The sequence below is a fragment of the Epinephelus lanceolatus genome, chromosome 21 (assembly GCF_041903045.1).
Source record: "Epinephelus lanceolatus isolate andai-2023 chromosome 21, ASM4190304v1, whole genome shotgun sequence".
NCBI classification, from domain to species: Eukaryota; Metazoa; Chordata; class Actinopteri; order Perciformes; family Serranidae; genus Epinephelus; species Epinephelus lanceolatus.
In genome coordinates, this window is record NC_135754.1 from 37,927,262 (window position 1) to 38,039,408 (window position 112,147).

Consider the following 112,147-nt stretch of genomic DNA (forward strand, 5'->3'; position numbering starts at 1 on the left):
AGGAGGGGGTGTACAGTGTCTGAACCCTGTGTGCAACTCAGCCCTGTTACTCTGAACTGCACACTATCACTGATACATTACAGTTTTAGTCCTGTTTGTTTGTGGTAAGCATCTTAAAACTTAAAAACTCACACACTCAAGTCACACCCCTGACAAATGATCAGCTCGTAAAGTTTTTACTTTTCTTACAGATCCAGCAGATACAGAGCAACACTATTACTGAGTCATGTCTAAGTCCAAGTGTTGAGTGTGAGTCCAAAGTTTATGCCCCTTTTAGCTCTGGTTTAGTCTCCACCAACGACTGGGAAAAATATCTGACTCTTTCGCTGCTAGATGTTCTGCTTTCTTCACCTTCTAGCCCCGTTCACACATGCACTGCAAACCAGAAATTATCTAGACTTCACCTGGAGGAGCTGTATGTGAGAATGAAAACCTCCAGTTCAGTTGAATTGGACATCTAACGGACTTTACCCAGCCAGCTCCCCAGTACAAAGTCCAGAAAAAGTCAGGTTGAGCTCATGCCTGAATAGAGCAGGTAATTGTCCGGAGAATTCACTGCGAGTGAGTGGGTGTGTTAAAGACGTTTCTGTGATGTCAAGCTCGCAAAACTGGTGGAAAACAAACATCCGAGGGTGAAGAAGAAAGGTCATTTACACAAAGATGGCAATGAAAATGTCAAACTGGAGAGATGACGAGATTCAGGAACCTCCAACCTGCTCTCATTCCGAACTGACTCGTTACCGGGCAGCATCAAACGGCGTCAGTTTAAAACACCAGAGGTTACAACGTACGAAAAGGAGCTGCAAAGTTCCTATCAGGCAGGTTTGAGGGGAGGTGGATTCATCCAACAAACCCCGGACTTTCACCTGGGAGCCCACTGTTAACTTCCTGTGTGGATTATAAGCCAAACTGTTTTGTTTTTTTTCTAAACCTAACCATGTGCTTTCTTTGCATAAGGAGATAAATGTATAAACGAGGCATTTGACCACTGTTGTAACAGTGTTAATTTCATTGATGAAAACTGTGATGGAAATTTTTCGTCAGCAACCTTTTTTCCAATAATGAATATGAAAAGATGACGAGCTAAAAATAGACCTTGATTATAAAAACTAAGACTAAGTCTATTTCATTTTCATTGACGCGACGAGATGGACTAAAATGTTAGTGGTGGACTGTCAGACGTTGAAAGCTGAAAACGGCCGTGCTTGTGATTATCTTCAAATGCACCAGGATGTTTCAGTAGCCAGCCGAAAGAGAGAGAGAAGTCAGAGCGGAGCAGCGTCAGCCGTTGGTGTGAGTTTTGGATTTCTAGTTTGTTTGTTGGAGTTTTTTTAGAGAGAAAACAAAAAAGTTGGAGGGGTGGCTGTTAGCAGCTAGCTCCGCTTATTAGCTGCTGAACGGCAGTGGAGCCAGCGGCCGCTGTACTTCACAGCTTCACCCCGCAGGACTCCACTCAGTCCGGACTGGAGAAGGTTTCTGGGTTGATGGTGTTTGACAGGCAGGTAGGAGGCTCAGTTATCTGTGAGTGTAGCTGTGCTGTAAGTAAACATTTCGTCTCAAGACAAAAACTAAATCTGAAATATCTGTCAGAATTAACACTGCATTCTAAGTTTATTTTGAAAAAGACTGTTTGCATCTAACGAGCAGAAACTGTGAGGTTTCCTGTGAAAACAGAAGTGTATTTTGAAAGGACAGGCGTTAACTGGCACGCCATCCCGGAATGCCAACAGACAGAGGAGGCTTCCTAGCATGTAAAATATAGGCGTGAAAGGCCACTGACAAGCAGCAATATATGACGAGTTGGAATGAGAGGGTGTTGGAACTTCTGTCTTGAAGGGCCGAAGCTGAAATCGTCAGACAAATTAAAAGAACGGCCAGAAACATAGTCGTTTATGACCAAATTACAAACCCACCACGTGACGGTGGTGTAATCTGTATCATGTCCTGCCTCCTGCGTGCTCTACCCAAGTCTCCTCCGTGGGGTGTCTGGGCTCAGCCGTAGACGTAGGGTGAGAAGCTTGGACCTCAGGTGGGAGCTCGGAATAGAGCCGCTGCTCCTTCGTGTCGAAAGGGGTCAGTTGAGGTGGTTCAACATCTGATCAGGATCCTCCTGGGCGCCTCCTGTTAGAGGTGTTTTGGGCACGTCCCACTGGTAGGAGGCCCCGGGGCAGACCCAGAACACACTGGAGGGATTATGTGAACACCTCAGGGTCCCCCAGGAGGAGCTGGAAAGCGTTTTTGATGGGCGTCTGGAATACTTTGCTCAGCCTGCCGCCCCTACGACCCGGCTTTGATTAAGCGGTTGAAAAGAGCGGCGTATTTTGGGGGCTGCACAGTTTGCCGTAGTTCCTCAAAGGAGCACAAAGCAACACGCAGCACATGCAACACGTGTTCTTTTAACAATAGAAAATTACATTTCAGTGCATCACAACACACACTGATACACGTGTCACATTTTTCACTGTTGAAGCGGACGTGAATGACGGCCGTCCTCACTGCATTTGGAGAGCAAAGTGTGTCGGGTCAATTAGAGGTGACGCTCAACACGTCTATTTAAAGAAGCTTTGTGAAGACCTGAGTAATGTGTCGTCCCTCCTAATCCACCTCAGGCGTTATCAATCTTCTCAGTCACACACAGAGAAAGTGTTCCTTTGATGACTGTCCAGATTTCACACGAGACTTTTGTCTCTTCCCATCCCAATGTGTATTTTAGGAACAAGGTCTGCAAAATGAAATTATCACGTTTTTTTTATTTGTGCACACACTAGAGATGTGAGTTTGACGTGGATTTAAAAGAATGCGTGGACCATGTTGTGGGCTGAAACCCTGAAAATGTTCTGTGTTTCAGGATGAGTCACAGTGAGTTATTCATCATCTGAGCCAAAGGTTATAAATGCATAATTAGCTGCACGCTTTATTGTTACAGCAGGGAGGGACTGGTCACTCTTTGGGTGTTAACTTTTCTTTGTTGGTTTCCCTTCAGCATTCGCCAAGGAAGGAAGCAGTTTGGTGGTATCAGATGGTCAGTTATGCCCTTTTGACTTCTTAGGAAATAAAAAAACTATGGGCATTGATTCCCAGGCATCTGATTAGTGTAGCACTGCACTGCACCCTGGGAAGTTGCCAGTGGTCCATTGTCCTGATAGATGAGTTGGTTCCTGAACAACATGACCTCATTCCCTCTCTGGGGAGAGGTTCCTAGCAGAACGGTGGGGTGTTGAAAACACACCTTACTGCGCCTGATGTGTAATAATGAGTCGAGTCATCATAAATAACAGAACTGAACACATTGTTCAAAGGGTTGTGTTATTTTTCAGCTTCCTGTCGCTGCCCGGAGACGATGTGAAGACTAACAGATGAGGACTCCAGCAGGACGACACACAGATGGTTCTGCTCTCTGCTTTAAAGCACATCGATTGGACCAACGTGCTCAATTAAAGATCGCAGCCAGTGAGGAGTCCAGCAGGCCCACATGCAGTTTGAGCGAGGCCGTGCTGAGTGGAACGGGCGGTGAGTGCTGTGTGTTCAGTGCTGAACATTATCGCCTTTGGCCCCGGGGGCTGGGTCATTGACCTGCTGTGCCATCTCTCAGGGGTTAAACCTGTTCAGGAGCTCCGTGACGAGCGGCATGTGCTGCTGAGGGCACGTGTCGGCCCCATAAGCACCTGTTAGACGCGCACTAACACATTTACATGCTGACTTCATGTTCATGTCATCTCAGCACAGTCACCAGAAGGAAATATTGGCATTGTATGTTTCTGCCAACCATGACTATCTTACAGTTGCTTGTTTCATACGAATCATATCCACGTTTCTAAGATGATTTTGTCATCGGGCGGTGGAAGTGATGGAGGATGGTGAGTCAGCAAGGCGAGACGCCTGCCAAGCTGCAGACCGCTGTTCAACACCCACAAACAACAAAACCATTTTTGATTCAGTGAATCATTGCTGTTTTATGAGGGACTTTTAGGCACCAAACTTGGGTGTTTGAGGCGACCCGTCACACGGGATAGTGCCACCAGTACAGAGTACAATAAGCCAAAACATGATCTTTTCTTATCCATAACCAATTGGTATTTCTGCCTAAACCTAAACACACTGTAACCACAGCGTTGTTTAAATGGAAAGTTTAAATAATAACGTGCAAACGTAACGTATCCATGGTTTGCAGAAAAGTAAATTCCAGCATTTTTTCTGGTGATTGCAGGGTGTCTGCAAGTCCTTAGAAAGTCTTACACTCAGTGTCACAATAATAAGAAGAAAGTCATTAGATAGTCCTAAATTTGAATTTGTCAGGTCTTAACTGCTACAAACATTTTGTGAAAATGAGTGAAGCCTTCCGATGTAAACGTCAATCTTTTACAAATCTTTAAAAAACTATAAAACTGTCATTTCACTTCGTACCTGCACTGACCTGTTGGCAAAATGTAGATTGACTAAACTCACACTGATAACCAGATTTCTACATATCACTAACCTCTGCACAAGACCACATATATACTACTTGTCTGCAATGCATAAATAAGTAAAACATGTTTTGTCCAAAAATCTGTCCTACATTTGGTTCAGACGTGTCTTGAACGGGTCTAAAAGGCATTAACTTTAACTCTCTGACACCTGGAGACACCCTGCATTAGACTGGCCGTCTTCATGTTCAACCAGATTTTTCTGTCAGTTTAATGTGGTGTTTGATGCCGTAGTCTGGTGACTCTGACCTGGACTGATTATTTATGGACCGGTTTTTGGGTAATGTTTTTATGTGACATATTTAAAATAATGACAAAATCTCCAAACATTAAAACAGCTTGTTGTTCTTTATATTATTCCTATTAACACAAAGTGAACGCCCACTGCTCATAGTTTTCTGTCCCCTGAGAAATAAATTATATATTTTTTTAATTTAAAATAATTTTGAATAAAGAAGAAAAGAAAAGACAAAAAGGGGAAACAAACTTAAAGGGACAGTTCACCCCCAAATCAAAAATACATGTCTCTTACCTGCAGTGCCATTTGTCAGTCTAGATCATTTTGGTGTGAGTTGCTGAGTGTTGGAGATCTTGACTGTAGAGATATCTGTCTTCTCTCCAGTATCCTCTTGAGACTAGAACTTTTCTTTGATTTGCATTTTTATTTTCTTCTAGCTATTTGGGATCAGTAGGACCTGATAAGTATAAAAAAACTAAACATTGTCATTGATAATAGGATCCCTATATCCTCAAACAAGACGATAATAAAGTCCTAACGTCCTTCAACAAGATAATGATAAATTGCTTTAGTCTTAAAACGAGTTCTTCCTAATTAACAGTGTCTTTATGAAATCTGTCGGCATATCAAAACTAAAAACTTTATTAATCATAAACTAGTCCATACCCATTGAGTACAGCATACCATACCATGACTTAGTCATACCAAACATTAGAAAACAACACCAACATTGGTCCACAGGGGGAGCCACAGCCATCGGTCGCATTTTAGCCATTTTGAAGCATTTTTCTGTTGTTATAGCGCCACCCAGTTGCCAATTAGAGTTAAATTTCTCCAGTCACCTTGAGGCGTCCTGTTCTACATATCTACCAAGTTTAGTAAAAATCCATATGGCGGTTAGGCCTAGATAAGAAATGAGCTCTCTAGCGCCCCCATTTTGTTTGATGGGGTCAATAATGGAGGGGTCCCCTCAGATTATGTGTGGTCATATGCCTACAAAGTTGCGTGGTGATGGGTGAAACCCTTGAGATGTTATACACCTTTATGTGATGAGCCACGCCCTCCGCAATATTCATTGCCTTATAGAAGCTCAGTTTTAGTAAGTTTTCCAACTTTTGCCAAGAGGGAACTTTAGATATTGGTCCCTAGATTATGTTCACCCAGTTTCATGCAGATCGCTCAAACTTCCTAGGAAGAGATCCATTTGAAGTGTTTTTCAAAAAATTCAAAATGGCGGAAAATCTATATAAGCGGAAGTTATGGGTTCTTGAGGCAAATGTGTTCCTCATGAGGAGAGGCATCTCTGTGCAAAGTTTCATGTCTCTACCACATACGGGGCATGAGATATGCCCATTCAAAGTTTGACATTTCAATGGGTTGCTATAGCGCCCCCCTTTGGCCAATTGATGTAATATTGCTTCATTGGCATCCTCCCATGACCCTCTACCACTGTGCCAAATTTCACATGGATTGACCAAGTCAGTGAGGAGAAAAACATGGAACACACACACACACACACACACACACACACACACAGAGTTTTCGTCATTATATAATAAGATAAACAGGTTTCAACCATAACATGTGATCAGGTTTTGGACCTTGTCCACTTCTGTGTTGTGATCGGCCACAGACTGACTCGGCAGAGATGACTGCCATCTTGTTTTTACATTGTTTAGGGTGTATTGTGCTCTTACTGCCACTAGATGGCACAAAAAGTGTCCACAAACGAGGACAACGGGTCTAAGTTAATGAGAGTGAAGCGTAAGGTCCAGTAAACCCAAAATGTGACGTCCTTGTTTGAGGACAAAGGGTCTCAGGAGGATATAAGGGAACTAGATGGCACTCAGCCTGTGGTGCTCAAAATGCAAAAATAAATAAACTCAACATCAATGCCTGTTCCAGGAAATCATGACCTGGTTACTCAAGATAATCCACAGACCTTGTTGTGAGCAGTTTCATGTAGGAACTATTTTCTTTCTACCGAGTTACATCCATCAGAAGGAAGCATGCATCTACTGCTAGCTAACATTACAGCTCAGCCGAGGAGGACGCCATTAATGTTTACATCTCACGCTGTCACGAGTCCCTCGTCCACGAGTAGAAAATATGTATTCAGAACATAAGATCTGAACTTGTCAGTGAGGCAGAGATCCGGCCTCTGGTTTGATAACAACCCAGTTAATACAGAGAGTGTAAAGAGAATTTAACTGTGATGTCAGTGAGTTTGAGAGTCAGTGATTAACAAGGTTGCACCTGTGCCATGTTTGCAGCGGTATACACAAACAAAATAAAATTAATTTCTAATATATATGAGGAATGCTTAAATAAATAATAAATATGCAACACAACAAAAAATCACTTAAATATTAAATAGTATTAATGAATGAATTTGTCAGGAGCCATCTGAGTCAACAGAGCTCTGCACTGTGTGAGCTTCAGTGTGCCACACACTGATAAATGCAGCCGTCCCTCCTCGCCCGACCCGACGTGCTGTTTTCAATAAGTTGAGAGGGAAAAGAGTTGACTTCACTGAAGCAGCTCCGTTGTATCAAAAACATGATTCATGTTGTCCATACGCACGGTTAACAACACACAGCAGCGGCCAAGCGGAAAAAGCTGCCCTTGTTTTCCAGATCGAAAAAGGAAATCAACTTACGACCTTTAACAGCGGAGGGAAAGAAAATAAAGACAAGGAGGAGAGGAACAACACAAATAAACAAAGCAACAACTGTAGGAACAGTGACATGTTTGGTCATGTGACGTTACAGAATCATCTCAAAGAGCAGGTCTTTATCACCGATGATGGATGTCTTCATGTGTCATCCAAGATGATGGTCCATCATGTCTGTAACGGCACGAAGGTGTGAAATCGTCTGCAGATACTGACAGGATTTAAGTACTCGGAGCACTTTTAAAATCTGAACTGGAGCCTTGAGAGAAATAAGTTTTCTTGAGAGTCTGCAGCCTTGTTAGCCGCTCTGTGAGACTTCACGTAGGACAGATATAGCGTGAGGGGGAAGGAGGGGATGACTTGCAGCAAAGGGCCGTGGTTTGGAATCGAATCCGCGGCAGCTGCAGCAAGGACATAGCATTTTGTTCATGGGGCTCTTGCTCTGCCAGGTGAGCTTGTGGGCGCCTTGTACCTTTAATCTGAGCATGTTCTCAATGACAACGCTAACATGCTGATGAGGGCTGGGTGACATGGCCCCCACAGGATTCCACCAATTTGTGACATCATGATAGCTATGTCCATCATTTTTAGCCCATGCTCTCTGCTCAGTCTGTTTCAGAAACTCTGCGCCCCCGCTAAGCATCTTGGCTCACCCTGGAGCTAACATGCTGCAGAGATGCTGCTCCCCGTCATTTTGTTATTCTCATACAGGCAGGAGACTGTCAGGTGCTGTAACGTTATCTCATCAATGTAGTAAACTTTTTTAAGTAAAAAGATCAGACCATGTATTCTAATTGTGATTTGATTTTGTTTTTAGTGTAGTAAAGACACCGGTGAATGGTTTGCTATGCAGCAAAGTCCATGGGAGCAAGAGACTGAAAACTGTGCCCTCTTTTTTTAATTCATTCAAATGAGAAACGAATCATGAGGTTCCTAAAGATTGTTCTGTGTGGAGTGCTGTGTGCAGACGTTTATAACAGTGCATGCTCTCATCTGATTGGCCCTGTTTGATCAGAAGGACGTTCAGCATCCACAACACTTAACACGTGTTTCACAAACAGCCGGCAGCAGGGTTCATGTGTTGGAATCAGACTGTGAGGACATTTAGAGACTTTAACTCTCTGTATCTTTGACATGTTGTTACTATTAAGTGCCGTCAGCTGATGAACTTTTGAGTGTTTGTCATCAGGACATTTTTGGAGTGTTAGTGTTGGAATGGAGTTTTACATTCATGACTTTAAGATTCTGATCTGTCATTATTGTCTGTAACCTGTCTCTTCAGTCGTCCCTTCAGTCGGGAGTCTTGTTTCAAATCCAGCAGCAGAGCAGGTAACTTTTACAAAGTATCCTCACTTATGTAATTGTGTTAAATTCCTCAGAATAACAGCGGGCATGTGCTTGGACTCTGATTTGATTTAAACTGATTTATTGGAAGTGAGCAATGACTCAGTTTTTCCTTCATGTGTGAGAGATCTACAGTACTTCCTCTGCAGAAGGGTGGTCTTGTGTGTTGTGCAAATCCATTTGATTGGTGAGAAGGTTCCATGGCGTCCGCCCAGATATAGTTGGATTTATTCCTCTGTTTGAACATAATTATTATGATGTAAAGTCTGCTCAGCGGGAGCAAAGCAACATGTCGAAACTCTGCAGATCTCAGGTGATGCTCCTCCCGGTGTAGTCACATGTCTGGGCCGCTTCCAGGGAGACGTTCAGGGGCGACATCAGATCAAACAGGCGCCCTTGCAGCAGGTAAATAATCATCGTCCATTTGGAGGATACAGGCCAGTAGGATATGACCAGCAGGACTGGGACTGGACTCTGAGTTCAGCTGTGAGGGCCCCGACCTCTTCAGTCAGGGGGGAGGTGAACAGGGAAGAAGGTCAGTGCCGGGGGCCGAATCCATTTCTCTGCCCCTCTCTTCAGGGGCTGTTGTCGAGCCTCAGGGTAGGCAACTGTATCAACACGATCTGGGGCTCCGTGTGGTCTCGTTCACACAGACCCCTCTGAACAGTCACCAAAGCTGACTGTGCACATCGAGCAAACACGGGGACAAACAGCAGACGCTGAATAACTATCGCCCTCGGGGGGCAGCTTTTTGGGGTTGCGAATGAAGTTCAGAATTGGCTGGAAAGAATGCCTCAAATGCAGGACTGCACATGTGCAGGTTCGGAGTGTATTTTGGCAATCATGCAAATATAATCAAAGATAATAATATTTAGAGAGAGAGAGAGAGAGAGAGAGAGCAACAGAACACACAATACAGTTAGAATTCAAACTTTGAAGACATCAAATGTTAAAAGGGAAACCTGGACCCTAATTTCACATTTTCATGTCTGATTGACTCGTAGGAACAACAGTTTGGCTCCACTATTGACGCCACTCTGTGCATAAATTTACATCTAATAAAAGTGCTTGTTTTTGTCACTAACAGGCTCAGGTTGTTATCAGTGTCAGACAACATTGCAACTAGAGTTACCACCCCGCGGTTGTATGACTCCGCCCACCAGTCCAGTGTCTCTGACAGTCTCCATCCATGTCAGTGAAAACATGGATGCTTCACACACAGAAGATCTATACAATCAGCACAGTTTCAAGATTAGAGTCACCAATTCAGTATCTGACCAAATGTCTCCCGTTCTGTTCCTGAGATATGACGTTAAAACACGATGATGTCACAGTCAAGCTGATCTTTGACCTTTTTACCTTCATTATTTTATCCTGTTAGACATTTGTGTCAAGTTTGGTTAGAATTAGCGTATGAACTTTTGAGTTATAGCCAAAAACATGTTTTAGGCCCCAGTGACCTTTGACCTTTGGCTACCAAATTCTGATCAGTTCATTCTTCAGTCCAAGTGGACGTTTGTGCCAAATTTGAAGATATTTCCTCAAGGCACTGCTGTCTGCAGCACAGTGGCAACAAAAGGACGCTACACATAAATTTAAAGTTTTTCCATACCTTTCACTTCCTCCCGTCTCGTTAACAAGAGACTTTTTTTCACAGACTTTTTCAAATTGTCAAAATCCGCAAATAACAAAACCATTGCTGGCACTCCTCTTGTTCTCATCACAAGGCTGTCAAATACTAATTATTTTTCTTGCCCTTCGGCATGTGATGACAGCGCCAAAGGCTCCCTCTTGTGTGTGGCTTTCCACTCCAGTGTAAATCCATTACCATGTAATTTATTAATAAACATTACAGTGGTTTGACACCCACTAAACCAGCAGCTACCCAGAAATCAATTCTTCCTCGCTGCTCTAAAACAGTAGCCTACACAGCAAGTTGCGCTACGCAGCCACAGGCAACTACTGTGAATTTTGGTAAATAGTGGAGCGTTAGCTGTTAGAAATATTTTACTGCGGATAAAAGAAAATTCTATGGCATTTATTCTCTGTATTTCTTAATGTAAAGGTTTAACCTGAGCCATACCAAACAACAACGACAGTAATCATTTCATGTCTATCCACCTTATTTTCAAACACGGAAGTAAATAGTGATCAACTTCCGTTTTTTTGTGCGTGACTTCCGGTCAGCCGCTTTCCCTCATGCTTTCCCTTACCGGAGCTAACGGTGCAAGCTGTTATTTTTTTTCAATTTTCAGTTGTTTATGTTAGTCAATCAGTTAGTTAATTAGTTAGTTAGTCTGTGTATTTTGTATAGATAACTGTGCCCGCGTTTCCGTCATAACTGAAATTTATTCCCTCTAAACGCGAATAAATCGCACGTCAATCATAAACTATGAACCAAAAAAAGCACAATCTATCCCGAGTGAGACAAACTGCTTGATCCCCGTCTCCAGTGTACCAGCAGAGAACCTGCAGAACCGAATCAGTGAAAAAACACACCGGGCTACACAGCCTCTCTACCTGAGCAGCTGAAGCTGCGGCTCACACCCTCGACACACACACACACAGACGGTGCTTCTGCATGCCAGCCACACGTGTGCGCAACTGTGAGAAATAAATATGTGAGGTGTACGCTGCTTTTCTATCTTTTTTTCTACCTTTTCTTTCTTTCTTTCTTTCTTTCTTTCTGTCAGAGACATACACTCCTAACACAGGACGGGTTGTTTTAATTGACTGAGTTGATCATTAAGCCATAGTGATGCGCGGATCGGCTCTGATAGCACCTGAATCAGCATGTACGCATCAACCATCCAGCCGTTACAACATGATTGAGCTAGCAAAGCAGTTTTGTGTTGCTATGTGTGGTATTTATTCAGTTTTGGGAAATCACGATGTCTAGAAAGCATCAGTGGCTGCAGCTGACAGGGACAGCTAACGTTAACACTAGCAGCAAAGCTAACATCAGGATCATCATCTGTTAAAAGCCTCCCGTTGTCGGATACGACATGAAACTACTCCAGTTAGCTCAGTCATGTTGTAACTAAGACATCCGCTGGAGAAATTATTTTTTTCACGGCCCACTTTGTGAGTTTAGTGAGTTATTACAGACACGGCTAACGGCTAACAGCTAACGGTTAGCCCAGCTAATCTACGATAACCATGTTATTAATTACACAAAGAGAAAATACTAATGTTTGTTCAGTCATTGTGTTTATAGACTTTACAAACATCAGATTAGTCTAAATGGTGATATAGTGACGTGAAAAATGTGATATATACATATATATAGCTAAACTCAGCAAGGTAAACAACAAGGCGAAGAGTGCTGGACTGGAAGTGTCGCACAAAAAAACAGAAGCTGGCTGCGTTCTGTTTTGCCTCCATGTTTCCGTGAAAAATAAGGTATATAATAAGAACTAGCCAACTGTTGCGTCGTCTACGTCGCCTCACGTCGCCCTGTGTCAGTTGCATTTGAACACACTACACGGACTACATCCGACGGCCAAGTAGCACGTACGTTCTGCGCCTGCGTGAGAGAGAGCGGAGTGAGAGAGTGGTACATCCTGTCAGCCGAGGGGTTTCCTATCTGTGCAGCCGAGCACCGCAGCACCTTCACGGACTATTACATCCAGACGGTCCTGGTGTTTCCTCCTCAGGCTCCACTTCACTCAGCTGCCCGATAAACCCGCTGCTTCTTCCCACTTTAACCTGAATAACAAACCAGGGCTCGGTGCTCCGGTTGGATCCAAACGGAGAGCCGGGGCTAGCTCAGAGACTAGCGGAGGCTAACTGGCTGTGTTTCCCTCCGGTCACGCTGCGGCTAACGCTCCGCTAGCCGCTCCCAGCTAGCTCCGGTTTGTTATTCAGGTTAAAGTGTGAAGAAGCAGCGGGTCTGTGGGGCAGCTGAGTGAAGTGGAGCCTGAGGAGGAAGCACCGGTTAGCCCCGGTTTCACTACAGGCAGATTCACTTGCTACAGGAGTGAGGAAATAAAACCTGAACAGCCAATCAGAGTGATCTCTCTCACCGACAAGCTCTGCCGCCAATTCAACATGCTCAATCAGCCAAAAAGCCGCCGACGCCAAAGTGCCGACGGTGCTGGGCCCCCCACAAAAACTAGGCCGATAGACGCTCACCGACGGCCCGACTTTGGTCGACGGCCGACCGTCAGCTTGGTGTGTCAGGGCCTTAAAGGCTTAGTGGTATGCAACTGTAATTTTTTTACTTATGATTTTTTTAAATGCTATGGTATCAGTAGTTCAGGTATCATAATCTGTATTGGGAAAGGAAAAATGGTATGGGAACATCTTTACATAGAAACATAGGAAAATAGGATCCAGGTTGAAAAATATCGGAGGTCGCCCCTAAGAAGTGTGTAAGAAAGACAGGACGTAGCATTTTGGCTCCTGAAAGCCATTGACATTGGAAATGTGTCTTGATATCTGTTGAAGTGCTACAAATTCACCCCCCGGCACGGCTGACATGCTCTCTGAACGTGTTCCTTTGTTATTGACCCATTCAAGTATTTGATGTCAGGTTGACACAACATCAGCAGAAGGGGGTGTTTCCATTGTAAGCCTTACTGTTGTAGCTCCATACATTCAAAAGAAAGTCCGTCATTGTTCGCAGTATGGTGACAATAGAAACGGCATGTTGGCCTTTGCTGGTGTACACACAGTGAGACTGACATGACAGGCACTTTGTGTGTTGTGGCAACACACATGTCAACATACAGCATTGGTCACCTTAAACTGCAGATGTATTTTGGAAACCCTCATATATGATTCAGAGTGTGTAGTGTAATATGTCTTTACAGCACAGAGGAATGATTTGTGCAGGAGCTGATTTAAGTACCTGCATTTATTGTTGATTTATGATGGGACGGTGGCAAAATATCATCTGCTCCAGTGATTTTACTCTGAAAGGCCAAATCTACTCTTCACATGCTGCATAAAGAGGACCTTAAATGTCAGCTCAGTGTTCAGTAAAACTTTGTTCCTTCCTTTGTTACAAGGTTTTCAAATGGCATCAACATCACTGAGGTGCCAACAGGAAGCCAATCACGAAACAGCATTCTTTAGAGGTTGTGTTGTGTTTTGCTTATGGTGCTCTGTTGTTATGTGCAACACATGAATGACTCATGTTGTATGGCATCGCATCAGATCGTATTGTATCCTGTCGTGTTGTATTGTATCACACCAAGAGTGATCCGAAGTCTTTTGGATCAGTCAAGCTTAAAGTCCTTAGCGGTGGGAAAACAATAAATTCTTTTATGTATTGCGATTTTTCTTTCCACAATTTTTTATTCAATTTTTCTCTAGCCTTAATCGATATGACTTAAATGCAGAGGTGGACACAACTTGCCGCTTTTATTGTTGTAATCTATGAGTAACGTGATGTCATATCCATTTCAAGAAAAACAAATCCAAAGCGAAAAAACAGAAAATAGCCCATGGTCTGAGGACGCCGATCTTCATCTGCTCGAATAGCGACTCCAATTCAGCCAGCCGAGCGTAAACTCCTCACCAGATGAGCAAACTTTCTGTTGCTGCCGTTACACAGATGAGACCCAGCCCATTGTGAACCCCGGTGTTGTCCCTGCACTGAAGCAGCGGCACCTGTGCACGGAGCATCAGATACATGGCATTCCTGACATTTGAGCCCATGTTGGGTAGAAAGATGTAACGGCGTATTGCTGATATTTTCTGTACAGAGACACAACAAAGAAGAGGGCACAGAGAAATGTGCACAGAGCCTCCGTGTTCCCGTGTTCACATCACTTGATTCCAGCTATCAGTTGCATAACTACGAACCACGTTAGCAGTTTGTTAGCACCGCTGTAAGGGGCGTATATTCATTCATTCATGCGAGAAATCCGAGGTGAATATTTGCGTCACTTTATGCCTGTTACACACTACACAGCTTTTCTATCCGTTCTGACAGTCACTACAGTATGTCACATTAGGCGATTGTGAAGTCATAAAATCGTGCCGTGACTTGGCGGACAGACATGACACACTACACGGTGGTCCACACCAATCATCTCCGGCTGTCTTTCACGATGTGTGTGATGTCATCGGGTCACTCTTGTCCTAATTTTATTATTATTACTATTATTTCAGTCACTGTGTCTGTTCATGTGCCAGCCGCAATGTTACTGTAGTAAAGTGTAGAGTGCCACCAGATGGGCGGAGCTACATTTGAAGTACCGTACGCAAAACATGCAAGTCACCGAATCCTCCACAGGAAGTACCTGCAAATGTTTCAGAATAAAAGCCTTTTTAGAAAATGAAGGGATTCTCTCAACCAAAGTTATAACGGGCTTTTAATTTGTAACAGATACAGGAAGTGTTTGAAATTATGGCACGATGCATTAACTTTATGAAGGCAAATGGGAGCGGATAAAAAATAAAAATATAAAAATGCAGAGGGAATAATAAATAACAGCCCATTTCTAATGTAGTCTGTGTGGTGTGCTGAGTAAAAGCCAGTATTTTTTAATTTTCTTACTTTATGTCCGTCTCCATTATGAAGAAAGAACACTGTTTGCTAGCTTGATGCTAATGGCAGTACTCAGCGGGTTGATAAAGTGCCTCTGCTGTTTCCTTTTTACTCTGTGTGCTAACGTCCCTACAGGAAATATCTGAAAGGCTGGGCTGTTGTTGTCGTACAGTTTCCATGGCAGCGGATCGCTCTGTGTTCCTATTGGTCAAAGTGACGGCTGTGACGGGAGCAGTCCTGAACGACAAAAAGAAAATCAAACATGCTAGACTTTATGCTGGGACGTCGTGAGGTGTCCCAGACGTGGTGTTGGTTGACGTCTGCTACGACACACTACACGAGATGAAACGACGGACTATCGTGTACGACACTCCTTGTCATTGACGATCCATGCCAACACTGTACGTCGCTGTATCGTGTAGTGTGAACCAGGCATGAGGTGTGATCATTTACAAGACTAAGCCAAAGTCCTTTCTTCGTATTGGCCTAATAGATATATGTTTCAGGTGGCTGGCTGGGAGGCCTGTATTAAAATGTAAAAAGATTATTTTTTTATCGTTCTTGGGACATTTGCAGGACAAAATTTTGAGACTGGCTGTTTTTGTTTTGAGGCAGTCGAGGCTGCTGACTCTTCATGTTTGTGACCTGAAAGCAGTTCCCAGGTCTACGGCTCTACCTCACACCCCTCAGCTCTCCAGGCTGCACTTGGCAGAGCTTGGTATGAGTGTGCCACTGCGTGCGATAGACTTCCTACCGTTCAGGTCTCAGGTCACAAATCGGCAGCCATGATCCTGTCCAGCCTCGGGGATCTGTCATTACCAGTAGCTCTTGTGTTTGAGAGCGTCTCGTTTAAGTCTCAGACCTCGGATGGATCGGGGCCCAGAGGCCTGCCGTGACCCCAGGATGTACAGCAGGAGTTGCAGCAGAGGTTTTGGCAGGACCTGCGGTTCCCGTGCAACTGTTTGCTAATGACCTGCACAGCTGTGAGATCAGGAGGAAATGTGTTGAATAACGTAACATGGCAGGCCAGACTTTCTCTCTCTGACTAAGATCCAAAACATTCTCTTCTAAGTATTTTATTTTTTATTGTCTCATTGTCGGAGTGTCTTTCAAGCTTCTCTGCATGTAATAGATCATACTCTGTGCTTATTTTACGACTTCCCATAGCCCGCCTTGGACATGACAAAAACCTGGCCAAAAATCAGGCCTTTCCTTGGCAGCTGTACACAGACATAACATTTACATGGACTGTAATATTTCCAGTATTAACTTGATTAAGACAACACCCTGAATGAGAAACTCATGCAAACAGCATTTTCTGATTATACGGACCCGACAAAGGTTCTAACTGAATTAAGATTTGGAGTATTTTAACTTTTACATCAATGAAGGGCGGTTTTAGAAATGCAAACATTCCTAATCAAACAATAAATCATTGATGTTTTTAATGGTGTTCCAGATCAAATACAGCAAAGCACCTGCTGCCAGATTTGTTGGTTCAGGCACTTTTGGTCATTTTGCACAGACGCTGAAGAAGGCTCCTTTTATCTGCGTTACATCTCTACATATCTGACTGCTCTCTGCGTCATGGGACAGGTTGTGTGAGCGGTTTTAGGTCAGGAAACCAAAGTGTGAAAACTGCTGTGAATCAGCACCACTCTCATGTAACAGGTCAAACCACGGAGCGCAAAGAGACACAGAGTGGTGCACCACGGTGGCAGAAGTGACAAAAACTGTGTTGAATACTGGAACATTTTTAACGTCCTTCCACCAGTTACAAACCATAGAAACAGCTTCACTCAGATACTGTTTGGAAGTGTACAGTAAGATCAATTAGAGTCAGGTCAACAGTCAGATCATAACATAAAGTTTATGGCTCACTCTCTGAGTTGTGTAGACTGTTTGATGCTCACTGCCTTGATGACTCCGTGAGCTCTGAGGTAAGCTCTGGGCAAGGAAACTCTTATTACAGTGTATCATGGTTGACCTGAGCTGATCCAGTCAAGTGGATCATTCAGGGAATAAAACACAGATCTGTGCGGCACCAAAGGGAGAAAACTAATTCTAACAGCACCACAGTAATATCAGTATCTCTGCTCTGCGCTGTTGTCCTGCCACGAATACACTTTGTGTTTTTTGATAGTAATGCATCCAGTCTAGAAGATATCTATCACAGGTTGTGCATTTATGAGACGTATCCCAGTTATGATCATACTCAGGATATAGTGTTTATATGACCACAGAAAAGATTCAAGATTCAAGATTAACTTCATTGTCCCACAGAGCAGGGCTGGGCCATATGGACCAAAACCTGGTATTACTGTACAGGCTGACTGATGATACACGATATATGTCTCGGTATTTTCTACAAAATGGGCTCCATGTTTTCAGCTGCACGTCAAAGCCACATTTGAGGTGTCACAAGCAGTTTTATAAAAACAGACTGTGATTAGAATAAAATGCAAAGACAGAAATTTTATTCCCGTTTGAAAATATACAGCTGCACAACAGTTACACCTCTGAAACACTGGTTGGCAGCAGGGTTTCTGTGAAGTGCTGTAAAGTTTAGTTGATTCAAAACACACATTCAACACACATTGGCAAACATGGCTTAATAGACAAACAACTCAGCTTCACTATAACTCGCAGCATTCACAGACAAACACTTGTCTTTATCTGGACACATTTTCCCCACAAATACAACATGCTAACATTATTAGCACAAGTCTATGGCATTTTACATTGTATAAATTAGCCTAGCAGCTAGCATACTTTTCCTCTGCTCATATGAAGCCAGAGACAACAGCAACATTTAACAAAGGTAATGCTACAAAATTCAGCTCCATTACAGCTCACAAGGTTCACTGACAAAACAACTGTCTTATACTAAACACGTTTTCCAAACAAATGCAACATGCTAACGTTATTAGCACAAGCCTATGGCATTTTACATTGTATAAATTAGCCTAGCAGCTAGAGGAGATTTCCTCTGCTCATATGAAGCCAGGATAAATCACACACAAGACTTAAAATGCTATTTTTGTGGAGGCTTTACTGTCTTACTACTAGAGCCCAACGAGCCAGTATCATTATCAGAATTTTTAACCTCTAATACTCACAAAGAGAACATTCACATTGTCTGTGCTGTCTACTGTGTGACTTTTATACAAGAATAAAAGATCTGCATTTCATCAACTACTCCAGCTCGGAGCTTTAACTGGAGCCAGTGCCTTGTAGTTTCTAACTGTACAGAGCTATGAACACGTATCCTAAACCACATGCCCTGTTCAGGGGAAATACAGCTCAAGATATCTAACACCTCACTCAGGGTTTAAAACATGAAGCAGCACCAAAAGGTCACGGTTACTTGCAAACTAGTTTGTGAAATTCATGGCTGGACATTTACTAAACAACGACCCCTACTTTTCATTTTTCAGTAAAACTCTAATATGACTGGTGTCTCTTGTAAATTATAAAGTAAATATCACTAAACTGTGAGGGAAGTGTTTTTATTCTTTTATTTTTGGGATGCTGGGGTAACCAAATTAAACAGATAATTCCTGACACTGACTGATAAGTTTCAGTTGAGGACATTTCTGACTAGTAGCATTTAGGGAAAAATCAATACAGCATAGTATTGGGATATTTATGTGTGGTGATATCGTATCAATTTTTTTGGTATTAGATGAATTATGAATAGTACAAGTATAAATTAAACTTTAGGGCGCCTACTGGAATAATGAAATTATTTGCTTTTTCACCAGTGCCATGTCATAATTCCAACATCCCATTATTTCGACATCCCATTATTCCGAAAATTACCCATTGTTCCGAAATCTCAATGTTGCAATGTTGCAAAAAGTTGAAAAAGCAAGCAGCAAGGGAAAGCAGCAAGAGACCGTGTTGTCGTGTTGTTTACTGTTGCCATGACGACAACAGTTGCCCTGTTTTGAGGAAGTAGAAACAATGTTGAAAGTTATAATTTTAACCCAAACCATGATCTTTTCCTAACCTTAACCAAGTAGTTGTGCCTAAACCTAACCAGACCTTAATCATGAAACAGTTATTTTGTAACAATGAAAAATTAGATTTCGGAACAACAGCACTTCGTAACAATGGGTTTAATATGGTCGGAACAATGGGATGTCGAAACATTGAGATTTCGGAACAATGGGTCATTTTCAGAACAATGGAATGTCGGAATAATGGGATGACGGAATTATGAGCGGACCCCTTTTCACCACACTAGACACATTTTCCGCTGCAAAAAATGATTGAAGTGAGATGAACACACTGAAAACTCTATCTTATTAGATAAAACAGATTGTTTTTTTATTTGGGGACATAATTTACAGTTGAAATAAGTCAATATATCACAATATATTTTATTGCAATACTAAAATTGCAATAATATTGCACATGGATCCTCTGGAGACAAAAATCTGTATAAATGTAGAAATATTCCAAGTAAAATAAGTAATAAAATAAGTTAAAGTCCCAGATTTCTACCTTGAAATGACTCCACATCTGAAACTCACACCACACTTATTCTGAAGATCAAACATCTTTATTTGAATAATGAATTTTGTCAGATGTGTCGTAGTCAGAGATGAGGGACTTGAGTCACATGACTTGACTCGAGTCAGACTCGAGTCGCAAATATGATGACTTGAGACTTGCTCGACTAACGTTGATAAAAGACTTGACTTGACTTTGACTTGAGACAGATGACTCGAAAGGCTTTAATTCAGTATTAAAGGCACGCTTAGCACCGTTGGGCGTCACTTCTGTTTATGTTCAACAATGTTATCAAACACAACGGAGCTAGCTCGCCACCCCGCCTCGTCCTCCGTGACTCTGTCAAGAACGAGTGATAGCTGCTAGTTACCCTGGATTTACACACCTGTTCAAGGGATAGTGCACCCAAAAATGTAAATTCAGCCATTATCTACTCACCCATATGCCGAGGGAGGCTCAGGTGAAGTTTTAGAGTCCTCACATCACTTGCAGAGATCCAAGGGGAGAGGAGGTAGCAACACAACTCCACCTAATGGAGGCTGACGGCGCCCCAGATTCAAACGTCCAAAAACACATCATTGAAACCACAAAATATCTCCATACTGCTCGTCCGTAGTGATCCAAGTGTCCTGAAGCCCCGACATAAAAAGTTGTTTGGAAAAACATCATTTGAACTCTGTTTTTAGCCTCATTGTAGCCTGTAGCTCTGACTGCCTCTCTGGGCACCGTGCTCACATGTGTGCACTTGCTTTCGCTGGTCTGGCGCTGGCTGGTTGGTGCAGCCTGGACCCAAATGTTTTTGTTGCCATGTGCGGAGCCTGGGCTGCCTACAGAGACCGGACTTTTTCACAGCATATTCAGAGGACGTGTAGCTAGCAGATCGTGAGGAGATGTTTGCTGTGTGTGACATATGACATGACTCGACTTGCTTGACTTATAGCAGGGACTTGACTTGCTTGATTCTCACCACAACTAACTTGGGACTTGCTTGAGACTTGAAGGCAAACACTTGAGACTTGCTTGTGACTTGCACGTGTGACATGTCTGGTCGTCATAAAGCTGCTGGATTTTGGACACAATTGTCTCCGTGTCCTCGACCACCCAAACTGGTCTGCAGTCCATTTTGCGACGCAGTTAGTGAGTCAGTCACAGGTAGACTTAGTTTGTGTGCGTCTGAACACCTGGTCGAGTGTGTCTTGACGAAGCTGTCTGCTAGCGTTCGCATCAGAGGCTGTGCTAGCTCAGACCTCCAGGTGATATTTCAGGCTTGAAGTTCTCAGATGACAAACATTTCTTAAACGACCTTCTTGAAGAGGTCGGCATTATTTGCAAATATCCAGCAACCTGATGATATCCAAGACTTTCATAATGTTTAGAGGTGTGTTTCTTCTACCGACTAGAAATGTGGGCTTTTCTTTTGGGGGTTCATCTTTACCCCACTGCCTTGCACTTTCTGGCGAGTTGGTTTTTGTGCAATCCACAGAGCTGACCATGACTAGGCAGGAGGCTGTGTATCCCAAACTGCCATAAAAATTCCAGCTAAGATGCATATTGTGTTGTCCGAAGAATGCACTTGAAACCTGACTAATACCTGCACATCCCACGTCTCAATAGGAAAATGATACATTGGGAAAAAGGCCTTAAACAGAATAAACTGTTCACATTAACTGCATCAAATTCAGATTATTGGAATTATAGTGGATTATTAGTGTGCATGTAAACACAGCCACCGTCTGATATTAACCTGCACTAACTAAAAAAAGAAGTTTAAGTGATAAAAACATTTCATGACAACTTGTTTGTCTGGGATCTCAACTTTGAATTAATGAAGCTGGAACAGGGTTTTCACTGGAGCTCGTATCACACCAGACAGCATCAGGGCGTAGACACACACTGACCTAATTGCTCAGATATGGTGGTTTTTTGTAACCTGTGTTGTTGCTTCACCTCTTGGCTTCCTGTATGGACAGAGATGATCCTGTGGGCGGCTCGAGGAGACGGAGAAAAAAAGAAATCTTTGAAATAAACAGTGAAAATTGTAGAAAGTCGTGTTCTGTGTTTGATTATCCTGATCACAATAACATGAAAACGATCAAAGCGGAGCTGTGATGAAACTAATCTAGCGAGGGAAACTGGAGGTGTGTGTGCTACTTGTGTCAGTTTGTCTTTTGTCTTCTGTTTTGGGGCTTTTATTCGGAGCCAGCAGCAGACACAACAGCACCAGACATAATGCTTTTAGGTCAGGCTGCAGAAACACGATGCCCTGAAACAGTTGGAGGCACCACGTGTTAGCTCCACTTTCATGTGCTGTCAGATGTCTCGGCTCACTTCTGTGTCTTTGCTCTGCGATGATTACATCTTCAGGGAGAGGAAACTGACCACCTTGCTGTGAAAAAAAGGAAACTAGGAATAGAATTCAGCACAACAGGAAGACAAAAGGACAGCGAGGGGTCAGGCAGAGATTAAGGGCAAAAACAGGTGTATCACTGCCCTGTTTAGTAAATAGTGAGATCCAATCTCTGAGCCTTCCCGTTCCGCTGTCTGTTTGAGGGTAAATACCACCATGTGGCCCCGCAGAATAAATAAAGAAATGACAGAGCACTTTTGCCCCGAGAGCAGGACTACTGTAATAACAATCCAAAATTAGAGCTCCCACTGGTCGATATGAAATATCCTGTAGTCCACAATCTATCATCGTACCTCATTATGGTGAAATCCAAACAGCCAAGCACCCGATGTTTGGGTGTTTTTACACCACCAATCTTGGACTCACAGATGTGTACGCTTTGAGCGCCTGGTTGCATGCAAAATGACATAACGTTGACAGCACATGCTCTTGCGTTACGCTCGTGTGTTTGGGAGTGTTTTTCACTGAAGTAGATTACACTTATTTTCCATGCTGCTCATCCCTGTGATGTATTATCCACCTAACTCAACTGATTATGAAGCCTTGTTTAATGTATTTAATCACTGACTTAAGATAAGTCTGATTCCACTTTGCGTCTCTCGATGGGTAGCTTTTTGCTAGGAATCCACTTTGAAGTGGAAAGCCTCTTTCCTGAGTGCACCTTGCAGAGCAGCGCCGGTGGAGGGGACAGTGTTTTAGTGACAGCAAAGGACAAACATGACATAAACACACAGTCACGCTGCAACTGATTTACTGCACCTAGGAAAGAGTGTGCGTTTCATTAAGGCTATTCGCTCATCACGCTTCTTAGATTTTCCTAAAGTCAGAGAAAGAAAGGGGTCATGTGCGGATTCGGGTTAGGATGCTGAATTAATCTCCATAGGGAGTTTGCTCGGAGGTTAACCCTCGCAGCCTCCAGAGGATGAGCTTTGTGCGGACATGTACAACACAGTGTGAAACAGCAGCCCGAAGCTTTTTCCCACCCAGAGGGGGGGGCGGATCGGAAAAGGAGGCTGTTTTACCTGACCTCCACGTCGAAATGATTCCCTCCTGAGAGGAAAAGAGGGAAACATGGAAAACTCCTGCAATGGAAATAAAAATATATGTTCACATGAAGTCACCCGCTGAATTAACATGTTTGGATTTAACTTAAAGGACAGTTTTGATTGAGTTGCCATTCACTGCTGATGCGACTGGAACTTTGTTGTCTCCAGTCGAAAGCTTGTTTCTAATTCAATTTAGCCGCCGCAGCTCGGCTTTACAAGCTGACATTTATACGAATTCAGCAGGAGAAATCCCCATGCAGGAGGGTGATTACGTTACATTAGTAAGAAAATGTCATCACTAACCAACTAACTGCTCTCAGAGAACATCATCGGATTAATCAGGGTCAGCTCCACAGAGGAGCTTCAGGGGTGGATAGTGAAGAGACAGGAAGTGCATCAGTCTTTCTGTTTTTCTACAAATGTAACTACAACAAGTCGTTGTCACAGTTGTACGACACTTCGCCTCTCCTGTCTGTGACGGGGCCAAATGATGAGGGAGGCACTGGTTGGCTGGTAGTGATATTTTTATGTTGTTGATGTTATTTATTGCACTTTTGTGCCAGGGAAACAAAGAAATGTTAATTTTCCAAAATAACTCAACTGTTTTAAAGTCTTTCAGCTCTTTATTACACCACCTTTGAATCAGCCAGTATCTCACTATCACTATCCTCATTCAGATTTTAAGAAGCGACAAATTATATTCAGCCACAAAATAAGTCTGAAAAGCTGCAAATCAGAACGAAGCACAGAGAGTTGTTGACTAGAGATGATGCGCCGTCTCATGGCGGTCACTTCCTGTCAACGTTACAGATCAGAAGCACAGAGAGTTGTTGACTAGAGATGATACGCCGTCTCATGGCGGTGACTTGGTGTGAACTAACAGGTTTTCAGAACGTTGCTGAACATTGCAAGAAGTCGTCTGTTATAACTTGTCTCATCACGAATCTTTGGTCTAAACTGGGCTGTAGAAAACCTACAACTTCCAGAATGCACTGTGCTGCACTGGACCAATAAACGCTCCCACTGGTGGGTGACATCATGGGAGCTTGTGTGTTTTGACAAAGAAAACAATATGGCGGCTGGCTGGTAATGATCAGGAATAACAGTTAAACTACGCTAAAATATGTTCCTGAAGACATCTGAGGTGAGGAAGAGACAACGCAGTCACACAATCTTGATTCATATTTGATCAGCGCTGCCTAGTTTGACAGTTTGATTCAGATCATGAGCAGTGATTGACATGACTGACAGCTGCGTTAGAGACTCCTCGATTCTGATCGGTTGTTTTGGTTCACATGCGGTAAGGCCATCAGAAGCACAACGAGGAGGCAGAAGAACAGAATTGTACCTAGCCTGTCTCACGTACTGCTGTGTGGATGTAGACATGAAAGTTACCAACTACAGTTTTCAAAACACACAACTGGTGAGAAAACCAGTGTTTGTAGGAACACAGTCGGTTTCCTTTACTGTACCTTGTTTCCTTTCTCTTCCCTCCACATGCTTTGAGTCCGTGTAGAGAGTCAGGGGGAGCAGTGGTGAGCAGGTCCTGCAGGAGAGAGATAGACTAAGCACAATTAGGGGGCTTGCATTCCTCTCGTTTTTCTATAAATACCCTGCACATTTCCTCTCTTCTGTCTGTGATTCTCATTAAACCAGTGGAAAATCTGCCTGCCTTGCGTGGCAGAGAGAGCCCCTTTATTTCTCTCGGCCTCTTAGAGGGGACATACTGGGTGGCAGTGCTGGTGGGGCAGGCAGGCATGTGGGAAGGATCACGGAGCCCTTATAGGCAGCATTAGAGGTAGTGCATTCAAAAAGAATATATAGCTATTTTAATTCACCTGCCTCGTGTGGGGTTTGCATACTTGCCTTGATCAAACAATGGTGCTGCACGGTCAGGCTACGACTCCTGGGTTCACTGAGTTCATGTGAACTTACAGAGCTGTGGTGTCACTGTCCTGTAAATGAAGGGGTATGCTCGAAAGACGCCGTCCTCCCAGGAGAAATAACACTGGTTGTTTCAACACGTCCCAAAATGACATCTGTTTGGTGGCCATAGTAAGTATGATTTTATTTTTGGTTGAAATTCTCCGAACTGATCAAAATTTGCTGCGTGAACAGGAAGAGAACCAGCTCTGTGTTGGTGGAACAGGGTTACGATTGGCTGACTCTGTCACTCTTAAGCTCGGGCCGCACTGCCTGTGTTAGCAGTGCGTGATGTTCCCTCGCTGGGCTGCTGCGCCTCACATGAGTGCGGTGTCTCACACAGACAGTGTTGCTGCAGAGTTGCCTGCTGCTATAACTACTCTATCTCCACAATTAAAAGCCAGTACTCCACACATTTATGGAGCTGTGCAGCCACTGCATCGTAAACAACATGGTCCTGCAAATATTTCACAGTAAAAGCCTCGTGTTCACAAATGAAGGGATTCTGCACAGAAACAGAAACATGAAGCATTGAGTTAAAAATGTTGTTTTCCATGTCTGTGACAGATATAAACATTGAAACTGAAGTAAAAGGTGGTGTAATGGTAAATGGACCTGCATTTGTATAGTGCCTTTCTAGTCATCTAGTGACCACTCAAAGCGCTTTTTACACTACGAGTCACGTTCACCCATTCACACACACATTCATACACTGGTGGCCGAGGCTACCATACAAGGTGCCATCTGCTACTCAGTTTTAACACACTCACACCAATGGAACAGCCATCGGGAGCAATTTGGGGTTCAGTATCTTGCTCAAGGATACTTCGACATGCAGCCTGGAGGAGCCCGGGATCGAACCGCTGATCTTTCGATTGGTGGACGATCACTCTACCTCTGAGCCACAGCCGCCCCACAATGTAACGTCAACATGATTATCAAAAGACAATATTTACTGCATATTTTCGCAGAAAACCCGTGAGCGCCACACTGAATGCACACAGGCATCCGTGCCCCCACAGGTACAAAAAAAAAAATCACAGGTTCTGCAACGCACACACTATGCTCACACTGGAATTCCACTGGATGCGTGTCCGTTGCGGAACGGCTGTGCTGGTTATCCGTTGCGTGCTCCACCATCCGTCAACACCCACCGGCTGCGTTTGCTGTGTGGAGCGTGACCCCCAAATTCCACCAGATGCGTGTTGGTTGCGTCTGCGGAACGGTAGCGAAGCCGATAAGTTTCAATTCTAGTCAATGTGTGTGTTTCCACCGGCTGCGGCTGTGCTGTGTTCCGGCTCCGTCACAGCTGCGGCGCTCTGGAGCCCTCCGCAACAGATACACAGGACTTCTATTTTTGCTGGTCACCGGAGCACAACGCAGCAACTCAGCACAGCTGCAGCTCCGCCAGACAGCGGGAGTCACTAGGACCCATGAGATCTCGCGAAGTCACGCATAGTTGCACAATGTAACAAGATGTAGTTTCTATAAACAGAAGCACAAAACCAGAGGAGTAGTAGGAAGACATCTGGGTGCACCTCCATGATTAACATCTCCTCGTCCATGGTGTCAACGGGGTGAAATGACGTCTGAAAACCTCTGACCTGTTGACTTCAGGCCTGCCTCTGCCCATTATGACGTTTTCAAGGTGTAGTGCAGGGAAATATGATCCGTCGTGAACACTGTGTATTTTATTTTGAAAATTAACCGGATGTTTTATTTTGTTTCTGTGCACGACTTCCTGCCCCGCACGATCTGCTCTGTGCTGAATTGCTGCATTGTGCTCCCGCAACCGGCAAAAATAGAAGTCCTGCGTATCTGTTGCGGAGGGCTCGGGAGCGCCACAGCTGTGACGGAGCCGGAACGCAGCACAGCCGCAGCCAGTGGAAACACATATTGACTAGAATTGAAACATATCGGCTCCGCTGCCGTTCCGGAGTGCAGACGCAACCAACACGCATCTGGTGGAATGTTTAGTCCAAAACACACCTGCGGCGTATGCTGCACGTCAAAAAATGCGTTCCTATTATTTTCAATGTACTGAAGTTCAACTGTCCTATTTCCAGCCTCGCTGCCTCTGGTGTTAAGTGCATTTTTCTCCCACTCGCTCTCTGCATGTAGACACCAGCTCCCGTAGCAGCTCTTTCTCTCTGCTCCTGTAGCAGCTCGACTCCTCTCCTCACCATAGATGTATAAAGAGAATTCTGAAGCTGTTGCTGTGTCTCGTGTGTGACAAAGAATGGATGAGGAGATACTCGTTGAAATATTCCGAGCTGAATGACCCACATTCACAGCTCTAGAGATCGGCTCTTCAAGTGAGAAATCAACTTTAATTAGTGGCTGTCCACACATGATTTTAAGCTAACGCAGAGGTGGAGGAAGTTCAGATCTGTCAGTAAAAGTAATAATAACTTTGTGTGGTCGCCTGTTGACGAGCTGCAGTGCGATGAGTCTGGTGTGTGCTCGGGGCGGCACTTGACACACGTCACATGACATGTCGCTCCTTGGCAGCGCCAGTGTGTTTTCAGCTTTATCCTAATCAGTGTCACTCCTCTTGCCTAAACCTAACCATCCCAACCAACAAAGGCAACAAGTACTAGCCAGTCAGAGGAAGAGGAGGGCAGGTCATGCCTTCACCATCCTATTTTGTGTGCCTAGGACTTTGTCTTCTTTTGCCTTTGTATCAAAAGAGGTGTCAGGTATCATTCTGTTTTGTTTTTTGTTTTTTATATTTTTATTAGGGCCAGAAGCAGAAAAAAGAGGTTCAGGTTATGGTTCATTTTGCCCAAAGGTCACAACAGAGCAGCACCTGAGCTAACAGGAATGGCACCTGGGCCAACCTGAGGGTCAGCTGGGTTGATCACAGGACTGTTGGGAGGCATGTGGCTGTGCAGGAAGAAAATGAAGCGTGGAGGTGTCCCATTAGTGCACAGAAATTAAGTAATGTGATGGTTGGAAAGGGAAACATCAGTGCCCTCTTGAGACAAGCATGCAACACTGGTGAACCTGTGATGCAACTGGGACTACAGCTCATGTATTCTCCTGGCATTTTCTTTTTTTGCATTTCTTACCCCACTTATACATTCTGATATTTTGTGAAGATGCAGATTCAACATCTGGCTCTGCGCTCTCATGAACAAATTAAATTTAATTCAACATTTAAAGTACCACAGACAGCACTACCTGTTAATCAAAGCATCCTGGACTCTTGTGACTCTTGTGCATGATGAAAGAAATCCTGCTCTAGATGCCTTTGTTGTTTTCCTTTATCAGTATAAACCATTACATCTGTAGTAAAATCAGAGGTACACACTCCAAGGAAGAGGTCCAAATAATTTCAGTGTGTGTGAGCTCTGTTAAAAACATAATGTTCTCTGTCACTTTGAAACCAAAAGGTATTCATAGACTGGAAATATTTTTATGGTCCAAGCAGCGGAAATGTCTGACTCGGGTCAGTCTCTTTCCCCGAAACACAAATCTGGAGCCATATGGACACAATAATAAATGCATACAAGCAAACACTTGATAGCACATCATCAGGCTCAAGTGTATCGTAAACCCTTGGACATGAGACGGTAATAATGAGATGAGGAGAGAATGATCGATCCGCCCCGGTGATATGAGGTTCAGCGCTCGCTGCTCTGACGTCAAGAGGAAACGGAGCCCGTTCTCTGCAGGTCCTGTGGTTTCGGCACTTGAAAGGGACAGTGCAGAGTCCACACGAAATCCCCTCGGAGAAGCTCTGCTGCTGCTCCTTCGGTTCTGGCTGTCCTCTGTGTAGCTGCGCTGAACTCTCTCAAACCTGATCACACACCCATGGGAAGAGCTTTGTTTCAGCAACAGATTAACTGCTGAGCAGATGGAAGAAGAAACTCCAAGGTGGAGTTCTCATGGATGGATGGATAGTAAACAAACAAGGAATAAACACAAATAGATGAGTCTGAAACAAACCTGTACTGAAATATATTCTGATGATGTACTCTGCAGTGATGGTGCAAGTATTAATAGATAGACAACAGTTTTGCTAATTGATTAACAGTTAATTTTCTTTACGTTCTTTACGTTAGCCTCTAAATGTGAGGATGTGCTGCTTTATTTATTAGAGATAAGATGAGACTTTATTTATCATCATCATTTATCATCGAGTTGTATATTTTTGGGTTTCAGTTGGCAGTGTTGGGCTCGTTACGTTATATATTTCTCATTACGTTACTTATTACTCCCTGCCAACAGTAGTTCGTTACACCACTTGTTCTATAACTTTTCCGTTACACCCTATAAAATTGGTAATTGCTAAGCTCCCCAAAATTCAGATGTGTGCACCTGTGTGAATCTCAGGGTGGTCACTGGTAAGTGTAGCTACGGCTAGAAAGCATGCAAATGATCTTCAGTTGCCTGTGACCTGTATTTCCTCAAAGCTCTGCCTGAAAGACGGAGAGTCACTTGTGGAGCAGCATTTCATCCACCACACATCGAGCCACGAGCTCCATCACTTCTTTGAAACCTGAATCAGTTGAAGAGTAAAATCCAATTTCAGTTGTTCAGCTAGTGTAGAGCGACAGCAGACCTCTGCGACCAAGAAGTTTTTTTTTTTTTTAGTTTTTTTTACGACGTGTTTTTCGCAGTGGCAAAAGTTTTTGTGCGACTACCTGCAGCAACAGTGTTTTTGTCATCTTTCCATCTGACAAAATGAAAGTTAAAGTAATATTTCCGGCCGCTTAGGTAAGCGTTTCCATCTTCCAAATTGGCATGCTGCCTTTTGGCGTGCTTGCGTAGCATGACGATTATGAAAAGTAATCCGCTGGTGTGATTGTTGTATTTCAAGTCAGTAGTGAAATGATAACAAATAGGATTATTTAAAAATTGGATACAGCCAGTGTAAACCCCCCAGTGGTGGGTGCCACATCAGGCTGGTGGCCAACAGCAGCAGTGGGTCTAACCTGTGTAACGGCAGCAACAGAAAGTTTGGTAATCCGGCGGAAAATCGGGGCTGTCCATTCCCCCAGAGGTGGGGTTTGCGCTGGCTGTACTGCTGCCTGCTCTCCTCCCGGCGGCACAGTTTGTGGCAGCGGCAAGTGAGGCGGAGGACACACTGTGATTTGAGGCTATCGAGCCAACGTTAGCTACATGAACAGGAAGTTGAGGATGCATCTATTAGCCTTTAGCTCCACTTAGCAGAAGGCTAAACTATTAGCAACATTTAGCAAAAACAACAACTGTTAGCAACAATTTCTCTCCATCTCTGAAACTCTTCACTGATATTGACACGTGGGTTTTTTTAGGTTGCTTTGCAGTGTAGTTGTTGCTGATGCTGGAATAGTAATGTTCTCTGCAGGACTCTCTGACACTGAATGAGGCTTCACCACCTGAAGGGACGTGCATGCTATCTGCATTTGTAGAACAGCCAATAGGAACACACTCTCTCTGTCATGACCTGTGATTGGCCAAAGCCTCCAGTCACAGGCTGGATTTTCTCCAGCCTGAAAACAGAGACAAGAGGAGGTACAGAAGTCTAGTTTTCTCTCAGAACACTTGAATTTAAGTATATGCCCAAAGTTTATTGTGGTGTTTTGCCCAATGACGCCAAAAGTAAACTTGCTTCTCCAGCTTTGACACACTAAAACCTAATCCCTGAAATGCTGTGAAATGAGGGTTATACTGTATGTAACCTAGATATCTATAACAAGATGTTCCAGCTTTAAGCCTGAAGTCTTTTGACCTCACCTAAACTCTGCTCACTGTGCTCCCTTTCTCAAGGTGACGTGGCAGCTGTGTCTAAACGTTGTCCTAAGAGGTCCCCATCTCGTCTGCCACAGCTGCACACACTGTGGACCAGAGGCCATCTTCTCCCCAGTCGAGGTCATTAGGCCTCAATTTTCCAAAATCTGTCCTTTGAACTCAAGATGCCACAGCCTGAGGGCTTCGGTCTGATCACTAAGTATTCCTCTGCCTCCCAAACCCATTGCCAACTGGTGAAGCCTCACGCCATCTCGTCTGAGCACACCTGCACTCATGTCATCAGGACCTGGAAAGGCTCACTCGCACGGCAAGCTGCTTTTAGTTCATTACCCGTCGTCCTTCAGTCTTTTTACTTCCTGAAAGACCCCATTTGCCACACTTACAGCACAGACTCCCACAGGTCTCCGAAGGGACTGGGCAAAAAGGCCCTGATGCTCTAATTGCACTAAAATCAGGGCAGTGCAGTTCCAGGCCGCCTGAATATCACCCAGAGGTCAGTGGATGTAGCTGGAAGTGAAGAAAAAAGTGATTTAATGTGTGTTGATGTTTCTCTTGTCTTAGTTCTGGAGGGGAAAATGGAGGCCATGTGCAAAATAAGGATAGGGACCACGTCATCGTCAATGTAAGATGCATTCTCACACAACATCATCCTTTGCTTAGTTCTATACATTTACACCAGGAATGTCAGTTTCATGAACACCCATGAGCCAGTTGCTAACCAGTTGATTTTTAAGGAAACAAAAGCAAAATAATGTGAAATACACGAGGCCTTTCCTTTTTAGTCCGGCACTCCATTGAGTCAATGAACTTTAGCACCGCATTTCAAAACACTATCCATTTAGTGGGGTTTAAATTCTTATGTTTTGTGATGCCTTATTTACTCAGTGGGGCAACCTGGGGGGCAGGTCGCAGGATGGGCAAAATGTTTCCACAGCCACACCACCTTGGTTTGAGACAGCATTACCAGCGGTAACTGCAGAATGAGCGGTGACATCAGCTAGCTCCCAGCAGGCCTGGGTGTTGCACAGGACACTGTGGCGGTGGCGCTAGCTAGCCAGTGTAGCATAAATATCTCTTAGCTTTGTTGTGGTACTGCAAAGTATTGGTAGGCTACTACTGCTAAACTGAAGAGTAGCAAAATGAATTCGCTGAGCTGGTTAGCGGGACAGGCTGAAAAAGATCAAAATATTGTCAGGACAGTTTTTGAGCTGCTTTTTAGACCGATGAAATGGCTTTGGCATGAGGAACTTCCACTGCTGGGTTTTATGGTGGGGTCTTAGAGATGCTAACAATAGAGCAGCAGACTAGCAGACTTAACGTTATAGATGCCCAGGGGATGTGAGTGGTTTCAGCCAACGGATCATACTGGACACCATTCACAAGGAAAAATTGGCGCGTTTTGGCACATGCAGTCCAGAGAGAAAAGGCCTAAGCTGAACGGGTGCACTTTGGACTAATTGAACCACCAGTGTAAGTACGTTCATGTGATTATGTTTAGGCAAAACACTTGATTATGGTTAGGAACAGGTCATGTTTTGGCATAAAATACATGCTTTTGGTGGCACAATCACAGTTGGAATTGTGACTGATGTTATGCAGAAAAAATATACTGTTTTGTTGTTTACTAGTCTTGAATAGCGGTCTGCAGCTGGCAGCCATCTCGCCTAAGCGCATGCACATATGCGCTGACACTACGGCATGAGTAACAAGTTTGTTTCGATATCACGCCTCTTGACTTTAGTTGTTTGTTTACTTTCCTCACTTGTGTTTCTCCTCTCGTACATGGAGCTGAACTGCCAATCACAGTGATTTCTCCCACTGATGAGCTCCGCCCGCTCAGACACCGATTCAGTGTGTTGAATTGGCCAAAAAAAGGAGACGGGGCAACTCGTGCCAACAGTGTGGGAAACACCACAAAAACCAGGACGACACATGCTCACTGTGACGGCCCAACGTTGACCAACGGCTGACCATCAGCTTGGTGTGTCCGGGCCCTTAGTTTCATATGTGAGCATGCTAACATTAGCTGTTTAGCAGTAAACAAAAAGTGCAGTTGAGGCTGATGGGACTGTATGAGTTTGCAGGTATTTAGCCATTAATCAAAGTATTGGACTCATAATGTATTGAGAAACTGATCAGTAGGCAGATGTTGATCTGTGTTGGTGATGCAGATTCTTCCAGTTGCAGAGTTGCTGCTGCTGAGCACTGACACCAGACTGCCCGGCCAGACGGAGTCCGCTGGCAGAATGAAGCAGCTACCGCTCCTTTTTATGAGTCTCCACTGCTGCTTAGCTCCAGTCTGCTAGAATCATTTTGGTGTATTATTACTAAGTGTGTGCATGTGCAGTACATGTGTGTGCTGTAATATTTAAGTAGCTAAAAGAAAAATGGTCTCCACGGCCTCACAAATCACAGCTTTCAATGGGATGAAGGAGGTTTGACAGTTGGCTGACTTTTAACGCTGTAGGAGTCAGAAGTCAAGACATTTAGGTTGTATTTGAATTATGTCTCCATTAAGGGCGACGCTCTGATTGGTTTTCTAGAGGAGCATTGAAGTTGTGATCAATTCAGGGCAGCACATTGCTGCAGCCCGTTTGTGAACCTGGAGACGATCAAAATGAGAGGAAAATGTGACATCATAAGGCATACCATAAGTCAAGACAGAACGTTTGTGGTTGGACATGTTTTTCAGTAGTTACAGAAGCCTGAGTCGCGTGTGCCTGCCTCCTCTGTGAATCATCTCGATGTGACAATATTCATTTTCTCTTTTACAGTTTCTGTTTTGCTGGAGCATTTTAGTTGATTTTGTTGCAGCTTTTTTTTGCAGTTGGTTTTGTTTTGTTTTTTCCACTTGTACCAGATCTTGTGGTTTTCGCATGACGAAAGTCCGCAAGCACAACCTTTTCCGGAACGGGGTGAACAGACTCGGCCAATAGGTCCTTGAGTTTCCACCGCATAACAACAATGTTTCAATTTGTCTAATCGGGGGTATTTAGGCTAAGTAAACTATCACTCTTCAGGATTTCATCTGCAGCCACAGCCCAGTCATGCAGACCTCTTATTCAAACCATTTGTGTGCGGTCGAGAGTGGGAGTGGGGAGAGCAGCCAGTGGAGATGACAGGGGGATTGGATAACTCAGAGAGAAAGTCTGGGACGCAGAGAGTGAGAGGTCTTGGCAAGGAGCTGGAAACCACACGCAGCTTGCGTGATTGTGGTTCTCTCACAGATTTCTCTGCTTTTCCCTCTTTACTTCCTCTTGCAGCGCTCTGAAGCACCTGCATGCCTCGATGCTTGACCTTTGTGACCTTTGAACTTGTTCAGAGAGACAGTTCAGATGTTACGTCACCTCGCCAGTGCAGTTTGGTCCGTGAGTATTTGGACAGAGATGGATTATTTTATTTTCTGGCTCTACTCCAGCATATTAGATTTGAGATAAATGACAATGTGAGGATTGAAGTGATGTCTTTCAGTGACAAGTGACGGACTCATGGCCCTTTTTACAGTTCATAATCGAGTCAACTGTGTTTACAGTTTGTAGCCCAAAATCACAAAACAACTGCCAGCAAGCCTCTGAAAGTCTGACACCCTCTCATACCGAAAGGCAATGTGAGGTTTTGATTACACACTCTAAGATTTGTAAAGACTGGGGATCCTGCAGAGTTACTGTTTACAAGACTACAGCTAGATTCCTTTGGAGATTATTTCCCATCATGCTCGTGGTGGAAAATATTACACCAAACTCCATTTAAGAAATGAAACATTTAACAATTCCTTGCAAGTCTGCAAAGATACAACTCTAGAAACACAAGATAAAACACGCCGTTTTAATCTCTGAACTTTGACTTTAAGAACAGTTTGCTGATGATAGACTGTTAGTAAACAGTATGGTGGGCGGGGCTTAGCTGGAGGCAAAACAATTCACCACAGACATTAGCTAGCGCTAGCTAACAAGTTCTGCTGTCTTGTTTTAGACGATGGAGGAAGATGATGTGAGTGGTGCATTCAGAAATACTCATTCTGGGTGTCTGAGCACACTCTGACACAAACTGGACCTTTCATAAATTCGGAGCGCTGTCTGAATGTAGCGTTCATTTTAGTGTAGAACGTCAGACTGAATTTACCAACGCACCATGTCAGGTCACTCACTCTCCGGGACCGCCAGTGTTACTTGAATAAGTAAACACTGACCAACGGGACCAGACTGGCCGACCCGTATGCTCTCACTCAGTGGATGGATGATGTCACAGGAAGCCAATCTTACAAAGGAGGACCACACTTGTTTGTTTTGCTATGGAAGCTAACGTTAGCTAATGTGCTAAAAAGTTAGCGTTGCAGAGAAATCCAATCTTCCTCTTAATCCCTCCCCAGTTTCTGATGAGGTGGACATGATAACCCTTAATACACATAACCTTATTCATCCCTACAACAGGAAATACTTTTTCCCTAACCTGATATGAAGTGTGCGCTGCACATGTGAGCATTTTTGATGATGGCCTCCGTCCAGTCCTTTGGTCTTATCACATTTAACCATAGTTGTCTTTGTTTTTGTTGACGGGCAGTGGCGGCTGGTTTTGAGCCAGGACTCCTTCTATTCTGGCTCCCAATAACACAACAAGACAAACACATTTTAACACTCCTATGGAGCCTACAGCCCTGTGGGGGAGAGGCAGCTGCACCTCCAGCTGATAACATGACGTCATCGTGACGTCGGCCCTGAAAGGGTCGATATGTACTTCTACATCAGCAACATTTTCAGTAATTTTAAGGTTACAGTTTGATATTTGTTTTTTTACTCCAGTAAAGGCTCTGAATGCCTCCTGCAGCACTTCCATGTCCACCATGCCGTATCCAACACAACCAACAACCTCACTGTAGAGACGTGTACCCACAGCACCAGGCCTCGAGGTTGAACAGTACAATATGCGATGGTGCAAATAGCCACACAATCACCAACACTACCTTTTATTCGTGAGGTCATGGCACCGCTTACCTTACCCAACTCCTCCATCTCAGTTTCCTGCATCGATTTAGGATCATAACTGGCCTCATAAAAGTTTGAGAGGGGACGTGAGAGCCAAAATCCAGACCCAGCCAGCAAGTTTTAATGGTACAGGTTTATAATGAAACACTCCTTGAGCCTTTCTCCCAAAGCGCTGACGTTATCCACTGGACACACGCGCATATTAAAAGCGCACGCTATTTATAAAGTGTGGGACTATCAGCGAGGCAAGGCGGCAGGGAGTTGAGAGGATGTGGAAGGCATTGTGTGTATGTGTGTGAGAGAGAGAGAGAGAGTAAGAGAAAAAGTGCTCCAAAATGACCGCTACTCAGAGGTTTATCTGCCTCGGTTACACAGTGGAGTTTTGTCATGAGGGGTTTGGCCGTTTGAGCAGATGAGCGGAGCGCTGTGTTGTTGTAAAGAGCAGATGTTTTGAGGTCACTGCTTCTCGATCCGCCTCCCTGCAAGTGTTGACACTTGTGGGTAGGAGTCATACTTAATGAGGGAATCATGATGTGTGGGTTGTGGCCCATAGGAAACACAGAATGAGCGCCACGGCCATTCACATCCTCAAGCTCCGATGATTAGCCAGAGCAGCACCCTGCAGGTCCCAGCGTCGAATCAGTGTAACCTCTTGTTTGACGCTTTGTGCGGTGACATTTCTCTCACGGCGGCGTTTCTATTTCAGGTGCATCCATGTTGTTCATCCCGTAGCCACCTGCCCGCCGCACACACACTCTAATGAATTCTTCTGTCTGAAGTTCAAATATTCCCATGTGTGGTGACCTCCAGCCTGTGGCGTCTGGTTACCGCTCTCACCCAGCAGGCCACTTTCAGCATTCCTGCACTGCCCGGCCAATGAGCACACACCTATGATGTCATTTCCTGCTCGAGGGGCTCCTGCTCTTTCCTTCGTGGGTAGCAGGAAGTTTTTTCAGTGCAGCAGACGGTATCTCAAACATGACTCAGGTTAGTCTTGATCTGATACCTCTGAGCGTTACCTCCTGAAACGATAGAGTCATAGAATATCTCTCAAATTGACTTTCAGACTCTCTCAGAGCCTAAAATTACTCTCTGATGAATTATGTTTGATGCACGCGATGCTTCGACAGCTGCCAACGGCCCCTGACTTTAATCTTGTGTCATTTCATACGCTTCATCGGCTTCAACAAAACGCTCTCAGAGGAGCGTCGTGCAGAGATGCAGTCGTCATTTGTCAGTTGTGACTGTTATCTCGAGCCGGCAGGACTGACACATGGAAAACCCAATGACTTAATGTATCACAGAGGCTTCAAGGGCCCTGGGCTCTGATTGGTGGACGCGGAGACAGGAGTAAACATGAAGCAGCATCTGTAGCTCTTCTGAGGCAACATCCACTGATGAACTGTGTGTGTGTGTGTGTGTGTGTGTGTGTATGTGTGTGTGTGAGCCACAGCAGGAACTCATGAACACAGTCAGGTGCTCGTTCATTGTGCTTCTGCTGCCATCTGCTGGTCAACAGTGGAAATATCCTCTTGTAACAGAAATTCATTTGGTTGAAATAACAAATATTTCAGATATTTTAAAGAAGCACTTTACGATCATAATTAATTAAAACATGTTGCTCAACTCCTCTACAGTTTATTAACACATCTTGCCTCAATAACAATAATAATCTTTATTTATAAAGCGCTTTACAAAACAGAGCTACAAAGTACAAAATAATTAAAACTGACAAGATATGAAAACAACTTTTAAAAGAACTGATAAAAACACTTTAGTGTACAAAAACAGAGGAAATAAAAGACAGTTTAAAACTCAGGTAAAATCAGTAAAGACTCTCCGATAGAAGTATGCTTTAAGAAGGGACTTAAAAGAGATCACAGACTCGGCCGACCTGATTTCCTTGGGCAGACTGTTCCAGGGTCTCGAGGCCCTGACAGCAAACGCTCTGTCCTCTTTAGTTTTCAGCCTCTGGAACAGTCTGACGTCGATTAATAGATAGAATACACTGGAGCAGGAAGACTCACCTGCCGGTTCCCTGTGCGTCGGTCAGCTACAGCAACACCAGAGAGAGAGAGAGTAATGTATAGACTAATTCGGCGAGCCACTTGTGTATGCCGCCATCTTGCAGCGGGGCCATTGCTGCAGTGACATGTGTCAGTCATCAATTCATTATGCTGTCATTGTGAACTGACTCTCTACAATAAAAGCATCATGAATAGCTGGATTGATGATGTTAGACAGTGGCCTCCAGTAACTGATGAAGGTATCTTAAATGAGTACTGATATTAATATAGAAATTAATCATTTGTTTGAGCGATAAGCAGGAAAGATTAGAGTAATAGGGAGATAATAGACTGTATCATTAAACACTGTGTAATATAACGTTAGCATACGTTACGTGTGCTGACGTTAGCAAGCTAGCAGCGTGACATTTAATCATTATGGACAGGCTACGTGACTAAAAACAACAACAACACGTGTTTGTGTTTTGTTTTAGGTATTCAAGAATATTTTATTGATGGCCTGGCCTCCGATGACCAGAAAAACAGCAATTAACGTTACAGGTCTCTGATTGAGGGTCAAAATTACCTGAGCTCCGGATGGGTCGGGCAAATTTTACACCACCTTTTAGACGACCATCACATCATATTGAAGGCGATCAATATTGATCGCCTTCAATATGATGTGATGGTCACGTACCCTGTCCATAATGATTAAATGTTACGCTGCTAGCTTGCTAACGTCAGCACACGTAACGTATGCTAACGTTATATTACACAGTGTTTAATGATACAGTCTATTATCTTCCTATTACTCTAATCTTTCCTGCTTATCGCTCAAACAAATGATTAATTTCTATATTAATATCAGTACTCATTTAAGATACCTTCATCAGTTACCGGAGGCCACTGTCTAACATCATCAATCCAGCTATTCATGATTCTGTCATTGTAGAGAGTCAGTTCACAATGACAGCATAATGAATTGATGACTGACACATGTCACCGCAGCAATGGCGCCGCCACAAGATGGCGGCATACACAAATCGCTTGCCAAATTCGTCTATAAGAACAGGACGGTGTGCCGGCGTTGCTCTGCAGTTGTAGGAGATGTTAATGGAAACACATCTATACTCACATATTTCCAAAGAAAAACACTGTTCAAGAGACCTGGGCGGTATCAAGGTATTACACCCATATCCTCCTGAGACCCTGTGTCCTCATATGAGGACATCACATTTTGGGTTTACTGCACCTTACACTTCATTCGGCTTACTTTAGACCCGTTGTCCTCGTTTATGGACACTTTTATGCCATCTAGTGTCAGTAAGAGCACAACACACTAATCAGTGTAAAAACAAGATGGCAGCCATCTCTGCCAAGTCAGTCTGTAGCTGATCCTGACACAAAAGTGGACAAGGTCTAAAACCTGATCACATTTAATGGTTGAAACTTGTTTATTTATGATTACTAATGTTTGCAGTTTGATATAGCAATATTTGACCAACTTTAGCAACAGCAACAAGCTAAGACGCTGTTAATTAGAAAATACTTGTTTGAAGATGTTGGGACTTTATTATCATTGTCAGTGTTTAGTTTTTAATACTAATCAGGTCCTATTGATCCCAAATAGCTCAGAGAAATGTAAATGCTCAGGAGGATATTCTGACATCACCCAGATGTGTCGATGACCAGGATGAGGACAAAACAAACCGGAGGTCAGCTCCTGATCCCCGCTGCTTTCAGGCAGCCTTAGGACGCAAAGCAGAGCGGGATACATCAGAGACGCTGCATGTGTATTAATGGAAACACACTGAACATGATAACACAGTACGGCATCACACACATGTGCAGATCACCAGCACCCTTCTATCATGTGGAGTATAATGATGTGATGACACACAACAACCTTCAGGTGATATTTGTTCTGCTGGTACAATGATGGATGTGGAGCAGTGTGGATGAATGAAAAATGAACTTATTGGATAACACATAATGTGACATTGTAAATGTAATATTACCCAAAATCCCGTTGGTAACATTAGTGCCAAAACGTACTATATTATGTGTTATATTACCAACACTGTCATTAGGTCACCATGGATACTACTCAACAAAACAACAATACCGCCCTGTATTTTAAGATAGATTTTACAAAATACAATATTTAGTCTGAGCGGATACGGACACTGAGAAGAGAAATATTAATGGCCATAGATACATCATTAATTGGCATTAATAGAAAGTCTCCTGTCACAGGAAGAGAGCCAAGAGGAGGAGCAAAGGTTTTCTCTCACACCACTTTAATTACAATATGCTCAAAGGTTATTTTGGGATTTTTGCCAAGTGATGCCAAGATTAAACTGCCTATACCAGATCTAACTATTGTAACTACTAGAGTAATATTTAACAATATATCAGGCTGATAATTATCAAACTGTCAAACAAGCAAAATAAATATAAAAATGAATCAATATTAGCACAGTAAAATTCTGGGGGAAATTAACCAAAGTTAAAACTAGAGAAACACCACAAATTATTGCATCACATTAAATCACAATGTGTTGTAATGTGGGAACTGTAATTATCAGATCATGTGAACACGACTTGTTGAACTTCCTCGACCTCCAGGATGTTTGATTGTGGAGTAATTCAGAGTCTCAGAGGGAAACGAGAGGAGCAAGACTGCTGCTTCCTCCTGGATAAAAAAAGCAACCTGTTAAATTTAGCTGTGTGTGTGTGTGTGTGTGTGTGTGTGTGTGTGTGTGTGCTCTGTGAGAGTATGATGAAGGAGCTGGGGGGGGGGGGGGGGGGTCACAGTGGTGGATGTTCTGCAGCAGGCAGACTAATTACAGCTCAATTAACCCCAGAGGAGTTCTGCTAACGGTGCTCAACATTAACTTCCAACTATATTTAACTATATCAGATCTTAAAACTCACTCTAATGCCTTCCGCTCATTTGACTGTTTCTTTTTAACTCTGCACATCACAACACCAGGCAGCAGTGTGGCTCTTTGGGACGGTTGGTTCGACACTTTGGTCTCGACTGAAGTTTCCCAGTTCATCAACATCATTTACAGTTGAAAAAAGGTAATAAATCACAGTATATTTTATCGCAATACTTTTTGCAACATATTTAAAATCACAATAATATTGTATCATGGATCTTCTGGTGATTCCCACCCCTAAAAGATACTATGCAGCATTTTCCTAGAGATTATTTATGTCCTAAAATGTCAGTGTGGCTCAATATATGTGGTGAGATGAGACTGGACTTCACTTATAGCGGGACATTTCCTCGATCACAGCCGCTCTACACCACACACAGATATAAATTAACACGCTGTTGTCACATGGACTTAATGAATGAAGAGTGAGATTTGACTTTGATCAACTTGATGTGATGAACTGTTGTTTCTCTCCTGATGTTTTTGACCACAAGATGGTGCTCTAATGGTAGAAATGAAAAGGGAAGAACAGCAGAGGTGGTACAGATGATGGTTTGATGTCATAAAGGAGTGAACACTGAGTAAATGAGGGAGGAGCAGGAGTCTCTCAGGTGGTCTCTCAGCTTTGTGATGATGCATTTTTCAGATGATCCAGGAGGGTTTTTAAAGAGTTTATGTAGCTTAAGAAGGCGGAGAATTCTCTCAGCACATAAAGGAACAATTCAGTCTTCACTTTATCACAAACTCTCAGCACACATACATGGTTTTCACTGAACAGGAAGGATAAACTAACTAAAACTGTTTGATAAATGCAGTAAGAAGTTCAGTATTTACCTCTGAGATGTTTTAGAGAAGAAATATTAAGTTGAATGAAATGAAAATATTAAAGTAAATCACCAGTACTGTACCAGTCTGTTTGTGCTGTTACGCCTTTTCTTTGTATTTTTACGGCGTCGTAAAAGCAGCATTTCAGGCTATTAAAATACTGACGAAGCATCATTAGGAAACCCAGAGGCGTTAAATAATTAAAGGGTGTGTCATCATTTGTGGGAAGTTTTCAGAGCGTCGACGTGATTTATGTTTACAGTCAGTTTTTGATTTATTCATGACACATATTTGCACAGCTCGTTTATTTAACAGTTATTTTCAATGTGTCATTTGAAATGTACAAAATATAAAACGTACAAAATGATGCAAGATAAACATCAGAGATCCACTGCAGAGAATCAGACGTTCTTAAAAAACGTATATGAGCACATGCTAGTTAAATAAAATCTATATCTGCATTAAGAATGTGAAGACAGTGAAGATGAATGCAAGGTTTTAAGTACAAATATATTAACCCCAAACTATGATAGTTAACAGTATATATGTAGTTGTGATTACCTCCAACTTTATGGGAGTGCAGTACTGTATTTCTTTTAATTTACGACCTTTAAAATGTAGAACAATTCTTAATTGAAGGCAACAATATGAACAAAAACCCATTTACAAAAAGCATTGTGAAGAAAATCTACAAAAAAATCTAAAAAATATAAAAATAAATCTGTAAATAAAACATCTTTTTTTTTTTTTTTTTTTTTTTTTTACATAAGAAAGAATCATCAGGAAATACCAAATACCACAGAACAGCTGTATACATGTAAGATACCCTGACACATTGTTTTTATGGAAATAAACTTTTGGTAAAGGAAACAAAGCTTAAAGAAATAGGTTAACGCAATTTAACTACGGATCATTTTTCATTACTGAATGGAAACCAGTGGCTTCCTGGAATGGTGGGAAAAATAAATCCATCCAAAAAAATCTAAACAGCAGCATGCATGTCTGCAACATGCTGGAAATGGATATAATGCATCTCGCTCATTTTTAACAAATTCCATGAAAAGACCAAAACCAACAATGCATTACAACGTGTACGTCTCTTAATACGTTATGTTTTCTTTACCCTGTCTGTGGCTCAAACACTTTGGGTTCAAGATCTTTGAAAACAGCTCACAAATTTAAAGTTTTGCATTTTAAAAAAGCTCGGAAGTTTCCTAAAACGGCTCCTAAATGCTACTCAAAGAGAAGGAAACAGTGCATTTGTTGGGGACTACTTTGAGTGGTGGATGAATCCACATTTGTTGCTCCAGTGGGCAGCAGGAAGGTAACATTTCCAGTAGCCTCAGCTGTACTTTGTGTTTAGTGCTTATTAGCATGCTAACATGACAATACCGATATTAAACCGAACATTAGCATTGCCACCATGAACATTTTAGCATACTGACATTAGCATTTAGCTCAAAGCAACATTGTGTGTAAGCACCTCACAGTAGTTCTCGCATGGCTGTAGATTTTATTCTGTGTTCACACCACAAGCGTCACAGCAACAGGATACATGTTGTTCTTAATGGAAGTCGGAGACATGAAGCTACAAACTGATGCCTGACACTTGTCGCTGTGGACGGGCATGACGTACTACCAATCAGGCCTCAACTTTTTTCAGCAACCTAATGACACGGTGAAGTGTCAACTATGTTACATGCTTTGGTTTCTGGCTGTGGTAACCTTACTGTGTTATTTAGGTGGATGAGCTGACGCTATGCTAGCTTTATGTGCATTGGGGTGCACGTGGAGTTGCAATGGGGCGGAGAAATGTGATGTTAAAATGAGGCTCAGGCATTCATTAAAAGCACAGATGTTTTGTTGCATTGTGGTTTGCAGTGTGAATACAGCATTATGTTGTGTCTCACACAGGACGCGAATAAAAAATTTAGCGCGAGTGAATTCATGTAAAGTCAATGTAAAGATGCGATTAGACGAGAATTCCCGCCAGGCGGCACAATGGATGCGATGGACACAACGCACATGACACAAATTAAGTGGCGCAAATTAAACAAGTAGCGCAATTTCGAGGAAAATGTGAAATTCAGTGACCAATACACAACGCGATAGCAAATCAGCATTAAGATCCTCTGGGAGTTATTTGCACGTATGAAGCAAGTCAACACAAAATATTCTAGTGTTCAAACTTGTGCAAAGCAACGTGAACATTCGCATCGCATTTAATGTAAAAGCAACATAAGGCGTAATCCCAATAAACCCCATGCTCAAGCCCCCACCTCTCTGTGGTCACGACTCAGGGTCGGGTGTCCTGATCCTGCAGTGTGAACAGTGTTGCCAACTTAGCAACTTTGTCGCTATATTTAGCGACTTTTCAGACCCCTCTAGCGACTCTTTTTCAAAAAAGCAACTAGCGACAAATCTAGCGACTTTTTCTGATGTTATTGAAGACTTCTGGAGACTCTGTTGTGAGAGCACGTATCATTGTTAGTCTTCTCAACGGGCAGCGGATGCTGCCGTGAGCTCCTCTCTCGCCCCAAAGCACTCACAGACGGCCCAGTCCTCCCTCCCAGCTGCAGTCAGAGCAGGAGACGTTAACCCCTCCACGTCCAGACTGCAAGTGAATCGCACTTGCGCAGAACCACCACTGGCTGATCCCGACCAGGTTTACAGTCAGGGCGGGATGTAAATGTAAAACTTTTCTTTGTCTAATATAAATCACTGAAAGAAGGTTCATTTGTAGTTCTAAACATATTCAGGGTGGTTTTTACTCAGTTTTTGTCTCTCCCACGACGTTATTCTTCTCTTCTACAGCAGCCATTACAATTACATGCATATGGACAATTATGCAGATTAGGCGATGATGTCATTTAGCGACTTCTAGCCACTTTTAGGACAGCCAATAGCTACTTTTCCTACTGAGGAGTTGCCAACAGTGAGTGTGAAGTGTTCGGGCTACATGGCTCTTTGGACAGAGGTTTTTCAGAGGCTCACTTTAAACCGAGTCAGAAGTCATCGGAGACCTCTGCAGAGGCAACAAAGGAAACCCACAAATATATTTTCTACAATAACGACTACAATAACGATTGTATTATCTATCTAACCATGTTGTATTATGGTCTTTTCCTTTATGACAAGCATAACAAAAACAAACAGTGAGTCGCATGCTGATGTTTTGGTAGCTAACAAGCTAGCTAGCTAATGTTACATTGCTGTTGCTGATTTGTGCGTGACAGTCCCGCAATTTGAAATATTTCTTTGTCGCATTCTCTTTGATGGTACATGACACCCAAAACAAGACTTCAGTCCAGCAGCGAAGTTGCTGCACGTGTTAGTGCTCCTCTGAAATCAGTGTTGCTAACGTAACTACAGAACACCGCTAGTGGCCTCGTAATGAAGCTTTTCTTTTTTATTTCATGACTAATTTGATCAATTGATCGTGTTGTGAACAAAATGAGAGCATTCATGCTTTACTGTCTCCATCAAATAAATGGCTAATGTCACTGTGATAAAACTGTTACTTTCATATTCGCATCTGTTTATGTTACGCCATTTAAGACGTATCATATCGTGTCTTGAAAGGTTTCCAATTTCATAGGGAAAGAATTTATCCACTACCTCTTGTAACTGTGCTCCTAATAAGTGGTAGGGATTGTCAGTAGTTTTTTGAACATGGATCGACACAATACTTGTTGTATTCTTGGTTTTGGTGTTTTCGTTTGATTTGTTAAGAAAAATCTAAGATATTGCAGCCGTGTCCTTTAAGGCCACTGAAAAGATAAGAAAACAGCAGCAGTAACAGTTCTTGTCCTCACGCTTCACTTCTGAGGGAACATGTAGCCGGCAGCGATGGACGGCAGCCCCGTCTTCTCTGCTATCCATTGGTTGTAATTGGTCACTGTGGTGTAAACGCCCGGTCGATTCTCCTTTGCACAGCCGTCCCCCCAGCTGATGACTCCGAACAGGAAGAGCCTGCTGCCGACCTGGCACACCAGAGGCCCTCCTGAGTCTCCCTGTGGGGGAGAGACGAGCAGCATTAATGGAAATCAACAAGCCGATCCGTGAAAGGTTGGTCGAGTTTGGACTTGTCGTGAATACCTCGCAGGCGTCCTGACTCCAGTCGGGGCGACCGGCACAAAACATGTTATCACTGATCAAGTTTCCATAATAGTCCTCCTGTCGACAGACATCATCTGCGAGAATGTTTACCTGAGTTTCTCTGAGGAACTGAGACTTATACCACAAACCTGCAGAGAAGAAAAGCTGTTACTGTACAACCTATTATGATTCATCAAATACACGTCATTAGAGGCAGAAACTAATTACAGTCACTTAGGTGCAGTTTAGAAGAACTGGTTTCTATTTGACAACACTTTTCCTCCACCACATTTATCTGATGGTTGGAGTTACACTGCAGGTTGAAATTTCACTCTGTTACATAGGTGTTAATAGTGTTTATTAGTGTTATAGATACACTGAGAGTATGTTCATCCATAATCACCGTCTTTAATGGCTGTTGGCAAAAATTCAAAGATAAAAATAGGTCTAACGCTGTGGTTGCTGTGTGGTTATGTTGAGACACAAAAATCAGTCTTGGGCTTTTAGTACCTGCATTTGATGGCATAAACGCAGCTGGAAATACAGCGATATGTTGCTAGAAACTGTCAACGTTCAGGAGGATAAATTGTCGCTGGAAACACTGATGGCAACGCTGCAAAGTGTCCCTAAAAATCACTGGAAACATTGCAATGTGTTGCTAAAAATCACTCGTTTTGGGGCACAAATGGCACTGAAATGCTGTGATTTGTTGTTAAAAAATACCCATGTTTGTGGGCAGAAACGCAGCAGCAAACGCCATAATGTATCACTAAAAAGTACCCATGTTAAGGCGCAAAAATCCCACTGGAAATACCTTGATGTGTCGCAAAAAAAAAACACCACATTTTGGGGCACAAGCGGCACTGAAAACACTGATGTGTCACTAAAAAACATCCACATATGGAGGCAGAAACGCTGCTGGAAATGCTGTGATGTGTTGTTAAAAATACCCATGTTTGGGGGCAGAAACGCCGCCAAAAACGCTGCGACATGTTACAAAAATCTCCCATGTTTAGAGGGCACAATCGCCACTGGAAATGGCATGATGTGTCTCGTAAAATCACCGTGTTTGTGGGCAACACTGCTGGAAATACCTTGATTTGTTGCTAAAAACCACCCACATTTTGGGGCAAAAGCGGCGCTGAAAACACTGATGTGTCACTAAAAAACATTCACATTTGGAGGCACAAATGCCCCTTGAAATTTCTCAATGTGTCGCTAAAATACACCCACAATTAGAGGCAGAAATGCCACTGGAAATGCTGTGATGTGTTGTTAAAAATACCCATGTTTGGGGGCACAAACACCACTGGAAATGGCATGATGTATCGCCTAAAATCACCGTGTTTGTGGGCAACACGGCTGGAAATACCTTGATTTGTTGCTAAAAACCACCCACATTTGGAGGCACAAATGCCCCTTGAAATTTCTCAATGTGTTGCTAAAATACACCCATAATTAGAGGCAGAAACGCTGCCTGAAATGCTGTGATGTGTTGTTAAAAATCTCCCATGTTTAGAGGGCACAAACACCACTGGAAATGGCATGATGTATCGCCTAAAATCACCATGTTTGTGGGCAGTGCTGCTAGAAATACCTTGATGTGTCGCTAAAAAACATCCACATTCAGAGGCAAAAAACGCAGCTGGAAATGCTGTTATCTGTCGTTAAAAATACCCATGTTTGGGGGCAGAAACGCTGCCGAAAATGCTGCGACATGTTGCAAAAATCTCCCATGTTTAGAGGGCACAATCACCACTGGAAATACCTCAATGTGTCGCTAAAAATCATCCATGTTTCAGGGCACAAACACCACTGGAAATGGCATGATGTATCACGTAAAATCACCATGTTTGTGGGCAACACTGCTGGAAATACCTTGATTTGTTGCTAAAACTCACCTATGTTTAGGGGCACAAATGGCGCTGAAAACACTGGGATATGTCACCAAAAACATCCACGTTTGGAAGCACAAATGCTGCTGAAAATTTCTCAGTGTGTCACTAAAACACACCCATATTTAGGGGCACAGACGGCACTGGAAATGTTTTGATGTGTAGCTACAAAACACCCACGTCTGGGGGCTCAAACTTTGTTGGAAACACTTTGATGTCTGTAATTTGTAATTTTTTGGTCTTGGACAGTGGTCTGTCATCCACCCTCCCCTCCGCCCCCCGATGACAAAGTCAGCTCATATACATGTCGTCGCTTATCAAGAACTGTGGCCATTTAATGGCTGGTCCTGTGCGGTGTAATTATCTCGACTCAAGGATAAAGAACCAACTTTGTGGCACCAATTTTAGAAAGACCCTTTAGTTGTGCTCCTTTAATATTAATGGTTTCTGTCCAGCTGTCACATCTGTGTGTTAATGTACTTTCTGCTTTATGTCCACACAGTCAGACAGGACAACTGGATTCAGAGGACTTTCCTCACCGTGTTTTTCTTTCCCATATCCAGCGATTTCACAGGTGGCTCCAGCCTGGAGTCTCTGCTGAGGCGGCGGCAGACAGACAGTCCTCACAGACTTGGTCTCCTTTGCACACCTCCCATTTTTACCCTTCAGCTTCAGCAGGGCTGCGAGACATTTATCAAGGAATTACTGCTTCGGTTACAAAACGTCATCGACACTGAAGCATCTACAGACGTGTTCATACCGATGTCGTTGTTGTAGTCTCCATCACTGTTGTCGAACCCGTCGTGGACGATGACTTTTTCCACCTTGAATGTTTGCTCCACAGCGTGGTCCGTCTCATTCATCACGTTCTTCCCCAGGACGACGGAGAAGCGGCGCGGCTTGTTGTGGGAGCTGAAACACATGTACAAGAAAAGTCCAGTCAACTTGATGTCACTTTTATTCCCCTGCACCTGCTGCAGTTCCAGTAAGTGATGTCACTTCCTACCTGTCAGGGAAGCAGTGGGCAGCTGAGAGGACCCAGCAGTTTGAGATCAGACTCCCCCCGCAGCGGAAAATCTTCTCCTTGGTTTTGCTGCGCCAAAATATGGCAGCAACCCACGGGTGGGATTCCACAGTGGCAACTGTTCCTCCCACGATCTTCATGAGCTTTCTCCTGGAGCGCTGGCCACATGCGGACTCTGCAGCTGGGGGTGACACACAGTTAGAGACAGTCGAGGGGGAAAGTACAAAAATGCGGTACAGTGAGTTTAATGGTCGTGTCCGGATGGTTTCCCCAGATTCAAGTTCATGTTTTAAAGTGATCACTTCAACGTAAATCCTTATCTTCTCCTCACCCTAACTCCGTGTTTGTAGTGCATAAACCTGACCCGACCGTAACCACAGCGCCGTCACACCATAGAACGGCTAGACAAGAACATTTTGAAGCATCTCGCAGGGAAACCATCGAGCCACGACTGAGTTGAGTGAGGCAGAGAAGTTACCTGGCTCTGGCTCAGTGGGTGCAGGCGTGGGTGGGGCAGGAGCTACAAGATCAGAGGGTGTTTAACACTGATGAAACATGCAATTTGGTTCAGATTTTCTTGGAAGACTGTAAAGACAGAGAATGCACTCACGCGAGTCGGAACCACAACGTGGAATACCACAATACTCCCACATCAGCTTCTGTCTTTTCCACACGTAACACCACGGACGCCGTTTGTAGTGAAGATTCCTGAAAAACGCATCAACATTAATACTCCAGAATTAGAACAACTACCGACACATGTTTTACAGAGCCATGTAACAGCCGACATTTAAATGGAAATGAAACACTTCAAATAAATAACTTAAAATTAGGTTAAATGAAGAAGCAGTGACTAATCACAGGTTTAGTGGCAGAGGCAAAGGAGTGCACCAAGTGTTGCCCTAAATCTCCAAGCCCGCTATCCACCACTGGGCTCGCCATGGCGGAGTGAAGCATATCTCTGGTCTGTTCTACAAGAGACCCGTAGTGTGTTGAAGGTCTTCCAAGAGAACTTGAGCCGTTCACATAACTACACTGAGAACGCTAAGAGGAAGACTGTGACCGCCGTGGATGTGACATAAGCTCTGAAGAGCAGGGACACACTCTGTACGGCTTCGGTGGGTAAATAGACCCGTCTGTAATTAAAATCATATAAAGTTATCTTAAAGTTGTTTTTGTCTTGAAAACATATCTAATAGGTCACACAATATTAGGCTCTAAAATATGCTGTTAATGAATTTATTTATTTATTTATATATTTGGCATATTTCCCATCAGACATTTTGGCTGTTGATATTTTCATTTACTAGACGACAACACGTGATACCAGCCAAAAGTTAGCACATACCGGCTAACGTGAACTCTGCTCTACGGCCGATATCTCCAGCACTCTGCAACTCACACCAAAACTATCTAGACTGATAAACAGCACCACAGGTACTTTGAAACCGACAGCATGGTTTCTCAATCAGCTTCTTTCTATGAGTATTGCCACATTTCAAACAGCTACCAAACTTAGATTTTAATTGTTACACAATTAGTAATGAATATAATGTTATAAATAAATACATGAAATGGAATACAATAAGATCACTTGGAAATAGTAAGTGTTGTGTTCTCATTACTTTAGAATGAGCTGTTTTTATCTACAGAGGAAGCAGGTTTTCATCTACGGAGATCGCCAAACACTGGCTCAAGCTAGGGACATCACATTTTTTGCGTTTTCACATTGGCCACAGCAGGTAGAAGCCCCTTCGCAATGGAGGCTCTGGAAAAAAATTGATTTCTAATGTGAAACTGCTTCATTCAGTGTTTTTACAGGTTTAAAACAACAGGGAACAGTGTGTACACTACACACAAAATGAGGCCTGAAAGAGGCGTACGCCACTCAGAATTGCCAGGTGGGAAATGTAGGATTATCGTACCAGAGACTCAAAATTATCATATTTTGAGGGAAATTATCATACATGCGTCGTAACCAAAATAACAATCCTACTGATGCGCTATAGGCAAATATAGTCACTCTAGTGTTTACTTTTTTGGTTTATTTTTTTCCATTTTCCTTGCTTCTGTTTTTCCTCTTCTTCTTCTGTTCTGAATCTCATTCTCGCTCGACTTCCTGACGGGTCCTAGCGCCTCATGGGGCGGGTACAGCTGACCATTCAGCCAATCGTGCTCATTGTTCAGAGACAAACATCACCCGTATCTCACGCTAAGCAAAGTGCGATTGGCTGGAAACATGTCACATGGGAACAGATGCCTTCAGGGCCCACAGAAAAACTCTGGCATACTGATTACAACCACACATTCATGAAGTGGATAAATTATCGTACATTTGGCCTTTTTTCCGGGATTATTGATTGTACATCGTACAGAGGGCCAAATTATCGTACAAATACAATAATTATCGTACACCTGGCAACACTGACGTCACTTCCCACACAGAAGTTGTGATCTATAAAAACAGACTTGATGGGAGAAACTTGGACACATTCTTACCAACATTTTGGAGACAGGAAATTGGCGACACAGATGGTGAGGTGGAGCCTGATTGCAGAAATTGTCAAATATTTTTTGGTGCATGCCAATTTTGGCTTTTGTTTGTACATGCATTTTAGTGTGGATCCTATACATTGTTTGTTTTAGAAAAGAGGAGATCTCTGTGGATAATTCTGCGCCTGGTAAGTGCATCTTGAACATCTGGATCTTAAGTCATCAGAGAAAAAAGGTGAGCACAAGTAAGCCAGTGAAGGCTAAAGGTCTGTCTCTGACAAACAGTGCTGTCTTTACAGGTTTAAATCACCTGGTCTGTTTGTTTTGGAGAGGAAGAGACCTCTGCAGATAATTCGTTTCTCTCGAAAAACCTCCATAACGATGAACAGAGAAGGAATTTTAAACAGGAGAAGTTTAGGCTGTTTGCAATGTGCAATCCTCACCACTAGATGCCACTAAATCCCCTCAGTCCTTCACACTGTTCCTTTAAAGTTCAGTGAGTAAATGTTTATTTGCTACTGTCTCCATCATGTGAGCTACCGCCACCCATACAGTAAGTGTTTCAATTCAAATCCATCTAAGTAGAGCTGAATATCTACAGGCTGTATCTTACCTGCAGTAGTTGTGCCTCCCTGAGTTGACATCTGAAGACATGTACCGCTGCCTGGTGTCTGAGTCCCACTCCACACATGTTCGTCCACTCTCTGATTTGGACACTTTGCCTCTGTAGTACAGTCCAACACCATCGTAACATTCACCACCTGTCACTGGAGACACAGCAGCAGCAGGAGCTTTCTTTACAAATGTAAAAACAAAAAGAAAATTGGTTTGTTTGTTCAGGTTTGTACCTGTCTCACAGATTGTCCCCTCGAAACCGTCAGGACACAAACAGAACATGTGTTCCCCAGTGGTCAAGGACGGGATGGACCTGCCTCCGTTAAGACAGATCCCTGCTGGAGAAAAATGAGATGATAGAGTTCAACACAGCCTGGTGTGAATGTAAAGGGCCAGAGAGCACTGACGAATGTAGAGTTTCTCACCTGAACCTTCAAAGGAGGAGGAGAAGGAAGAGGAAAAAGAGGACAAAGAGGAAGAGGATGAAGAAGAGGAGGATGAAGAGGAAAAAGAGGACAAAGAGGAGCTGGGTGACGAGGAGCCGGAGGAAGAGAAGAAAGAAAATGCCATCCCTCTTTTTTCTTTCAATGAGCCCTGAAAGTACAAAAAAAAAGTCTGATGAATCTCATGAAATTAAATTCAACATTTAAGTCCAGGTAATAAAAACTGTCCTCACAGCGTCAGTCGTCGTCAGAGCCGCCAGGGTGCAGATTAAAACACCCAAACCTGTGGTCGCTGTCATGTTGCCTCGCTGCCTCACTGCACAGATTGAAATCCCAGCAGCATGAGCGAGCCTGCAGAGAGCTGTGCGGGAACGTCCTCAGGGTGACTCTGTTTTGTCTGTGGTGTGCAGGGAGGAGGGAGGGCTCTGATTGGCTGAGGAGCTCCTCTCTGATTTGGTGTGAAGAAATGTGTGCAGGGCGAGTGGATGAGTAAGACGTGTTAATCCAGGAGGTATATCGATAAGTGTGGTATGTCTGAAGCTCAGCTGTCAGGTTGGACACACAGCTGTTTGTGTGGTGAATTTAACAGAATCTGATGAAGTAATAAAACACAGTGACACATATTTACGACTGTCTGGACACATAAACCTGCAGCATGTTGGCGTCCACACCCAGTGACACCACAACAACACCAGTTGGGTAACTGGTATGATGTGCTAATACTGACCGCATGAAGACGAAATGGTTTCAGTCCTCACAGGTCTGTGTGTGACGTAAAATCTTACCAAGTGTGTGTTCAGGTATTTCCAAAGAAAAACACTGTTCAAGAGACCTGGGCGGTATCAAGGTATTACACCCTATCGTTTACTGGAACTTAGACTTCATTCTGCTTCACTCAGCCCTGTTGTCCACGTTTGTGGACACTTTTTTGTGCCATCTAGTAGCAGTAAGAGCAGAATACACTGATCCATGTAAAAACAAGATGGCAGCCATCTCTGCTGAGTCAGTCTGCAGCTGATCCCAACACAAAAGAGGACAAGGTCCAAAACCTGATCACAACAACAGTAACAAGGATTTAATAGGGACATACTCATCTGAGGACATTGGGACTGAATTATCGTCTCGTTTGAGGACATTGGGACTTTATTGTTGTTTCATTTGAGGACACTGTGACTTCATTGTTGTCTCGTTTGAGGACATTGGGACTTTATTATCGTCTCGTTTGAGGACATTGGGACTTAATTATCGTCTCGTTTGAGGACATTGGGACTTAATTATCGTCTCATTTGAGGACATTGGGACTTAATTATCGTCTCGTTTGAGGACATTGGGACTTTATTGTTGTGTCATCTGAGGACATTGGGACTTGATTATCGTCTCGTTTGAGGACACTGGGACTTTATTGTTGTGTCATCTGAGGACATTGGGACTTTATTATCGTCTCGTTTGAGGACATTGGGACTTAATTATCGTCTCGTTTGAGGACATTGGGACTTAATTATCGTCTCGTTTGAGGACATTGGGACTTTATTATCGTCTCGTTTGAGGACATTGGGACTTAATTATCGTCTCGTTTGAGGACATTGGGACTTAATTATCGTCTCGTTTGAGGACACTGGGACTTTATTATCGTCTCGTTTGAGGGCATTGGGACTTAATTATCGTCTCGTTTGAGGACATTGGGACTTAATTATCGTCTCGTTTGAGGACATTGGGACTTAATTATCGTCTCATTTGAGGACATTGGGACTTAATTATCGTCTCGTTTGAGGACATTGGGACTTTATTGTTGTGTCATCTGAGGACATTGGGACTTGATTATCGTCTCGTTTGAGGACACTGGGACTTTATTGTTGTGTCATCTGAGGACATTGGGACTTTATTATCGTCTCGTTTGAGGACATTGGGACTTAATTATCGTCTCGTTTGAGGACATTGGGACTTAATTATCGTCTCGTTTGAGGACATTGGGACTTTATTATCGTCTCGTTTGAGGACATTGGGACTTAATTATCGTCTCGTTTGAGGACATTGGGACTTAATTATCGTCTCGTTTGAGGACACTGGGACTTTATTATCGTCTCGTTTGAGGACATTGGGACTTAATTATCGTCTCGTTTGAGGACATTGGGACTTAATTATCGTCTCGTTTGAGGACATTGGGACTTTATTATCGTCTCGTTTGAGGACATTGGAACTTAATTATTGTCTCGTTTGAGGACATTGGGACTTTATTATCGTCTCATTTGAGGACATTGGGACTTTACTGTTGTGTCATCTGAGGACATTGGGACTTTATTATCGTCTCGTTTGAGGACATTGGGACTTTATTGTTGTGTCATCTGAGGACATTGGGACTTTATTATCGTCTCGTTTGAGGACATTGGGACTTAATTATTGTCTCGTTTGAGGACATTGGGACTTTATTATCGTCTCATTTGAGGACATTGGGACTTTATTGTTGTGTCATCTGAGGACATTGGGACTTTATTATCGTCTCGTTTGAGGACATTGGGACTTAATTATCGTCTCGTTTGAGGACATTGGGACTTTATTATCGTCTCGTTTGAGGACATTGGGACTTAATTATCGTCTCGTTTGAGGACATTGGGACTTAATTATCGTCTCGTTTGAGGACATTGGGACTTTATTATCGTCTCGTTTGAGGACATTGGGACTTTATTATCGTCTCGTTTGAGGACATTGGGACTTTATTATCGTCTCGTTTGAGGACATTGGGACTTAGTTCTCGTTGACAGTGTTTAGTTTTTTATACTTACCAGCTACTGATCCCAAATAGCTCAGAGACATGGGCACCAAACAGAAGTTTGGTTCACAGGAGGATATTTCAGAGCATTTAGAAATCCTGACGGTATGATTTTAATACAGTCAAAAGTATTTACACTTCTCTTTCTATTAAACTGATACAGAGATGCTGTATTGAGGATATGTAGTGTAGTGCACAGCACGCTCCACTAGAGGTCAGTCTCTGCTGGTGGGACATGCAGCTGAGCTGGGAGTGCTGGGGATAACGTTACAGGACTGGTAAAAAAGAAAAACCTGCTCTGCCCCTGTTTGGAAGTATTTGGGGTTTAATCACGATGATAAATTTGAGCCAGTGAACACGGACGTGCTGTACACAGCAGCATGCAGTGAACCAAATGTTGTTACGCAGGAATCCAGGTGCAGTACAGACCGTTAGCTAACAAGACGATGAACATGACAGCATTAAAGTGCAATGAAGTGCATTGTGAAACAATAATATAAATAGGTGAGTGCAGTGGAATAAATATTGCTTAGCATATCAGAGTATATTAAATCCATACGTAGCTCACCACCTGCTAACGTAACGTAACCCCTCACAGCTGCTGTTCTGTTGGTTCCTACAAACATCTCCACACACCCACCACACATTTAAACCCAGAGAGACTTGTCTGAGTCGACTAACTCATATTAGAGACACAGCGTTAGAGGCTGGACGATGTCATACATTTAGTTAGTAGTTGTGACAAACAGCTGACTCTGAAACAAAGCAAATCTGAATTTGACTGAAAAATGTTGAAGAAATTTGTTCACGTATCGCTTCATTTTAATTGTTTTATCATTGATGGTGATGCTGCTCATCATTATTATTATTATTATTATTATTATTAGTATCGTTATTATTATTTTCATTATTATTATTATTGTTATTATTATTATTTTCATTATTATTATCATTATAGCAGCAGGTGAATATTTTAACTATAAAACCAGTGTTATAAATTCTCTTTTTTTCATATTAATTCAGTATTTTCTTCTATCAGCAGTTTGCTGTCACACAGGCTTCTTTTTTCTTTGAAACTTAAAACACTTAAAAAAAAAACCAACACTTTAATTTAAACTAAAACCAAAATAATAATTAAAGACATTTAAAGTTTATTAGAAACACTGATGACAGCTGTGTTGAAGCCTCTGATGGATTCACTGGGTGTCACTGTTGCTCTGTGAACATCAGAGCTCATTTATCCTGACTGTACCTGAAGTATCATGATAGGTCCATCCACTGTGTGACGTCACATGTTGTAAGAATCTGTACCTGGAGATTAGAAAATAAAACCACCATTAACTTCTTTTAATATTGATATTGATTGATGTTGATTAATATGACATAAGGTAATATGATGATGATGATATAATTGTTTCACATCTTCACACGTCACATCTGACTCATTGTTGATTATAAATGAAGTCGCTTTGAACCAATGAGTAACGTTAATGAAAGTAAATATGTACTTAAGGATCCCGGAAGTCGCCCAGTCTGGATCCTGCTTGGTTTATGCTGCCTTCAGGGGCCGTCGGAATTTATACCTCTCTGAAGCAGACGTAGAACCACAGAGTTTAACACAAATACGGTGTGTAACGTTATTTCAGGTCATACTTAAAGAAACAGTAACACAATATGAATTCAATTCCTTATTAAAAAACCTTTTATTCATTTTAACTGAATTTTTTTTTTATCATTTTTTACTTCAGATCTATTTGTTTGTTGTACTGTCTTTTATCCATCTATACCTCAGTGTTAGTAAATGTAATTTAATCTCTTTACTGTAATTTACCTGATTGTAATTAATTGAAATGCTGATTTATTTATTTTTTATTTTGTTTTTCTCCTGTAAAGCACTTTATAAATTAGTTTTGAAGGGTACTAACCTACATAAATAATCATCAATCATTATTGTTATTATATTATTTTATTATTGTATTATTTCTATGACTCTGTGTAGATCTGAATTATTCTGAGGCTGTTTTTATTCCTTTATTTTCATAGCTTGTTTTCTTTTATTTTGTGAGTTTGTTGTGGAGCTCAGTATCATGTGTTTTGTTTATTTGAGAATATATGAAGTAGGTCAGTATATTGGCCTATTGAAATTAAATAAACATACAAAAAAAAATGATTATTTACACGTTGCATTTGAACATTTTTTTCCTTTATGTTTCACATTTGCAGCACAAGAGCATCAAATGGTTGTTTTTGTTGTTGATGTTTTTAATAAACACAACCACAATTGTTTTATTTTATTTTTTAAAATGTTACTCATGTATCTAGTTATTCTATTTTATTGTGTTTTAAATGTTATTTATTTAGTTATTCTATTTTATTTTATTATATTTTTTAAATGTTATTCATTTATGTAGTTATTTTATTTTATTATTTTATTTTTTAAATGTTACTCATTTCTCTAGTTATTCTATTTTAATTGTGTTTTAAATGTTATTCATTTATTTAGTTATTTTATGTTATTTAATTTTTTAAATTGTATTCATTGATTTTATATTATATTTTATATTTTATTTCTGTATTTATTTATTTTTCTTTTCCCCATTTTCTTTGGATATAAATTTCTTCTCATCTAGAAAAATGTATGTATTATTCCCCGTCATATCTGTCTTTGATTAATAATAATGTGTGGTATATTCATGGTTTGTGAGCCACTCTATGGGCAGGTTGACCTTTTTTGGTGATGGGTTGGTGGGTTTGAATATCATTAAAAAAATTGTAAATCATTAAAAACAATAAACAGCCACAAAGTCAGAACGACCTCAGCTACAACCTGAAAAACAGCAGCAGCTATTTCTGACGTACATTCTCTTGTGCGTGTAGTTTCCGAGCGGCCCATGAACGCATCCTGAGCGCAGAGCGGCTGTCAGATGATGAGGAGATTATCCTCCTTCACTCAGACTCAGTGTTAACACGGATCCAGACGGGCTGCAGGTGCTTTGGGACACAACATGGGAAACGCCGACACCAAGCTTCACTTCAGGAAAGCGGTGATTCAGCTCACAACTAAAACTCAGGTGAGTTTTTACATCTAAACTCTGAGGAAACACAGAAACACGGTGAGCGCGTCGCTTTGTGGGTTAAACTGAGGCTGTGGAGATAAAGTCAAAGTGCCAGATGGTGGAGTCAACTGCTGCCCAGATGACACAGAGCCGACAGGACGACACTGCAGCCACTTTATTCATGAGGGTTTACAGACAACACACAGAAACATCTCCTGAAATATTCACATTATTCTCAGTATTGTAGAATTACTGGTGATTTTCCTGAACATTTGTTTCTGTTTAAAAACACTGTAAACAGTCAGTTGGGCCTTTGATGACCTCACTGCTCCACATGACGTGTTTATTTTGCAACATGTGACTTTAAACATGTTGAATTTAGTCAGTTTCACCTGCAGCAGCAGACATGTCTCCCTGGCAGGTGCATTTAAGGTGGAACTAACCAGATAAAGTGGATCTGAATGTACAGGAGCTGCTGAATGTTGTGATAATAGGTTCATCTCTGGAGTCACTTCCCAAACAATATTTAATATTTGTTCATACTAGTGACCCTCAGTGTCTTTGGGTTTGGGAGGAGACATTTAAAGTTGGCGCTTTGGGCATTTTTGAAAACTAATTTCTGACATTTTAAAACAAATTAACTGACAGATGAACTGAAAATGAAAAGTATCATTAGCTGCTGCCTTAAAGTGGGTTTTTACAATCTTACATCAACTCCTCATGGTGTCAGAACCTTATGTGTGCAGGTTTTAAAATCTGAAAGTAAAACTTAAAGGTCCAGTGTGTCAGATTTAGGGACATTTCATGGCGTCTGGTGAGGACTGCAGATTGTAACCAGCTGACACATCTCCTGATTAGAATCCTTTCAGTGTTCAGGAGGTTTTTACCTGTGGCTGAATTATCCACAGAGGTCTCTTCGTCTCCAAAACAAAAGCACCAAGTCATTAAAGGGATAGTGCACCCAAAACTGAAAATTCAGCCATTATCTCCTCACCCATATGCCGAGGGAGGCTCAGGTGAAGTTTTAGAGTCCTCACATCACTTGCAGAGATCCAAGGGGAGAGGAGGTAGCAACACAACTCCACCTAATGGAGGCTGACGGCGCCCCAGATTCAAACGTCCAAAAACACATCATTGAAACCACAAAATATCTCCATACTGCTCGTCCATAGTGATCCAAGTGTCCTGAAGCCCCGACATAAAAAGTTGTTTGGAAAAACCTCATTTGAACTCTGTTTTTAGCCTCATTGTAGCTACTCTCGCCACCAGACAATCAGAGATCTCCGCCTTCTGATAGTCTGGGGACACTCCTTTCTAAAGTGTGTTTAACACACCGCAGAAAACGGCCAGCAACAAAGCAACGCTTCTTGCATTTTTTAAAAGGACACGCCCTCCCAGAAATGTGTGCTCCCCCTTTTCTCATCCGAGCTTGAAAATGGATGCTGAGAGATTTAACTCCGTTTTATCAAACGTGTGCTGAGTCCACAAGATTGTGGAAATGAAGGACTTACAGCGACTTGAGCCATTTTGTACCGCTACACGTGTTTCTAGTCAGACTATGTTTATGAGCACAAGAGTTTAGCGAGCCACCGAAGGACCGCCCTGTGGATTTACTATTGGTTCTGCAACGTAGGGAGTTTTTTTAAACTCTGAAATTGTATCCGCCCATCTAAACACAAAATCAGGGAGAAAGTCATCAGTCTTTAGTTAAGCAAAGCGTCTAAAGACTGACTTGTGAGTCTACATTGTAGTCTGCAGCTCTGACTGCCTCTCTGGGCACCGCGCTCACGTGTGCGCGCTTGCTCGAGACCGTGAGACATGGGCACCGCCTTCATGTGTGTTCACATGCTGTCGCTGGTCTCGCGCAAGCAAAAGCAGTATGGAGATATTTTGTGGTTTCAATGATGTGTTTTTGGACGTTTGAATCTGAGGCGCCGTCAGCCTCCATTAGGTGGAGTTGTGTTGCTACCTCCTCTCCCCTTGGATCTCTGCAAGTGATGTGAGGACTCTAAAACTTCACCTGAGCCTCCCTCGGCATATGGGTGAGAAGATAATGGCTGAATTTACATTTTTGGGTGCACTATCCCTTTAGAACCAGTAATTATGGTTTTTACCATGAGCTAAAATGATCCGCAGAGGTCTCTTCGTCTCCAAAACAGATGGACCAAGTGATTTATACCAGTAAAAAACACTAAATAGAGCAATCTCACATTAAAAATCAGTGTTTTTCCAGCACTAAGAATACAAATTAACATGAAATGTAAATACTCAAGTACAAGTAGCTGAAAATTATATTTAAATACAGCACTTGAGTGAATGTGCTGAGGCGTGAACACAACATAATGTGAGAGAAAAGCTAATATTTAGAGAGTGATAATTCAAATTAAAGTTTTATCTGACTTTATTTAGGAGCTGTGTTATAGATTATATATTTAATAATAGCTGCAGAATGACAGCTGCTGTGCTCATGTGGAGCTCAGTGACACACTGATGTGGCTGCTGTCGTCTGAGGTCATGTTAAACACAATCAAACATACTGTGTGTCCTCTCCTGCAGCCCGTAGAAGCCACAGACGACGCCTTCTGGGATCAGTTCTGGGCCGACACCTCCACCACCGTCCAGGATGTCTTCGCTCTGGTGCCGGCGGCCGAGATCAGAGCCGTCAGAGAGGAGTCTCCGTCCAACCTGGCAACCCTCTGCTACAAGGTAAGCTGCGTCTGTGAGGACGGGTGTTGGTCCTGGATACAGTCAGAGTCAGAGGAATGCTGCTGTTTGTTGTTCCCACACTATAAACATTACACTCATCAGTGTTTGGAAAGGTCAAAGGTCATTTGAGTGAAGCAGATGAGATTTTTGTAGACCTGAAATGTTCAACAGAAGAGACAGCGAGACGTGAGGTGACACAGTTCTTGAAACAACAGATTTATAGTCGTTATAAAACCATCTTGAATACCTGAGCAGGTGCTCACTGAGTGTCATCAAACATCACGAAATGTTTAAGACATTTCTTCATCAGTCTAAAAACTGGTTTCATAGGTGAGTAAACACATGGCAGGTGCCAATAACAGAACAAGGTAAATGGACATTTTTACTTATATTGTAGACATATAATGTAAATGTCTTGTGCCTCATTTTAGACGCATTTCCCAAAATCCAGCCTGTTATATTTAATATCTTTACAAACTTAGAGAAACTGCTCAAAGGAAACACAACTAGAGTTTAAGACAAACTGTGTGTCTGAGCAGCATGAGTTGTAATGACTGACTCACTGGTGGCTCAGCGAGGATCCCTGTTTTATCTGTCGGTGAAAACCAAAACTGAGCAAACAAATATCATCTTTCTTCATGGGTTCAGACACCTCAGCTTCCTCAGACTCATGCTCCCTGAACACACTGGATTTTCTCAGATATGTATCGTCACCACCAAGTCTCAGAGATACATTTCATGATTTCTACAGGACAATATGTGTTGGAAAACTGCTTAAAGGGAAATAAAGTATTGTCCCATGTTCTTGTGTCTGAGTGACCAAAGGGAACTAATTCTGAAATTGGTCCAGTATTGAGAGAGAGCAGCGACACAGGCTGCAATATAAACACTCACAAATTTATATCCACTGAAACTGTTCGTTTTTGCCACTGACAGGCTCAGATTGTTATTTTAAGTGTCTGACAACATTAATGGAAAGGATCCCTACAGAGATAGACGTTTTGTTTAATCAGAAACTGCCCCCAAACCTGCCAGACTCCTTTCAAATAAACAGTCATTTTATCATTGTCAATAGACTTCATTTAAAGTCTACAGAAACAAATTAAAACTCTTTAAAAAATGTCTTGATTTGTGTTTCCACTTTTCCAACAATCACCAACTCTGGTTTGTTGAAATAAACCCTAAATCCACCACATTAGATGTGAGAACATGCTGCCTCTATACACAGTAAGATTACTGTTTATTTAAATGGAGTCTGGTGGATTTGACACAGGCAATTCCAGGGCTGTTTCTGGTCAAACAAGAAGAACCGTACTCTTCAACAAAAAGGTCTATCTCTGTGGGGATCCTTTTAGTGTTGTGTCGTTCGCGAACAAATCATTCAAAATATAGCTAGGAGTCAAGCCACATGAACACAATCACACACCTCCCCATTGTTTTAACAGACTTAGTTTCCAGATAAACAAACTTAAAACGTGAGGTTGGCCAGTAATGAGACTTACCAGTGCAGGGCAGATGCAGATGCAGCTGCAGCTCAGCCGTGTATCAGTTCAGTGAGTCCGAACTACGCAGTACACAGTCAGGGCTCCTCCCACCAAGCACTGAACGATTCAGTGAACAAATCTTTTGAACGAATCTTTTTAATGAACTGATTCTAGTGATTCAGTAACGTCTAAAGAACTGCTTTGCTCGTCACTAGATCCTTTCCATAATGTTGTCAGGCACTTTGAAGAACAATCTGAGCCTTTCAGTGACAAAAACAAACACTTTTAATGGACATGAACTGACGGTGCAAACATCCCCTGAGTGGTTACATTGCAGCCTGCGTGGCAGCTACTGAGTGCAGCGCTCTCTACAATACTGGACCAGTTTCAAAAACCGTCTCCATCAGTCACTGAAACACAAGGACATGGAAAAACACAGGCTGAAAAATACTGAAGGTCCCCTTTAAGGTTGGTGGTGCAGGACAGAGAGGATATAAAGGTTCAAAATGGAATCTTATTGAACAGTAAAGTAAATCTGTGGACTTAAAATCATGATTTTGAATGAATTCAAAGCATTAAAGTCTTAAAGTCTTCCTCGTGTTTTCCCGCCAGGCAGTGGAGAGGTTGGTCCAGGGTGCAGACTCCGGCTGCCCCTCAGAGAAAGAGCGTCAGATCGTCCTGAACTGCACCCGCCTGCTCACCCGCATCCTGCCCTACATCTTTGAGGACGCCGACTGGAGAGGCTTCTTCTGGTCCACCGTGCCAGGAGCCGGCAGAGCAGGGGTACGACTCCGACACTAAATCTATTACAGGAAGTAAAGGAGAGAGAAACACTCTTATGTAGCTTTGCACTCTGGTTTCCTGTTTGACGCCATGATCAGATCAGAGAACATGAGGAGTGTGAAGCTGCAGCTCTGTGAAGTCTTGAGGCTGTAAACTGTGTCAGTGGACCGTTAATGAGTTCACACTAAAGAGTTCCTGATGCTGTTCAGTCCTGTGAGTGGGCTGTGATAGGGAGGGAGTGTTTTAATGCAAGTTAAATTACAAACCAGTCTCCGTGTGTGTGTGTGTTTGTGTCATATTAGTGGTATTTTACTGTAAGGCCCGAGGCTGTCTTTTTCTTGTCATGTCTCATTTTCTAAATTACTGTTTGAATTATTTAATTGACAGGAAGTCATTCACTGACAGTTACAGGCGGAGCTATTTGCAGTTTAATGTGAAAACAAAGTGGTTGATGACATCACCATGTCAACACAGCCTCAGGCAAAACAAAGACAGGAAAGAAAATCCTGTATTTTTTCCCCATTTAAAGAACCAGTTCACCAAAATAACACAGACAAAAACAAAACATGATTTTGTTCCCCAAAGGTATTAAAAAAAACAAAAGTAGCCAGGGGTGGAGCCTATCTCAGCTGACATGGGTGAGAGGCAGGGTTCACCCTGGACAGGGCTGACACACAAGCCCTTTTTAAACAGGAGTTGTGCAAATTTGCAGGAAAGCCCAATCAGTGTTTTTTCAGCATTGGCAGTATAAAAACAAAATCGGGGAGTGCAGCAAAATGCCGCCTACCTACTTTTGTTTATACAGAATGTGCCTTTTTCGGGGCAATGGGGGGCGTGAGCAAGTAACAAAACGTGTAGCTCAGCATGTGACGTAAACAGTGACGTGGGAGGGAAGCCGCGGCTGGTCAGTCCTTCGGCGATTCTCTCGTAAGTCGGCCCGTTCTTCACCGTCCCCGTCATCTGACGGTTAATGGCCTCTTCGTTTGCGAGGACAAGGAGGGCGCGCAATTCCTTGTCTCCCCAGTTGCTCATCTTTACAGTGTCTGTCAGGTTTGTGTTTCCCTCTTGCTACTAGCTGCTCGCTAATTCCTGCTATCAGCTGTTTCCTGTTTATCCACCGCCAGTGGCTCGCACGTGCGGCGTCATCAACAGCTCCTCCCACAAGTCATCAACAGCCCCTCCCGTTGCAGAAGGCCGCCTCGGTCTGTTTAAACTAAAAGGGTTCCACCAATATGTCTACCCTACGAGGCGGAAAATTGGGCACCTCGGATCAACTCGCCAATCCAGCTCTGTGTGTCTAAACGCTCGCAGCTTGCCGGCAAAACGGCCCAACATTCACCGAAAATCTGGCAGTGTAAAAGGGGCTATAGAGACAGAAAAAAATGACCTGCTGGTGGCGCTAGAGGAAAAGTCAGAGGATCATCTATGTTGGTAGGATCTATCCTCAGGGGAACATGAATTTCTGTACAAAATCATCACCCTAATCCTCCTAACAGGTGTTGAGATATTTAAGATCATATTAAAAAAAATCACAACTCAGTGTCCACTTTTTCCAGAACTTTCAATCCCATCTCCTGACTCTGAGATGTGATTAAAAGTTTTTAAAAAAGCCAGTAAGTGAACCTTGAGTTGTAGTCTGTTTTTGTCAAACTATTATTTTCAAAGTAAAGTCTGAAATTTATATTTTAATGGGGATATTATTTCTGTAAAGAGGCGTTTTTATTTCTGCCAGGTGTTTGGTCATGTGTGAGTGTGTGTATCCATCTGTCCGCAAACTACTGGACTAAACAGCCTAATATTTTGTGTGCACATTTATAACTGTATGCTCAAGAGCCTCTTTATTAGCTTCTTTCTTTTTATTGACTGTTTTATGTCGTCATTGACTGCAGACTCCTCACCCCTCTTAACTGGCCAGTAGGACGGCTCAAAACAACACGCCTTACTGTTACAGGACACATTTTGGAAGTCGTCCAGACTCAAAGTCTGACATCCATAGAAAAGTTTAGAAAAGGAGCATCTGCAGATTAAATCCATACCTGATATGTTAGGATTTACTAAAGTTAGGCATAATCTGAGGGATGTTTTTGTTATCTTCACCGCCATCTTGACTGAGGGAGGTGAAGGGCTGTCACATAGATAAGGAGCATTTTGTTAGCATCTGGGATGGATCTAAAACACAGTGCAGCACGTCTGCTGGACTTACAAGAATTGTCTAGTATGGCCACGATCGACTCGGGCAGCCGTCTGGCAGAGATCTACGCTTTACTGAGTGAGCTTCTGTTGTTGTTATTGGGATGTTTCAATGCTTTAATCACCAAAAATTAAAGGCACCATTCAGTGTAAGCACAGCTTTAAATTTTAATTTGCAGAAACCTCAGCAGTGGAGGCCTCATTACTTAAAACTTGTGATGTGGCTCGACTGATCCTTAAAAAAAGGCTTTATTTTGCATCTTTAATTATATTTATTGGTTTATTTTAGAATAAATACAATTGTTTGAAGGAAATCATGAGATTTTCCTCCAGCCTAATTCTCAGAGGTGGATGTATGGACACTGAGACGACCTGCAGGACCATGAAGCAGCAGACAGAGGAGTCCTGTCTCGTAGAGTTTAATCTGTCAGCAGCCTCTCAGCTCTGCAGACATCAGAGGATTTTAGGCCCTTTGAGATAAGCACGTATAATAATCCACAGCGGTTAGAAGTGATGGTGACTCTCAGAGCAGAATCTGGACTGTAGGATGAGACTGTTGCTGTTGTCGAGGTCACTGTCCGAAACCAACCCCCTCCCCCCTCCACCTCCTGACGGCTGCTGGTTCTCTGGTTACCTGGTCGGCAGGGGACCCACCGTACAAACACTGCCCATATTGTACCTCCCCCTCCTCCTGGCCAGCGGTTGAATTAAGGAGGGATTGAATGTCCCTTAATTAAAGTGTGGGACTGGAGTCAAACGCAGAGCTGCAGCAGTTGGAACAGACTGATGGGCTGTTTGTGGTCGGATGAATTCAGTCTGTGGTTCTGAAAGGAAGAAAAGAAACGAGTGAAACACGACATTTTGATTTGTACTGTATGAACTCAACTACTCATAATGGCCAATACAGCCGTACAGAGTGTGAACACTAACATCCAGTAACGCATGAATTCCAGTCACGATGCTACATGTGTTTATTTCTGAGTCTGTAGCATTGACTGTATAAAATAATGGATGTACCATGATGTCATCAGCTGGTTTGTAACCTCAAATTTACCTCAAATGGCATTTCGGCCATCGCCATCTTGGATTTTTGGAGCCAGTAGTGACCATATATGGACAAGAGGATGGAGTTAGCCCAAACGTTCGCTGCTAGCTTGGTTAGGTTAGCATGTTGCATTTACAGTCAGTGGTTAACTGTGATGATGCTAGTGCTAATTTTTGTACAAGAAAAACCGAACATCCGACTCTTCAGAGGGTCTTTTAGTAAAATCAAAGACGTTACTTTAAAAAACTAAAAACAATCTTGTGTTTAATGTGAACACAAATGGGGGGTTATGTGTGGCACTAATATATTGAGTCTACAATGTCAGATGAACGTGACGTCTCCTCACTTGTCTTTATCCTCCAGCGTTTGGACGAAGATGGCGATGTGGATGAAGCACGGCCGCTGGCTGAGTCGCTGCTGCTCGCCATCGCCGACCTCCTGTTCTGTCCAGATTTCACCGCTCAGAGCCACAAGAAGAGCAGCACGGTGAGTCTACATTGTACTGAGGTTCATGTGTGGCCTGATTATCCCACAGTGCAGCTGGAGGCAAACACCTGCCAATATTCAGCGTCTAATTAAGGAGACTAACCTATGAGCTTTGCCTCAGGTTCAGACGTTTCTGCAGCAGAACCAGAGTTAAAGGAGTAGTTCAACATTTTGTGACATATTTGCCTGTTTTAACAAGAGTGAAATGAGAAGATGGATATCAATGTCTGTGAGTTAAGTACAGAGCTGGAGTCTTGTTAGCCTAGCTTAGCAACAAGATTGAAAGCAGGGGCAAACTGCTAGCCGGGCTATGTCCAATATTTTCTGTAAATTTTAGACATGTTAGCAGGAGTATTATTTAACTTTGGATGGAGTTAGACAGGCTAGCTGTTCCCACCTGCCTCCAGTGTTTATGCTAAGCTAGGCTAACCACAACCTGACTCCAGCTTCTTTGTATTTAAGGGGACCTGTTGTGCTCATTTTTCGGGTTCATGCTCATCTTTTGGATTTGTGTACATGCTTTAATGTTATAAAACACTGCATTGTCCTCATACTGTCTGTGTTGGAACACCTGTGTTTACTCTCTGTCTGAGACACTCCATTTTGGCACCTGTCTATTTAAGCCCCTCCCCCCAAAAATCTCAGTCTCCTCTGATTGGTCAGTGTTTGCAGGTCTCATGTATCTTGGTGTTAAACACAAGTGGACATGTTCCAGCAGATATCTGATCCAATATCTGAGAGAATAACTTAACAACACCGGCAACCAAGATTGCATGTTCTCTTAGGGGGCGATCACACAGAAATGAGACGCTAGAGATGTGGACGCTTCAAAGATGCTTGAAACGCTGGAAGCGCTTATTCAATGCGCGCTAGACAAAAAAAAATAGCAAGGAGCACCTGTGGAGCGGGGGTGCATGCACAACACACACACACACCTCCTGTCATCTCCCTATGTCTCCCCTTGAATATAGTGTTTCCCTCAAAGACAGTAGAGTCCGTACTAGCTTACATGAAACTATCACGAGCTATCAAATCAAATCCAACTTTGTTTATATAGCACTTTTCATACATAAAAATGCAGCACAAAAACTGTGAACTACGAAATAAGGTCACCAGCCCTCTCACATATCCCACTGTCTGAAAGTTAACTAGCTGCTACGACGATATCGTCGTCGTCAATTACACTGTACTCACCAGACAAATTCGTTGCGCTGCTCGCACAGCTCCATGCGTGTCCCCTCCTGTGTTAGTTCGAGTACTGAGGTGTGCATGTGTTGTATAATTCTTAAAAATCAAATATTGTCAGGATAAATTTCTCGTCTTCGGATTGCATTGTGTTGTGTGTCGCTCGTAACTGCCGTAACTGCCACAACAAAACAGGAAGGAGGATTTGATTGGCTGCCTGGGCCAATGACGACAATGACGAATGGTGCTACTGGTGTCTGATACTCAAAAAGTTGAAAATATTTTAACTTTTCAGCGTCTATGCGCGTCTAAAAAGAAGCATCTACAAAAACGTGCGTCTAAAAAGACGCTTGAACACTGGTCAGACACGGCGTATCATAGGAAAACAATGATTTTACTGGCGTCGCGTTTCTAGCATTTCATCTGGGTGTGATCGCTCCCTTAAAGTTAGCATGTAGCTACATGTACGTTAGCAGTGAACTTGCAGGCAGCGAAAAGAGTGCTGCCGGAATGAGTCCTAAAACCTGCAAGTGACTCAGCACTCCTGAGCTGTGTTCGAAACCACTCACTCACTCACTCACTCACTCACTATTCCTTATTCCCTATTTCGTGTTTACTATATAGTGCACTACATGGGGAACGACTGAACGAGATTTCGGACACTAACTGAAATTTTTTCTTCTTCTTCTCCTCTGGCAAAAGACGACCGCATTGCATTGTGGTATAAGGGAGTAAAATGTAGGGTACGTTTTATTTTATAGTCCACTATATAGTGAATGAAATTAACCGCGGAGAATTCCAACAACACTACAAAATGGCGAGCACACTATATAGTGCACTATATCCGTGATAGGGAGCGATTTCGAACACACCTCTGGTTTCCTTGTCTCAGTGTCCATGTTTCTGACGTTAGCATGTAGCCAAATGTACATTAGCAGTGAACATTCAGCCGGGAATACCTGTAACGGAGAATAGCTGCACTTTCTACCATGAAAAATCACAAAAATCCTGAACACAACCAGACATGTTCCAGCAGGAATATGATCAAGAATCAGGAGAAATTTATAATGTAAACTAAAATTAATATTCCCCCTGACGTTAGCATGTAGCGAAATGTATGTTAGCAGTGAACTTTCAGCCGGTAATACTTGTAACGGAGAACAGCTGAACTTTCAATCGTGAAAAATTACCAATAAAAGCTTCTAAACACAACCAGACATGTTCCAGCAGGGATATGATCTGAAATTGGGAGAAATTTATAATGTAAACTAAAATTAATATTCCCTCTGACGTTAGCATATAGCTAAATGTACATTAGCAGTGAACTTTCAGCCGGGAATACTTGTAACGGAGAACAGTTGAACTTTCAATCGTGAAAAATTACCAATAAAAGCCTCTAAGCACAATCAAACATGTTCCAGCAAGGATATGACTGAAAATCTGGAGAAATTTAGAACGTCAGCAACCATACGTATTTCCCTGACGTTAGCAAGTAGCTAAATGTACATTAGCAGTGAACTTTCAGCTGGGAATACCTGTAACGGAGAACAGTTGCACTTTTACCATGAAAAATCACAAAAAAACCTGAACACAACCAAACATGTTCCAGCAGGAATATTATCTGAAATTGGGAGAAATTTACAACGTGAACTAAAATAAATATTCCCCCTGATGTTAGCATGCAGCTAAATGTACGTTAGCAGTGAACTTGCAGCGGAGGATAACAGTAACGGAGAATTCTATCGTGAAAAATTACCAATAAAAGCTACTAAACATAACCAGACATGTTCCAGCAGGAATATGATCAAGAATCAGGAGAAATTTACAACATCAGCCACCAAGGTTACATATTCCGCCGACGTTAGCTTCATGTAGCAGTGTATGTTAGGTAATGTGAACACTTGTAGCAGCGTGCCAGGAGCAGATGATCACATAAAGAAATCTAGCGCACCACGACCTCATGCTGTATTTACTTTACATACGTTTTTATTTGAAAGTGGCCACGTTTAGTAAGAACAACCTTCATTGTAACGCTAGCGCACAACATATGGAAAAGCATAACAGGCCCCCTTTAACGCACAGACATGAGATTGATATCAGTCTTCTCATCTAACTAGTAAATAAGTTTTCTCCAACATTTTGAGCAAGTCTTTTTCCACATAAGAAGAAAACCAGCTTCCTTAAACTCAGTGTTGACTCAGTTTTGGCCCCGAAGCTACAACAGTGTCAATAATCTAAGAGAGGCAGGTCCCTGTTACTCAGCCCTGCGGCTGTACCAGTTAGCGCTGTTATCTCCTTCACACAACCTTCTCAGGCAGTAGCTCGAGTTAATGAGTTACTCCACATGAGGCAGCGAGACGGAGGAGTGGCCATGTTTGTCAACCAGGTTGAGAGGAACAGGGCTGGACACTTCTTAATCGAGCTGAGCAAACATCTGTGGTGCTGCAGAGCATGGGAGGTGACAGGAGGGTGGCTGCCCTGCAGGTCGTGACCTCTCCATGATCAGACCACTCCTCACACCTCACAGCCGCCCTGAGGAGGTAGGTGTTCAGCTCAGCGGAGCGCGTGAGTGATGAAGGTGGAAAATGACCAGCAGCTGTCGTTTGTTCCCACCTGCCTCTGTGACCTGGGAAACATGTACGCACAGAAACGTTAGAGAGCTGAGGTTTCACTTCACCGGTCAGGGCCTGGTCACAATGTGTCTGTGTTAAAGGCTCAGTTAGACGCAGCTTTTCAGAGAGTCACAGGCCCAAATCACCAGATCAGTGCTCCCTGTGTAAACTTGTGTGTGGCATGGCATGGTGCCCTTCACTGTCAGTTTACTTATGAAGAACAATGGCAGCACCTCATCAGATCTGTTCATGACACTGCAGTTATCAGTGCTGAGGTGTCACATGCAGATATTGTCAGCTTGTTGAATCACATGGTGGAAGTAGGTGTGAACACCGTCCCACTGCTCTGTCAGTTGTGACAGCTACAGTCTTGTCCTTGTTGGAGATGCATCAGGTGCCTTAGAAGCCACTTCCTTCACTTTCTTTACTTGTAACAGGAAGAACTTCACCTTGACATACAGAAAGTCTTATTTGGAAAGTGTATTTTGTTTCGTGTAGTCTGAGGAATGTCAGAAAATCATGAATAGATTTTGATGCATTTGTAACACTGACACTGATTTGTCATTGTTCCCGTCTGTGCTGCAGGACACAGCCGAGGACATCCGATCCATAGACAGCTGTGAGTACATCTGGGAGGCTGGTGTCGGCTTCGCTCAGTCTCCTCCTCCAAACTACGTCCACGACATCAACAGGTGGGACAGACAGCCAATCAGTGACTGTGGAGTGTGTGTGAGTTGTCTCGTAAATGTCACTTTCAATGAAACCTGGTAGAGAGGACGGGGATCAGGACAGAATACATGATTAGTTTGTGATGCATGTGCAGATCTGATGGAGCCATTGTGTTGCTGCTTTATCATTTGGATCATGTGTACGCACCATTTTCTACCTAAACAGATCAATATTTTACATTTTTTGAAAATTTGTGTGCATTTGTAACCTGTTGTTTCATATCTAACATGACTAGAAAGGCCCAAAAATAATTTATTGTGTTCTTTTTCCAATAACTGGTCACCAAATATTTGCAGTGGTGCCTGTTTGCAAGAGAACATGAACACATATCGACTCTGATCATTCTGCAAAGTCTGATGTCATCTTGTGTGTAGGTGGCACGACACACACACAGTGGTAGAGGGTCATGGGAGGATGCCAATGAAGCAATATTACATCAATTGGCCAAAGGGGGGCGCTATAGCAACCCATTGAAATGTCAAACTTTGAATGGGCATATCTCATGCCCCGTATGTCGTAGAGACATGAAACTTTGCACAGAGATGCCTCTCCTCATGAGGAACACATTTGCCTCAAGAACCCATAACTTCCGCTTATGTAGATTTTCCGCCATTTTGAATTTTTTGAAAAACACTTCAAATGGATCTCTTCCTAGGAAGTTTGAGCGATCTGCATGAAACTGGGTGAACATAATCTAGGGACCAATATCTAAAGTTCCCTCTTGGCAAAAGTTGGAAAACTTACTAAAACTGAGCTTCTATAAGGCAATGAATATTGCGGAGGGCGTGGCTCATCACATAAAGGTGTATAACATCTCAAGGGTTTCACCCATCACCACGCAACTTTGTAGGCATATGACCACACATAATCTGAGGGGACCCCTCCATTATTGACCCCATCAAACAAAATGGGGGCGCTAGAGAGCTCATTTCTTATCTAGGCCTAACCGCCATATGGATTTTTACTAAACTTGGTAGATATGTAGAACAGGACGCCTCAAGGTGACTGGAGAAATTTAACTCTAATTGGCAACTGGGTGGCGCTATAACAACAGAAAAATGCTTCAAAATGGCTAAAATGCAACCGATCACTGTGGCTCCCCCTGTGGACCAATGTTGGTGTTGTTTCTAATGTTTGGTATGACTAAGTCATGGTATGGTATGCTGTACATAATCACGGAAACTGTCAGTGTGTCATTCTGTCAGTCAGTCATAAAATGTCTCATTCAGGTCATATCTTTGACACATATCAGTCAGGCTGCAGTAGAGACTGTGTGACGTTCAGTAACACTGATCCATCCTGTGTTCCTGTTTGTTCAGGACGGAGCTGCTGAAGTTGCTCCTCACCTGTTTCTCTGAGGCCATGTACCTTCCTCCGTCCTCTGACAGCAGTTATCTCAACCCCTGGGTGTCCTTCTTCTGCTCCACAGAAAACAGGTAACACACACACTCACTCATTCACAGATGTGCACAGGAGTTTAGATTATTGGCACACACAGATCCTTAAATCTTCTTTACTGTAGTTTCCTGACTTTATGAAAAAAAAAAAATGTATTTTAATCTTTGCTACAGAAAGGACTGAGCTTATTGTCTTGACTGATGTTCATAGCATCTTTTTATAGAAGAATATTAACTGTGTATATAAATATTACCCCCAAAGAATAAAGATTTTGATTAAAAGCTTGACCTGAAACAGTAAAAAAGAGGGTGACAGTGGAAATCACTCTCTGCTGTGCATTAACCTCCACTGTGAGACACTGTGGCCCCTCTGAAGAGCCCTTCACCTCTGAACACATGGAAAACTCTGATAGCCCGCCATGCGTGACCACTCAGCACAGACGTACACTCATGCAGCGCTGACTGACCTCCACCTGTCTTTCACTGCTTCACCCAGACACGCCCTGCCTCTGTTCACCTCCCTGCTCAACGTGGTGTGTGCCTACGACCCCGTGGGCTACGGCATCCCGTACAACCACCTGCTGTTCTCTGACCACCGGGAGCAGCTGGTGGAGCAGGCGCTTCAGATCCTTATCGTCACCCTGGAGCATGAGGCTGGGTCGGCCGCCAGCGCTGCCCTCCAGGCCCTGGACACCTCCGCACTGTCCTCAGCTGCAGAGGAGCAGGAGGTGAGAGGGAGTGGGAGTTTTTTATTACAATAAAAACAATGATTCAGAATTTAAAATAATTTCCTGTCTGTGTTTCAGCCAGCTGCACCTGATAACCTGTTTGTGAATTATCTCTCCAGGATACACAGAGAGGAGGTACTGTGACACTCAGGTCACCATTTAGCTTTGAATACAGTGATGCTTGTTAAAGAGACAGTTTGGATGTTTTGATGTGGGGTTGTATGAGGCACTTATCCTCAGTCAGTGTGTTACCTGCAGTGGATCATGGGCTGCACACCCTCAGTTTGGAGAAGGAGACAGGACACAGAAGCTCAGCAATGTACTGCTGTGGATGGAGGGAAGCAGCAAAACATAATTAAGCCACCTAAAAATGTCAATATCAGTTTAATTGCACACCATATTTAGAATATTTTCAGCATTTTACCTTGCTGTCAGACAGCCATTTCTGACTGAATCACTGCTCTCTTCATAGTCACCAGACTCCTTTGACAAAAACAGTGATTTTAGCTCACTGAACACAGGAGCTGCTAAACTGCTGCTGCTTCAGTCAGTTAGTTTGTTTGTGTCATTGTGTGACTTTGGTGTATCCACAGTAACCCTTAAAAACACCAGACTCACACAATAACATGAACAAACTAACTGATCGGAGCAGCAGTAGACCAGCAGCTCCTGTGTTCAGCGAGCTTAAATTACTGTCTTTCTCTATGGAGTCTGGCTTTGAAGAAGTCGGCAGAAGAAAATGTTGGTAATTGTATGTTTCATACATATCACATCAACATTTCTAAAGTGATGTCCTCTATGAGCCGACTTTGTCACCAAGAGGTGGAGGTGGAGGGGATGGTGGATGTTGTGACACCTCGGCGAGACACCTGCCAAGCTGCAGACCACTGTTTGAGACCAACAAATAACAAAACTAGCTGTTTTGTTAACGAATCACTGCTGCAGTTTTTGTGGCATTTAAGATACCAAACATGGGTGTTTTTTAGTGACCAGATGCTGGTTTTCAGTCGGGTTGATAGTGCCACAAAAAGCGGTTGTTTATTACGGAAACATGGCTGCGTTTCTTTCTGGGATTGTGCCACCAAAACTGTGTATTTTTAGGCCAAAACATGATCTTTTCTGAACCATAACCAAGTGGTTTTACTGCCAAACCTAACCATATGTTAACCACAGCTTTGACACATAAAGTTTCAGTATACCCTCCACATAATGATGTGTAAATGTAACGTATCTGTGGTTTGCAGAAACGTACAATGCCCACATTGTTTCTGGCAGTTGGGTTGTTGGAGGAGAGTGCACTATAGATAACAGCTTCAGTTTCCTGTCGCTAATGTTGAATATTGTGTTAACTTAAACTGACATTCATTTTTTTGAGGTGGCTAACACGTGTTTAGCAGCCGCCCTCATCCAAAACTGTACAATATTAAGCTTCTGTTGTCGTTCTCCTGCCTGCTTCTCCAAACTGGAGGCGTGCCGACCGGCATCTATACACCGACTGTGGACAAGTTACTTAAACAACTTCACTCTGAAACACCCAAACTATCCCTTTAAAGTGTGTGTTCTCTCTCAGGACTTGAGCTTCATCCTGAAAGGTCTGGCACGGCTGATGAACAATCCTCTGATCCAGACATACCTGCCTCGTTCCACCAAGAAGATCCAGTTCCACCAGGAGCTGCTGATCCTCTTCTGGAAGTTCTGCGACTTCAACAAGGTGAGCTCAGTTTTCTATGAGTGGACAGGATGCAGCCGCCTCTGCAATTAAAAAACAGCTTGTTATAGTGACACAGCTTTGTTTTAGAATAAGTTAACTTCAGACATCCAGTCACCACGTTTGGAACCTGATAAACGCTCATGTAGTTCTTCATGTGAGTGAAAATGAGCTGAAACATTAAACCTTCAACACACTGACTCATTTGTGTGTTTTAGAAATTCCTGTTCTTCGTGCTGAAGAGCAGTGACGTGTTGGACATGCTGGTTCCCATCCTCTTCAGCCTGAACGATGCCAGAGCAGATCAGTGTGAGTCATGCGGATTAAATACTGTTTGTGTGTGTATATTAAGATGAGTATTAACGTGCAAAGGCTGTTATCACAAATCTCCAAAAACATCCATTTTTTTGTTTGTGTGCAGCTCGTGTTGGTCTCATGCACATCGGCGTGTTCATCCTCCTGCTGCTGAGCGGAGAGAGGAACTTTGGCGTTCGTCTGAACAAGCCGTACACTCTGCGTGTCCCCATGGACATTCCCGTGTTCACGGGGACACACGCTGACCTGCTGATTGTGGTGAGAGGACGTCTGATGTTACAAGATATCTTACAGTTTATCTTAAAAGCCTAAAAGAATGAGTGAAGTCAGCCACTCTGCATGTCTTTGTCATGTTTAGATCTTCCACAAGATCATCACCAGTGGACACCAGCGCCTGCAGCCTCTGTTTGACTGCCTGCTCACAATCATAGTGAACAGTGAGTATTACACATGAAATGTCGCTCCCTAGTGGCTGACTGTAAGACCTGCAGAGTATTAGTTGTGACACCTTGTGCTCTCCACAGTCTCTCCTTATCTGAAGAGCCTGTCCATGGTGGCGGCCAACAAGCTGCTCCACCTGCTGGAGGCCTTCTCCACCCCCTGGTTCCTCTTCTCCGCCCCCCAGAACCACCACCTGGTCTTCTTCCTGCTGGAGGTTTTCAACAACATCATCCAGTATCAGTTTGATGGTGAGAACAAAGACATGAACTCAAGTCACATAAACACCGTGATAGTCCCAGCCTCTGACAGCTACTGAATCTCCCTCACAGGGAACTGCAACCTCGTGTACGCCATCATCCGAAAGCGGAATGTGTTCCACCAGCTGGCCAACCTGCCGTCAGACACCGCGTCCATTCAGAGGGCGCTGCAGAAGAAGAAGAAGTCTGGGATATCCAGGACCAACTCTGCAGAGACGGAGTCCATGGAAGGCTCCAGACCAGCTGCATCTGCAGAGCCCGGCACTCTGAAAGCCAGTTTAGAGGCAACTCCAGGTATTGAGTTAGACTATAATACAGACCTAAAGTTTCATTATGATCGTAGAAGAAGTTTAAAGGTTCATTTACTGCAAACTTTCAGTAAATATAGAGTCAGTTAAATGAGTATGAACTCCATCAGAATTAGTTTGTGTGTAAATACTCCTAAAAGTTCATGAAGAACGACTTTGTTGAAACAATCCAGCAATTAAGAAAACAGCATTGTTACCTTTATAAATGGTGTTGAAACGTCTCACCAGAAAGTCACTCACTGACATGAAGCAGACATGGAGCAATCATGGAGTCATGTCAAGAGTCAGATACTCACTTTAGTAGCTGTAGTTGGATTGGGACACAGCAATTATGATGCATTCAAATTGCAACTCAAAATGGAGGCAAAGACGATGCTCAAGGCACCAAACACTCCTGCAGCACGATCCACTTCTCCACTGCTGATAGGAATGTTCAGGATGTTTTAAAGGGATAGTGCACCCAGAAATGTAAATTCAGCCTTTATCTACTCACCCATATGCCGAGGGAGGCTCAGGTGAAGTTTTAGAGTCCTCTCATCACTTGCAGAGATCCAAGGGGAGAGGAGGTAGCAACACAACTCCACCTAATGGAGGCTGACGGCGCCCCAGATTCAAACGTCCAAAAACACACTGAGCCCGTGCTCGTTCTGTCCCTTTAACTGTAATTACAACCCCAAGCCTGGTTTAAACCCGACATTTTTTTGTAAGGATACGAACGTGGACATTGAGGGCTGACTCTCGTCTTTCTTTCCATGCAAGCCTTCGTCATGTGCCTCTTAAGTGTGGAGGTCCCCGTCTTTTTGCTGTCATATACCAGCATCGTGCTGCACTTGGTACACTCGACGAAGCGACACACAAGTTGTCACAGTCGACAACTCACATGTGCGCGGCCGGTGGCAAACCCATCTCTGTCAGTTTATATTTTATTTTCTTGTAATATAGTCAGTAGCATCCATAATAAATGATAGCTTTATTCTATAGCTATAAATCAACTATTAAAACTGTGAAATCAGATGAATTATTTCTTAGTTTTGTTGGTATATTTTGTCACATACAGATATGCAGTGTTGATTGCTGGGTAATGTGCATGTTGATGTTATCCAGCGTCAAGTCTCTGATGATGTGACGAGATGATATGTGCCTGTCATAATAATGTGCACAAGGGTCCATCGTAACTACCAGACGCCACTGGCCATCGGTGCAGGTTTTGGGGGACACAGGGGACACGTCCCCCTCAATATTTAGAACTCCTGCATTTGTCTCCCTCAGTTTAACATAGAGTTGCAGAGGGCTTTTGTTTTGCAGAGCTTCTAGAACACGACACATAGATGCAACAATGCCTCCAGTGAAGTAACTGGTAACAGTGTGCAAACTTGGTGCATAAAAATTCACTAGAATGCTGGAGATGAAGTGTTTGACGCTGGGAGAAAGAGCATCAGACCCCCGCTTAATATGTGTCCAGAAAAAAACGTACATCATGTCCTCACTTTGCTAATGAAGTGCAGTGAGGCAGTAGTGTTGCATGGAAGGAATGTATTCAGGTCTGAGGTTTGATCAGCTGCAGAGAAGTGTCCTGTGATGTGGGAGTGGTGTGACAAGTGTCTGTAGATGTTTTTTTTTTTTCCATGAAATCCAGTGTGTCTGCTGTGACTCTGAGTCTGAGCTGACGACAGCTGGAGGTAAAACCTTTACACAGCCGCCTCTCATGTCTGCAGCGGGTAAAGATGATTTGTTTCCTCTGCAGTTAAAAAAACACTCGTCTTTCTTCCTTTAGGAATCGATAAGATAACAGAGAAGTCCCAGGTGAGCGTGGACGGCACGATGGTCGCTGTGCCACATTCAGACTCTCAACAGACGACGGCTGACAGCAGCGCAGCAGCTGGAGCCAGTGACACAGAGTCCAACTCAGAGAGAGACCCCGAGGTAGACGAGGCTTCACATCACTCATCCTCTCACTTTGTTTGTTTGTTTTATTTTGTTCTGTCTGCAGTTAAAGTGACACCTGCACTTTTCACTCTGCTGTCAGGTCTATCACACAGAGTCAGAGGCAGCGAGGAGTCGGTTGTCAAGTGTGTCATCATCAGCAGCAGCAGCCTGGAGCGCCAATACAGACTGGGTCAGTAGAACTCTTCTCTACTGTGTGTTTTTATCCTCATGTGTTTATTTCCTGTCTGTTGTTCAATCTGCTGCCTGTGTGTTCTCAGGTGTTGGCGTGGAAGGCGAAGCTTCCTCTGCAAACCATCATGCGGCTGTTACAAGTCCTGGTCCCTCAGGTGGAGAAGATCTGTATCGACAAGTAAGAAAATGAAAATGAATGATAGGACCTTTTTGTTAAGAGTTAAATGGTGCTGTTTATTCCAGAGATGACAGTTTCCTGTTGTCTTTTTTCTTGGATGTTGTGTTCGATGAAGGAGACACTCTTTGCTTCTCCTATTGGGTCATCGCAGCTCTTGCTGCTCATATTAAAGGGATAGTGCACCCAAAACTGAAAATGCAGCCATTATCTACTCACCCATATGCCGAGGGAGGCTCAGGTGAAGTTTTAGAGTCTACAGGCTAGCTACAGGCTACAATGAGGCTAAAAACAGAGTTCAAATGAGGTTTTTCCAAACAACTTTTTATGTCGGGGCTTCAGGACACTTGGATCACTACGGACGAGCAGTATGGAGATATTTTGTGGTTTCAATGATGTGTTTTTGGACGTTTGAATCTGGGGCGCCGTCAGCCTCCATTAGGTGGAGTTGTGTTGCTACCTCCTCTCCCCTTGGATCTCTGCAAGTGATGTGAGGACTCTAAAACTTCACCTGAGCCTCCCTCGGCATATGGGTGAGTAGATAATGGCTGAATTTACATTTTTGGCTGCACTATCCCTTTAACAGCCCAGTTATTGAAGGCAAAATACAGAGTTCTGCTCTGGGAAACAAAACTTGTGTTGGCATTTTAAAATAGAAAATTAGGTGCTCTTCAAGAATAGAGCAAGAAGGAAGAATTACAAAAACAGTGACTGTCCATCTTATTTTTAAGGGCGCTCCATGGTGTTGGTTCGCAATCTGAGATGCTTCGGAGGCTCTTTGAGTTTGAGCTAAAAATCTTTTGTCAAGTACGAGATGATGCTCAACGAAGTGTCCATTATCAGGGATTATTGAACAGCAGCAGGGCCATTGAGTCCTGATTATGAACACCTCGAAGAACATTATCCTGCTTATACTATGGTCATTTGACAAAGGAAAAAAACACAAATATTCATGTATATTTTAATCCTTTTTGGAGTCACAAGCCATCACTCAGTTTCCTTGGTAACAGTCATTACCACCCCATCTTAAAATGTCTTACAGTCAGTGTTGCAACAATAAGGCCTTTAATGTCATGAAATAGTCTTAAATTGAAATTTGTGAGGTCTTAACTGCTTTAAACATTTGATCTAATTTCATTTATCCATTTTTTAAATTTCTTTTTGTGAAAACGAGTGATGTCTTTCTAAAAGTTTCACATTTCTAATGTTACAGATCTTTAAAAACTGTAACACTGACATTTTACTGACCTGTTGGCAAAATGTAGACTGACTTAACTCACTGACTCTAGTAGCACTTACCTCTGCACAAGATCACATATACACTACTGACCTGCGATGTTTAAATAAGTAAAACATGATTTGTCCAAAAAATCTGTCCTAAATTTGGTTAAAACGTGTCTTGAACGTGTCTAAAAAGCATTAGATTGAACTGTCTGACACTTGTAGACACCCTGATGAGGCTCTCATGCAATGGAAACGTCATTCACATCTCCAGTAAATAGGACGAACCTCAGCGTGCTTTTATACCTGACCTGTTTGGATCGGTTAAAATGAACTGAGGTCTGTTAGTGCGGTTTGTTTGGGCAGCTGTCAGTCAAACCCTGGTGCAGACCAAACAACCGAACCGAGACCACTTGAAAAGCTGTGTCTTCCAAACGGACTCTGGTGCGGTTTATTTGTGGTGTGAAAGGAAACGAACCAACCACAGATATTATGATGCAGATATGAGATTGTAGCAACAGCTAAACAAATCTAAATCTGTCCATGATCTCATAAAGGACCCTGATAAAGGACATGTGTATCCCATAACCTCTCTATGCTAATGCATACATGTAACCATGGTAACCATATGCACGTCAGTGAGGGAATTTTCCCTGATTAAATTACTGTGTCCGACTCAGTGTGCTTTGTCTGTTCATTACAAAGTGTGTGACAGTGATGCGACAGTATGAAGCTCTGAGTCATTACTGGACAAGACGCCTTCTTTTCATCCTGTCTTTACGTTAGTCAAAATTCATAACATGCCATAGATCTGCAGTCTGATCACTGCCCAATAATAATGCCCACAATCAGCTCTTTGTGAAGTTCCATTGTATTAGAGAGAAGTCAGACATCTGTACAGCTGATATCTCCAACACTCTGCAGCTCACACCAAAACTAAGTTGATAAACAGCACGACAGGTGAGAGAGAGAATGGATTTTGATCTTTGGGTAAACTGTCCCTTTAATTGTTGAGCTCAGTTTCAGTGTTGTTGTTGTCTTTCTCAGGGGTTTGACAGACGAGTCAGAAATCCTAAAGTTCCTTCAACACGGCACGCTGGTCGGCCTCCTGCCCGTCCCTCATCCCATCCTCATCAGGAAGTACCAAGCCAACGCCGGCACCGCCATGTGGTTCCGCACCTACATGTGGGGCGTGATCTACCTACGGTAAACAGTTTCACGTGTTTTAAAAATGACAACAGAGCCGTCTGATCTCAAACTGGCCCGACAAGTCTTGACTCTTTAAAATCTTTTGGTCATCACGGTTTGAGTTTTAACAATGCCTTGTTTTCTGACTCTTGTTACCATAGCAACGTGGATCCTCCAATCTGGTACGACACGGACATACGGCTCTTTGAGATCCAGAGGATTTAGAGCAGCTGCCGAAGGTTCTCTTCACTCACTCGCCACCAACGAGATCTCGCAGCTGACCTGAGATCAGAGGAACCATTCTCTGGTGTTATTTAAAGAAAACAAGCAGTGATGATGTCGTGCTTCGTTCTTCCTGCCAACTTTCAGTGTTCAGACTAAATTGAAGGATGTTTAAATGTGTCAAACAGAAGTTAGTGTGTGTCACACACAGACCTGTGTCACCAGCGATGCCAAACAGTCATTAAATCTGACATTTATTGAACATTGATTTATTCACAAGTTCCAGCCAAACAAAGTGGGAAATCATTTCTTAATGGAGCTTTGTGCACAGAGGAGTCACGCTGAAACAGGACAGAGACAAACCAAACTGTTGACAGACAAACATCATTGTGTTCTTTAACTGCATTTAAAGAAAACACACTATTAAAAAACAGCCTCAGACCCAAACTGTAGAAGGATGTCCTCATACTTTTGGCCATGTATAAACTAAATAAATATATACCATGTTTGGTTTTTTTCAACCACACATTTGTATAATATCTCCTTCAATAGTCACATTAAGCCGCTGCTGCTCGTCACGCGGAGATGAGCAGCTCCATTAAAGCTCCCACAGAGTGCATCCTGTAGAAAACGCTGAGCGGCTGACTCAAGTTCACCAGAACGAACCAGACAGAGAAGCCGAAAAACTGTTTCCCGAGGCCGTTCTCAAACTGGGGGTGGACTCCAAACGCAGGGATGACCCACAGCTGCGAGAGGAGGGAACGTGGACGTGTTGCATGAACGCAGGAAGAAAAAAGAAACTTTATTAATAAAAATATTTGATTATTAGTTACTCTATAAATCAGATAATAAAAACATGAGTTCACCATAATGTTGGCGAGAATAAGGAAAGCACAGATTTCTTGTATCGCTCTCTTGGTCCAGGGTTTTTTCCCATCATGCTCTTGAGCAGCAGCTGACGTGTTCCCCTCCAGCAGTGAAATATCCGGCTTCCTCTCCTCTTGTATCGGCACAGCAACCTTTTTCTTCAGCTGTGGAAACAAAACCATTTAATCACTGACTCGTTTCAGTTTACAGAACATTCACATGAAACGCAGGTACCTTGAATATGCTGCTCCGCTGCCTCTCTTTCTTCTTGGCGAGGAGGTTGGGGTGCCTGTGGAGGCCTTCGATGATGAAGATGTTCTGGAGGATGAGCTCCAGCAGGCTGAGGAGGGAGTAGGACAGGTCGAGGTCCCCCAGAGGGCTGTCGGTCCCTAAAGCCAGGGCCGCCACCAGGGAGAAGTAGGAGAGGGCGAGCTGGCCCAGAGCTGCTGCGAGCAGGAGGAGCACATCCAGGCTGCGAGTCGGGTTGTGTCCCGATTCATTCGCCCTCATCTCCAGTCTGTGGACCAGCATCCCGGCCAGCGAGCACAGAGACATGACGGGCATCACGGCTAAATGGTAGCCGTAAAATATGTGGAAGGCGGTGAGGCGGAGCTGCTGCTGGCCCACCCAGACCTGGTAGAAAATGAAGACGGCCACTCCCGCTATGAGCACCAGGATGCCAAACACAAGGCCGTATATGACCCCGCCTTGATAGACGACACGAAAGGTCAGCTTCTGAGCGACGTGGTGGGGACCTGGACTCATCCTGCGGCCCACGTTCTTCCACATCACATAGATCATGCAGCCTGCCATCAGGTAGTACTCCATGCTGAAGGGAAACAGGATCTCAAAGCCTTTCCTGAAGGTGAGGCAGGCTGCGCTCGCAGTGCACTGACAGAAGGTCGAATTTAGAATTCCTGAAAGACGGCGTGAAGGAAGACACGTGAGAAAATACACACTGATCAGCTACAAGATTAAAACACTGACAGGTGAAGTGAGTAACATGTTCTGCAGGGAAACCCTCGGTCCTGGTGTTCATGTGGATGCTACTTGGCACGCACCAGCCACCCAAACAACATTACAGACCAATCCCACTCCCTGATGGCAGTGTCCCCCCAGCAGGACAGTGCGCCATGCCACACCATAAAACCTGCTCAGGAATGGCCTGAGGAATGTGACAAAGCCATCAAGGCGTTGATCTGGCTTCTAAATAACCCAGATGTCGATCCGATCAAGGGTCCACGGGTCATGCCGGTACCCCAGAGGTCCTGTGTCCATGTGTCGATAGGTCAAAGCCAGTCCGATCCACAATGAGGCCTCCGACCTGTCCAGGTATGAACACAGGACCTCTGGCAGTGTCCTGCCGTGTCAGACACCAGGGTGTTGGTGGTGGAGCCTTCAAGTCCTGTGGGTTGTGAGGTGGGATACCAGCACGTCCTATGGGTGCTTGATCGGATTGAGATCTGGGGATTTTGTCGGCCAGGTCGACAACTTGAACTCTTAATCACCATCCTCTGGCCATTTTAGCAGTTTTTGCTGTGTGGCTGGGGGGTCACTGCCTTCAGGATTGCTGCTGCCATTTGGGGGTGTACTTGGTCTGCAGTGGTGTTCAGGTGGGTGGTGCATGTCAGTTGGCGTCCAGACTGCCAGGACTGAAGGTTTTCCAGCAGAATATTGCATTGTAACAAGATGATCAGTGTTACTGACTTCATCTGTCAGTGGTTTAATGTGTTAGCCGATCAGTGTGTGTGATAATTTAGTTGCAGGCGGCGATTTCAGGGTTCAAGCCAACACAGATTGTTAGCAGTTAAAAGCTGTGGAGGATCAAGAGCTTTGACAGTTTCAGACACCTGAGTTTATCAGGTTTAATGACAGGTGAATGGAGGCTCGTTCATTTACATCCGTATCTCTGTCGGCCACGCTCTTCATCTGCAGTTTGGTACAAAAATTTCATACAAATAGGACCTTTGGTTTAGGCTGAGATATGAAAAATACATGCATACATGGTTCAACATTGTTATGCTAGTTTTTTAATGATTGTACAAACAATTTCTGATTTATGGTTCGATTTGTGTTTTGCCAAGTCCCTTTTTTTGCATTTTGCTGTGCTCCCTAGAGGTCAGTTTGACTGAACCTTTCAGGGTATGTTTCGAGTACCTGTGTGGACATTTCCTGCAAGTTTCATAATGACTGACCCCACAGATGTAGAGTTGAGTTAGGTCTATTTATGTGCTGAGCCACGCCCCTTTTGAAGTTCACTGGTAAGTATCTTTACAATGCAATGACATATCAACAAGCTTTTGATACCTATTTAAAGGCTTTGTCCGATAATGGTCCACAGAAAATCTGGTACATATGGGACCTTTGGTTTAGGCAGAGATGTCAAAAATATTCAAATTGCCATGGTGCTGCCCATTATTGAGCGATTTTGAAATAAGTTTGCATACATGGTTCAACATTGTTATGCTAGCTTTGTAATGATTGAACAAACAATTTCTGAATTATAGTCCGATTTGTGTTATGCAAAGTCCCTTTTCTTTCTTCAAAAAAAAAAATCCAGAGTTCTCGCGAGAGCACAATTTGAATTTGCTCAGCGAGTCACTCTGGCAGTCAGTAATGATGCTCATTACCCATGCTGTTGGAGAAGAGCTGCACCAATCACATCGGTGTATCTGATATAGGCGGGCCAGAGGCGAGCTAAACAGATGACGACAGCGCTGCGACGACGAAGTCCAGAATCAGTCAATAAACATGGCAAGATGGCTACGGATGAACACCAGTTGTTTGAAACGGCTTCGGCCGCTACAATGAACGAGTTAGACTTGTCTTTTTCTCTAAAAGAGGAACAAAAGACGGCGCTCGAGTCTTTCCTTTGCAAGAAGGACGTTTTTTGCTGTTTTGCCGACCGGATACAGCAAGAGTCTAATCTACCAGTTAGCTCCGCTGGTAGCTAAGCTCTGGATACATCACTGCGTGTATTGTTCTGATTGGTCGTAGTGTTATTCAATTGCGTGCAGTGATATTTTCAAATACATGCTTGGTGCCGCCCCTCGAGTTGGGCCATTTGCATTACTCATAGCCAGACCCTAAATCTTTCTAGATTTGGGTCTGGATTTCCAGGCTAGATATTTTCTGCAACTTTGGTGAAGATTGAAATTCATTAGTAGGCTAAGTATCTTTAAAATGCAACGAGATAGCAACAAGCTTTTGATAAAGTTTGACCATCTTAGTTCAGCAATGATCCAAAGAAAATTTGTTACAAATCAAACCTACGGTTTAGGAGATGTCAGAAATACGTTTTTCAAAAAAATTTAAAATGGTGGAAAATGTAGTCAGGCTGATTAAAGTGGTTCGTGGGGCAGATTTGTTTAATGAGGACAGATGGATGTCTGTACTAATTTTTGTGTAACTTGGACTCACAGCATAGTTTCAAAGTTGACCTTTAATTGTAGCGCCCCCATCAGGCTGATTGGAGTGATGTTTGTTAAGCAGCATTTGCTATCAATGTCCAGCCATTGGTGTAAATGTCATGTGTCTACAATGTGCCGTAAACACTTGAAAAATAATAAACCCGCTCACACACAGAAGCGTTTCATCTCTTTGGGCTTGAACCCACAACAAGGTAGGTTTGATTTACACCCATCAGGTTCATCTACCTGCAGCATCAGACACGTCTCCTTCAGATGAGCTCGTGTTGCCCAAATAAAGCCCGTCTTCTTTTTCTATCTCGATCTCCTCGTGGATGGTGTCCTCCGTCACTGCGTTCAGCCACAGCAGCAGGTTGGCCGACAGGATCATCATCAACCCCGACCTGTGTCGAACGCAGGATGCAAATATTCACACAGTCAAATATGAAGGTTAAAAAATAACACGTACAAAAACAACACACACCTGAAGCTGGAAATTACAAACGTATGGAGTGATGATGCACCTGGTGATGATCTTGTGTCGGTGGATGCAGTCTTTGGAGTGAGCCCACAGTAAATACGTCTGCAAAAGACAAATAAACGGTTATCCAATAATAAACACAACGAGTCCTGAGGACAAAACAGAAAGAATTTAAAGATTTATTGAGATGTTTTTACATAATACAATGTTAAAGTGCTACAGGAAATAAAGGTTAAAATAAACTGAAGGAGACAAATAATGACACAAAACCTGTCAGAGTCACAGGAGTTATTTTGAATTTTTAATTTTAAGTCAGTCAAGAAATTTCTTATAAACTTTTCAAAGAACTCGTCTGCCAACTTTCACATTAATAGTGTTCATAATTTAATGTTTATTTTAGCAGCCTGTCCCTTAAACGTGCAGATTTTTATATAATTTGAGGCTTTAATTTAAACAATTTGTTAGATTTAGAAACATTACGTCACTGAGCCGATTCCACTGACTGATGATGACCAAAGCTGCAGCTGAAACCTCTTGTAAAAAAGTTGGTAAGTGGACCTACAGTATGAAATAAGATATTTTGTTGCACATATCCTGAATTTAGCTGACAGGGTGATTGTTATCAAGGCATTTTTAATATTATTTTAAGGGACATTTATTTAATAGTGATCAGGTTTGTAAGCTTTAATTCTTGAAAATTTTACACCTGCTTCATGTATCAAAATTTTGCGTTTGCACACCCGTTATGGTGCCTAATGTTAGCAAAATCTAGATGGATGTCGTGTAACTTAAAGTCATAAGTGTCCTTGTTATGTTTCTGTGCTGTTGTACAATTTAGCATTATCCATTATTTGCCTCTTACAGTTGTCTCTGTTGAGCAATAGCAACAAAGGCTTACTTGATTTTCACAGCAGGACTGAGACATTATATCAGTGTTCATACTTCTTCTGGAACTTAATTTAAAATGACTTGAGCTCCACTTACGGCGGGCTTTGTCACTCATTTCTACATGTTATAAAAAGTTTATTAAAGGAACACTTCACCCCCAAAGTGACCATTTGTATATCAGTTACTCACCCTGTGTTACGTTGAATTTGTGGTGAAAACCTTGTTTTTCTTACATGCCTTCACAGTGAACGAAGAATCCAAAACTTGAGAAAGATATTGATGAATTGAAGTCATTGGGGTCCACGTTTAACAACAGCAAAACTATATCAAAACATCAGTTTACAAAGTCTCAAAGAACTCGTGCAGTATAATCCAAGTCTCATTTATCCAGCTGTATGCTCAGTATAGGTCTCAGCAACATGAAGATGTTATATCGTTATCAAGATATGAGATTATAGGGGCGTCGGTAGCATAGTGGATAGTGCCAGTGCCCCATGTACAGAGGCATTGCATTGCTGCAGTGGCCGCGGGTTCGAATCTGGCTAATGGCCCTTTGCTGCATGTCAGTCCCCACTCTCTCTCTGTCTCCCCATTTCACCCTCTGTCCTGTCAATAAAGGCAAAAAGCCCATAAAAATATCTTTAAAAAAAAAAAAAGATATGAGATTATATATCATCTTACATTTTGGATATCACTGTATCGTGATAGGACATAAATGATTTTTTCCTTAATTTTACAGGCTGCAATACACTTAAGTGACCAGACTTTTCTATTTGTTTTAACGCTTGCCTGAACTCACTTAGTCGTTATATCCATATTATTGATGATTATTGATCAAACATCTCATTGTGGTAATATTTTCTGGGAAAAAACCAACAACAAAAAATTTGTCACATCATTGGAAATGCTTTCGAGGAGAGTGAAAAATATTGAGATCTATATAGTGTATCCAGATATAGCCGAAAAATATCGTGTCATAATTTTCAGGGCATATCGCCCAGCCCATGCTCAGTACTTCCAAACAAACAGCCCCGGAACTGATCTTAAAACAAAACATATCCACGCTCGTATCAAAGCCAGACTCCACTGACAAAACAATAATTTTACCTCCCTGAACACAGGAGCTGTTGGTTTACTGCTGCCTCCATCACTTAGTTTGTTTGTGTTATTGTGTGACTTTAGTGTTTTAAAGGGTTACTGCGGATTCACCAAAGTCACACAATAACACAAACTAACTAACTGATCAAGGCAGCGGTAGACCAACAGCTCCTGTGTTCAGGGAGGTAAAATGGAGTCTCTCTGTGAGGAGAGCATCGATAACTTTTAATTTTAGTTCAGTATCCCATCTGAAAGAGCTCTCTGTTTGAGAAGCACTGAGCATACCACTGGATCAATGAGACTTGAGCCCCTTTTACACTGCCAGGTTTTCAGCGAATGTTGGGCCGTTTTGCCGGCAAGCTGCGAGCGTTTAGACACACAGAGCCGGATTGGCGAGTTGATCCGAGGTGCCCAATTTTCCGCCTCGTAGGGTAGACATATTGGTGGAACCCTTTTTGGTTTAAACAGACTGAGGCGGCCTTCTGCAACAGGAGGAGCTGTTGATGACTTGTGGGAGGAGCTGTTGATGACGCCGCACGTGCGAGCCACTGGCGGTGGATAAACAGGAAACAGCTGATAGCAGGAATTAGCGAGCAGCTAGTAGCAAGAGGGAAACACAAACCTGACAGACACTGTAAAGATGAGCAACTGGGGAGACAAGGAATCGCGCGCCCTCCTTGTCCTCGCAAACGAAGAGGCCATTAACCGTCAGATGACGGGGACGGTGAAGAACGGGCCGACTTACGAGAGAATCACTGAAGGACTAACCAGCCGCGGCTTCCCTCCCACGTCACTGTTTACGTCACACGCTGAGCTACACGTTTTGTTACTTGCTCACGCCCCCCATTGCCCCGAAAAAGGCACATTCTGTATAAACAAAAGTAGGTAGGCGGCATTTTGCTGCACTCCCCGATTTTGTTTTTATACTGCCAATGCTGAAAAAAGACTGATTGGGCTTAGACTCCTGTCTAAAAAGGGCTGTTGATTATACTGTATGAGCTGTGTGAGAGTTTGTAAATGGATGTTTTGATATAGATTTGCTGTTGTTAAATGGTCCCCTGTGACTTTAATTTTTTACACCATGAATTTTCTCACGTTTATTTTTTTTTTTTTTTTGGATTCTTCGTTCACCGTGTAGGCATGAAAGAAAAGCAAAGTTTTATTTAGGAATTTAATGTAACACATGGTGAGTAATAGATCATTTTTTTCGTGGAGTATTCCTTTAAACCAGATCATAAACACACAGTATCACCATGACGTTAGCTAGGATGTGGAGAGCACAGATTTCTTGTGTCGCTCTTTTGGTGCAGGGCTTTTTTCTCATCATGCTCTTTAAAGTGTTCCCCTCCAGCAGAGATTATAGTTCAACATATTCAGTGTAACACAAGGTGAGTTATTGATATACAAAGGATCATTGTGTTCCTTTAAAAACTGTGACTTGTGTTCTGGTTTCTGCTCTTGTTTCAGCCGAGTCGTTCGTATAACTAGCATTACCTGTAGCAGGAGAAAAGAGCCCTCGATAAATGGAGACAGAACTGTGGCAGCAGGTTTACACTCCCTCATGCTGATCAAATAACCAGCCCTGAAGACAAACAGCAGCAGACTGAACGCAGCAAACAGCATGAGGACGACTGCACCAGAGAGGAGAAATGTTTCATTATGTAGTGCAAACAAATAATGTTATACGTTTCAACACACAGCAGCTCACCAGTGACAGTGATTCCCCCGGCGTGGTGGTCTTTATGTGGGCAGATGCCGGGCTGCTTCCTGGCCCACAGCAGGTACCACAGCATCCAAACCAGACTGACCCCCATCAGCAGCAGCATGAACACCTGGGGCTCCTGGTGCTTCAGGCCGTCGGGGTTAAAAGCCTGTCCTGCCACCAGGGCCGCTCCCAGCAGCACCACGTTCAGACCCAGCAGACCAGAGATCAGACGCCTCCCACTGGGAGCCCAAACCAGCACCGGGTCCTGCTCCGGGTCCTGGATCTGATGGTCTGAGGTCTGAACTGGGTCGTCACTTTGTGGGTTCCCATGTGTCCTCTGGGAGGAATCCAGCTGATCTAGATCCATGTTCACCTTTTTATTCTTCCTCTAAAAACACTCTTCACTTCCTGTCACTCTCCGTCGTCTTCTTTCTTCTTCCATTCAGTTTGCAGAGTTCACTCTCATGACTTCATCCTGCCGTTCAACATGTGAGGGCACGCAGCTGAAAGATAGCAATCCTCTTGTGTGCCCTCCCACACAGGTGTAGGTGTGGTCACGATCCAGTGCATTAATACCAACACACCTTTCACCGGAAAACCAACAGGTATCATGTTTACTTTTCATGTTGACCTTTGTTTTACCTGATGCGGCAACAAAGTTTGCGTCATAGCCCCAAATGACCTGAGCAGAATCTACAGCCTGGTTTATCTTAAAGGAAAACCTCACCCATAAAATGATCATTTGTATATCAATCAGTCACCCTGTGTCATGTTTAATGCTGCAGGAAAAGTTTGTTTTACTCACACGCCTCCACGGTGAACAAAGAATCCAAACACAGAGAAACCTTTTGATGAATTGAAGTCATTGGGGTCCACGCTCAACAACAGCAAAACTATATTAAAAAACATATGTTTACAAACTCACACAACTCGTGCAGTATAATCCAAGTCTCATTTATCCAGTTGTTTGCTCAGTACTTTCCAAACAGACAGATCTTTCTGATGGGGAAGTGAAAATAAAGTGCAACTATCTATCTTCTCCTCAAGGCCAGACTCCATTGACAAAAACATTAATTTTACCTCACTGAACACAGGAGTTGCTGGTCTACCACTGCTTTGATCAGTTAGTTTGTTTGTGTAATTGTGTGATGTTAAAAAGGATTAGTTCAGATTCACCAAAGTCACACAATAACACAAACAAACTAACAGACAGAAGCAGCAGTAGACCAGCCTCTGTTTTCAGTAAGCTTAAATTACTGTTTTTCTCAATGGAGTCTGGTGGCCTTGAAAGTAAAATTATCTTTGCTCTCCTCAAAGCCAGACTGCACTGACAAAATCAGTAATTTTACCTCACTGAACACAGGAGCTGCTGATGTACTGCCTTCTCCATCAGCGGGACCCTTTTTCAACCAAATTTAGCGCTTGTGTGTTGGTTTCTTGAATGAGCGAAAAACCCATTAAAATGGACGATAAACTTCTTTACCATTGCTAGAGTTGTACCGATACCGATACCAGTATTGGAAATGCCTCTGATACTGCCTAAAATGCAGTATCGGGTATCAGCGAGTACAGCCTATGACCAATACGATACCACGTAATGCCTCACGTCATTATGCATACGCACACTACAGGCAAATGAAACGGAGTTTAAAAAGCATTCTACTGTAGCCTTTAAAATGTCTTTTTACCAAACTGTGTGGCTGCACTTTGACCTGTGTCTTGATCTGTGTCAACACTGGATAATAATAATAAAAAAAGTTTTACGGCATTCATTCTACTATTATGTATTTATTTCTTAATATTTTACACAGAGTTTTAGGAGTTGAGACATACAACAATTCATATCCCATCCATTTTTATTTTACGCGCTGGTATCGGATCGGTACTCGGTATCAGCAGATACCTAAAGTTCAGGGATCGGAATCGGTATTGGGAAGGAGAAAGTGGTATCGGTGCATCTCTAACCATTGCCAGAGCCGTGGTGTCTCACATTCGACATCATGGACGGCTGGAAAACGAGTTAGTAAACAGTAGAAACAGCATGGAGGCCAGTGAAACCAGTGAAATCTTTTTCTTATATCTCAGTCGTTCACTAAACTCGGTGCAGACAGAATTTCAAATGATGTTCAAGCACTTCTTGGACGGAGACAGACAGTATTTTGTAGCGGCCTGTCATTGCACGACAGAAGCAAAGGGGCTAAATTTAGCACGTCCACGTAGGTGTTATTTTTCCATAACTTGCAGTTGATGCTGATCAGAGCTGAAGCCGATAAATATCTGTGACAGAAAACAGAAACTCAGTCAAAGGGAAGCTTTTTGGATCCGTCAACGTGATGCTGTAAAGCAGTGGTTCCCAACTGGTGGGTCGTGGTCCAAAAGTGGGTCGCGGGTCCATTCTGAATGGATCGCAAATGACTTGTAAACATGTCAAGTTTGTCAAAAAACACACTTTAGTTTTAAGTAAACAGAGCTTTTATTTTGAAGTGCTGTTTCCTGCTGTAGAGTGAGTGACTAGCAGACAGCTACTTGACAGAGACAGGAAACTAGCTGAATGACATGTTGGTTCTTTTAATGATTTAGCCACTACAGTAAAGGCTTTTTAATATTTCCTGCCTCGCTTTCTATATTTTCAAAGTGCCTGGGTTGCCTTCCTGTGTATGCTGTTGTTTCCTGTTCACCACAAACACCCGACACACTGTTCTGATGTATGTTTGATGTATGCTGCAGAGGCATCTGTCCTGGGAGTGAATTTCAATTGAAACTTTTACCATTAAATTAAAAAGCCAGGTGTTAAGTTAACTCCAAAGTCACACAATAACAAAACAAATTACCTGATTGAGGTAACAGTAGACGTTTTGAAGAGAGCATGGATAAGTTTTACTGTATTTTCAGTTCACTGTCATAAAGGTCTGTCTGTCTGTCTGTCTGTCTGTCTGTCTGTCTGGGAGATACTGAGCATACGGCTGGATAAATGAGACTTGGATTATGCTGCATGTGTTTGTAAACAGTTGTTCTGATATAATTCTGCTGCTGTTAATCGTGGACCCCAATGACTTCAATTCATCAAGAATTTTCTCCAATTTTGGATTCTTTATTCACCGTGGAGGCATGTGAGAAAACCACAGTTTCCTTCGTGAATTCAGCGTAACTCAGGGTGTGTAACTGATATCAAAATGGACATTTAGGGAGTGGAGTATTCCTTTAAAGTCAGTGAGGTTATTTTACTTTGAAAGGGTTTATCAGCCACGTCTCTGCCACGTAGTTTCACTATTTGTGTTCAGTCTACACCAGGAACAAGCTTATTAATGTAACCACAGTCTTATCGCCGCAGCGCCTCAAGTAGCAGCTAATCGTCCCGTCACAGCTGATAACCTGCTGCAGCTGATAGGTTAGTTTCAGTCTCATGTTTAAACAAGAGTGCAGCTGGTTTTGCATGTTTTAGCTCATTGAAAAAAAGTGCATCTCAGATTTACCTCTTGTACATTATGTTGCTTTGTTTAAGAAATGTAAAGACTTTTTTTTCTACTGTTTCAGACAGACGCTGGTTTCAATTCATTTCCCTACTGCATGAACAACAATCAGTAAACTCATGACAAACTCTGTCACAGTGAGCACCAAGTCTGCTTCATCATGGTCAAAGATGTGCAGACATTTAGAAGTAACTGGCATTGGAACTGCACAAAAAACTTAACACAAAAACAGTGTGCATACGTCACTGTCTCTTAAATTATTATACAAACCCACAGAAATGAGTGGAGGCCAGCGGCTTCCTGGAATGTTGTGAAATCATTTTGAAAAACACAGTTTGGAAAATAAATGTAAAGTATGATTTAAAGTTAAGGAGCTGAAACTTACCTGTGTGGAGCGTTCAAGGGTCACAGTGGTTTTGCTTGTTTCAGCCCATTTCCCACAGTCTACACTCCCTAATGCAAACCATGTGATTTACATTTTAGACAAATGTTTGCATGAAATCTTAAAGCAGACTCTTGAAACTGACTTTAATGACTGCAGTGCTATAAAAATGATTTCTCTTTCACTTGAAGATGCAGGAGACGGAAATAAACTAATCTTGGTGTGTTACCCAACAGTTTTTGGGAGGTAGATTGATTTAAAGAGGTACAGATACAACTTTTGGGAAATATGTGTATTTGCTTTCTTGCAGAGGGTTAGATAAGCAGATCGATACCACTCTCACATCTGTAAAGTAGATGCTTTTATTGGACTTTATTATCTGTAACCCACACAAGACAATCTACAAATGTGCGCCATGATCCACAAACATGTCCTTTTACATTTGATTTGAAGATGAGCAAAACTTCCTCTGTAAACACGTACTTTAATTTCACAAAAAAATGGGACAGGTTTTGTGGATCCATTTTTACACGTGAGTCTGGTTCTGCACATTTGTGTAATGCTTCTTTTTGTTTGCAAAGTTTTGTGGAATTCCCATAGCAGCAGGATCTGTTAAAAATATCTGTGTGAGGTGCAGTTACTCACCACATGCAGTTAACTAGTGTTCAATAGATGTGATGCTACAGCAGGACTCCAGGAGGTCACTGCTCCCGCCCAAGAAATACACACAGACTAATCTCACACATTAGTTTTCATGTCTTTGGTGTAAAGTATGTAAATCTGTGAGGTTTTCTGTAAAGACGTGTTGCTATTTGCTATTTGTTATTTTTGTTTTTATGTCTGTGAGAAATGAGCTACTAAAGCAAGAAAATGTCCTTCTTATTTGTAATTTGAGTGAACTGACCCTTGACCTTTAAAGTCAGATTCATGCAGAGTGCAGAGGCTCGGAGCCAAAGCTACCCAACATGCAAAGCTGCAGCCAGCAGAGAACCACTATGTAAATCAGTTTAGTGGTTTAGTTTTTGTATAAATGTTGTAGCTGACATAAACTCTCTCATGTGTGAGCGTGATGAGTGAAGTCAGGTGGATTTAAAATGACTGATCATATCAGTTACTTTCAGTTTATTTCATTAAATTTATCAAACATGCTTAACACACGAGTCAGTTTGGAACATGTCAGCAGTTAATAACCTAACCTGTTCAGACCTGACAGGCTCTGAGGCTTTTATCTTTAGTTTTAAATTCAGGAAGAAACCACGATGAAACTACCCTGGAAATTCAGAGTTCTCGCGAGAGCACAATTTGAATTTGCTCACTGGATTTCCAGGGTACGATGAAACAATGATCAAATAAAATCAAGTTTTAGTTTAGTTTAAAAAAAAAAAATCCACCCTCTTTACTGTACATCTCTTTACTGTTTTCTGTTCTATGTCATGTTGTTCTGTATGACATTATATTTTATTTTATTTTATTCTATTCTTTTTTATTTTATTTTATTCTTTTTCATTCTATTCTATTTTATTTTATTATTTTATTTTATTCTATTCTTTTTTATTTTATTTTATTATATCCTAATTTATTTTATCTGATTCTTTTCTATGTTATTTTATTTTATTCTATTTTTTATTTTGTTTTATTATTTTATTATTCAGTTCTATTTTATTTTATTCTATTCTAATTTTTTTGTTTTATTCTATTTTATTTTTAATCTATTTTATATTATTCTATTTTATTTTATTCTATTCTATGCTATTTTAATTTATTTAATTTTATTTTATTTTTTTATCCTGCTCTATTTTATTTTATTCTCTTCTAATTTTTTTTGTTTTATTCTATTTTATTTTTAATCTATTTTATTTTACTGTTTTATGCTATTCTTTTTTATTTTATTATTCAGTTCTATTTTATTTTATTCTATTCTAATTTATTTTATTTTATTCTTTTCTATTTTATTTTATTCTTTTTTTAATCTATTTAATTTTATTTTATAATTTTATTCTGCTCTATTTTATTTTATTCTACTCTATTTTTTTGTTTTATGCTATTTTATTTTATTATTATTCAGTTCTATTTTATTTTATTCTATTGTAATGTATTTTATCTTATTTCATTTTATTTTATTCTTTTTTATTCTATTCTGTTTAATTTTATTTTATTTTATTTTATTTTATTTCATGTTATATTTCGTGTCTCTGTACAGCACCAGCTCATCATCATAGCCCCGCCCCCTCCTGACAACCAGCACGCCTCGTGCTCGTCTCCTAGCAACCGTCCTGTCCGCCCCGCTCGGTGCCTCTGCAGGCCGTCAGCCCGCCCGGACGCGCCTCGGTCCCGGACTGAAAGTCGCCTGAATAACGGAGGAGAATCTCCGGGACCTTCATGGAACCGAGCCGAGAGTGAGCCGGGCTGCCGAAGCCGAGGGCGCCGCCATGAACGACCGGTACCACCGGGCGGCCCGGGACGGCTACCTGGACGTGCTGAGGGAGGCCACACGGAAGGACCTGAACGCACCGGACGAGGACGGGATGACACCGACCTTATGGGCCGCTTATCACGGAAACCTGGAGACGCTCCGGCTCATCGTGGGCAGAGGGTGAGTCCACGGGTCGAGTCATCCGGTAACAGCCGGTGGTCATTTAATAACTGAAATAATTTAACTTCTCTTCTTATATTTAACCAGTGGAGGAGATTTATTCTCTCTGGTGTCACTGGGTTACATTTGTTCTAGTAATCTGACTTTTTTTTTTTTAGTTTAAAGTAAAATTTTTACTGTAAATTTTTCTTATTTCAGTCAAAAACATCTCGTTTATTTCAAGAAGAAAACTTAAAATATGAAACTTCTGAAACTAATACATGAAGAAAATATAATTAAGTCACAGCTGATTATTATGTAAATAGAAAAATGTTAAGTATATAATTTTACAATAAGACAGATGCTTAGTATTTGTTGTTCTGACATGTGTTAGGGACTGTTCTTTATTAATCAGAGGAGGCTGGTGGCCGGGGTGTGGCATTGTTTTTTCTTTGATTTTGTTTGTTTTTTGTATTTTGACCCTCCCCAAAGCTACAGATATTTTTCCTTCAGCCTCCTGAAGTGACAGGAAATGCACGACCCTCCCTCCACCATAGATTAGCTGTTTGATTTTTAAAACTTTCCCTTTAATGTTTGAAACAATAAAATGGAAAATTCTGGAGCTCAAAATAAAACCCTGATTTTGATTAAATGTAACTATTTTAAACTCAGATTTAGTCGCCATATTTCTTTTTAAAAATCACCAGTGAAATATTTTTTTAAAAAAATACATTAAAGTCGTGTGCTCCTCCCCTAACCCAAAATAAAACACACATCCCCCAATGCTTAAAAAAATATTTGACATTCCTCTGCTTGTTTTTGCACCACCTCCTCATAAATAATGAAGTCCCTTATTACTGATGGGAACTTATTAAATCCTTCAGCTTCACAAAGACAAACATTACCTACAGTGGCCGTGACCAGGGGTCTATACACTGTATACACTCACCGGTCACTTTATTAGGTACACCTGTTCAACTGCTCGTCAACTAATATAACTATTCAGTCATGTAGACATGGTGAAGACGAGCTGCTGAAGTTCACACGGAGCATCAGAATGATGAAGAAAGGTGATTGAAGTGACTTTGAACGTGGCATGGTTGTTGGTGCCAGACGGGCTGGTCTGAGTATTTACTGGGATTTTCAGCACAACCATCTCTAGGGTTTACAGAGGATGGTCCCAAAAAGAGAAAATATCCAGTGAGCCAAAATGCCTTGTTGATGCCAGAGGTCAGATGACCTCTGGCATCAAAACACCACAGCCTACCTGAGTATTGTTGCTGAGCGTGTCCATCCCTTTATGACCACAGTGTACCCATCTTCTGATGGCTACTTCCAGCAGGATAACGCACCATGTCACAAAGCTCACATCATCTCAAACATGACAATGAGTTCACTGTACTCCAATGGCCTCCACAGTCACCAGATCTCAGTCCAATAGAGCACCTTTGGGATGTGCTGGAACGGGAGATTCTCAGCATGGATCAACTGTGTGATGTCATCATGTCAATATGGACCAACATCTCTGAGGAATGTTTCCAGCACCTTGTTGAATCTGTGACACCAAGAATTAAAAAGGGGGTCCAACCTGGTACCAGCAAGGTGTACCTAATAAAGTGGCCTCTACGTGTATATTGTCGGCTGTATAATAACTTCACCTCACTGATGTGTGTCTGCTCGTATTAGCATGGATATAAAAACACTGCAGCTGCCTCCACCTCTGATGTAATCAGTGCTGCAGCTACATTTAACAGCCTGATTACAGAGAAAGGTCACACAGCAGGATAAACACATGCACACACACACACACACACACACATAAACACACACCATAGGGAGTAAAATGAGTGAAGCATGATAACGTTATATTTAATCTCACACATGAGGCTCAGGCTAATCCGTTACATAGAGCAGAGCTGCTGCAGCTACAGATACACAGTATAGAAGCCTTTGTAAACTCAACGATACGATCTGAGCTCTGAGAGTCTCGTGCACGCTGCGTATATGAAAGAGAAAACTGAGATAATTATGAAAGGCTTCAGGAGTAAGTCTATATTCTGCTGAGATAAGTCGTAGCTGATGTATCGAGAAGTCTTTTGTCTGCAGTTTAGGACACAGAGCAGCCTGATATTTAGTGCCTGCTCTCTAACAGCAGGGTGCAGAGCAGTGTGTCACGGTGGCAGGTTTATAAGGCGAGCAGTGAAGTGGACGCAGTTTGAGTTTGATGCTGCGGCGCGACGGCACACACAGGAAAGGTCACAGTGATGGATAGAGTATATTCCTCCTACATCAGACCCTGGAGGGTGCAGCTCAGAGCCGATATGAAGCAAAGGTTGACGACTGAAGCCGAGCTGCAGATCAGAGTTCACAGCAAAAGGTAACGAGCAGCTCTGAGATTAATTTAACAGCAAGTGTTTTATTTTTTCTCAGTGACTTTTCTGATTTTAAAAAATTTTGAAATGTATGTAACAAAATAAAACAAACTTCTCAAGCAGCAGACGTAGTAGTCCTGTAAAAAATACAATATAAGAGTTCAGAAATTCATGAATAAATTAGTAAATATATGATTAACGACTGAGTGAACATACCAACTGTAGGTAGTTAACTTGTGAGGCTGATTACCACTTTGACAAAATAGGCAAATGTCCCAAAGGCCAATAATCCCAGGGTCCTCAAAGGCAACATGTTTATTTAATTTAATTTCTGCCACTACGGCACAATATGAGCTAAAACAGGTCATTTATTATTAACTGTAGTAATGAAAAAAAAACTTAAATAACTACAAAATTAAAGTATTGAATTTGTTGAAATTTTTGTTTCAGATCTTTAATATCAAACAGCCCACCAGCTGTCATCAGATGGTGCTAACTGCTGATCGCTGTACACAAGAACAGAAGTGTAATAAATTCACTCAGGAGAAAAAAACTGTGTGTGTGTGTGTGTGTTCCACGTTTTTCTCCTCACTGACTTGGTCAATCCATGTGAAATGTGGCACAGTGGTAGAGGGTCATGGGAGGATGCCAATGAAGCAATATTACATCAATTGGCCAAAGGGGGGCGCTATAGCAACCCATTGAAATGTCAAACTTTGAATGGGCATATCTCATGCCCCGTATGTGGTAGAGACATGAAACTTTGCACAGAGATGCCTCTCCTCATGAGGAACACATTTGCCTCAAGAACCCATAACTTCCGCTTATGTAGATTTTCCGCCATTTTGAATTTTTTGAAAAACACTTCAAATGGATCTCTTCCTAGGAAGTTTGAGCGATCTGCATGAAACTGGGTGAACATAATCTAGGGACCAATATCTAAAGTTCCCTCTTGGCAAAAGTTGGAAAACTTACTAAAACTGAGCTTCTATAAGGCAATGAATATTGCGGAGGGCGTGGCTCATCACATAAAGGTGTATAACATCTCAAGGGTTTCACCCATCACCACGCAACTTTGTAGACATATGACCACACATAATCTGAGGGGACCCCTCCATTATTGACCCCATCAAACAAAATGGGGGCGCTAGAGAGCTCATTTCTTATCTAGGCCTAACCGCCATATGGATTTTTACTAAACTTGGTAGATATGTAGAACAGGACGCCTCAAGGTGACTGGAGAAATTTAACTCTAATTGGCAACTGGGTGGCGCTATAACAACAGAAAAATGCTTCAAAATGGCTAAAATGCGACCGATCGCTGTGGCTCCCCCTGTGGACCAACTCTGTCTGAATACATTGCTCTTCTTAATGGGTTCAGTTGACTATTTAATCTGCAATTTCCTATGACCTGTATCCCAAACACACACCATGTGAAACTGTACGTGGGCTACTGTGCACTCAATGGGTACGGACTAGTAAACTTGTTAATCCAGAAAAAGGTCAAATATGTGGCGGCCTTTAGCTCAGCGTCTAGAGTGTCCACCACATGTAGACAGAGTCCTTTGCAGCAGCTGGTTTGATCCCAACCTGCGTCCCTTTGCTGCGTTTCTCCCCCTGTCACTCTCTAGCTCCACTGCAATATGCAATATTTCTTTTGAGATTCAATGTGCACAGTGGCGACCTCCGTGGAGCCAGATTCTACTTTTCTATGTTAAGGGCTGAATTAGAGCGCATTGAGAGCTGATGTTGTTTTGGTGTTATTAAAATGAATCAGAAAAGGTCCCACTGTGCAGAGAAGCCCAGCATCTCTTATTTTAGTCAGGACATTGCGTCTCGACACCACTGGCCAGATGTGGGCGGGGCAGCCGCCTCCCATTTGAGCAAGATGGCGCATCTGGCCAAGAGCAGAGCAGAAGTCACTGTACAGTGCTCAGCAGGGGTCAGGTCGGGGTCATCTCCACCAGTGGTGCCAAACAGGAGCAACAACAGGGTCTAGACAGGGAGTGGAAGGGGGCACAGCCAGAACATATGGACCAGGGTCCATCACTGTATGCTTATATCAGGGTCGGTGCCACATAGCTTCACCTTGGACATGTGGTGCTAAACATGTTTGTGCGTATTTGAACATGTAATAGGGGGTCTGTGGGGACTGACTCGCTCTCGGAGTCTCCGTATTAAAATGCCCAACGTTACAGCAGAAATAAACATGTTTACAGCCTGGCTAGCGTCCTCTGCCTCTCAGTCAGATCCACCCTCTTGTCCAAACATGGTCACCTCTGGCTCCAAAAACCCAAGATGGCGACGGTCAAAATGCTGAACTAAAGGCTTTAAAACAAGAGTACACAAACCAGTGTGTGACGTCACTGTGGCTACGTCCGTTATTTCTGTCTATTTCGTCTGTGGAAACAACTTGAGAGACGGGTTAAAAATCCTTTTCGCTGCAGCAGACTGAATATTTTTGAGGATTCAACAACCTTCTGTGTTTTTCTCCTAATACACAAGAAGAAACAAACCACTGTAGCTAATGTCAGTGTATCCTCATGTAACGGTTCGTATGATATCTAATCAATCAGCATGCCTACTAGTTAGGTTTAGGAAACTACAGTTTTTGGCACTTCTGCATTTGAATTATTATTTTTTCCTTAGAGGCTGCGGCTCGTCATAAAATGTATGGTGAGAGGACAGAATAAAATTTTGACCTGATGATGGCGCTAGAGGAAACGTCAGAGGATCACCAAAGTCAGTAAGCCTTCCCTCTGGGGACCATAAATGTCCACACAAATGTTGATGCCAAATAATTCAGCAGTTGTTGTGATATTTCAGTCTGGACCAAAGTGGTGTGGAGAGACTGACTGACACATCTACACCACAGGATTGTATTCCAACAGTGGTGGTTGGTCTCTGGGCGAATGTGTTATCTGTGCTGGACAGGAACTTGGAGGTAATATAAACAGGACGGGAGGTCCAGAGGCCTCCTGAGGCTGGAAATGAGAACCTGAGTTTTCTGTTTTCAGAAGTGTTGACACCCAGTCATACGTGTTGCTAGTAAACAGGTGGCTGTTTAGGTGTGTGTCATCTGTGAGTCCGAGCTGCTGGCAGAGCCGCCGATGGTCAAGTTTCTCTCTGAGACAGTTTGGAGTGATTCGTCCTTCGTGTCACTACAGTGACACATTTTGTGCCTGTAACTCTGGAACACGATCTGGTTGATTGCTCCTTCAGCTGACAGGATATGAGAGTAAAACATGATGCTCTGGACACAAAAATAAACCGTGCACTGTTTGTCCTGATATCAGATGAGATGTTCGTACGCGTCGCTGCCAGGTTTGCAGACAGGAGCTGAAATCAGGGTCGGAGCTGATAAAGGTGGTGACCCTGCGGTGTGTGGTGACAGTGTCGCTGGGTGTCTGCAGAAAAAGGCTGCTGGTGTGTGGGATGAATAATGCAGAGTCACCTCTGTCATGTTTAACCTGCAGCGTTTCAATTATTGATCAGCGCTCAGCCGCGGCCCGGCCGTGTGGGTGGAGAGAAGACAGGACGAGGAGGGACGGAGGAGAGGATGAGGTCCAACACAAACACAGCTTATGCTTGTTGACAAAGTGTGGATGAGTCAGCAGGCTGCAGGTGTGACGGTGGACTGTAATCAATCTGTTATCAAAAGCCAAAGTCTAGTGTTTGTTGTCATTATTGTTTGCACAGCATTCTGGGTAGTTTTCTGCTGATACCAGTTTTATCTCAGGTTGTGCTTATTCACTTGTTTGTCTAGAGGCGGCAGAAGGGAGGGATTGGGAACCAAAGCATCACAAGTTCAAGTGCCTGTCCTGGTTTTGTGTGTATGAGGATTTTTTGGATTTTGGATTTTTGGCTTTTGTGTGTGTGTGTAATGTGTACGAAATAACAACAGAGTAAAAAAGTTACATTTCCCCTCAACAGACAAATAAAGTTAGGGTTCTTCTATATAACTCATGTAATCCTGATCCAGAACGCTGTGATCATGTGACCTGTGCACCGCAGGTTGTGCTGCTTCATATGATGGGAGCAAAAGAGGGAGTCAGGTGACGCAGTATAGAGAGTGGTGAAGTCCACAGCAGGGCAGCGATGGTGGTGGATGGGTCAAAGAAACACAGGACTTTGACTCAGGAGACTGTTTGAAACCAAAAGTCAGCCAAGAGTTATTTTAAGTAACATATGTACGTAACGTCACGCCACGCCGTCACAACACCCAACTATGTTTCTTTTGCTAAACCTAACCAGTTGTAAGATGTCTTACAAACTGTTGCATGAGGGTATATTTAATATTTCTATAATGCGTATCTGATACTGACGACTAAGCAGTAGTTAAATTTTTACCCTCCAACAGCTGGTGCTCGCTGTCAGCTAAGATTACTGCCGTTTGACAGGGATAGAAGAAGTCTGCAAACGCAGTCATGATGCACTGACTATGAATGATGATTTCTTCATCACTGATTCATCTCAGAGTTCCCCACAGGTTCATTTATCTGTGGCAGCCTGCCATGATATGGACATCTGGCGCCACATTTTGATTTTCTGTTTTTGGAGCTGAACCGTTTATTAGAAGTGCTGATGTAATATACAGACTGTTCAATTATTCACTGCACCACACTCTGGGGGCGCAGAATGTTCTCTGGCACAGATGGAGCAGCAGAACACAAGGCACAGTGAAAGTGACACTTAACCCTTTATTGCGCTGGTTCCAAACATTTGTTTTCACTCACCTCTGCAGCAGCTGCTCCTCCGATTCTTCGATCTGATCTGATCAGCTCTGATCAGATTAGGGCTGCAACGATTAGTCGACTAATCGATGACAGATCGACTATTAACACAATCGGTGACTATTTTAGTAGTCGACTAATCGGTTTGAGTCATTTTTCATAGCAAAGTACTATAAAAGTACCCAGAATACTCTTATTGCAGCTTCTTACGTTCAGATATTGGCAGCTTTACACACTCTTCCATGACGGTGAACTAAAACCCTTTGAGGTGAGCACGAAACAAGACAATACATGACGTAATTTTGGGGTTTGGGAGAGACAGACCGACATTTTTCAAAATTTTAACACATTTTTCCATAAAATGATTCGTCGACTAATCGAAGAAATAATCGACAGATTAGTCAACAGTGAAAATAATGGTTAGTTGCAGCCCTAGATCAGATCAGCTGATCAATTATCCACCTGTGACTCAAATTCCACAAATTGCTGCTGCGGGGGAAAAAACTCATGACGAGTTCTGCGTGGACTGCGTTCACGGACCTGCAAATAAACCCAAATTGACAGGGGGGACACCGAGTGATACAAAGGGTCACAGAAAAAATCCCAGAAGCTTTGACGGAGTGTTTTTAGCGTGTAACAAAAGCGCTGTATGGACGCAGATCTTTGCACAGGAAGTAGGTGATGGACTGTGGTATTTTCTTCGCCCTTTCACAGTTGGATGGTAGTTTTGTCGAGCTAAGTGTGTCCAGTGTTAGCGTTAGCTTGGCCGTCAGCGGCTAACACTATCTCTGGATGGTGGTGTGTGAGGTGAGCCCTTGTGTTCACAGTATCCTCAAAGTATTTTATTCTCATATGACACTGCTTGTAAATCACATGTGACTCCAAAATAAGTCCACAGGTTTGATTTAAACACCGACTTCCTGCCATATGCCGCAGACTGAGCCCTCTGCTGACCTCACCAGGAAAACCACCATCTAGTGAACCGAAGAAGCAACTGATTTTATTATTCTGGTACCGAAAGATGTATTAAAATGTGTGTGTGCACAATTAGTGATGTATATTAAAAGATTGATACTTGCCATCCATGTGTTGACACAATATCATCAGGCAAAATATCACGATACTATGCTGTATCGATTTTTTTCCCCACTCCTGTCTAGCTGCTGCTGAATCTTAAAGGAAAGAACTAAGACATTAAAAGTCCACACGTGAATACACGTGTTCACGTATTTCTGACCATGTAAGTGTGAATAAAGTAAATTGGTTTAAACGCTGGTGTCAGTAACAGAAATCATACTGTATGTGTGAATCCAGTGATGCAGAGATCCAACATGGCGTCTTGTCTCCATATGTCTTCCAGAGGTGACCCGGACAGGTGTGACATCTGGGGCAACACGCCGCTTCACCTGGCAGCTGCCAACGGCCACCACAACTGCCTGTCCTTCCTGGTGGCTTTCGGTGCCAACGTGTGGTGTCTGGACAATGACTACCACACACCGCTGGACATGGCCGCCACCAAGGGACACATGGACTGTGTCCGCTACCTGGACTCCATCGCTGCCAAGCAGATCACCCTCAACCCGAAGCTGGTCGGCAAACTCAAGGACCGGGCGTTTCGTGCGGCGGAGCGCCGGATCAAAGACTGCGCGAAGCTCCAGAAGAAGCACCGTGAACATATGGAGAGGAAGTTCCTGAAGGAGGCGGCAGCTTTAGACAACCTTGATGCTATCAGCTTCTCCAGCTACACCAGCAGCAGCACGCTGAGCCGCAAGTTCAACACCGTCACCTCCAACATGCCATACTCACAGGTGGTTGTTGTTTGACTTTGTGTCAAAGGTCTAGTGTGTTGGGCTTAGAGTCATCTGTCGGCAGAAATTAGATGTAATAATAATGTTTTCATTAGTTTATTATCACCTGAATATAAGAATCATTGTGTTCTCGTTACCTTAGAATGAGCTGTTTATATCTACATATTATGATTCTACAGTAGCCCAGAGCGGACAAATCAAACACTGGCTCAAGATAGGGCAATTTGCATTTGTGTGTCAGCCACTGTAGTTGCTCAAGTGGCACACAAGAGATGTTTAGATGCTGCTAAATGATGAAGAAATGATGATGAAAAAATTATTTTATTAGCATTCAACAAGCACCTCCTTTCAGTTTTAAACCAGTATTTACTCTTTTTTGGCCACTTGGGGACAGCAGAACAACCTGTAAACACAATATTAATATTTTTTATTTTCTAATGACGGACACGTTATAAAAACAGTTGCCTGTTTACATCCAGTGGAAACTCAGCAACATTAGCAGTATTTTTGGAGTCATGTTTCTGGCTACTGTTTCTCCAGCCCACTTTAGATGAAACCACGCCCGCTTTCACATGACGACCGCAGGCGACCAGATGTCAGGCCCAATGATTTGCTGCCAGCCTGCTGCTGTGGCACGCAGCAAGTCAGGCCCTACGTGCAGAGAGCAGAAAATAGAGTCCACAGCTCCAGATTCAGGGGTGTGAGGACACTGGAGGAAGGCAGACAGAGGGCCCTCAGCTGTGGGTGAACACCACCCTTTCCAAAAAACACTGAGGAACTCTTCACTCTCTTGTCCCTCTCCTTAAAACCTTGCAGATTTTCAACCAGCACTCTTATCTTAGTGGGGATCTCATCTGCTCTGGCACTTCACTGTTTTACTACAAATATGACTTTAAACCTCTAGGATTATGTTTCAGCTTTTAAGAAAGACGAATGAAAGAAACCGTCTACTGTCTGCTGAGGGCTGCTTGAAAAGGGGACAAACTTTGACTATTTGAGTCGTAACAAAAGTGATTGTTTAAATTGACGTGGGTTTATTCATTCAGTGGTCTGAATGGAGTCTTTTGATTGTTAATGTCTGTACTTTCCCATCAGGCCACGCTGCAGTCCACAGCCAAGGGCAAGGCCAAGATCCAGAAGAAGCTGGAGAAGAAGAAGCAGGGCGATGGAACGTTTAAGATCTACGAGGACGGACGGAAAAGCGTGCGCTCTCTGTCCGGCCTGCAGCTCGGCAACGATGTCATGTTCCTCAAACAGGGCACATATGCTAATCCTAGGGAGCGGTCACGCCTCAACATCCGCGACATGTTCCCCCGTGACAATGATGACGACGCTGACACTGTCTCCCGTGCCATGAGCGACCCGGGCCTCCACGAGGCTGCGTATTCAGAGATCAGCGCCGACTCCGGACGTGACTCCCTGTTCACCCGACCCGGGCTCGGCACCATGGTGTTCAGGAGGAACTATATGAGTGGAGGCATGTTTGGGACCGGGGCGCGGGATGGAGGGAGTGTGGCAGGGAGTGAACCTGTGGGCCGGGCGCCTAATGTTCGTCTACGAGGACATCTGCCTCGACATTCGCCCAGCTTTGATGAGGACAGTATTGGCAGCGCCTTGAGCCTGCAGGAGAGAAACCTTCAGGAGCTGCCATGGGAGGAGGCTGATATTGGACTGGATGAGGACTTGGAGCCAGAGAACAGTCCTCTGGAAACCTTCCTGGCGTCTCAAAGCCTCAGTGAGTTCATGACGATTTTCAGGAGGGAGAAGATCGACCTGGAGGCTCTGCTGCTTTGTTCGGATCAGGACCTCACCAGCATTCACATCCCTCTGGGCCCCAGGAAGAAACTCCTGGATGCCTGTAAGAGACGTCTGGACACCATAGATGAGCCAGAGGCCATTGATGACACTGAGCTCTGAAGGTTAGTATGAAGTGACCCATGTTTTGTTTCAAATGGGAAGCACCACTCTGTCAGCAGATAAACCTTTGTTGACTCTTAGAAGGTTCTGTTTCTGCATCAGCATATTGTTCAGATGACATTTACTGTGGATAAGAGACGTCAGTTAAGAGACGTATTGTTGACCCTGAATCTTGACCATGCTCCACGGTTTCCGCCCCGGGCTTTGACCCGGAAGTCCAATAGCATTAAATGTGTAAGAGAAGAAGAAGCCGGTAACAACATGGAGAAATCTACATCCAGAGCCGTGACTTTTTGGACGGACCAAATGTACAGAGCTGTAAAGTTGTCCACCATGGTAGCAGTTAGCTGCTAGCTAACCGTAGCTAACTTGTTTGTCCATTGTTTGGTCTGTGACGTAATAGGTCAACAGGAAAAAGGTCCAATACTAACAAGCTGAAAGGGGGCATATCTCCACCTATCGTAGAGGAGTCGCACATACTTGGCTCAATAAATGGATTTCCCTCCCGTGCTTGTATACTGGGACAAGGACAGTAGGCCAGTTAGATGTCCTCGTCCAGCTGGGACTGTAGCTCCACTTCACTGTGCATGTTAACATATTGAATGGGTCTATTGTTCATTAGCACCTTGGGTTGGGCGATACGATGACGTATACTGTGAGATGGTAGGAATCTGTTTTTCCAGCCCAGTCACCAGAAGAAAATGTCAGCATTGTTCATGAAAACTAAAGATACTTGACATTCGTACGTTTCATACGTATCAGATTAACGTTTCCAAAGTGGCGCAGTTTATTAGCTGACTTTGTCATCTGGAGAAGGAGGGGGTGGTGTGACATCTTGGTGAGACAGACCACCAAACATAGGTGTTAGCGACCCATTGCTGTTTCCAACATGGTTTGTGCCACAAAAAGCAGTTGTTTTCTATCAGGACATCTCCATGTTTCCTATTGAGATAGTGCCATGAAAGGTGGCACTATCTCAATAGTGTTTTTTACTGAGATGTGTCTAACTGTAGACTTTAAAGGGGAACACCACCTAAATTAAGAACTCTAATATGTTATTTCCATGACCCAGGAAAGTTCAATCAGTATTTGTGAACATGAACGACTCTCTGTCAAAGCCTGAAACCAGAGAAGTAGGGCTGGGCCATATGCACAAAAATTCATATCTTGGTATTTTCAGGCTGAATGGCTATACACGATATGTATATCTCGGTATTTCCTGTGAAATGGGCTACATGATCAGTTTCGAGTCAAAGCCACTTTTGGCGAGATGTACACGGGCGTGGCTTTTTGGAAGAATGCCGATATGACCCACAGAATGTTTGTTTCCCTTTTTATACCCAAATGATCATTATTCTGTCGTCTCGTTCTCAGTTCTGAAACAGAAAATGTTTCCATGTACTCAGAGCGTTCCCCTGAGTGCTCTCAGTGTCATCTAGAACAGTGGTTCCCAACTGGTCCAGCCATGATGTCCAGATTTCTGCGCAGTCATTGGTTTAAGGTTCACGCAGTTTAGTATTTCCAGCATCATATTTGCATTTGACCATGTCGTCGAGCTAGTTTGCTGTCTCCATTTGTCAGTTGTACTTAAAAATAAAGTGGGCTTTTTTTTTTACAAACTTGACACGTTTGCGAGTCATGTGGTCCATTCAGAGTAGGCCCACGACCCACTTTTGGACCGTAACCCACCAGTTGGGAACCACTGATCTAGAACATCTTTACAGTTCATTGTCTGTAGAGCAGTTTCAGACTTCACACACTATGACGCCACAAATTTGACTTTTAGCAGTCTAGTTTTTGGATCTGGAAGTTCTGACTAATATTCCTGGACTGTTGTAGACCATAGGAGTAATATTTATGAACTTTGAGAGCTCCTGCAGCGCACATAGATTTTTCCCTTTAATTTGTCTGATTAGATTTCTGCTGAGGACTGTGCAGGCATGTTCGACATCTTCCCAACTTTACTCATTCTCTTGTTGCAACTGTCACAGTGTGGCTCAGGGTCTTTGACCAAACTGTCAGCATGGTGCAACCCAACTTCAACCTGAGCAGAGATCTGATGAGCCAGAATAACTGAGCACACCTGTGTACATTTACCTCAGAGCCTTTTTAACTGTCTAAATGGCGCCATCTAGTGTCAAGTTGTGATACAACAAGACTGGATTTTAGAGCTGGAGGCCTGAAGACTCATGTTGATGTCATTATACATATTTTATATCAGTGTACAGTCATGCATAATGTTTTTATTTCTGTTTATTAACAGGATAAATACACAGTGAAGATATTATGATGCTCCATGTCCTGTTATTAAGCCCTGATCCAGTCAGTGGAGGCGACATGGAGACTGAAAGAGAGAGGTGATAAACGTTTAATGGGAAAGCTTTGCCACATATACAGACACATGGACACACAGTCTGCACTGTGTTTGTATGGATTCTCCTCAAGTGAAATCCAACCTGACATGTTACCTTTGCATACTGTATTAATTCATGTATCAATGAATGATTTATGTATCAGTGAATGTACGTAACCCTTCGAACATGTTGTTTATTACGTCTTCTTTGTACAGTTTTCTTACTTTATTTGACTCCACGGCACATACACAAAGGTGACTAACTATTAATGGAGTTATTTATGGATGAAAATAGCTGCAGACTGACTGTTGCTCTGCAAACACTGTTGCAATAGTAAAACAATGGGGTGTGAGGTTATGTGAGTGTGTGTTAGATAACACTGTTGTCTCAGGTTGCTCCGAGGCGGGTTTGGTTTCTCTGAAGGTCTGTCCGTCTGTGCACTTGAGCGAATGACTGTGCATGAATGTTCATTTTATGTTGGTGAAAATCTGTTTTGTATCGGAAGATGTACCCACAACCACGATTATTATCTTTTATTAAAATAAAATCAAAATTATTATTGTTTTGTGTGTGAATATATTTTGATATATCCAACTGGTGTTTAATTAAAGGGACAGTTCACCCCTAAATCAAAAGGACATATTTTCCTCTTCCCTGTCAGACTATATATCAGTCTAGATTGTTTTTTTTGTTAGTGTTGGAGGTATTGGCCGTAGAGATGTCTGCCTTCTCTCCAATGTAATATAGTGGAATGAGATTTAACTGTTCAATACCAATAATAATAGTAATAATAACAATGAAACATTTTATTTATACACTGACACTCAAGGTCACCTTACAGTCAAAGATAAAAGAAAAATTACAGATAAACTCCACGAGATAAAGTAGCATAAGAAAAAAATAATAACAAATAAATAATCAGCAATTTTATTTTTTTAATCAGCAGTTAGAGAACAGATGAGTTCATCTCTATTCAGTCGAGCAGAGGGGTGAATACATTTGCTTCCAGTTGCAAATTTGCATCCTAGCATCACATGGACTTTAACTTCAGTGAACTTTGACCAGTGAAGTCTGAGCCTCAACCATTAACAAAGAGGAATGTGTGGAAGAGACATTATGGACATGAATAACTCGAATGAGGCTCATCATGGTTATGATCATATTCAGAATATGGTGTTGACATGAGCACAGAGACATCAGGTTATTCATATTCCCTATGTTCATCCTGGTTTCTCTCAGAGTAGCCAACATATCTAAGTTTTATATTAACATAATATGATCTTTACGTGCTCAAACACACAAACTCCAAAAACCCAATCATAAACGGGTAATTCATGTCCAAATAAATAGTAAATAAATAAGTAAATGCACTCATTAAAAAACAGCATTAAAAGAGAAATTCACCTTCACCTTGTTTGGTTTTGATCCTGGGAACACTGAGTAAACCTGTTCCAGATGATCTGAGGGGTCTGGATGCTTCATAACGTACAAATATATATCAGAGATGTATTTAGGCCCGAGACCATTTAGTGCTTTATAGACAAGCAACAAGATTTTAAAGTCTATCCTTTGACACACAGGAAGCCAGTGCAGTGACTTAAGCACTGGTGTGATGTGCTCCACTCTCTTGGTGTTGGTGAGGACTCTGGCAGCAGCGTTCTGGACGAGCTGCAGTTGTCTGATTGAATTTTTACTCAGGCCTGTGAAGACACCGTTACAATAGTCCAGCCTGCTGAAAATGAAAGCATGAACAAGTTTTTCTGTATCTTGTTTAGACAGAAATTCTTTTATTCTTGCTATGTTTTTAAGGTGGTAGTAGGCTGATTTAGTCATTGTCTTAATGTGACTATTGAAATTTAGGTCTGAGTCCAGAACTACACCAAGATTTCTGGCTTGATTTGTAGGTTTTAGTGTCATGGCGTCAAGGTGAGCACTGACTACTGATCTTTGTTCTTTGGGACCAAAAACAACTATCTCAGTTTTTTCCTGTGTTTAGTTGTAGAAAATTCTGGCACATCCACGTGTTGATTTCGTCAATGCACTTATTTAGCAGATGTAGGGGACTGTAGTCATCTGGTGACGCTGTTATGTAAAGTTGTGTGTCATCTGCATAAGTATGGTAGGAGATGTTATGATATTCCATAATCTGAGCAAGAGGGAGCATATAGATGTTGAACAGAAGAGGCCCAAGAATGGACCCTGGAGCCTTCTTTGCATGAAAAAATATATAAAAAATTTACAAACAACACATGTGAAATTCATGGCACAAGAAATCAATTTTTAAGGTCCCATGTACTGGAAATGGAAACACACAACTTACGAGCTCTATATGCATACATTAACATATGACAGTATATGTATGTGACAATAATAATCATAATAATAGTAGAAGTATGACTGATAATAACAGCAGTAGTAGTCGGCATCGGGCAGGATCACAGCAGCAGCACAACTACGACCCACGACCCAGGCGTAGCCGCGATTCGAGGGAACCTGCAAGACACAAAGGCTCCAGAGAAGAAGCCGAGTTACAGCCGAATACATTTGAAAAACTTAACATCAGTGTCTCTTTCCAGAAACCATGACCCCGTTACTGAAGAGAATCCACAGACCTTGTTGTGAGCAGTTTCATGTAGGAACTATTTTCTTTCTACTGAGCTAAACTCACCAACCGTATCACTGCGCAGAAGGAAGCGTGCATCTACTGCTAGCTCTCCTAGCACCACTGAGCTAGCTAACGTTACAGCTCAGCCGAGGAGGACGCCATTGATGTTAAAATCTCACACTGTCAG

At 42.8% G+C, this 112,147-nt stretch overlaps 4 protein-coding genes and 1 long non-coding RNA gene across 7 annotated transcripts; 2 read left to right on the plus strand and 3 right to left on the minus strand.

Annotated features, from left to right (window-relative positions):
* The first annotated feature begins 3,385 nt into the window (after positions 1–3,385).
* On the plus strand, positions 3,386–81,800 carry hid1b (HID1 domain containing b). The gene is made up of 20 exons (XM_078163733.1): positions 3,386–3,510; positions 57,825–58,018; positions 60,560–60,709; positions 62,806–62,976; positions 66,575–66,697; positions 71,080–71,186; positions 72,543–72,659; positions 73,117–73,348; positions 73,427–73,483; positions 74,919–75,059; positions 75,275–75,365; positions 75,478–75,629; positions 75,730–75,808; positions 75,896–76,060; positions 76,142–76,363; positions 78,152–78,300; positions 78,404–78,493; positions 78,582–78,673; positions 80,939–81,097; positions 81,241–81,800. The coding sequence occupies exons 2-20, from the start codon at positions 57,953–57,955 to the stop codon at positions 81,302–81,304; spliced, it is 2,427 nt and encodes an 808-aa protein (XP_078019859.1). The 5' UTR covers positions 3,386–3,510; positions 57,825–57,952; the 3' UTR covers positions 81,305–81,800.
* plaub (plasminogen activator, urokinase b) lies at positions 41,899–52,535 on the minus strand. 2 transcript variants are annotated; one of them, XM_033611084.2, is made up of 11 exons: positions 52,414–52,535; positions 52,163–52,331; positions 51,971–52,072; positions 51,736–51,889; positions 49,240–49,337; positions 49,108–49,149; positions 48,612–48,810; positions 48,366–48,517; positions 48,145–48,285; positions 45,711–45,859; positions 41,899–45,625 (listed from the first exon to the last, which is right to left on the minus strand). In XM_033611084.2, exons 1-11 carry the CDS (start codon positions 52,477–52,479, stop codon positions 45,431–45,433), a joined length of 1,467 nt encoding a protein of 488 aa, XP_033466975.2. In that variant the 5' UTR covers positions 52,480–52,535; the 3' UTR covers positions 41,899–45,430. The 2 variants fall into 2 exon arrangements, with proteins under 2 accessions (XP_033466975.2, XP_078019560.1); XM_078163434.1 differs by having other exon boundaries at positions 51,971–52,075.
* On the minus strand, positions 73,240–75,103 carry LOC144459484 (uncharacterized). Its single transcript, XR_013488450.1, has 3 exons — positions 74,982–75,103; positions 73,601–73,673; positions 73,240–73,331 (listed from the first exon to the last, which is right to left on the minus strand). It is a non-coding gene; the product is annotated as an uncharacterized LOC144459484 (long non-coding RNA).
* LOC117246711 (proton channel OTOP3-like) lies at positions 81,543–90,295 on the minus strand. Its single transcript, XM_033610640.2, has 7 exons — positions 89,751–90,295; positions 89,537–89,673; positions 86,100–86,158; positions 85,825–85,979; positions 82,403–83,085; positions 82,168–82,332; positions 81,543–82,047 (listed from the first exon to the last, which is right to left on the minus strand). Exons 1-7 carry the CDS (start codon positions 90,112–90,114, stop codon positions 81,877–81,879), a joined length of 1,734 nt encoding a protein of 577 aa, XP_033466531.1. The 5' UTR covers positions 90,115–90,295; the 3' UTR covers positions 81,543–81,876.
* A 5,411-nt stretch (positions 90,296–95,706) lies between these two features.
* LOC117246847 (pre-mRNA splicing regulator USH1G) lies at positions 95,707–109,912 on the plus strand. Of its 2 annotated transcripts, none has more exons than XM_033610837.2 (4): positions 95,707–96,192; positions 104,637–105,084; positions 106,180–107,003; positions 109,265–109,912. In XM_033610837.2, exons 1-3 carry the CDS (start codon positions 96,029–96,031, stop codon positions 106,999–107,001), a joined length of 1,434 nt encoding a protein of 477 aa, XP_033466728.1. In that variant the 5' UTR covers positions 95,707–96,028; the 3' UTR covers positions 107,002–107,003; positions 109,265–109,912. The 2 variants fall into 2 exon arrangements, with proteins under 2 accessions (XP_033466728.1, XP_078019518.1); XM_078163392.1 differs by lacking the exon at positions 95,707–96,192 and adding an exon at positions 101,861–104,516.
* Positions 109,913–112,147: the final 2,235 nt, after the last annotated feature.

Excerpts from the sequence above, each read along its gene's own strand:
- plaub (XM_078163434.1), bottom strand. The coding sequence starts at position 52,479 with ATGACAGCGACCACAGGTTTGGGTGTTTTAATCTGCACCCTGGCGGCT. Across the intron at positions 49,150-49,239 it reads ACGTTGTGGTTCCGACTCGC|CTCCTGCCCCACCCACGCCT; the intron begins GTGAGTGCATTC and ends CTGATCTTGTAG. Across the intron at positions 45,626-45,710 it reads GGAGTCAGGACGCCTGCGAG|GGAGACTCAGGAGGGCCTCT; the intron begins GTATTCACGACA and ends TCTCCCCCACAG.
- hid1b (XM_078163733.1), top strand. The coding sequence starts at position 57,953 with ATGGGAAACGCCGACACCAAGCTTCACTTCAGGAAAGCGGTGATTCAG. Across the intron at positions 58,019-60,559 it reads AGCTCACAACTAAAACTCAG|CCCGTAGAAGCCACAGACGA; the intron begins GTGAGTTTTTAC and ends CCTCTCCTGCAG. Across the intron at positions 76,061-76,141 it reads CATCCAGTATCAGTTTGATG|GGAACTGCAACCTCGTGTAC; the intron begins GTGAGAACAAAG and ends TCTCCCTCACAG.
- LOC117246711 (XM_033610640.2), bottom strand. The coding sequence starts at position 90,114 with ATGGATCTAGATCAGCTGGATTCCTCCCAGAGGACACATGGGAACCCA. Across the intron at positions 86,159-89,536 it reads GCTCTTTTCTCCTGCTACAG|ACGTATTTACTGTGGGCTCA; the intron begins GTAATGCTAGTT and ends TGTCTTTTGCAG. Across the intron at positions 85,980-86,099 it reads CGACACAAGATCATCACCAG|GTCGGGGTTGATGATGATCC; the intron begins GTGCATCATCAC and ends CGTTCGACACAG.
- LOC117246847 (XM_033610837.2), top strand. The coding sequence starts at position 96,029 with ATGAACGACCGGTACCACCGGGCGGCCCGGGACGGCTACCTGGACGTG. Across the intron at positions 96,193-104,636 it reads CGGCTCATCGTGGGCAGAGG|AGGTGACCCGGACAGGTGTG; the intron begins GTGAGTCCACGG and ends TATGTCTTCCAG. Across the intron at positions 105,085-106,179 it reads CCAACATGCCATACTCACAG|GCCACGCTGCAGTCCACAGC; the intron begins GTGGTTGTTGTT and ends CTTTCCCATCAG.